General features: G+C 44.4%; 4 protein-coding genes across 4 annotated transcripts; 1 reads left to right on the forward strand and 3 right to left on the reverse strand.

The window, feature by feature from the left end:
* Positions 1–2870: 2870 nt before the first annotated feature.
* HINFP (histone H4 transcription factor) lies at positions 2871–8310 on the reverse strand. The gene is made up of 9 exons (XM_082493851.1): positions 7908–8310; positions 7455–7681; positions 7126–7237; positions 6485–6637; positions 5801–5878; positions 5587–5707; positions 5336–5474; positions 4923–5047; positions 2871–4212 (listed from the first exon to the last, which is right to left on the reverse strand). The coding sequence occupies exons 1-9, from the start codon at positions 8068–8070 to the stop codon at positions 3690–3692; spliced, it is 1641 nt and encodes a 546-aa protein (XP_082349977.1). The 5' UTR covers positions 8071–8310; the 3' UTR covers positions 2871–3689.
* A 2794-nt stretch (positions 8311–11104) lies between these two features.
* LOC309680340 (POU domain class 2-associating factor 2-like) lies at positions 11105–19702 on the forward strand (the record flags this gene model as incomplete). The annotated part of the gene is made up of 5 exons (XM_082493904.1): positions 11105–11114; positions 13385–13494; positions 17635–17677; positions 18431–18729; positions 19307–19702. 5 exons carry the CDS (start codon positions 11105–11107, stop codon positions 19700–19702), a joined length of 858 nt encoding a protein of 285 aa, XP_082350030.1.
* A 17430-nt stretch (positions 19703–37132) lies between these two features.
* On the reverse strand, positions 37133–46109 carry LOC309680341 (NF-kappa-B inhibitor delta-like; the record flags this gene model as incomplete). The annotated part of the gene is made up of 8 exons (XM_082493905.1): positions 37133–37204; positions 37629–37793; positions 41443–41559; positions 41902–42068; positions 42484–42535; positions 44857–45003; positions 45618–45771; positions 46060–46109. 8 exons carry the CDS (start codon positions 46107–46109, stop codon positions 37133–37135), a joined length of 924 nt encoding a protein of 307 aa, XP_082350031.1.
* A 2858-nt stretch (positions 46110–48967) lies between these two features.
* On the reverse strand, positions 48968–63254 carry POU2AF1 (POU class 2 homeobox associating factor 1; the record flags this gene model as incomplete). The annotated part of the gene is made up of 5 exons (XM_082493749.1): positions 48968–49279; positions 50730–51001; positions 51092–51134; positions 51889–52016; positions 63239–63254. 5 exons carry the CDS (start codon positions 63252–63254, stop codon positions 48968–48970), a joined length of 771 nt encoding a protein of 256 aa, XP_082349875.1.
* Between the last annotated feature and the right edge of the window lie 68514 nt (positions 63255–131768).

The raw sequence follows: 131768 nt of genomic DNA on the forward strand, positions 1-131768 counted from the left end.
AAAGGTGGGCAGCCACTACTGGGACTTACCGCATGGGACATGGCAATCACACTCGCAGATGTCACAGCGCAGGAACCAGCGGGCCCAGCCCGAGCGCTTGGTGACACAGGCTGAGATCTTGATGCAGCCATGGTTGAGGAAAGCTCCCAGATGGGACTGGGTGCTGCAAGACGAGGAGCACTTCCCAGTGATATCCCGCTCACTGATCTCGATCCGACCTCGCAGGCAGATCCCTGCAAGAGCAGGGCCAGAGCATGTCACTGGGTGCCCACCAGCCCTACAGCCCTCCTGAGGCAGGCTGGGGGAAAAGAGGGATCGGAGACATGCCCACAGCCCCCCTGCCTGCTCCCCATACAGGCAGGGTGTCCCCTCGGGCTCGGTGTGACACCCAGCAGTACTCACGGAGGCAGGTGGGCTTGGGGGTCCAACGGCCATCGGACTGACAGGCACTGGCCGGGTCCCCCAGCAGCAGGAATCCAGGCCGGCAGCTGTACCGAACCACTGAGCCAACCCACCAGTCATTGCCGTACACCACCGAGTTGAAGTCTGCTTCGGGTCGCCCGCAGTTCACTGGGGACAGGGAGGTTCCCGTGGGCAGCATGAGGCTAGCACCCTGTGCAGCCTGCTCAGCAGAACGGCAGCCCAAGGGGATGTACCCAGACAAATTGTGGGTCCTGGGTGATGACCAGGGTGCTGGGCAGACTCTGTGGGTGCCCCAGGCTGCGTCCCCTTATGGCGCATGGACCGGGCTGCTGGAGAGACTCCACACACACATGCACGGCACAAAACGTGCCCTCCCCAGGCTGGCTGTGCCAAGCCCTGCAGCCATCCCCAGGTCCCCCCTGGTCTCCCCCCTCTGGCTGTACCTCGGCAGAAGGACTTGTAGCCCAGCCAGCAGCAGCTGCCATTCCCACACTGGCTCCTCTTCAGCTCCTTGTGCTTCCCCTTGCAGCCCCCCAAGCAGATGGGCGCCGTGCCAGACCAGTAAGTATCCAGGTCTCCTGGTGTCGCAGGGAGCAAGGCAGAGCAGGGCTGGGGCAGGGGGCCGAGGACCACCCTTCCCGCCAGCTGCTCAGCTCTCAGAGACCCATAGGGAGGTAGTACAAGCCCAGTGAAGGCTCATCTCAGCCCACTCCCCCACCCCTGCTGTGGCGAGGAGCACATCCACTCGCTGCCACCAGCTCTCCTCCAAGCCAGCTCCCGCTTCCCTTGCGCCAAGCCTCAGCACAGGGACGCGACAAAGGTCTTGTTCCCTGCTGGGAAAGACTAGTCCAGCCAGGTGCCAGCAGCGCTGGGGCACCCTGTAAGCCCCTCTTCCCCCAAACACCCTGTTACCTTCTGGGTCCTCACAGGAGACCAGCATGGCCAGCACGGCGAGGAAGAGGAGGCCCAGTCTCATAGCACACACTGCCCTCCTCCCCTTGCCCCTCAAATCAAAGGCCCCCTCTCTGCTTGCCCGGGAGAAAGTGAACTTGTTTTCCATACACACAGGACAGGGGATGCTGTAGGACATAGGGGAAGGGAGGAGACATTCCCTTTAATGCCAATCCTCTCCCCAGCAGATTATCTCTGGCAGATTACCCTCCCTGGACCCAGTGTTTAAAGGGACAACTCCTCCCAGTCACCACAGCCTCACCTCTGCTCCCAGCACCTAGCACTCATGTAGTGCAGGAACGCTGCAGTCCGAGATAATGCAGGTGCAGCCATGGCTCTGGCAGCAGAGCCCTGAGGCCCACGTGTTAGAAAGAGGGCCAAGCTGGAAATGCTGCGAATGCAAACCTGGCAGGAGGCCCTTCTCTCGAAGGCATCCTCGGCCCAGCTCTGCCAAGTACCAGGGAGCAAGGGCCAGGCAGGAGTGGGGAAGGCTGGGCAAGGCCCTGCTACATCGCATGCTGGCAGCGCAGCGATGCTCTCCCCAGAGCTAGCAGCACCCTCCTGCAGTGCATGCTGTCGGGGCTGCTGGGACAGCTAGCTGCCTCCCACCCTGCCTCACCCTGAGAATAAGGTGCCCAGAGCATGACTGGTCCATGGGAGGCACTCTGCGTGCACACCCCTGGAGAGAGCAGTTTTGGGGTGCAGGGGTGCACATGGCCCCTCACACATGGATCCGGCCCCAGGAAACCTTCCCACACAGCCTGCAGTGGGCAGCTCTGCTCACTTAACCCTGCCCCTCACCTGGGGCACAGGCCTATAGGGGCTGCTCTCACCACCCCATCTCATCCCAAGGGCACAACCATGAATCACACCCACAGTGTTTGCAATTAGAAAGCCAGCAGATGGCCAAGGGTTTAGCATAAAGTGATTTCCTCCACTAACCTGGAATTCCAACAGCTTTTGCTGAACCGCTTGAGAAAGGAAGCAAGGGGAAAAAGTCAGTGCCCAGCCTAGGAGATCAGCAGGTCACCTACCTGCCTCCACCTGGGCCCATCACCTCCACATACAGGGCAGTGAGGGCCCGACTGTCGCTCCAGGGACACCAGCTTCACACTGTTCTCATCCACTCACTCAACAAAGGGCAAGATGCCTCTGCTCATAAGCACTACTCTCTATATTCAAAAAGTGACATTGCAGTCAGCTGACATTGATGCCCTGAAGGAGGCAGCAAAAGTCAAACCCACATCAGGGAACAAGAGCGCCAGAGCTAAACCTGGCCTTCCAGTGCCACCTCTGGGAACACGGAACAACATGCTCTCCAAGGCAAGTCGCCAGCTTCACCAAGTGGCGGCACATAGGACGTATCAAGAGATCCCAGCAGCTCTTCAGTGCCCACCTCCCACGCTGCAGGTTTTAGGCACCTCAGTCTCATCTCACCGCAACACGCCACGGCTGACAGGGACAGGGCTGAAAGAGACACCAGACACTGGTTGGCCTGGCAGTCTGACTTTTATTTGTCTCGCCAAAGTACACTTTGCCTGACCAGGAGCCCAAACCCCAATGTGGGGAGGAAACCCAGGGAAGGACAAAAGCAGTAAGAAGCTCCCAATCCCCCAGTGCTGCAGGACAGCGGCAGCCTGCAAGGGACAGCACCTCCAGCTCTCTCCTCACGGAGATCAGTGCAGTGTAACAGGATCAGTGGTGCAAACACCACCAACAGCACCAGCTGAACTGCCTAGGAAAGATGATGTGCAGGGAAGTGCTGATGAAGGCAGAAGTAGAGCATGCCATCCCTTAGAGAACAAAGTATGGATGGGGGAGAACAGGCCTGCTAAGGGCCACCCATCTCCCCAGGGAAGAGGATTCAGGTGCAGTGTCTGCTCAGCACACCATCCCGCCAGGGCAGATCCTAGCCAAGGACCAGGCTCAGCAAGGGCTGACAACTTAGCTGCACAGCAGCAAAGACCACATCACCAGTGAGTAACCAAGAGGGGAAGGCCTGTGTCAGGCTAAGGCCAAACCTCTTGGAAGGGTAGGAGAGGCTTGCTAGTCCCTAATCCCCAAAAGCAGGAGACAGACAGGTCCTTCCAGTTCAGATCATTTGACCCACAACTGAGAGAGACCTGTCCTTCCCCTCTGTCCATGCTGACCAGAACTGGCAGTCAGTGAGGCTGGGGCAGCAAAGGGGGAAGTTAGCCAGCTGCAGGTAGATGAAGACAAGCTCAGCCCTAGACCCCCAGCACTCCCCAACCTCCCCGACCAGTACAACCCGTGGAACCCCAAGTTTTCCACATGCAGAGTGGCAGGTGAGCACCTCACACGATCTGGATGCCCAACTCCTCAGCCGTTCTCTGCAGACGGTCCATGACATTCTCTTCCAGCTCCATGGCCAGCCCACTGGGTGCTGCCACCTGCTCCTCTGAGGATGTGCTGGCCATGACATAATACACAGTCTCACTCTCCCCGTGCTCGTTGGTCCGGTTTACCACACGGATGATGGGGTTGGCTGGGGTGCTGGGTTCTTGCTCCGTCAACAGCGCTGCTCTTGGGAAGGCACTTGGCCGTGCTGGCTCAGGGTTGTCAGCAGAGCAAGCTGCCGGGCGCAGTGGGGCCACTTGCAGCTCAGCCATACTGTTCTCTACCAGGGAAGCCTCCGCTGGGGCCTCCAGAACAATGCCCTGCAGGTTGTCCTCACCCTCAGACAGCAGCACACACTCACTTGAGCCATCCAGTGCCTCCCCCTGCTTCTCTCTGTCCTTCAGTAGCTGCTCTGTCAGCTCCACGCTCTCGTAACGCACCAGCTGCAGCCTCATGTAGCCATCCTCATGTTCCTTGTACCTGAGCAGAGATAGGCAGGGGTAATGGAGCCAGTCACACTGTAGCCCCTTCCCAGGAGACAGGTAGCAGCCTGAAGCCACAGCAAAGGAAGGGTTACTATACTCTAGGTTCCAATGCCCAGTGCTACATAGATGATACCGCGCAAGTAAAATAAAACCCCTTCAGCCCCTACCCCTAAAAGCACATCCATGTGGCAGCTTCTGAGCTTTCTGCCAAGCCTCTACCATATCCCAAGCCCATCTTCTTCCACCACTGTTTCACTGGGAGTATTTGAAGTCCATCCTTTTCCCCTCCCAGCTTTTAAGCTCTGGAAACCCTTTGGAGTTCCCTAGAGAGGATGCAGCAGAGGCATCTGTCAAGAGATTGATCTGCAGCATCTCTCTCTACAGTGGGACACCTGGACCTAGCCCCTGCCAAGCTCAGAAGCATCCCGCCAGATGCAGCTGTGATGGCACCTCTGCTGCCTTTGCCCCTAATCTCTGACCAACTGCTGGAGCTGCTACCCAGCACTGCCCTGTCACTGTGCCAGATCCACCAAATGCTTGCAGCCCAGTGATTTCCAGCCACCGGGAAACGGGTCTTGAGCACACTACAGGCAAATGTCAGATCCCAAGCACCGCCAGGTATCTGCTCTGGCAAGATACAGGATGCAACTCCAGCTGCCTCTTGCACTAGCGAGGAGGTAGTGAGGAGCTAAGGACGGGCAGTACCTGAAGCGAGGATGCCCTGAGGGCCATTTGAACTGGTGTTTCTTCCTGAGGTGGACAGTGAGGTTGTTTCCACGTGTGAAGCACTTGTCACAGACATGGCACTTGTACCGGGGTTCTGAGTCACCCTGAAGGGCAAATAGAGGGATTTGAGTACTCCATGAGGCTGATGAAAGGGCCCGGTATCCATGCATACACACGCTAGGTTCCCCAAGAAGACTGACATGACGTGTCATTGCAGCAGTAAGAGAGGAATGCAACCTGACCTCACATTCCTACACCCCTGGGTCAGCCTGGAGCACTTCACATGCCTTTAGCTTTTTTCCTCATGCTTCTCTACAGCATGTTGCACTTAGCGGTTCTCAGCCTCATTGGGAGAGAATACAGAGCAGAATAGCCCTCTGCTCCCTTCCTACCTCATGGACTTTCCGGTAGTGCAGTTTGATGGAGCAGAGGGAACGTGCAGTGAAGCTGCAGGCCTCAAACTCACAGCGATAGGCTGGCTCTTTGCTGTGTGTGTCCAAATGTTTCCTCAAGTCAATGAGATTCTTGCAGCTGAAAGGAAACAAGAGGGAACAAAGCTGAACACTGTGTAGAGCACACACACATGTGCCTCTGTGTGCCTCTCCATCATCAGTCTGGGAAGACAGAAAGCTCTGGTCTTCACCTGTAGTCACAGTAGTCACACTTGAATGGCCGCTCCTCACTGTGCCGAAAACGAATGTGATTGCGCAGGGAGGAGGGCAGCGGGCAGGTCATGTCACACAGAGGGCACTTGTAATGGTTCACTGTGTGAAAGAACGGGTGGAAAACATTACCACAAAGCAAGGGAGAGCACACACTCTTCAGAGCCTCAGTTGGGAGAAGGGGCCTTTACTCACCATGGTTCCTCATATGGTCACGGAGCAGTCTCTCTGTGGCAAACCTCTTGGAGCAGTGAGAACACTGGAACCTCTGCTCTGCAGCATCAGGGCAAGCAAGAAAGGGGAGGGGGTGGTGAGAAGAGATCAAAGCAGAGAGAATAGCACAAAGACCAGCAAGTGAGAAAAAGAGGTAGTTACAGTGGAGCTGGGAACCCTTCTTTCCAGGCAGAGATAGCAAACACTGACTACAAAGCCAAAAAAAATCTCAACACTTCCAAAGGCCAATCTGACTCCCCTTTGCACAGCCTCCTTGTGCTGCCAGTGCAGGAACTAGGGAGCAGTCATCACACACACACATATCACCAGCACAGCACAAGGGAACTCAACAAGCAAATCTCAGTGCTGCTGCAAGTGCCCAGCTGCTGCCTTTGACTTCGGTCCTGAGTCCCTGCAGGAGGAACAGCTCTGGCTGCAGCAGCGTGAGCCCTGTGCAACCCTGTCAACCTCCAACCATCCTGCCTCTTCAAGAAGACACTTCTCGGAGATTCATCAGTGTCTTAGTTCCCAGTCATCAGAGAAGTAAGGCTGTTGCCAAGCTCACCTGTGCCCTTTGCTCGCCGAGAACAGGCAGCTCTAACAAACCAAACGGCCCAGTCAGAGGACTGCTCACAACCCACTCCTCCCACACCCGCAGGAGCTTACGGTCCAGCGCAGTCTGACGGCGGATATGGTCATAGAACTTGGTGTTGTTGGCGAACATCCCCCCACAGGTAGGACAGGCCACCACCTTCTCCTGTGTGTGGCTGCGCAAGTGCTCCCGCAGTTTGCAGCGCCCCTTGAAGGTGCAATCACAGTCTAAACAGAAACAACAGATTGCCATTAAGATCCTTCACACATAGGCCATGATCCACAACCTGACTAAGTGGCAGGCTTCTTGCTTCTGTTTTGACTAATAAGGATCAACTCCCTGCTCCAAAAAGCCCACAGAGCAGGGTCACAGGAGGATGAGATCACTAGCGTACAACTGGCACAGAGTCCCCCCACTGCAAGCAGCTAAGGCAATTGCACAAACACAGGAGAGAGGAACTACTGAAAAAATTAAACTGGAGCCTTTTCTGCTAGGTACTAATTAAATATAAACAAAAACCTCAATATTAAGCACTCACTGGATCCCCTAAAAGAAATTCTAGAGGAATATTTCACTGTGCAACCATGCACACATATTTTTGAAGTTCAAGAGGCTCTCTGAAACCCTGCCAAGGAGTGCAGAGTTCTCCTGTATGACATTTGCAATCCAGCCCTGTGCAAAGCTCTCTAGAGAGGCCTTGTGTGCACCCACTAACCTTTCCAGCCACAGAGGACCACATGGTTCTCCTTCCCTGCTGCCTTGTACTCCGAACAGAAGCTGTGATCCTCCACATGCCGATAGAACCACTCGGGATTATCAAATGATCTCTGTTGGGGAGCAGAGGCAGACAGAAGGGGGTGAAAAGATCAGCACGAGCTGGCCTCAACCCGGGCACAGGTACACAGGTCTGCCTTTCACACATGTATGAGCACAGCCAACCAGCAGGCACAAAGCTGAGCTGAAGGACAAAAGCAGCTCTCCTTCCCTTGGCCACCATGTCACAAATAACACATAGGAAAGCAAAACTGAGTCCCTTGTTCTCACCTCACAGTACTCCCACAGACACAGAAAGTTCTCCTGGATCTCAGGAATGATATTGCGGCTCTGGAAGTCCAGCTGGCAATGGCTCACGTCTGACTGGCTCTGCAGGGCCCGCAGCCCCCACTGCTTCAGCTTGGTGTGGTAGCAGTGGAAATAGACGTGGCGAATGAGGTCAGCTGAGCTCTCTGGGGAACAGAAACCGCATTCCTGCCACAAACACGTGTATTCCTCTGCAACACAAACAGAAGATTTAAAGGCCATAACGATCTGACAGAACCTCTTCCAGTAAAGCTCAGGTTCCCCCAGACAGGGGAACACCAGTTTTTTTTCCATGAGATTCCAGTCCTGCAACAGGCAGCGCTGTTCTCAGAGAGAGGAAGATTCTCTCACAGTGAAATATCTCAGAGAGGAGGGAGGGCTCATGAGCCGCCGCGGTCGAGGCTGCTAGCTCCTTACCGAGAGGGTCCATCTCGTCCCGGTGTTCGCCGGGAAGGTGCTGCTGCAGGTGCTGGGCCACATGCTCGCAGAACTCCTCCATCTTCGAGGCCACGTAGGTGCAGACGTCCCACTCGCACTGCAGCACCAAGGCCTCCTTGCCGCCGGCCTTAGCGGGCGGCATGGCCGGCCGCAGACGCCGAGGAGTCCCCTCACCGTCGCGGTCACCCAGTACCCGACACCGGCCCGGGCGCCGTCCGGCAGGCCTCGGGGAGAGGAGGGGAAGCCCCACGGTCCCGCAGCGGCGGCCGGAGCCGGTGACCGAACCACCGCGGCGGGGCAGAGGGGAGCGCCGGCAGAGGGGGCCAAAGCGGGAGACCGGCCCCACTCACCCTCCGCCCGTCCCCGGCCCACCGGGGGGCGCCGGAACCCAACGGACCGCGCCCACCAGACCAACAGCAGCCGGACCGCCGACCAATCCCCGCGCAGGAGGCGGCCGCCCGCGTGCGGCGGCGGACCGAGTCCGCCGGGAAGCAGCGCCGGCTCACAAAGGTTCCGAGGCCGCTCGGGGGCCGACCCGCGAGAGAGCGTCTCCCCGACACCCGCGGGAGTAACGCCCGTGCGGTTTGGGCAAAGCCCTGTTCTCGGGAGCCGAGGCCGCTTTTGTCATGGCAAGATTTGGCACAGGACTTGGCTTTGCGGTGGTGGAGCGTGAGAACCAGCATAGCACGAGGTTAATTCCCGGTGCCTACAGAACGGTTCCGCACCCAAGCAAGAGAGTCCTTGCAGCGCAAAGGCTGCAGTCAAAATCCACACAACCGGGCACCCCAGCCAAGCGCCAAATACAAAACCCACCAGTATTGCGTTTCCTGCTGTGAGATCATGCAATGTAATTCTCTTTACTCAGTAATGAGAAGACGGATTGACATGACAGTTTGAATTAAACAAATATACATTGACTGCTACATGTGCTTTTGTAACACAAAATGGAGATACAATTCTCAGGTTTGCTTTGGCACAGGTACAGGACGTGCTAAAACCGAATGGGATTGTATAAAAGTGCCACAAAGCGTGCCTTGCCAATACACAACTGCTTCTGTAATTGCTGTCACACACACCAGCTTTTCCCTCTGATGCAAACAGAGTACGTACCCAAATTCACTAAACTATATAGAAAATCTGTGTGTGATGTTTTTTCAAATGAAAGTGTAAGATCCCATCTAAAAATGCTCATCAGCCTAAAAAGTCTGGCTGAGTTTTTATCTGTTTGTTTGTTTTCTGCATGATCTGTTGTTCTCAGTGTAATTATTTTGTAATCAGTACAGAAAACACCTGGACTGGCTAGACAGTGCAAAGCTATTAGCTTGAATGGGGCTGGGATTTAACTTGTATATCCTAACCAAAGTATATAAATATCCAGCACAGGAGACAAAACAACCTGGGAAGCCTGCCAGGAGGCAGGTGGCAAACTAAGCCTATTGCTGACAAACCAAAGACAGCCCTCTTTTGTTGTGACTTTACATCTGCCCGCACTTCCCCACCCGGTGCTTCCTGCCTGTTCTATTACCTGTCAGCCAAACCCGAGACACCTGTGGGTACCAGGAGGGGTGGCCAGGAACAGATGCACCAAAATAGGACTTATAAGAGGGCATATATATGTGGTGAAAGACTCTGTATACAGGAGCTCAAGTCTTCCACAAGCTTGATTGTGTGATATCCTCTTGGTCCCAAGCTCTGCGTCTGAGCAGGCAGAATTCCCAAGTCATTCTGCAAGTTAAGAATATTGGGAATTACTTGGGATGTTATTTCAGTTCTGCCTTCCCCACTTGCCTCGATGGCCTGAGCAGATGCAGACTTTGCCAGCTGCTGCTCTTTGTGTTTTGTTTTTCTTCTGAAGGAAACTAATAATTACACTCAAAAAAATACTTCCCCAGGAAGGCAGTTCACATGACAGGCCAAATTAATCTCTGGGCCAATGCTGGGGAAAGTGCACGGAATTACGAAGAGGGACGGCTCTTACCTAATAGACCCGCAAGCTGGCAGCAGACTCCACAAGAGGAGAAAAATTTCATTATGAGGAATGTATTGGTGCCAGTCTTGTCCTGCTTATGTAAGATGAGCACAGCAATACTGCGCACCAGCCCACTCTGCTTATACACAAAACACTCTAGAGATCATCTGCCTCACCACAGCCTGTCCTTACTGTATTGATAGGTTGGGCTAGCCGTGTTGCAGGGAAAATGGCTCTCACAGCAAATGTGGATGTGTTTCAGAACTAGGATAAGCTACATTGCTTAAAGAAGAATTTAAAGGCTTAACTCTGCTTCTTGGTTCAGATATTGCAGAAACAGACTTGCTACCATTTGGAGGCTGGGAACAGAGGAATGGCTGTAGCAGGCCTGGCCATAGCAGGCCTGGCCAAAGATCCCTTTAATCTGGGTCCAGCAGCAGTGCCCTCCTGGCATCTCACTGGAGACTAGTCTCAGACCTTCAGAAAGGGGACCTTGCTTGATAATGGAGAACCAAACCCTGGCTTCCCCCCCAAGAGCACATGGGTTTGCTAGAAGATATTCCTGCTGGTCCCATGAGCGCGCTGTGCCCGGCTGAGTGTTACCCTTCTCCCTGCTAGTGGATGCCACGCAAAGCCTCCTGGGTTCACAGTGTCTAAAGATCCAGTTTTAATTGTGTAATGCACAAGATAGCCTGTGGGGTCCCAGAGAGACAGTACTACTCCCGAGTAAGGCCTGCTACATGCATCTTCAACAGCACATGGGTATCTCACACTTACACGAGAAGATGCTCTTGTCCCAAGCCTTGTTTTTCCAGCCAAGTTCCTCACCTGTTAGGAGACGGCTCATCACTGCAAGACTTACCAAGCTTTCTCTTTAACCCAAGATTTTTCTGTCAGTAAACCTCAGCTCAGTTTTCATCCATGAAACGTCAGCTCAGACAGGGAAGAGACTCTTTGGGAATGACCCACACTGACCATGCAAATTGGAGTGAAACACACATCAAGGGATTTGCATTTAAGCAAATCCCAAACAAGGGATTGTGGAGACATCCCTAAATTGTAGAAAACATTTCCGTCAGGCTCAGCTGGAACTTTACTAGAGGAGTATGAGCACTGACTTCACTCTGCTCTGGGAAGCTCATGACGGACGGCCCTTCTCCAAAGCCCTGCAGAATCTGAGAGCTGGGACTTGTCAGCAGTGACAACAATGGAAACGGGTGAGTTTCAGCACCTTGACTTTTCACGAGTGTAAAGATGCATCTGCATGGAAATATCAGGGAAAAAACATACCATGCTATCCTTGGGCTCATATTAAAAAAAAAAAAAAACCCAAACCAAACAAAGAATTGCCTAAAATCAACATGTGCCATCTTTAATGTCTTAAGAATCTAATAGTGTCTATTAGCATGTTCCGCCTTCTCTAGACAATTTATATTCCTTCACAATGCTATATTTTTCCAAAAGGCAGTTAGATCAGTGATGTGAAATATGATTCAATTTGCTTGAAAATTACATGAACTCGGGCCTAAATTAGCCTTCCCTTCCCTGATGCTGCCAATAGCAGAGTTATGTGGAGTTTTAATACTCAGCATCAGATCCTGCTGAAAATTCACTGAAAGCAACAGGTTTAGTTATGCGAGGCTGGACTACTGAGTTAAAAACAGGGTTAGAGGACAGAGCCATTACATTGCTTATTTACAAGAATTTGAGTGGAGGAAAAACTGTGAGTATATGAGTGAAGTAACTTCAATAGCACAGCACCCATGTGTAAAAGTATGGAGGTGTGGAAGTGTTTTTCTAATGTCTGTAGACCATAGTAAAGATGTTTGGAAAACAGGACTGCAGAAGTGCAGAGCATCAGACACTTGTTAGAAGTGGTCACAGAGAAGCAAAATCAGTTAATACAAAGAAGTCGTAGGATTTAGCAACATCAGACTGCAGAATAAAATAATAAAAGCTGCTCCCAGCTTTCCCAGTGATGCTATTTTATAAATATCCCCATTCTGAAAATTTCTGTCTGTGTCCTGGCTTGTCCACAAATACTCGCTGGTTGATATGCAGACTTAGCATTCACCTCTATTTTGACTATTTTGATCATGAGCTTTTTGGGGGACTGTCTCTTGCAATGCATTTGCCTTGTGCCCAGTCTTGGCTGAAGTCTCTCTGGTTAGTACTCAAACACCAAAACCAACTTGCAGTTGCCCAAAATTGCAATGTCTATGGCCCAACAGAAAACATTTTGGGTAACCCCAAGCCAACACTGAGATTCGGTGTTCTTTAAACCCTCTACTCTTCCCTTTCTAATCTCTCCATGTGTATGTGCACCTGGGGACACAATGCCACATGAATTAAAGTGATAAACGGAGCCAAATGACACATCCTGAAAAGCAGAAGGGCAAAACATAAATCACAATTTTAGAGATCAAACATATCCGCTGTGGAATGGCTGTTTGTGTTCCCTTGGGAGAACACGGCTGTGTGTTTTCCAAGGGATTAGCTTCAAAGTTAAGTTCTTCTCTGGAAGGTTTCAATAACAGCCCAGATGGACACTCCTCCCTGGCTCCGCAGGTGCGAGCTCTCTGTTCGGGCACAGCCTGCTGGGCTGGCGAGAAGAGCTGTCCCAGATATTGTACTTCCTCCCTCTCTGCTCCTGCTTGGGCCAAAATGCCTGTACACGAGGCAGATCTCGCAAAGCTTTATCCGCGCAGAGGAAGAGGACAGATGCCTCACACCAAGTCACACAGACCCTACGGACAGGTTGTGCTGTGTTCCAGGCAGGTCAAGAAAACGGAGCCAGGCCTGCCATGGCTTGGGTGACAGGCTGAGACGCCATACTCCTCTTTGCGCCTTCCTCAATAACCCTGCTAAAACAACAGAGTTCCCAAGTACCTGTCTGTATTTGCTGTGGATACAAAGCAGACTGAGCAATCCACTCCTTTTCCTTTCCCGAGATCTGCGCTAAGATTCCCAACCCCATTCAGAGGAGCCGCTCCAACCATCTGGGATACTTCCACCTTTGCTGTACTGAGATCAAAGCTCACAGAGCTACATGCTGAAAGCCAACAACTCTAGAAGGGCAAGGAGGCGCTAAACCACAGCATCTCTGTTGAAAGCAAGAGGGGCTGTACAGTTAAATCAAATTTTGCTGACCCAAAGGGGAAACGTAGGATCCCCCAGAGCTCTCTTTGGAAAAACAAAAGCCAAAAACAATCAGCCAGCCATGTCTGGCACAGAGGGAGCTGCAAGGAAACCACATGGCACCCAATGCTGAAATACAGCGTAGGGCACCTTAGACTTTTTTCTCTGCAGATGATCAGCCCTCACTGTTGGGCTCCTAAGGGATAACTTTGTATTAATAGTAGCAGTCTTACATGCTTCCTTCCAAACTTGGTGTACAGAGGCAATGAATTTGCTTCTTCCCTAACAACCTCTTCCAGCTGCTTTATGGTTTCAATGAACTCCTATAATGCTCATTTCATTCCCTCAGTCCCCACAGATTTTGGCAAACGGGTGTACCAAGGAGTGCGAGTGAAACACACAGTCAAAGATCTTCTTGCCGAAAAACGATCCAGGCAGAGCAGTGGCTCCCGCTTCAGTGTAAGTCACTTCCCGGCCTTTTTTTCTTTTTTTTTAACCAGAAAAGTCATGTCACGTAATCCTCTGGTTTAAAGAGCATTTATATTGAGTTCAGGGCACTTCCAGTATTGACAAGGAATAGCAAAAGCATTTGCAACACTAGTGTTTGCCCCAAAAGATCATACATGGCTCCTTGATTTTTACATCAGTGAACCTTTGAGGAATTTAAATTTGGTTGTTTGGGTTTTTTTAATCAGATCAGTAATGCTAAATTTCTCATTCCTTTCACATCCTGCATATGACACCTTTTCAAATCAGCTTCCTTTCTCACTAGCTACACTTGAACAACTCAGTGCCACAAAAATAGATGTTCTTGCCCGAATGTTGTGCTCCTTTCAGCTCCTCTCTAGCATACTAGAGTGCCAGGGGAGATCCAGTGATGTTATGATCTGGAAAGAGGCCAAGCATCAGCTTGTAAAATATGATTTCTTCTTAAAGTGGTTCTATGGCAACAGGAAACCTAAGTCAAATTATAGTACACACATTGTTTTTTCTCAGTTACTAACCAGAAAAGCGATGATGTCCCCAGAAGAGGACAAAATATTCCAGTTGCCAGCACGTGGCATCCAGCGGCACAGTAAGCCATTCCCTACATGCTTTCAAGACTCACCTTTACCAAGCAGCAGCACTTCACTTCCAGGCTGACTGGGAACAATGGGGCCACTGACAGACGAGGAGATGCAGCCAAGCTGCTGAAACTGTGCCCTGGAAGGAAAGGGTGGGAGCAGAGACATTAATTACTGGCAGCAGAAGACACATATTAGGAGTTTTGGTGCTCTTTTCCCCCCAAGCCATTTGCCTCAGGCTTTTTGCCTTTAGCAAAACAAAGAGACCTCAAAGGGACTTGCAAGTATTTTTCTCGCTGTTACTTTCATGCATGTTAACTCTGTGTAACAAAATAGGCAGAAAACCATCATGGGCATTACCAAACAAAGCAAGATCTAGCCATAACTATTTTCACAGCCTTCAGCTAATGCAGAAAGGCAAAAGACCCCCTGAGCCATGGACAGTCACTAGGAAACATGCTCGCACTAGGCAGGCATTTAGGAAAACTGCTTTGGGGAGCAGCAGGAAGCAACCACTGTAATTTGCACTCACTGAGAAAACAGATCCTGGCTGGTGACTGTCATGCATTACCTGCTCCCTTTCTGGAGGCAGCAGCTTCAACGGCTGCAATCAAAAGCCCTAAGAACTGTAAAACACTTGCTGCTTGCGTTATTGCCCTTTGCTTTGTATTCCAAAGCTTAGCAGTTGTGTGTCTATCTAATGCAAAATCAGCCCTGTTGCTTATTCCCTATGAGAGATGAAAAATTATTGTGCAGGGCAAACATCCGTATTTCCTCAAACATATCATGAAAAGAACAGCTGTAAATGCAGCTCTGTTTATCTGACATAATATAATCCAGAATCAAAGCAAACCGCAGATAACTGAACGCCCCTTTGTATATTTATGATGCAGTGTAATTTAGCTGCATCTTTTGTTTGAACATGATCTTTTCTCCAAAATCAGTAAGCCTTTGTTGTGCAAGGGGAGGTCTATGGAGGAGATCTGTGCTGCCAAGGAGAGGTCATTGCTCATCAGAGGTGAGCTGCTGGGCTGTTTACTCAGGCAGCAGAACAGCACCGATTTCATGACAGCCAGGCCCTGCAGTGCGTACTGTGATGAAAACCATGTAATTTGGGCTTCTGTGTTCTCATCAACTGCAGGGCAGAAGGGCTTGGTCCTGGGCTTTAGGGAGGGTCTGACTTGTAGGCATGAATGAGCAGTTACCCTCTGCATGATAAAAGAATTACCATCTTTTCTCAGGTGGGGAAACTGGTGGATATGCAGATGAAGCACCATGCCCAGCAGCACTCAGAGGCCAGGGACAGATCATTCAGCAGCCTTGCTGATAGCAAACCAGTGAGGTGCCCTGCCCAGACTAAGCTTTGCTTTTATTGTTAATTTTTATTACTTCAGCTGCTGTACTATAGATTGGGCCCAGAAAGGAGATACACTGAAGCCAAAGCATGGTCAAAGGGCACCATAAGTCCCCACTGCAGGACCAGGTCATTATTTTGACCTGGATCCTTACATTTAGTCCCCCAATGCAGCCTTGTAGCTGAACGACGCTCCTGGGTTACCAAGGCATTGAAGCAACACAGTCAATATCTCTGCCCGGTCACGTGGAGACCAAGCTTATCAACAGCTGAATAGGCGGTGGGCTCAACTGATGCTAAACAGACACACTGATGTGTTGCAGAAGATCCAGCTACCCCAGTCCAACACCACTGAAAGGAAATAATGCAAGGAGGAAATGAACTAATGGGCTTCAATTAAGCTGAGCCGTTCATCACCTAATAAGGAGCCAGGAGGCAAGTGAAACGTAGGTCTCTGCAAACATGCGAGTGCCTGCTATGATGAAGGTCAAAGATGGCCTGCTGCAGAGGCTCTTGCAATTGAATTAAAGGCAGGTAAAGCCTTTATAGCTAATGTCAGCTCTGCGGCTATCCATCATAGGTGTGTGCAAGAGGACCTGCTGCCTACAACACACAGTCAGATAGTTTCAGTGGCTGTTGACCAGACAGGATCAAAGATGAACTTAGGTGCACTGGTAATTTGAAATGCTCCATACTAGAGGCTGGCAGCTGTGCCCAGGACCTTCCTGTCTCTCCAGCAAAGCATCCCAGTTCTCATCACTGCAGCCCTTTGACCTGTAGGCAGCGTCTGTGCTACCTGCACCTCTTAACGATTTCCTCAAACACGGTATTAGGGGTGCCAGATGATAGTACTAGACTACTTCCCAGTGGGGTGTTGAGGCTGGGGTCTAAACACTAGTGCAGAGGCTTGCACCATTACTTTCGAAGAGATTCCTCTTCAGTGAACACAGACGTGAGCTGGCTGCAGGATATGATGGCAATGGTCAGGCAGAGAAGGTGGTGGGGAAAAACCCTGAAGCTGGAGAGGGCATTACTAAAGCAACATGGATGCTGAGAGAGTGGTGTCTGCTGAGACCAGATTTGCGTGTGGAGGCTTTAGCTTTGCAGAACAGTGCACGTTACCAGCTATGATCCTCACTGAGGTCTGCAGCCAAAAATGGCCCAGCTGGAGACAGGTGCAAGCCCCAGCCCTCACCCTGTAAAGTGAACACTCCTCTGCCAGCAAGCTAAAGGGCTCCTTCCTGACACCTCCTATCACTCCTGCAGCCCGTGTGACTTGTATGGGCTCAAAGCTCATTTTCATTATGGAGCAGGGAGCAGCTGCAAACCTCCCTCAGCAGTAAAAGGAAGTCCTACCACTGGCAAATTTAATTCAAATCTAAACCTCTAAATTTGGTTGCCTGCTATGGCAGGGACCTCTTGTTTGAGCTATGCAAACTGAAAATAGCATGCCACCATCACTGGCCAGGGTGACAGCACAGCTGAAGTAAATGCAGCCGTGGGCACTGTATTTCTGCTCTATGAATTTGGAGGTCCGGAGATAGAACTCAATGAAACTCCACATGAGCTCTGCTCCAGTGCTTTGTAAGGAATCTCCCATCATGAGCAACAGGTTCACTCAGGGCCAATTCTCCCTTACCTCAGAACCAAGAAGAGATTATTATCGGTATTGCTGTAGCACCCAAATAGGGACTAAAAACAACTGCCTTCTACACATGGCCTGCTTGTTCTGCTAGGAGGGGCCAGCTAAAGGGGCCCTGCGGCAGGTAGATGCAGCACAGGCGAGCTGGGCTGCAATATGCACAGTGCAGAATTTGCCTGTTTTGACCAGCCAAGAGCTTAGATACCAGCTTATTGAGACCCATTTTGTGCCAACACCAAAATGACTGCTCAGTGTTATGCCTACATTAGGGACCCTGCAGTACATGAGAAAGAAGCCGTTTATCTTGATATTTCTACTGTTATCAGCTCTACACAAGACCTTCAAAATCTCTTCTTAGCCTACATCTGCTAATACCATAGAGGCCCCAGGCTTTCAATCTTGTAGTTAAGCTCTTCATACTGATGCACCAAGACTCAAATAGTGCTTCTGAATTACGCCAACAACTTCCCAAACTATACACTTAGAGAGCTGCCTTCCTTTGAAGAGATGTTTTTTTAACATATCTTTATCTTTTGTAGGGCAGCACCAGCACATCGCAGTCACCATTTGTACAAATGCCAGGTGAGATGACTCTCTACCGATAAATACCTTCTATGCAGGTTGGACAGTTGACACGGCTCCTTTCTCTTCTTCTCCAAAGAAGATGAAGTGAGCACTGGAGCAGGGCCATCCCTCAGAGACCACAGGAGGAAAGTAATTGAAAGAGTCAAAATAGGAACAATAAAAGAAATAATAAAAGAAAGACCCCTGTAATCTTGTATGAAATCCCCAGAGAGGGGAAAGAGAGTTAATTAAAGCAGTTCCCACCTCTCTTGATAGAGCTGCCACACAGAACCCCTTCTTTCCCCTCTGCGTCTTCCAGTTTTCCCTGGAGCTGACGAAAGAAAGTATGAAACCAGGAGCTGACCTGTTTTACCCCTTGAGCTCTTGGACAGGGAACAGGCAGCAAGGCTGAAACAAAGGCAGATGGTTTTGCAGCTGTAACCCCCATCCTCCTCCACAAGGGCTGTAGCAGAGCAAAGAAGCAAAGGCTAGCAAAGCTAACCTTAATCCCCCGGCCTTATATTTGAAGCTTCCCAAAACACATTTGGTTTGCTGCAGATGGAGGTCATCAGCTGGATCAGGGCCATCTGTGGTGCTAAAAGCACTTGGGCTAACACACCTGTTTCAAGACAGGATTGACTCCTGCCCTGGGTGATGCTAGAGAGAAAAGGGCTTTATTTCGCACCTGCAGAGGTGCTCATGGCTCTGTGGCTCCCCAGGTGCTGTTGTTACAGTCTCCCTTTAGCCAACCCTTTTTTCTGACCATCACAGGCTCACCTACCACGTCTGGTTACTACGGCGTCAGGAGATCCTTCACAACTGAGTTGGATTTCCACAACACAAAGCAGTTTGTCAGTGATGTCTACTCGTCCCCTCTAGGGTCCAAGGCCTTCTCATGCGATTCCTCTGCCACTCAGGGCTACCCGGCACTTCTGGACCCATATCTCACCGACCAATATGGGGATTACCGTGCTACTCCCCTCACAGCTGGTACCAGCTCCTTCTTCAGCCCTTCTTCTGTGTCCCCTCTCCTGCCATCCTTCCCTAATGACACAGCGCACTTCCTACTAGTGAGTGAGTCTATGGTTCTCAGTCACCCAATGAAAGATCACCCGATTTAAAGCTGGGGTTAGGTTAGGGGGACTTGTGCGGGAAGGATGTGGCTGTTACAGGAGGCAGCCACAGCACAGCACACAGCAGATGGGGCAGGGCTGAGGGGGAATGGTTTTTCTCTTTGTTCCCGTCTGCTGTCTCATTGTCCCCTCTTCCTGTTGGAGATCAGCTCCTAAATTAACAACCTTCCCTGCTCCACAAAAAACCTACTCCATTAAGGTCCTTAAGTTTCTAGAAACATTCTTTGTCAGCTCCAGGCTGTTGCCTGTCCCCATCCCTCCTGCAAGGCCAGGGCTGGTCACTCCCACCAGGAGCCTATCCCAGGCCCTGCCCACTATTGACAGCATGGATGTTTCCTTTCAACAGTTTTAACACCAAATACTGCTCCAGAGCAACAGAAACCCTTGGGAGTGTTCCCAGTTAGGCTCTGGGGTCTGCTTGGCTTCACCAAGCCAAGCTAGATGTGCCATTACCTCCAGGACAAGCTTTTATTCTTAAGGGTCTTTCTTGCCTTCTCTCCTCACTTCCATGCAGAGAGAGCCCTGGGAGCAGACCTCACCTGACAGTCTCGGCCAGTCGGACGGTGCATGCTCAGACCCTCTGCAAGCACTGCCTGCTAGCGCCAGCTGCCTCTCCTCACACGAGTCTGGAGGCATTTCTCCATACCGAAGCTCAGGTTGGACCCCAGCCATCCCTGGAGCCCAGCCCTACCCTCTGCATCCTCTTGAAGATGTCCACTACTCCCCCAGTTATGCTGCCACCTCATCCTACTCCTTCTCACCATTCATGACTGTGGCAAATGAGCTTACCTCCAGGATGAGCCACCTCTCGCCAGAGCAGTCCTCGGAGCCCCTTCATGATAACTCTGCCTGGGCAAAAGAGGATGGAAATCCCATCTGGGGGACTTATGAAGGCCGGAGAACTTATTGATGAGAGATAAGAGCTGGAGGAAAAGAAAAATGGACCATTATGGAAGCAAATTAATTACCTGTATGCTTTTTCCTAAAGCTGGTCCTTCAAACAGAGAATGCTAACAACATGCAATGCTTTATGCTCTCTTTAGAAATACAGTCACTTGGATATGCCACATTTAGCTTACACTGGTGCCTTCTAGTGCCTCATGAAAGTTGTTACTCACAGTCCTGCTGTGCTACAAGTGAAATACACAGCCTGCAAAATATCTGCACTCTATGGGCCTTTCCTACAAACAAGGATCTCAGGTACTTCTTTTCAGATGCTGAGAAAACAGGTTGCTCTGAAGCTTAAACTACATGTACAGAGCAACATTACCAGAAATTTGGGAAGGCTGGGGAGCAAGGCACGGGCTGGGGGAAGCCCTCCTTAATAGCACAGAGTCTGTATAATGGTATCTGATTACCTAGCAGCATAAATGTACATCCCTAATGCTAGCATGCTGTGAATGTGGAATTGTCTCAGGCAACAATTATGGCCAGAGTAGCAAAGGCATGGCACATTTGAGCCTACAGTACAGAAGGCTACAACCAAATAAAGCTCACCACACTATACCAGGACCTGGCAGACAGCTCAGGGCGTTGGCAGGGACTGTTGGGGCACTGTCCCTCCTGCTGATCTGCGCATGAGGAAGCCTCACCATCCCTCCCACCTGCAACATACAAAATGCATCCTCCCCAACTTCCCTCTTGCCCTGAAGAACACACAGAGATGTTCCTCCTCTTGCCCACGCCAGATCGATATAAGTGAGGTGACCCAAAGCCTTGTGTCAGCCGGCATAAGGCAGACTGCTCCCAGCCCCTTGCCAAGAGGCGCCCACCTCCTGGGGCTGTAACAGGGAGCAAGGCTGGCTTGAAGTCCCAGTGCCAGGCCGGGCCCCATGGCCACTAGAGGTAGCTCTGCACACACAAACACACGTACACGCAGGAGTCCTGTGCAACCCTCACAGATGCGGCCAAAGCCGCCTGCTTCGTCCATACCCGGCAGAGGGTACCCCCTCTGCTCCATCTTGTCCCCCAGCCTGGCTCCCGCAGAGGCACCAACAAAAGCCTCACTGAGGGAGAACAGGAGCTTTCCAGGCCCTGGGAGTGAGTAGTGATGAGATGCTTTAAGGCCCTCTCCTTGCTTTTTCTCCTCAAATCCTGGGGCTGACGAGGCATTTAGAGCCCTCTCAGCACCCTCCAAGGATCATGCATGTCACCAGGGGCACAGGATCGGGTCCAAAGCATCCCTTCATACCACGCTGCCTGCAGGCACCTCTCTGCGAGGGAATGTGGAGTGGGGACACAGCACTGCACCAACAAACAGGCAGCTGTATTGGGCCCTTGCAAGCAACACTGCAGAGAGCTGCCAAGCAGGCCACGCCAGTCATTCTACACAAAGACTATTCTTTTACAGGCATACCACCTAGCACCATCCCTGGCACTCCTCATCCTGTAGCCCAGGAATGTACCAGCACCTCGGTGTGCACGCAGCAATTGTACAAGCCCTTTGCTCAGCCCACACCTGGCACATAGCCCCTCCCTGGCTGTTTAGGCACCAGCAAACCGTGCAGGGTATGTTCTGGCACCAAAGGATGGAACGAGTGCTCCCAGGGATCTTGGCAGCTGCCCCAAAAGTGAAGGCTCTGTGCAGGCTGCCCCAGGACAGACCTCTCGCCCTGACCCCTCACAGCACAGCTGAGAAGCAGCTGCAAAAGTCGGAGCACCAGCACCCCTGGCGCAATGTGCCCGGCAGAGCCCAGTTATGTCTTCAAGGGCTCATCGCAGCCCCTGATTCTACCCCACAGGGTCCACAGCCTGATGCAGCAGCGGGCAGCGGGGATGGGGTGGCTGGGAGCCCTCAGCTCTGGTCCTGGCAGGGCTGGGGTCGCTCTCCATGCTTCCTGATTCCCCAGCCTTGTTCAGACCTGCTCGGAAAACAAACTCCAGCGGCTCTCTGTGCCTCAAATCTCTCTTCCGCCCATCCCATGGGCTGCGCCCTTCTTTTTGCTAGTTGGGCCCCAGAGAGAGAGGGAAAGCTCAGCCCAGGAAAAGAGCCAGCAGCCAGGGCTCCCCAGCACACGTGCTAAGCATGGGGCGAGGTGAGCCCAGCTGCCTCCCCATTTGGTCCGTGGGCACCACATGCAGGTGTGGAGCATCCCGGGACGGCACCTGCTCAGCCAGAGCTGCTCCCCTGACCATGGCAAGGAGCCCCAGAGCCTCTCGGGGTGTGTGCAGGTCTCCTTGCCCCGCACCCAGCCCCCGTGCCCCCAAACCTGAGGCCCACACGAGCTCGCAGCCTTGTTCCATACCACAACTGACATCACCAGGTTGAATCGCTGTCCACAGCTGCTGTTTGGCAAAGCGGTCACCATCAAATATCTCAGCTGTACCTTCTTCAAGGGCCTTGCATGGATGGAGACACCGGGGTCAGTCTGGCTGTATTCTCGTCAGGCTCTGAGGCAGAAGCAGGGAGAGAAAGTTTTTGAGCTGTCTTGGAAGTATTTGACGCACTCCGGCATTTAGCTCTTAACCAAGGCAGGGGCTCTTTGAGCCTCGAAAGGCTCCGAAACCCAGGACATGCAGGAACACCCCGAACATGGGTGCTTTGTGTTTCATTAAGGTGTACAGCTCAGTCAAAACTGGAGCTGAGCAGCCTGCACGCTTTGCTCTGTGATCTCTGGTTACGGAGGTAAACATTACCCCAGCTCTCGGGAGTGCCGGCTCCCCCACACAGTGCCCACGGCCTCACCGGGCTCTACCCACACACCACCGATGCTTTGGCGCGAAGGAACCCACAGTAACGCCACGGCTTCAGCTCCCAAACTGCTTAGCATGGACAGGCCAGCGTACTCCCCTGTGACATCCCCCCAAAAGTCCCCCAGCACAGCAGGCTGCATTGCTGGTGGGAGGAGAGGGCTCCTCTCCGAAGGTGCCTGTGGGAGCTGCCCTGAGCAAGGCTTGGCCTACCAGGAGCTGCAGAGGCACATTTCAGCACAAGGAACGGCGCTGCCGCTGCGACCACTCCCCACAGAAATCAAGTGTATTTGTTCAACTTAAAGGAAAAGAAAAGATTCAGCTGCAACAATAGCCAAACTGAACTGCTAGTAGATTATTAACAGCCTGGCCTGCTCTCTGCCTCAGCCAGTTATTCCGGGGGAATGGCAGAGACTGCGCTGCCCAGGGACAATTTGTAACGCAACCTAAAAACCCCAGCTACGTCAGTATTGTACAGTGATGAAGGGCTATCCGAAAACTGTGTCATCGACCACACACTGAAACCCCACCACTTGCAGCACACGGGGCAGGGCAGTGCTGGTGAACATAGGAAGCGAGACCAATTTGTGCAGCAAGAGCAAATAGTCTGAATTAGGGGAAAACGCAAATAAACTCTGATATAAGGCCTGCATCTGGGCAGAGGGAAGGGAGTGCTGTGGAAAGTGGGGTTCAGGTAGCTTCAGCTACCTGGGTGTCCAGGGCAGCCTTGCTGTTATGCCATACCCGCCCACTGCCATTTTGGCCCCCAAAACTTACTATTTAGCCTTAAAATGTGAAAAATTGTGCAAAAAGCAGCTCAGTCCCTTGCAGAGTCCTCTCTGCAGGTAGCAAATGAAATATGAGAGGGCTGGAGCCCAGCCTGCGTGTCTGAGGGGAAAATACTGAGCTGGTGCTGACGCATCTGCTTCGTTCGGGGAACGATGGCTAAAACCCTGCAAATGTCCCAAAAGCAAAGGGTGGGGAGGGTGGCCCCACCAAATCTTATTCCTCCAGACCCTCTGCTAGATGGGGATGTGCTCAGCTTCACAAAAAGATAGCCCATTTTGTGGAGCCTTTGAATATTCAAATTGAAAGTATCGCGCAATCATTGATTGTCAAATCATTGGTTTCTAGAGGTTTTAAATACTTGGCATTAGGAGAGAAAAACTCAAACTTATACCCGTAGGGATAAAACAATAATATTGTCGGGATCCACCTGGCATTGCCACCAGGCAAGCAGGTCCCTTCACCCCCAAATTTTAAGCCTGTCGCCTCTTGCCCCCTTCGCCTGCTGTGGGGCTGGGGCCACCGCTGCCGCTGCACCGGGCGCCCGGCGAGCTGCTGCCCGTTCCTGCTCAGGATGTCCGGTAAGCCCCGCCGCCCCCCCCCCCCCCCCCCACACCCCGGGCCCGCCAACCCATTTTGGGGCAGTTTCGGGGTTCGCCGGGGTCACTTCGCGGGTGAGGCAACCTCGCCTCCCAAGGGAGGAGGACGCGGGGAGGGCAGGAAGGAGGGAAGGAGGAGGCAGGCAAGGGCTCCTGCCCGCCAAGTGCCAGCCCCGGCCGGCTGCGGGGCCGCCGCCGCGGGGGCCGGCGGCGGGGCCCGGGGCGCAGCGGAGCGCAGCGGAGCGCAGCGGGCAGGGCCGGTCCCGGCAGCAGCGGCCGGCGGGGGGAGCCGGGGCGCCGCAGAGCCGGCTGGCCCCGGCCCGGAGCCGCTCGCCCTCCGGCGGCCATCCCCGCGGCTCCCGGCGGGGAAGCGCTGCCGCGCCGAGCCCCTGTGGCGGGGTGGCAGCCGCGGCCCCTGCAGCCTTGCTCCCCCCACCCCGTCTCTTTGTGCCTTCCCCACACAGCCTGCCTTCCCCACGCTGCACTCCGGCTGCCCTGCCCGCCCTGCTCCCCGACCCCGAGCCCAGGCTGAACCCCAGCCCGCCCCTGCTCACCCTGTTCCTGATGCCCAGCCCGCCTTCGCCACCCTGCTCCTCACCCCCAGCCCCAGCTGCATCACCCTGCCCCTTCCACCCGCAGCCCGGCCAGTTCAGCACAGCTGGCTGCTGCAGCCCTGCTCGCCATGCTTCAGCTGCACATGGACCACGCTGGCACCTTGGGGTGCTGGAAAAGCAGGATCCTTGGGGCACAATGCGCTGCTACGGGAGCCGGGGCTACCTGTCAGCCAGCCCCTGGGTTATAGATGTGTCCACCGTAACTCACCTGCTAGGTTGTCTTTAAGTTGCTCACAGTATAGCCCCCTAGCCCTGCCCAGCTGCCTGTGCAGACCAGAGCTGAGAGGCTGTATGCAGCTGAACCCCAACTGGCAGAAGGGGCTGCCAGCTCAGGGCCCCCCCTGGCTCGTTAAATTCAACCCTTCCCTCCTCTCATTTTCCCCATCTTCAGTTTGTTGAATAGAAACAAAACGTAAAAATACGCAATGAATAATCCCCAGATGCTGAGAGCACAGCACGGCAAACCCCTCGAGGCAGACCCAGCTCCACCTGCCATCTTTCTGGAGGGACCCGCGTGCCTGTTACGGCACATCCTCAACCAGAGCACCAAGGGGGCAGCAGGAGGGCTGGGGGTAGGCAGACAGGAGGCTGAAGATGCTGTACAGCCATCAGCAACAGAGAGAGGTTATAGCAGAAGAGGACAGGGCCTATAGCGTGGAATTTCTTGAATAAGTGGGCAGAACCTGCAAATCCAGCACTGCCTTCTTGCTGCATGCAGCAGCAATAGGACAGGGAACCTGCAACCAGCTGCCTCCACTGAGGAACAGCTGGCTGCAGGATGAGACCATGCTAGTGTTTGTAGGATGAAAATAATCACAGAAAGTTAGGTCAGAAACAGAACTGCCAGAGACTTCAAGTATTTTAGCTTTAAGTACAGCAAGTGAAAGCGATTTTTCAGAATAGGTAAATACTTTACCATTTCCTGTAGTAAAAATCCCTCATCAGGTAGTGACTGATGATTGCTGATTGGTTTTGGCTGGATTAAAGACATCCTAAATGTTTGTTTGCAGTGAATGGGAGTTGTACAGAATGAGCAAAATAAAGAAATAATCTAGGCAAGAAGTGATTCATGAAAGCAGTTGTTTTATTTGTGTTTTGTTTATCTCTCAGTAACTGCATGCATATTTCCATTGTTTTATTCCTGGTCTTTATCTGCAAGGTGAAGTTCTCCCCACATTTATTTTCAGGTCCTAAGAGTGGCAAATATCATAGGAATTTAAATAAATTCAACAGTAGCACCAGATGGAGCTTGGTATTAGGACACCTGGGGGGGGGGGGGGGGGAAGGAGATAGTAAAAAACAAAACATGCATGATTGCTAAATATAATCCACACCAACTTTTTCATAAATGTCTGCTTGTCACAAGCTTGAGTAGCAGGTGTTAAGGAGGGCTATAAACTGTGATTACAAGTGACTTAACAGTGACCAATTAATCATCTGTTTACTCCAGTAAACTCCATGTAGAGCATGCCTGAAAACATTCTGGATTTGCTGTATGCTCTGAAAGTCTCCCATCTTGTAAAGTGTTTTCCTACAAATTCTTTCAGGAAAGCCCAAGGTGTATCAAGGTGTTAGAGTAAAGATTACAGTTAAGGAGTTACTGCAGCAGAGGAGAGCACGACAAGCAGCAACTGGTTCAGGGGTAAGTAAAAATTTTTTGGTGTCTGCTTTATCTCTTCTCTCTGAATCTTTTTTGCTAAGACTGTAATCTCTGGGCCAAGGAGACTGCTGAAGTCTGTGTGTAACAGGTTGGTGAGGATGGGTGAGAAGAACTTTCAGCCAGGGTAACTGCAGCAGTGATCTAAACAGGTGATGGTCTCAGCCATTAGTACAGGGAGAAAGCAGAGCTGGTGCTCCGGAAACGTAACTCCCTCTGGAATGGAAGGATCACACAGACAAATTTCAGTCCAACTTACAGTTATCACAGCAACTCCAGTATAATTATGCTGGATGAATAAGGCAGGCCACGGTCACTGCCCCCATTTAAAATGTGCCGTGGCTCGGCTAAGTGTGCACCAAACTGCGTTGCAGCATTGGGTGAAGCATACACTCAGGGCACGCCTTCGAGCTGACCTGTGCAGCTTTGAGGAGCAATCAGTACAAAGCTCTGTCACACCAAAGCTCCCCTAACCTCCCCGTGTTCCACAAGTCTCAGCCCCCCATGAAGCTGCTTTCAGCCACCGCCTTCCCCTGGAGGCTCTCTCTTGTCCAGGTCCATCAGGCAGGAAATGAAGGCACCAGAGGTGCAATGCCTCCAACAGCTCCCAGGCAGCAGAGAGGGTGTGGGAATCTGGGACTTAGCAACAGCCCCAAATTTTGGCTAGCAGAAAGGAAGAAAACAAGGCATGGGCAAAGACCCCTTAAGCAAGGCTCCATCCTGCTCCATTAGGGCTCCGTAGCATAATATTCAAGCGTGCTTGACTGAATTCAGGTCTCCCAACGTTTTTCAGTACCATCTGGGCAATGCCTAGCCCCATCCCTTCTAAAGGAGAGGACAAGGATCTCTCTGTGTACACACACACACACGTCTGCTCTCTCTCTCTCTTCCAGTCTTTGTAGGAGTCCTCTAGCTCCAGCCACTCTAGAGTTTTGCATAAAGAGCTTAGTAAATGATTACTTCTTCCCGATTCATGACTTTACAGCTTTGGATGGTTTTCAGATTTCATCTCCCACCTCCTGTACCTCATTGCAGCTGATTGCACAAAAAGCCGATCAGCCTGCAAGCCACAGGCAGAGAGGCCTTGGTCAACAGTGCACAAAACTGCCGGGCTTTGGAAATGCTGGGTCACTCCTCCCCTCCAGCCCTAACCGAAGCAGCCTCTTCATCGCAGCCAGGTGTCACAGGGCTGCGTGGAACTGGTTTTCGCTTCCCGTGGCGACTTTACACAGCACTTGCTTTGCCCACACAGGAAAAAAGTAAAAAGTGGCAGTGCAGGAGGTTACCTTTGTGATCTGCAAAAGGTACATGTTGTCTTGGAGAGGCCCTAGAATTTAGGGCCAGCAGGATAAGCTGCCTCTGGGCACTGAAAAAAGCCAAACCTGAAAAATTCTGCTGCTGGTGGGATGGCTCTGTATGCCTCATTGCACATCTGCAGGCAAAGAGAAAAGGGATAGTCTTACAGGCTCTTTCAGCTCAGAATAGCCACTATTTAATGAAGTAAATGCACGAGGATGTGTTGGGAAGTTGTTGCTAGGGAAATGATCCACTAACTCAAGAGCATTTTGAATAAAGGAAATGAAGCAGAAGTCTGTATGAATTAAAACTGAGGAAAAAAACCAGTATTTGTATTTGCAGAGTAAAATCCTGGTCTTGAACAACAAGCATCAAAACTCCCGTTGCTTTTGGGGTGGCTTTCTCCCCTCCGGCAGGTCAGGCTCCTAGAACAGATTGATCTGTCCACTTCAGCTTCCAGCATCCCTCAGAAAAAGAGACTGTCCACGTAGCTGTGTTAGAGTGGGGAGCGATGTCAGAGCTGGTTCCCAAATGACAGCAACACCAAGTCCAGCGGCCCAGTGTGATGCCCAGCCATGGGGTACCTGCAATTGTGTTAGTCATGTTTCAAGAGTTATCGCTACAATTTATTAATTACTCGTTCTCAGTGAGTGGGATCCCCCCACTGTGGAATTCATGGCCTGGAAATGAACACGTTAGTTTCAAAGGCAGCCAGGTCTTTGCCGACTTAACTTTCATAATGCAGTAGGAAGAGCACAGTAGCAAGGTGCTCTATCAAGGGCTTTACAACAGGTCGGTGTTGTGCTTCTCCAGTGCCGTTACAGGCTCAGGGAAAAATCATGTTATGCATGTTAATCTTGCTCAGTCTATGCTAGGGAAGTTTTCCAGGTCACAGCCATGAGGTAAATAGGATTTACATAAATAGGCTGAAGTGAAATCCTGACTTACCTCAGCACACAGAAAAATGCTCCTGTGTTACAGTGTATACAATTCCTTTTCTTCCCTTCTCTTTGGTCAGGTTTCTTGGAGCAGCAGCAGCATCCAGTTTTCAGAGTCTCTGTCTCCTCCTCACCCAGGTTGGTACAAAGCCCCATCCACGTCCCTTCCCACCCCCTTCCAAATTTTTCCCCCAGCCCGGAGTCTTTCCAGCCCTTGGCTGAGGCAGGCACTACCAGATAACCTGCAACGCAGCCAATCGGCACCTGAAAGGAGCCCATGAAATGCAGATGAGGATGCCGTGAGGCCAGCAGGGTACTTAAAAGCCTGTTAGGTGCACGCTCACAAGCTCTCATGTGCACTTTATTCTTCCCACAGTAAGGAGTGAGATCCCCTCAGGAAGGGATGCTCAGCCCCTAGGGAATAACACTGCTGGCATCACCTTCTCCAGGCTGCAGTCTGTGGGTTCGACTGGAGCTAGTGGGTCAGATCGCCCTGGAGCACTTTGCTGAGCTCCAGCAGAATTAGCTGTTCTCTCTCTCCTGGCAGCATCCATAGGATCGAGGGGAGTGTCAGGTTTTCAGCAACACAAAGAGTTTCTTCCTCCTGCCTGTGAATATCCAAGGAAAGGGCCACTTTCTGGGTGGGGGGAATAGGACTTTGGGCTTACAGATCCTTCAATTATTCTGCAGCCAAAGCAGAGAGACCTAAAAGGTTGGGCAGGTGTGAATATATACATTGTATGGACAGGGAAATGATTAAGTCATCAATATTTAGGAATCAATTTGCTTATGTTAATACAGAAACGTGAGACATACCAAGGCTTTTTCAGGCTGGAAAGTCTCCATCTGATTATGTATTTTGGGTGCTTCTCACTTCCTCCCCGCATCCAGCTAAACACTGCCACCTTGAACCTGCAAACAATTACGACTCTGAGTGACTCTACCCACATGCAGTTCCATTGCCTTCTGACCTGTGGCCCTCCATGTGGACAGGGCTTTGCTTTTAGCCGTATTTGAACACTGCATGGAAGGATAATAATTCTGCAAAGTCAGATCTGCTGCGAGTTTTCATAGCCCCAGTAAGCATGTTGCAGTACAGTGAGTCTGACCCTACAGCTTTCTAGAAATTCGCGCTTTTGCCAGTAACACTACGTGGACGGAACGCCACGTTATCACTGACTTGCTCCATTTTGTCTGCTCAGAAGTTTATCTCCTGTCTGAAGGATAAAAGAGAAAACCATTTCTCGGTTATCCCCTTCTTCCTGCAGATACCCTGCATCTGGGGACTGGGTGAGGTAAAGGCGGAAGCCATCCGCCAGGCTGTGAAGTGTAAATCACTGCATGGCAAGCTTCTAGGACTGTAAACAGTTGACATCTGAAGGGAGGCCAGAGGGTCAAGAGCCTGAGGGAGTTTCTAGCTGGATCCCCGTCCAAAATGGCTGGAGCCAGAAATGTTTCCAGCAGTATTTAAAGAGCTTTGGAGCGTATCAAGGGAATGAAAGTTCCCACATTATTTGCATGCTTTTAAGCATCTTCCTCCTGGTGTCTGCTTCCCTAGAAAACTCACCCTGAACTTGAAGGGCATTTATCTTTGTCTAAATCCATAGGGCTACTGAACATACGAGAGTACTGAAACCTGACCTAGGGCAACACCTGCCCTTTGTGAAGACAGATACTGAATAATCTGCTACTATCTTGTTTGCCTCCTCTCCTAGCACCTTTTGATGCAGAACCCATCTCTTCTGTTCCCAACTATTGTCCATCATGGCAGTTTTCGAATTGTCTCTCCTGCGAAGAAAGCCCTAGCTATTTGGAGCAGCTGGTAGATTCCTGTCTTCAGACAGAGGCACCCTTAGACCCAGCCTTCAGTGCTTTCCAGCCACCCTCGCACTACACCTCAGATGCTTTCCAGCCAGTCCCACTCTGTTTTAACCAGGACCTGGTAAGCTTTGTGTCCCAGGGGAACAGCCACAGGCATGCTCAGAGGGAAAATGGGGAAGGGAGTCACATCCTGGGTCAGAACAGCAGCAAGCTAATTTGGAAATGTGGCTGCTTTTAGGGACATGGGGTACAGCCACAGCAATGCAGGCTGCTCGTGTAGACTTCTGCATGGTTTCCTGTTGGGAGCAGAGTATAGGGAGGCCCAGCCAAACCTAGAGAGAGGCTGCAGAATAGGGAATGTCCTTTCTAAAGATCTGGTAGATTTCCCGCAAAGAATAGCCCAGTTCCTGCTAGCAGCTGTCTAACTCACAGAGAAGCTCCCTGTTAACAGTAACGTCACAGGAACTGCCTCTTGGGTTTAAGCCTCCAAGGACTGAACCATCTCTCCAGGTAGACAGAGCCTCCTGAGAAAGGCAATGGTGTGGAAATTCTGGCTGCTGTCTGCATTTTTCCAAATGTCACCCTGAAATGTCCTGTGTTGTTTTGTTGTTGTTGTTTTTGGTTTTTTTGTTTGTTTTATTCTCTTGAACTCTAGGCTCCTGGATCTCCCAATTCAGCTGATCTGTCCAGCCCATTAAACTATAGCTGCTCTCCTCCTCAGCTATCCCCTTTCACCCCGCTGACCTACAGCCCACCCTCTGCTCTGGACACCAAGACCTATGACTACCCTGTGGAGGAGTGGTCCTGCCATACCCCTTCCCCATACGCCACCACTGCCTGCTGCTGCACCGCCTGTGGCTCCCAGCATGTGGACAACAGGGTCCCGCAGTACTTCCCCTGCCCCAGCACGGACTGCCTGGACTACCTACCACCCATGGCCATGGCTGACGACTTCTTCAGAAGGGATAGGAACTGTGACATCTGCTATAGCTAATGGGGACTGTGGTTTTACACATCCACTGTATCCAAATCAGATTAATTGCCCGTGAACTATGCAAAGTTACACTGCCTCACACAGTCCAGTTTATTCTTCACTACTCACACATTTTCTACATGATATCACTACATTAGTCCTCTGTCTTGTATGGTCAGGGGTATTTTGATGTTGTTATGGTGGTTTAGGTGTGGGTTTTTTTTCCTGTTTGTTTCTGTTGTTGTTTTTTAAAGAAATCCTAAGCTGCCTTACCAAACACATCATTAAGCCAGCTCTTTTTGATACGAATAAATAATTTGGTACGTATGCTGAAGCCTGTTTGTTCCTCGTGTGCTAGATGTCAGTGCTCTTCTCTGCTAATGATCCAGGATCCTGACCCTATTCTTGCAAAGGTGAGGAAGAGAGACTCTCAGCAACCTACACAAGGAGCAATTACTCAGCAATATGAAAGGTCTTGCTTACCTTTTCCGGCAGATAAAAGGTCTTTGAGTATCTCAGCACCCAGCACGCTATCCAGAGAGAAAGCTGTGCAGCACCCTGCTCAGAGATGGATCTGCACCTTCTTAGCCACCGCTTCTGCTCAGGCTGCAGTGATGATATTCTCTAGCGGTTCTTGCAGAAAAGGGAAACCGCTGTTTCCCATGCAAGCTCAGGGCTTAGCCCCTCGGTCATGTGCCAGAAAGGGCCCTCAGGCCTGCACAGAGGTTGAATCCAGTACCAAACGCCTTTGGCTGCTGCTCAACACCAGTTCCCCGTGAGGGCAGAGTTTCAGTGAGAGGCTGCTGTAGTTCAGCAGCCCTTTGTATAGTTTGGTCTGTTGATATTAGGTTTTCTCCGCCTTTCAGCATAATCAACTGAACAGGAGATAAGTGACTATTTTTTTAAGCAGATAATGGGAAAGTTATCATACCTGAGGATTCCCTGTTTCTTGCACAAATCCAGACCTTTCTAAGACTGTGTCTCACCTCCTTTTAATACCACTTGGTGAGGCAGACTGCCAAGCCCCCGGTTTCTCAGCTGAGCACCCAGACCGGAAAGAAAGAAGCATCTCTCCATATTAAATCCAACGCAAATGAAAAAACTAACTACACCCTTGAAGACAAATACGTAATTTAACTAGCAGTATGCTTACCTTCTCCTCCAGACGCTTCTACAGTTAACTGAAAAGCTTCCCTCTCCCCAGAGCTCAAATTACCCATATGGGCGAGGATGCAAGACAGATATATCTGGCTGGCAAACAGGGAGGTTTCCTTCATTCTACCAAAAAAAATAAGGAGTATTTCCTCACCCTGTGAAATCTATGATGAACTATGAGTAAATTTTTTTTTTTTTTTAAAGAAACTTTAAAAAATATTTATATAATGCCAGTTATTTCAAACTTCTAAGCCCACCTTAATCAGAAAACGGAGCTGTTACCTCCCATGCAGGCTCCAGGGTTCTCTTCGCTTTAAGTTTTATATGAGCTAAAAAGGGCATTTTTTCCATGTTCCGTCCAGGTCCCTGGACAGGATGTTTCATTTTTGTCATGCTAGACAAGGGGATTACACAAAGATAACTGTACCTTTCCAACATCCAGTTCCTTTACTTTATGTAGGACAGCAGCTTTTTTTTTCCAAAACTTGCTTTAAAATACTTTGAGAACTTTAAATAATATCTTCCCCTCTCCCCTGTTGTTACCTGATTAATCTCAGAGTTGTCCCAAGTGATAAAACATTCAGTCACAGAAAGCTTATAAATAGGAGTTAACAGCTGTGTCTTTGCTGCAGTTCAAGCTGTGATTACCCCTGTGCAGAGACACTCTATTGCCATTTTAGTAGTGCTTCAGCCCCTCAGTGTTACCTCACTGGAGGGTTACACTTCTACTGCCCCAGTCTGCTCCACAGCTTGCTTAGTGCTGCCTGCTCCTGCCTGCTGCTTGAGGAGTGGGCACACCTTCAGCCACGTGTCAAAGCCCTTTATCACCAATATGAAAGAGTCACAAGAAGATAAGGTTGAGGCAAGATACTTGAGGCTTCTAGTGGGAATTGGGTGGCCACGTCCTCCCCATGGGTTGGCAAAGTTGGCCTGAGCTGAACAGAGCCAAGAAGAGGTGTTCTTATACAGCACAGGAAAGAGCATGTGAAAATAATAAGTAAGCATTCAACAAGGAGAGCGCTCATATTAACACATTTTACAGCAAGGCTCGTAATATCCCAATCTACACAACTGTGCCAGCACGGAAGTCAAGTATTTCAGTCTAACAACACATCTCTCACCTCCCTATCAGGCAGATATATAAATCTAATACGTTATCAGCAGATTGCACATTTATCAGTATATTGTGGCACAGGTCTGTACAGCTGTCAGTGGTTATGCTGTGTCTCCAAAGAGGACTGCTCTGTGCAGACTGTGGTGTGCAGTGCCCGTTGAGCCTATGGCTGCTGTTTAGGCATGACCACTTAGGAAGGGCAGTGTGAGCATGAGCACTACAGACCACCCTACATCACATTAGTATTTCTGCTCCTTGGATGTTGCCTCAGGCCAAAAGAGCACCTCTCCAGTGGGGGAAGCTGTCTCTTGGAGGGCTGGGCTTGTCTCACCACTGAGCTTCCACACTTCCAGGGCTTGCAGGTGGCTGAGGCACCAAGATGGGACCATGCAGTGTTCTTAAAGACAGCAGATATTTAACAGCTATTGGCTGGGGACCAGCTGCTCTGAAATTACCAACTGTTCTGCTGGGACAAGGATATTTCCAGCAAAACATTTCTATGCACTGGGGTCCGGACTCTAACAGCTTCCATTAAGTAAGTAGCACTGTCCTCCATCCCTTGCAGCCTCTTCCTCTTTCTCTGCAGCTCTTTCTCCAGTTGTTTTGCAATTCCCCATGCCAGGGACTGCAAACATGTTTTAAACACCATTCCCCAACTCCATGTCAATAGCTCCAGGTGACACTTGCAGTGCAAGTAAAAGCCTGCTGGCTGTTGACACAATGATGTCTTGTGGACATAAGAAAGGACAAAAAACAACAGAGGAGGACTATTCAAAAGGTTGATTGTGCATTATTCTTCTCCTCCTTTACTACCCCCCCACCCACTCAGAAAAAAAAAAAAGGCAGGAGGTTAAAGGAAAGTAGCTTGGGTCATATCCCCAATGGAGCTGGCACAGCACTACCGAAACACTGGCATTTCATCAGTCCCTGCCAGCCTATATAACCACATGTTTACACAAAAGCGAGGATCACCCCATTCTTACAAAAGCCATGAATAACTCCAGAAGTAACCCGCAGTTATAGAGAAAATAAAAGGTTCTTATTTTCAAGTTCTTTACCAGTGGCACAGAGTATTTGATCAAAAGGTTTTCCTTGCCAACCGACTGGTGACTTTTCTATAGTGCCACTTCAGAACATTTGTTTGGTGATAACAAGCCTTTGTTATTAGCAACTTATCCAAAGCCACGGGTAGGAAGAGATAAACTGTACAAATAAAGGGGTATCACACACTGCCAGTACCACTAAGGTTATAAAAGGTACATTTCCCCTGAAATAGTAATAAAAAATCAAGGGGTTAACTGTGAACTAAGATACTGCCCAAAACAATGAAATGCACCCCAGCACAGAAGACACAGCACTCAGGCCACCTTTGAGCCTTAAAAGGAATTTTCTTGATACACAGGCCAGGAACTGGCTCTCATGACAGGGAAAGGTGCTTTACATGCAGCAGCCTCCAACTGTCTCGTGGATCCAGTCCAAAGACAATATGAACAGCTTGTTGATTGTGGCTGGCTTCAGAGCAGGCCTCTAATGTATGAGCTTTGGGAAGCTGAACACAGACGTGCCTGTGGAGAGAATGCATCCTTCCTGGGCTGGTCATGGCATCTCCCCTCTGCAGATCTCATCTATCAACTCTGAGTAATGCAGGCTACCAGGGTGATGCTCTGAATGAAGCCACTTCCATCGCTCCCCAGATCGATATTTTCCCTGATATTCTGGAGATGGTGATGTTTACAGATTGCAAGTCACTGATGGCATTGCTCTGTATTAAACATCCAACAGCAGGCAGGTGAAACAATAAAGAGACGAAGCCACTCTAGAAAACAGCTCATGTATTTTTTTCACTTGCTGCAAAAGGACTTCTGTCATCTCATAGACATTTCCAGATGGCAAAAATCTTTTTACATTTTCCCTAGTGTATCCCATGCCACATGCTGGTCACAGTTTCACAGTTTTGCTGCTAGCAAGTTCAAGAAATTGATATTTTATTGACCATTTTGTCCTGACACATGGTACTAACTCACCAATGCAGTTATCGCTCAATGCAAGGCTTGTTATAACATCCCTTCAAAATAGGAAAGGACATGCTTTTGCTGGCCTATGCCCAGATACATGCAAATTTATGCAAACACATGCAAATACATGTCTGCTTTATTGTCAGTGGATGTTGGCAGGTTTGTAAGCAATAGCAAAACAGTAGAGAAGGCTGAGAAAGTCAAGAAGATGCCTGTATTTCTTAAGAGCTTTTGTTCAAGTCTGCTAAACAGTTGTTTAAACAGTCCAGGTCTTCAAGACTGACAAGTGCTTTAGAAAACCCCATCCCATTGAGTCAGTCAGTTGGGTGATCAAGGAAGTTACTGCAGTGATTTAAGACATCCGCCCTTCATCTTATTGTTTAGTCCTGTTAGAAAAAAATAACTTGTGCAACATTGAGAAATCAGCAAACTATAATTCAGAATGTGTACTGAAGATGAGACACCCTCTGTGAAACGGTTGTCAAAAAATGGCTTTCACTCTCTTCAGGCATCTACCTTCAATCCTATTGACCCAGCAGAGACACCGTTGCTGGTCGATTGCACAGCAATTCACAAATCATTTCACAGAAAGAATAAGAAGAATCTATTAAAACACCCCCTTAGATAAGAATGGGAATAGGAGAGCACCTACCACATTGCACTCTGACCCCGCTGTGTACAGGCTCACACAGCTCAAAGGTTTTCTACCCTGTCCATGTCTAAAAGCTGTTGAAGACCCAAAGGAAGCCTCTGTCTCCTACACAAGCATTAGCTCCGGTGAGGGCTCAGCTCCCCACTCTGAGGTGCTTCCAGGGCTATTCTTTGCCAGAGCCGGAGACTTGGATTGGATCAGAGGTCTCAAAGAGGAATTCCTTCGCTGGGAAACACTCAGGAGCCACATGATCCTGGGCTGCTGAGAACCTGCCCCATGGACTTGCTTTTACAAGCATCTGTTTTCTGTTTTTTTGGGGTGGGGTGAGAGGCTGTGGCAATGGACAGCTGCTTCAGCTTTCTTCCACAAAGTGCTAAGAAATGGGGTAGTAGCAGCTTGCAGGAACCCTTGTTTGGGGCTCTTCAGTTCGGATATCCGTTCACTCAGGTGAAATACAGCCATGGCTGATGCCTTAGGCTGACCTGACCTCTTCCGTCCAGTCTTTTGCCTCCCCTCAGGTTCCAGCGTCCCCAGGCTAGCAGGAACAATGAAGGTACTTGTGCATCACAAAGGCTTCAGCATTTCAACCAGTACCTCTCTACAGGACCTAACAAGAGGCACACACAGTTCAAGGGCAGTATTTCTCAACCTTTTATAGCCGAACTACCATCTTGTGTTCTGTCACCTCCATGGGTTTCAGTTGCCACCAAATCAAAGGTTGGCTGTACTTTGAACATTTGCTTATCTCTGTAACAGCCATTTGCTTTGCTTGCCTCCTTGCTTGCAAGCAATGCTTGAGGTTTATTAGTATTTTTTTGATAACAGTATAAAGTTTTCAACTGTTTGAAAGCTCATCTTCTGATATCTTACATGCTACTGATGGGCCACAGGTTGAGAAACACTGTCATCCCCCCTGGTTTAAAGACTCTAGGAGCAGGGACATGTTGGTTAACCATCCTCACAGTTTTTCCAAGAGGCCTTGTGCAATTAGCAAGCTGAAGTTGAAGCCATTCCAGAAATTGCAGGCAAGCTAGGATCTGGCATTTTGGCGACAGGAAATGAATGCAGATGCAACTTTCCCTTTCTTCAGCAAATGCCTAACCTGCAAAAAAATGTAGAAGTTCATAATGTACCATCTGAAACTGTGCATACAGACACCCCAGTACATACATACACACACTTATATACATGTATATGTGTAACTAAATACACATACAAACATATCGGGGACTACAATGAGCTCCAGAAGCCTTTTTGTATCTGTAGGCATGAAACCTGATCACCCCTTGAGATCTGCTGCCATTATGAAAGAACTACATGTTGATATCTCCTCAGTTGTATTTGGAGTACCAGCTAATGCTTGCTTTGTGCTCCTCGATTATGGGGTTACTGAAGTGGGGAACCCCCAAGCCTGCGCCACTGCAACGTCAGACCTGTGTAATATGACTTGGCCTCACTGTTCCCCTGGTAAGGACAGAGAGCTGTGGGGTGCACAGATGTGTTAGGCCGCAATGCAGATCATGTACCTGATCCCCAGCTTTTCCAGAAGGAGCCATGTGGATTGGCTGATCGTTGTCTAAGTTTCGGATGCTTGGGTCTGCCCCATGGTCAAGGAGCAACTGGACGATTTCTTTCTGGTTCTTGTCATGAGGCAATGCAGCTGCCATATGCAAAGCTGTGTTGCCGTGTGCCTAATGCAGTAGAAGAAAAAGAAGAAGAAGAAAAAAAGAGAATCCTCCTGACAAGCTGTGCCACCTACTCAGAACCGGAGACTTGTGAAATGAGAGCTGAAGAAGCTTCCCATGATTACTTACCGGGAGGTGAGGGAGTATCCCTGCACTGTTTCTCCTATGTATGGCTGCTCATGCAGCAGATTAGTAGATTTAGGTTTTTGTCTCTGATAGGGCACTACAAACTGGGGGGCTTTGATGCTTTGGGTACAGCTAGCTAACAGTCCTGTATCAGCAACATTCCTAATCACTCTGCAACCCCCTGCTAAATCGTACCCTCATGCAAGCAAGAGACCTGGTGACTTATTTGAAAAAGAGAAGGATGGAGGCCATGAAACATGCATATTTACCCAGGAGAAACAATAGGAACTATTTCACTGGGAAACATTTAAGTCAGTCTGAGGGACACAAAACACATTATGCTGTGTTACCCATCACACATGGGCTGTGCAAGGATCGATAACAGTAGATTCATTTGTGCTCCATGCAGCTCCACCACTCCCTTTTACAATCACTTGCAAGTCCCAGAAAGTCGCAAAGAAACCTCGACAGAAGTGAAAGGCAGACCCAATAGTGTATAGGTTATATGTGAGGCTCAGACTGATCCCTTGGATAGCAGGCATCTTTGACTGTGAGTCCTCCCAGGTCACCAAACTCATGGCATTAAAAAGAGGTGCTTTGAAAGGTACCAAGCTGTCCCAGTGGTTCAGCTGAGCCAGAGGTCCGGCAGCCTGTGTCCCTCAGTGACTTTGTGTACTGTGAACCAAACAGGGCTGCAGGTGGCTCGGCTCTGCAACAGACAAAATAAATCATGCCAGACTCCAAACCTTCTCCTAGTTCCTTCCCAGAGTGCTGAAGGTAATGCTTGGCTTTATTTTCATGGCACTATCTTTATGAAGAGTGCTGAGGTCAAGGGCCTACTTCAGCATGTATTGACTCCAGCTTTTTCAGGAACAGGATTTGCACAGAAACGATAGACAAAAATGGTTGTGAAGCCACGGGGGGGCGCAGGATGGAACTTGATGCAATTTGTTGCAGAAAAGCTCTCGTATCATCAGACCGTGTAGAAATCCGTGCCCCTGCCTAGTCAGGTATGACTGGTAACGGTTTTAAATGAGAAAAACCTAATAATACATAAGGCAAGGTATTTTTAGTCTGCAAGAAGTCTCATTTAGGCAGCTGTATATTTTTTTTCTCTCTGAAATGATCATACACTGTCATGAACTTGGAATGATTGGATACAAATTGCAACATGTATTCCAGTTGTTAAAAGGTATACAAATGATTTTCAGGTCCTGTTTAACACTGAGACATAAGGGACATTGAAGCACAAAACAAAAGAGAAAATTTTAACAGCTATTCTCAGACAAGGCATTTTTTACAAGGCCTGAACAAGCAGATCCTTGTCAATTTTACGATCCCGTAGAGTCAAGGAATAGTTACAAGGGCTTTATAGGACTTCTCATTAAAATGGAAACATCTGTGTGTGTTTGCCACATCTTTGTGGCAGGAGCACTCGATAGCTTTCAAATCCAGGCTTGGGGCTAAGGAAACAAGGCAATCTGACAATGCCTGATCTTGATGCTTCCCATTGACTTTAAAAGGGCTTATGTGAGACAACGGTCCAGAGCAGCAATATGTGGGCTCTAGGAATCCCTCAGGTGAAAAATACCTCAAAGGCCTCAATACTTTTCTCACTGCGAAATCCACAAGGAAATGGATTTGGAACGAGACAAACACAGCAAGCAGTGGGTGAGCCAGGGAAGCCAAAACATGGACTCCAACATCCCTGTTTTCTTGTTTTCTTCATACTTGGAAGAGCGAAAAAGCCAGGATGGGTATCAGACAACCTTGCCATCATATTTCTCACTGTCCCAGACAGCTCACCAACAAGACTGAAGACTTCAAGTGATCCTATCACAGCAGGAAGCTCTCACAGGATTGTGATCAAGAGACAACAGCAGACTCCCACGGACAAGCTAGCACCTGCCTAATGGGTCTTAAAAGATACAGAAAGAATGTAGTGAAAAGGTAGCATAAGGCCCTTCACTGTGCAGAAAGACAGAAGCTCAGTGTTATTACCCACATACGCAAAGCAAAACATGTTTCCTCCAGTCCAACAGAAATCTGTAGGGGGAAAAAAAAAGTGAAGCTGCCCAGTATCTGCTTCCCAAGTGAGTAACTGAGCTGACAGAAAACCTTCAATTCCTTTCTGATGGATGCAAGCATGTGGATGCTCTAGGCAGTACGAGCAAGGCTAAGACACTGAAACTGCTGAAATGAAAAGCTAATGCGCTGACCCTCCCAAAACAGGGAGCCCTAGCCTTGTCCTCCCCTCCCTGTGTCCTTTCCTGCTCAAGGGTACCCTTCTGCAGAAACACCCAGAAACACCCACTCATTCTTGCTGAGAGGGGGCAGCTAGTCAAGAGCCAAAGCTCTGGCTGATGGTGCAGAGCGATGTCTCGGCTAAGGCACAGGAATGTCAGGAGTTTTACCTAGGAGGATGGGTGAAACTGATACATCTGCAAGATAGTGTCACTGCTTGGTATCTGCTCAGAGGTGAAGTATGGGGCAGCAAGGGGATGGGCGACACAACAGCAACGCTGAGAAGGTTTCTAGCTTGCTTTATAAAACCTAGGAACGGCTGTGCCTCCAGAAACCCTGCACTGAGGAACCAATGTTAGCAAAACTTCACTTGAGTAAGCAGAGTTGTATAGAGTGCCTAAAGCGGGGTCTGCAGCCCCCAGAGTCAGAGGTGGCCTAGTTGCCACAGTGCCTAGGCTCCCGCATGCTCAGCAAGGATGCTGCCTGGCTTCAGAGAGCTGGTTTCCCCATGCTTCTCCTGCCTGGCAATGCAAGCCACTGGCTTACTGCCTGTAGCACATGTCTGTCTTCTGTTACTGCTCCTGGCAGCTGTTAGGGTTTGGTGGACCCTGTGAATATTTTGATAATCCAGGCTCAAACTCGCAGGCAGCCATCGCAATAACCAGTTTGTGCCCAGGCACAAACAGAGCCAGAAAACTTGCCAATAACATTTAAAGCAGAAAGAGTCACCAACTCCCTTAACTGAAATAGGAGCTTCATCTTTCCTATGGACGGCAAGTTTGACAGGAGAGATTACTTGGCACATGGCTACCCTAAACTGCCATCTTTCAGTATTACGTTGCTGCCAATAGCAAACCACTGCATCATTGCAGATGTGTTTCCTCAATCTTCAGCCTAATGTAATAAAGTTCATGTTCCTCCTCAAGTAGCTACTTCTGACGTCTTTCCTCTTCCCTGGTTATCTTGTTCTCTCATTCTGTCAGCTTCTGCCTGCTGGGAGAGTGGCCTGCGTTTCACAACACAACTCAGAGTTCAAGCCAGTCACTGTTTTCCAGGTGAAGTGTCTATTTACTGGAAAATGCAGTTTCAGGTTAAAAAAAAAAAAGTTCAGATTGACAAACTGTTGCTCTTTCCCTCCAGAAAAAAAAAAAGTGTGTTGGAAGAGAATAACTGGTTTCTGCAGGACCCCACAGATCTCCCACCGCAGCACAGCTCTCACACTACTCAGCATCTCGTCTGCCTGTGGATGTGCATACAAATTCTGTCCACGCAGGGCCTGACTCACCTTGTTGTTGACAAAATCCTTGGACTTGAAAGCATTCAGCTCCAAGAAGTATCTGAGCAGGGAGATGTTCCCATCCTGGACTGTATAATGAAGAACTGTCTTGTTGCTTTTCACATCCTATTTAAAAACAGAAAAAAACCCAAACAAAATAAGAAACGTTCTGCAGAACAGCCTGAAGATATTATATAAACCCATCGGAGAGAAGTCCAGGCCAGCTCTGCAGCTAATGTGGAGCACCTGCTTCCCTTCAGTGGTCCTCTTACTGTCCAGTGTTTCCTTCAGGCTGCAAGAAAAGGCAGCAACTAACTCTGCAAGCCATCACTTGAAAGGGGAACAGACTTGGTCCTTCTGTCAGCAGTTCATTCCTTCTTCAGTTCTATAGTTTGAGCGTAGCACAAGCACCAGACAGGGGAGAGTTCCCATACAAACGGCACATGGATAACTGAGCCGAACCCTTACCCGGCTGTAAATGGAAGCTCCTGTCTGTACCAGGAGATGGATACAGGACTCCAGCTCTTCACTCTGGTGCTGAAGGTCTTTCTGCTGCTCCTCTGTCAGCATCTGGCCACCCTGCTCCCGGAGTAGGGCATTGTGGGCCAGAACAGCACAGTGGAGTGGGGTATGGCCTGGAAAAGCAAGTACGGGAGGAAGGTAACAACAGTCCTGACGAAGATACCAACGTACAGAGAGGAAGCAAGGGCTGGTGGGGAGAGCATATGCATCTCTGCACGTGTGTTGTTAACGTACAAGCCCTTCTCTGGTTCCAAAGGTACCACATTGGCTGTATAGACACTTTCTGGGGCACTCCAGCATGCACACAGTTCCAATTGTGCCATTGATTTAATCACCACTGAATCATCAGCACCATTGAATTCTGTGGCATTTGAGCGCACAGTGACGACTCACCAGCAGGCAGTTTCAGACACCATTCTGGACTCCTAGCACACCACCAAATACCAGTGAGCATCGGTCAGTGAGATAGCCAATACAATTTTTCATTTTTTTGATACCACTATAAAATATTTGTACAAAGGGTTTTACCTTCAAAATCCTTCATTTCTAAATCAAGAGGGAAACCTAGCGACAGTATAACCTAGAAGCAACAGAGAAATGGAAAACTTTAGATCAGCAGAATACTGTCTGTCTAAGCCAAAATTCAGTCAAAACTAACAAAATTTTAAAACAAACAACCAGATAATTATCATTTAACTACAAACTAAGCCCTTATTTGACACTAGATTTCAGTGCTGTGAATCTATTTCCTAACAGGGACACTCAGGGTTAGACAACATGATCACGTTCCCTAGTTTCTTAAACCCCTCCTAAGTATAGCATCCTATTAGATTCTCAGTTCAAAACAGTAAAATTAAGTCATTACCCCCAGCTCAAGAGTGCTACCCTCCTTGCTTTCACCCTAGATTAAGCAAAGGCACGAATAACACCAAATCATATTTATTCTGAGTTATTCTTGGCAAGAATAAATGAAAATCTCTCCTCAACATGTGCAGCCGAACTTTATTACCTAAAAGTTTGCTGACATTGGAAATTCTCAGACCGGATTTATTTACTTTTTCTTTTTAGCGTGCAGCAGAAGTGCAGCACTGTGACAGGTTAAAACCACAGCTTGTTACAATGGCTGTAGCAATGAGGATGCAGAGCCTATAAATGGCATGAAATGGTGATCTGGAGATGAGCATTGCTTAGATTTAGCAACGAGCAAAAATTTTAAAACTCTTTAACTTAGGAAAATTATAGATTCGATGTGATGCAGCCAAACAGCTCCTTGTCTATCTTATTACAGATAATGCATTTTTTGCTCTTGATTGAATAAAGCAAGTTGTTCACATCTTGGCTGAGAATTTTTGCAGTGCAGTGACCAATCCAGACCCTTATCAAGTTAGACGAAGTGCAGGACAAAATCCTTCTGCTGAGACATTATCCAGAACAGTTAGGGCTTGTGCTCTACTTTCATAACAATAATATAATATATACAGATCAAATATTGTCAAGCAGCTCTGAGCTGCGTGATAATTAGAGATTAGAGTGTTAATCCATTAGAAAAAAAAAATAAACAAACTAACTAACTAACCATAAAGCATTTCATGGCCTTGGCTGCACTAAGAAGCAAGCCTGGGTGCATTTTCCCTTTTTATGTCAAGGGAAAAAAAACAAACTCAAAACACCCAAGCAAAACACAATCCACCACAAGGCCCTCTGGGAGGCTTTGTTGGAATCATCTGGATGTAAAACACGTTTCCCCACTGAATGAAACACCTGTTTTCCAGAGAACTCACAATGTTACTCATTAACTGCCTGCTTATGACTCAACACAGGGTGTGTGCGACGCAGAGTTAACGAGTACTGGAGATGGACTGTCAGCATGCCAGGTACCCCCTGGTACTTCCACTGGCACATCCCTCATCCTCGGAGGACCCTGTGCACTGCCCTCAGGTTAACTCACCGGCAGCCATGCTGCTGCAATAAAACTCTGCATTGAAGCTGCCTATACTCAGTCATGACGTAAATCAAGGAAGGCACATTTTATTAATTCCATTTTATGGCCAATAGCTAAGCATTTAAGAGACACATTCCAATACGCTTATCTCTGCCATGTAAACCCTTCCAAAATTCCCACAGTGCCTTTTCTAATGCGCCGATTTGCTCCTCAAGGCTGTTACAGTCTGGCTGGCACACAACTTAGATGTAGACCCTGCCTACAGAAAGATGCGTGAAGCTATAGACTAGCGAAGACCTAGTTATATAAGCCACAAAATCTCTAGCAGATTCTGGCCATACAGGAGGGTCTAGTTTCTCTCATGCCCTGGAATATCTCGATAGATCTTGGTTTTGCATGAAGTCTGAAAAACGTGTCTCATTTTGAAGGCTGTGCCTGTGCCGGCTCTGTCTGCAGGGTCACATCTGCTCTCTCTTCAGCTGGCTTGAGTCTGGACACAATTCATTGCTCCCGTCTGGATGACACTGACATCGGGGAGAGGGTTTCACACTGGTATTATTGCTCCCTCTCCTCACACCCCACAGCTGCCTTCAGCCTCTGGGGAACCCTCTCCAACGCAGGCATCAGTAAAACACTGGGGGCTCGAGCCAGAGCAAGCCCACTCTGCCTGGCCTGCCATCAGCAGATTCAGAGCCATGACCTGCAGAAAGAATTTCTTTTCCCCCACAGATACACTAAAGCCATTTCCTCTGTAACAGGAGGCTGATGTTAACTGCAAGTATAGTCCTAAAACAGGCGCAACGGGGGAAGTCGATTTCCTAATGGAAAAGGAGACTTTGGTCAGTCTTCATTGCTTACTGACATCTTGCATTCTGAGACAGTTGTTTAAAGACACCAATATTGAGACTTTATTCTAGGCTTATATTGCTAGCAATTAAAACCATAAAAGCTTTTCCTACCTGAAGAACTTGGGCATACCCGTATGTTGCAGCAAGATGTAAAGCTGATTGCCCTTTGTTGTCTACAGCATTGACATCTGCTCCTGTCTGGATCAAATCATAGACAATAGCTGGCTGCCTGGCAGTGACGGCCACCAGCAGAGGAGTCTGAAAACAGCACCACAGCAAATAAAATGTGAGAGTCTAGAAGCAGATGCTATCACAAAACAAAGAGCAGGGAAAGGTAGTCTGGGCTGAATGGTATCTAGAACCCCAGGGACTGTGGTGCAGAAACCAAAGGCCGCTCACAGGCAGATTTTGAAACCCACAGATTAGGACCCATGGCATCACGAGATGGGGGCATTTCGCAGCTCCTGCTAAACTCCCTCTAGTGTTCTTCAGCCCTAATTTGGATGACAACCCAAGTCCAGCATTTTTGAAACACTGTTTGTGTCAGGTGCAACACTCTTTGCACAAATCTGTTGGTCCTAAAACCTTTGGCCTCAGACACTACTGCTGACATGCACATATTTTCCTGGACCAGTGTTGTCTTAGATCACTCTATGAACCATGGGCTGAAAAGAGAAAAAGGACATTCTCATTCCACCTAATTTTAGGATCCTGCCAGAGGCACCTAAGCAAGGCATATCAATGCCCAAGGTTTCCTTTGCAGCAACAGAAAGACAGAGATGGGTTTTACAGGGCACCAGTTGCTGTCAGCCACGAAAAGCCTGTGACCACCCCAAACACCGCTGTTTGCAGGAGAAAGTAGTCCGTATTACCTTTCCTCTGTGTTCCTTGGCATCAAGTCTCCGTAGCAATTTCATGCGCTCTGCAGCTGCCAGTGTATACGCCCTCATACCTTTAGCTGCATAAATATGTAGAATTCTAAGACAGTAAATAAAGACACTGATCACTGCTTGGCCATGAATCACCCTGGGAGCAAACAGTTTTACAGGGTAGCACAGCCACTTGGGGGATTTTATACCCAGTGTTCCCCGAAACCATGCCATAAGCCCTGAAGGGCTTGATCTTACAAGCACCCACTCCCAAGGAAAGGGCTTCCTACCTCAAAAAACCTGCAGCTTTCAAGAGTCCTTAGCACTCCTGAGCTTTGACATGCTGTCTCCTTTCCACTTCAGCACTTGCTTTCAGGTGAGATTCACCCTTGTGCTGGGAGGTATCGAAGTCCTCCACAAAGCCTAGTGTTGGGGCCCAGCGTACCATAATATATGCACGTGCCACTTGTTGGGGTGATACGGCCTTGTATGCATTGGTGATATCTCACCATCTGGGGTAACAAGCAGCCTCTTCTAAATGCTGTATTTGTAAACAGCCCGTTAAGCTCTACTTCTTTATTAATACTACTGGTGAGAGGGACCGAGTCCTTGTCTTGTGCATAAGACAGAGAGTTGTCGCGACCCATAGCAGTTATGGGCTTGCTGGTGACACGGCCCTTAGCAACGGGGAAAACACTTCACTGCTTCACTTTGGTTGCCCGGCTCTATGGCAGGAGCTGGAGAGAATTACACAAAGCTACTTGCCACTTCCATTCCCCCAGGTCCTATTTACCCTATTTACAAGGGCACCGGGCAGGCACAGGTAGCTTTGCAATTCCCCTTTGCACAGGAAGAGACCGTCCTACAGGCAGTTGTACCAGCCCCTGGGTTTGTTTCGCTCCAGGCAGCAGCATTTCATACTTTTTAGTCAGAAGATGGTAGGCAGTCGTTTCTTTCCTCAGGCTGTTTTGTACCCCAGCGCCACACCTTGCAATTTCAGGAAGTAGAAATGTGAATTTACGGCTAGTCTGATTTTCAGTCAAGCTCAGCATTAGCCGCGGCTGCACACCCACACATCCCCAGGGGTGCCAATAGAGGATAATAGTGATTGAACTAATATCTGAACTGCAGGAGTGCTTCTGTGAGTGAGGGCAGCTTGAGTAAACAGTGCCTCCAGCCATAGCTGGATCATGGAGTTCCTCCTTAGTCTGCCTTAACGCGCAAAATTAGCAGAAAGTCTAACAGCTAATCTGTGGTTCTAGCCTGTGCATATGTTATTGAACTAAAGGATTGCTAAACCAATGCAGGGTTACCCTTTTGGATAGGAAAGAAAACACTCTAGGCATATGAAAGTTACTGTAGATCTTTATTGAAAAAGATTTTGTCTTTTTCTAACCAGAACAACCCAGAAAGAAATTCTGAAACAGTTCATCATTGATTTATATTCACACACAGAATTTACATACATTGGAGTGAAAGAAATTTAAAAGCAATCTTAGCAACCACAGGCTTGATTCACAACTGCATTATCCCAGTTTCACCTACTGAATGTCTTTGTACTTATAAAACTGGTGTAAGCAGTGGTGAACTAAGCTCCTTCTAATTAATTTCTTTCCTGGGTTTTTCTGCAAATGTAAGCCGCTAATTTCAAGGCACCTGAACTACTGCTATTTTCAAACAACTTTACGAACACTTACATGATCGATTGCTGATGTCTTCCAGATTTGTCAATATTAAATAACAAATTATGCTTTGAAAGTCCTCAAGACTTTCAACCTGAGCTTGCAAACCTCACTCAGGTGTAAACTGCAAGGTCGCTTAAAATATTGCCAGGGTGGCAACTGGAGTCCTGGACACCAGGTAACAAACAGCGCAATAAATTATTTCGCAGTTAGTCTTGCAAATAATAAAATCATCTAAGGATCCTGGGCTTTAGAAAGCAGAAAAACCCAGAGAAATTTTGTTCACCAGCCAAGAGCCCCTTGCGTATTAAGAAAACAATAAACAGAGTTAGAAGGGGGTATATCTCCTGCAAATATATTTGCCTGTGGCATGGCACACCTGAACATCAACAATAATATTTACAGTTACATCGGAGGAAAAAGTAAGGCTACTCATTCTCCAGGAAAGAAAATCAGAAAGCTATAAAGAAAATGTGTGCACCTGCAGGCCTGGGAGACTACAGCACAGAGGAACTTTCCATAGCAGTAAGGGACAAGAGAGGTCACTAAGGTTCCCTGGCTCAGCACGACATCACTGACTTCACACTCAAATGCTACAGAACACACAAAAGTATTGCTGGCTAACAGTAATGCCGTGAGTTCCTTGTTAGACTGAAGTCCAGATTTTGGAAGACCTTGTTTTCTCAATGATCTCCTGATATAGGACCACGTCTTGCAATCCTGACTCAGGCAAAAATCCCGGTGACTTCAGTGGGACCAGGATCTGTCCATTGGTAGAACATGCAGCATTACCAGCCAGCCACTAAATCAGCCCCCCATCTCGAAGGTTGATATTTTAGAGTTAAAAAAAAAAAAAACAACAAAACCCAACATTCTGCAGCAGAAAGAACATGACTCCAAACTACTGTTCCACACATACGTGGCTGTCTTCCAACGGCAGACAAAGTGAGACCTTCAAGTTACACCTTTGTGTGACCTCAAAACTTCCATCTAGGCTACTTTGTGTTGCTCTGTAAATAGGGATGTCTGACTGTACTGGTATTTCGTTCAGCTGTATCGACTTTTTTTCTTCAGACTAATGGACCTACCTGCACCAGTAGAACAAAACTACACTTCACATTTTCCTGTTTTCCAAAGGAGCAATTGAATTTAGGAAAGAAAAATGTCAGTTTAGGCCCCCGAAATAATTTCTAGTGGCCTAGATCAGGTAGAGGTTCCTCCAGGGACAGGGCAAAGACACGCGCACAAGGCATTTACAGACAGCTCTGGAAAGCAGTTCTATTGAACTAGGTCTTGCCAATATGTAGAGGCAAGTGTACCCTCACCAAACGCTACACTTGGCCACGGCTACACTATAGTATGTCAATTTGAGACCATGCTCTGTGCCCAAGGATGAAAGTCACCTCGTGCTGATGCTGAGCACAAGAACTATGCAGTATCAAAAGCCTGCCTAGAACGAGCAGCAGAAACTGTAACAGCGGAGAAATCTTGTGCTGGGCCCCAGGACAAAGCAAGTTTCACACAATACACAAGTCATGGTGTGCTAGAGGTGGACACCAAAATTGCAAGTAAAGTTCCCACCCCCCAGCATGCTTTTCCTCTGTACTCAAAACTCACTGTGGTGCCAGGCGGAGTATTGAGTAGGTGAGGATCGGGCCCCAGATGTGCAACTTAAAGCCCTTCAACAGAGAGAGCATGGTTTAACACATACGTATCATTGTCTTCATCTTCTAGAAGCAGCTTCTCAATGGGCAGCGTGCCAATGACTCGTCTGGCATCCTCCAGCTCCTGGGGGGCTGGTTCAGGAATGGAGATCGGCAAGGGTACAAACTGCGGCCCAGAAAGCGTGGAAGACGACGGCTGGTACTGCAAAGGGGAGGCTGGCAGTGCAGAGAGAGGCTGTGCCCACGGGAAGTACGTGAGAGGTGGCTGCTGATCCGTCACCTCGAGCTGAGGCACTACAGCAGGGGTGGTGCTTCGGGGCTGTTAAAATAGAAGAGAAATAAAACAAAATAATACAACTGGCCAGATGGGGTGGGGAGAGAACATAAACCAGCAGACTAAGGATGCTCAGTCTCACTTCTAACATCTAACATCCCTTTTCCTGTCTCTCTGGGTACAGCGTTATACTCGTGTGAGAGTTTTCCCACGCTGGCCCCCATGAGAGCGGTGGCTGTGGGTGTCCCAGGTGCTCGCTATCAGCAGCTCACACTCATGTCAAGTTCACTCTAAATATCTGTTCCAACTCCCACCCTCACTGTAAGCCCATGAGACAGTTTCACCCTGTGCTGAAAACTGTCTTTGACAGTCTCAACTTTGAGAAGTTGAACATATGGGTACCATTTTGGCGCCACAAGGCTGAGGGCAGCTTATTCTGGCCCCTGTGACAGCCCATCCTGACCAGCCCCTGATAGTCAAGGCTGAGCCACGTCTGAAACGATAGCCCTTCCTCAGCAGCGAGGCCTCAGGACGCAGGCATGGGCCTTTGCTGATTTGGTGTGTCACTTTCAGCAGCTGAACGGAAAAGTTAAAAGGAAAACAAGCTGCTTGACTTCAAATGAAGCAGAATTCTCTGCCCTTCTCTAAGGAAGAGCAAGTCATCTTAGGTCAGCCAAACAGATTTTGTTCAGCCTGAAACCAAATGTTCTGCTATGTTTACATGCTATTTTGGCCTTGCTCTTCGGTCTTCAAAGAGTAATTTTTGAGAAATTTATTGCCAAGTCATTCTTCCTGTTCCACCTTGTGGATGCATTTCCTAGAATCCCATTGACTTTTCTTTTTTCTTTTAACTTTAGAATTAAATAGTGAAGAATTCCCTGGCTACTCCTTAGATCTCTGGTGGGACTGTGTCCTAAGTACTTGTCCAGACAACAGCATTTATTGACTATAATGTGCATCCACTCACTGAACTACTTTAATTCTGCTTCCTCAGGTATTTCAAATCCAAGCTGAAGAGCAGCTCCTCAAGTTGGAAGCACTGACAACAGTAAGTGTAACATTCTGCATTATTATCCCTGAGCTGCAAACAGTATTCTCCTTCTGTAACTAACCGTTCATAGTCTTGAAGAAAGTCAGGGTAGTGGCAGCCCTGCTGCTGACTTGATGAGAGACAACTCATTTCCCAGGACAACAGTAAATAACAGCGTACGAGTTAATAACATGAAAAGTCTGGAGGAGTGCGGAGAGGCAGGGAAATGGCAGTGAAGTACGCCCGATTTCAGTGCAACCACACTTTTTGTCCTGCTCAAACCATACTAATGTCCAGCACAGTGCAGACAGGGTCAGTGTGAGAACAACTTTGTGGCATGGATGCAAAGACACACAACATTATAGTAACGAAATAAATTGTGCTAATTACATCTGGCACTCCCTGAGGCTCCTGCTAGAAGGTGGGGAATTTGCTGTCATTTATACTTAAGTATTTTTGACTTACTGCAAAATTGGTGATCAGCGGTTGAGAAGTGTAAGTCAGAACAGATGAAGGTCCAACCAGTGTGTAACTGGGACACATAGGCTGAACGTACATATCGGCTGTGTACGGACAGCTGACTGCTTCGTGGGACACATAATCAGGGTAAGTGGTCCACTGAGTTAAAGGCTGTAAGGATGTGGGAGAGGGCTGGGAGATCCAACCAGAGCAGAGTGCTCCTTCATCTGTGACAGGCAAGGCAGAGGCAGCAACGTCCATATCAACACAGGGCTGGCCTAAAAAACAGGAGAGGGTTAAAACCCAGTTCATCATAGCCTTCCCTGCAGCAGGGCTGACAAACACTTCGAAAGTAAGGGAAACATTACCCATTGGTGAATAGGAAGGAAGCGGCTGATGGGGCAAAACAACCTAGAAGAGAGAAGAAAAATATCCAGGGATCAAGATCATAAGCATTAAATTCAATGCCCTCTGAGAAGCACTGAGGGACAGCGCATATCAGCTGATTATCAGCTACTACTTCAATGTCAGTGCCTCAATGTTCCCACCCGCCCCTACAGCGGCGCCAGGAGAACTGCGCCTGGCAGCCACTACACGCAACCCCAGCCCTGTTCACAGGGGGCTGCGGGGCAACGACAGTGGTTCCAGGAGGCAGTGAGGACACGGCAGAATTTTCCCTCTGGCCAAAGTCCTCGTGTCCCTTCATCTCAAGAGGGCCTTAAAGAGTATTTAAACCTTGTGTTGCAGAGGGAATCCCTCATCAGCGAGGATCCAGTCAATCTGCTTCCTCCTGGGAGGACAGAGAGAGGTAGGCTGAAACAAAGGATGGCTCTGGCTGATCTCTTTTTGTGCTTTTGAACAGGCTGCTTAACTTCCAAGCCACTTTCTGTTCCTAGGAGTTAGATCCTGCCAAGTGCAAAGCACTCTCAACCCTTCCATTAAATCAATGGTGATTGAAGGTGCTCAGCACCCGAAAGGCACTCCACCTAAAGTAAAGATACATTTAATGGTATCTCCAGGTAACATGAGGCTGCATTGCCTTCAAAATGCTTTAGAGATGCAAAGATTTCTTTTATTGCCAAAGTATTGCCAGCTGGTGCCAGGGCTGGTCAATCATTTAGCTACTGAGGAAGAATTTTCTGCCTGTGTTTGTTTTTTCTCCTACCGTTGTAGCTGCCGTTGCACCGGCATTGTGAACATTTCCCCGTTTCCTTTTCAATAGCTCCTTCACTGGCTCTTTCACGCGGACACCTTGATAGGGGCGAGGCTGCGGCTGCTGTTCTGGAGCAGAAGCTGAGAACAAAAAAAATGCAGGCGACATTTATTTTCCTATCCTGCCATTTACCCTGACATTTATTTTCCTTCCCATGCCATCCCCATGGCAGCCTGCCTGTCTGTGGGCTCTACTAGTCAGCATGGCTGGAGTCAGGACTCATAAACATTCTCTTCCTTAACTAATGATGCCTTTTGGCCCATACGTGACGTCAGATGGCACAGGTCTTCTCTCTACCTTTGCTGCTTGGCTGCTGTGATCACACAGATAAATCATGAGGACAACCTAACCCGAAATAAGTATGCTTGCAATTCCCGCCAGCTGTCAAATAGCTGCAGCAATACCAAGAAATTCAAATTAGAAAAGCATCCTCATTTGGAAAGCCATTTAACTCATCACTAGTTTGACATGCATACCTCATAGCTTTTGAGAAGAGGCAGGCATACTTAAGTACTATCCTGGACCAGTCATGTTTCTGCTCCAATCAGAGGCTCACAGCCTGGCCAGGAGGTTTATAATTTGGTGAGCTGAGACATGACACGGTTTTGTGGGCAGTTGTATTGACAACACATCTCAGAGCTGATACCCACAAACTCTGATCCATTTTAAAAAGTAAAGCTTAGGGCCAGCTAAAAAGGCCTATCACAAAGCCTTGTGACAAGTGAAAGCAGAGGAAGCGCAGTTCTTCAAAAGTCAATATTATCAACCTGTATCTGCGATGAAGTATTTGGAGGCAATTGATAGCAGAAGAAAACCATAGGATATCAAAGCTCAGGGAGGCCCGATATTTGTAAAGCTACTGATAGCAGTAGTGGCTACCTGCCCCCTTTTACTGCACTTTGATTTGTAAATATGCTAATTGATAAGTTTCCATTTCTAAAGATCCCAACTGGCCTTTGGTTTTATGAAGTACAGGTGGATACCCAGCTCAAATCTTAAACTTAAGCTATTATTCTATTCAGGAAGCATTTATTTGGATTTACATTCTGTGCTTCATATCACGGAACAAGGTTAATCATTTTACTTCTGATCATCTCTCCCAGTTGCATGCAATTTTATGTGCACACTTCGGTGTTTCTGTTACACCTTTCTGGGGGGAGAAAAACTGAGTCTACACACAGATATTCTAAGTCAACCTCAATCAAATATTTAACAGAATAAACATTTCTGCTATAATTTATTTTTTAAAAAATGAAATGCTTCTTTCCCTTCAACTTTGCTCTGCCCTTAACTCCTCCTAACTCACTACATACCATTTAGTCATGAAATCTTGATCAGCCATTATAAATACTTTTGGTACCAGACAGCACTACATTTATGCATTGAACTGTTGTCTTTGTTACTTTTACGCATATCAGGAAAATACTTTGCTTTAAAACAGTAGCTGAAGAAAAGATGACTTCAGTCTTTGCCTGACGTACCTTTGCTTTCTGTGGACTTTCTTTGTGGGACTTTATATTGGGTTACTTGCATTCTCATGAGTCCTGTGGCTTTTGAAATGCATTTAACAAAGAGAATTAAGGTCGCTTTAATTCCGCATACAAGCATCCACAAGGGCTTTTAATACAGTTCACATTTTGCTTTTTAAATTTAATTGGCATTAATTTATCTGAGTGCAAACAATAGACAGTACTAAAAAGTGCCGTGGTTTGAGCTGTACTAAGAACTCTGAAAAGGAGCTGAATACTAGATAGGAGGTCTGAAAGAAAGACCATCATAAAGGTGCTTTCTTGGTCATACAAGATATTTATTTACATTTCAAGCTTGCTTGTTTATACTTTACTGAAAAGCTCTTCGAAGTCAGACATTGCTGATGTTCTTTATGCTGTGTGAAAACATCAACTCCTCCAAAGCAAATATGAGCTCTGCTACAGCTTGCATGAGAGGCAGAACTGTACCTCTTGGGTAGTGTCTTATCCCCGAGTCATCACACCGATTTCAAAGGGCCTCCTTGCAGAATTAGGGTGGGGAAGGATGGCAGTTTCTGGGTCCAGGTTTGGGGGATGGGAAAGAAGAAATTTACTGTAAAAGCTGACAAATATACCTATTCAGAGTTTCCGGTGTAAGCAGAGTAACCAAAAAAAAAAAAAAAAAAAGAAGAAAAAAAAACACCAAAGTCTGCAGAACATATTTCAGTTCCCCCAAGCTGACCTCCAGAAATAAAAATAATGCTAGCACAGCTGCTTTTCCACTGTTCAAGTGTACCAGGTCTGAGCATTACAGACAAACCACAGCAAAATTACTTTTGGCTTCAGTGTACAATTCCTCATAAAGCAAAAGAAACAGGATCATTTAAAAATAAAAGAATTTTGAGAAATAATGACAGTCAAAATGTCCTTGTAAAGGAAGTACCTGGATGTAGTAGCCTCCAACTCCTTATACCAGGGTTGTCTTAAGAAACTGGGAAGCCTGCCTTGGATCAAGTTTCAATTATATTATGTACTGAGGTCTGCATGCCCAAATTCCATTCGAACAAATAAAAGGAACAGTAGCGCGTGTGATCCAGTGCTCAAGTGCCCACCGTGTTCTAGCTTGTCTCATACAATTCAAGGACCGCAGAACAGCCATATGTTGTTCCATAATAGGCCCTGGATCTTGATTTGCAACTGCTCTCTGAAGTTGGAGCAGTATGAAGCATCAGAAGCCAAGAAAGAAGAGAAGAAATCTAACCCAACCAGAAGGAAGCTTTGCAATAGTTCCTACATGCAAATATATTTTAGGTCATTGCAATGCTTTTGTCAGGCTGCCTTACAAATCCATGGTGTGTGTATATGCCCGGGTTCCTTTCATCAACGTTATCACTTACTGTGTGTGTTGAATGTCGACAAAAGCCTAGCACAAACCTTGAAGACTTTGAGTGGCTGGATAACATAACAGCTAATGAAAAGCTACCAAATGCAGCAGTCCCACTAGCTCTAAGCATCAAGTGACAACAGAAGTCCATAAAGATGTTTGGTTCCAGACCACTCTGCAACTCAGCCTGAAAGCATCCAGACTGCACAGACAAGGTCGAAGGTTGCCAATTTCAGTGGACTCTGGATGAAGATTTGACAACTCCGTTAGTGGTGGTGTTAAGGTCAACACACCCATCTCTCTACATTGATTATCCCTCTGCCAATTGGTTTGCACCTAGGAAAAAATATAATTTTTCCTGCTGAGTGTGAGTCCAAGTTGCGCTGAACGTAGCGGGCATAGCCAATGGGGATCTTGCTGTTGGCTTTTGGGGAGCAGCTCCAACCCCAGCTCCCAGGCTGACAAGAGCTTCAGGAACGTGCTTCACAAGACCCCTTACCCAAGGTGAGCAAAACCCTGAGCAGACTAACGGGTTGGCTGGTAATGCTATAAACCCTGGCCTTCAGGTGTTTGTGCTTTGGAGAACTTAACTGAGAGATGTCCGCAGCATCTAGTGCAACAGTCAACAGGGTCCCATTTGGAGATGATATTTGTCATCCCCAGATATTTGTCAGTACAGTATCTATATGCAGACACAGTCTTTTTAAATATACCTGCTTCTTAATAACATCCATGAAATGCTGGTCTAAGATCAGAGAGGGTAGGCATACCAAGACACTGCCAAATATTTAAAACCAAGCAACTTCAAAATGCATGTCCCTCTACATTTTTATTTAACCATTGCAGAAACTGGAGGGAAGATAATGGCGAAACACCTGTTGGAAGACTGCAAGTATTGAAGCGTGACAAGTTTCAGATCACTAAACTTCATACTAGCACCACTGGCCTCCACACACACAAACTGCAGATCAGTTTAAACCTTTATCCTTTCAAACAAGTTAGAACAATTTCCCATCAGGCCAATTTTCAGTTTGAAATACATTGCTAATCTTTAAGTTTGCATGACTACCTGCCTGCAACAGCAAACGACACTTGTCACTGTTTCAGAAGATTTACGGGTATTTTTTGCTCACACACTGACATGTGATAAGCTTATCAATCGATCAGCATTAACAGTGTAAATATTTTTCTCTTTTCTTCTTTCACCTCCAGTATAATAAAAAATTGACAAGAAACACAATAGAAAAGTTTTTCTTATTTGCAGTAACACCAAAAAGCAAACAGTAACTCTTGAATAACAAGAAAAAAATTAGATTCCAATTAATAAACTGGTGAGTTTCTGGCTTGGATATTGGAGACAAAATTACATTAGGCAGCTGCTGACTTTTTTAGCATACACAGTGAACTTTGGCTAACAAAAAGAAAAAAGTGGCTTAGATTTGTATACACTACTTGGATGCTTAGACTCTAATCAAAACCTCTTTACAACAAGATTTCAGTGCCCATTTAGCAAGGGATTAAATATTTCGTCACGGTTGCCTGCATTTTGTGTTGACTTCAGAGGCAGAACCCTTCAAAAATATTTTTTAGAAGTATTAAAGCTAGCAGAATTATTTTGGGTCTGTTGCTGCTTTGGAAACGAATCGTGTGATCAGAGCTGCCATCAGAACCGAAACGTCTGCTTTTGTGATATTGACAATGTTCCACAGTACATCATGGATCACCGTGAAAAGCACTTTAATAAAATGTAGCTCTTAACAGCTACGCAGGCAATCCTTCATATGAGAATTATTTAATCAGCTCCACTTGTATTTACATCCTGTCTACCTAACCATTCATAGTACTGGATCAGCAAGGAAAGACAAGGCAATCTAAGTCCAATTCTTAGCTCTGCCAGGATCCCTGTACAAAGTTGAGGGGAGGGTCACCCGACTGGTAGATCTCCAAAGTTATAAGTGTTATAAGTGCTTTAATAGAATTGTCAAAAGCACTTTTCAGTAGTTTTAGAAATCCCTGCAAAGGAGGACCTTGAGTCCTTAGGCAGTTAGATTCCCCTTGAAAACTCAGAACTTTACAAATCTATGCAACCACAAGAAAACTAGTCTTTATTCCCTTTGGCTTTTTTGTGTTTGTAGCATTCTTAGGACAACCGCTTGCCATTCCCCGCAGGGGTATTTAGGTGCTGCTGGAAAGGTAATCCAGCTGCAGCTGTTCTTATAGCAACAGGCAGAGCTTGGATGCTTTGGCTCGAATCACACCACCAGTATCCATTTAGACAAGGCAGTAAGTAGTGTAATATTTGTTCATGTCTCTGTGCTCCCTCAAGCAGAGCCACCTGGCTGGGAGCCTTACAGTGCATTGCAGAATGAGGGTTCCCTGGTCATAAGTGGAGATGGCGAGTCCTGTCCCTACTTGCTGGCTAAAAACACAGTTTCCCTCAATATGCTACTAAGAGTGGAAAAACAGAGTGACCTTTCTTTCTCCGCTTTGAGGTAAGTCCAGGGCAGGGAAACAAAGCACTGAGATTCATTTAACTGTCCAAGATTCCAGATAGTCCCTGGTGACAGGGAGTCACTCAGGAGAAAGGTTCTTCATTTCAACTTCATCCCTAGCCAGCCCTCAGCAGCCTCCAGGGTGTGTCCCTTTTTTAACTGATCAACCGATCAGTCAAAAGTGAACACCCTGAAGTGATCCATCTGCAACTCATGCCCTTGGAAACAAAAATCAGTTATTTCTACCAAGATCCATCTTAGTGAGTTGTGTTGGTGCCAACAGGCTTGGGGGGCCGGTAGGTACCAGGATCCCAGTACCTGGCCTAAACTGACTAACACAGACCTGCCTGCTACCTTCTCTGGCTGGCCCCAAGAAAGAATAAACCGCCATACTGTGCTCAGACACCAAATCATGTGTACAGCACTACCAAATAAATCATGAAACAACTCAGAAAATGTTTATCTGTATTCCATTTGGCTATTGCTTGCTTCATTATCTTGTCAATAGCCTTTCCACCTGAAGTGATACATCTCAAGGGCCCAGGTTTACGTGTCAAGGCCCATTTGAAGGGCTGAACATTCAGCTCTTTTCACGCATGACACATGCCAAAGCTCCTTTGAAGTGTTACCATTATTTTTTGTAGACAACACTGACAAGGAAAACTGGAGTGGATTATTGTCTGTACTGTTTGTTGCACTACAGGTGGGTATTTCAATAAAGATTTAGTTAAATGCAAAGCACTAAGCAAACATCTGGGCAAAGAATCTGCTGTATAATAAACAGAAGAACTCAGAGCATGAGCAGAAGAGCCGAGTGATGGTTCATTGCTCAGCATAAGGAAATGAACTCAGGAGGGTTCTGAGCATAATGAAATCAACAGACTAAATATTTCACTTGCTTACCAACAACTCAGTGCAGCATTTGACTAGGTCTCTTTCTGCTTTCTCACACTGTGCTCTAACTACCAAAGTCAGTGAAACATAGCGGTATAGCAGTAGTATATTTCAAAATTATGCCCAGTATCTTTATTTTCAGGTGTTTATCTGCAATTGGAAGACTGCTAAGAATCAAATTAGCCTTGGATTCTAGCAGACGCATGTGCCCTTGTACCCTGCCTGCGCCATTCTTGGGGACGTGGTATGCATTTGACTACTGTCCATTTAAAAAAGGTCTCCTTCACACCTGCAGATGGTCTGAGTGGAATTCAGAAGAGCACTGTGCAGAACTTCCATTCTGTTCTGAACAAGGAAAATGTTGCAGATTGGCACACAAAATGTTAACTTTGTATTTTTCCACCTGGATAGAAACAAAACCAGGGGGACATCTGAAGACAGGTGGGGAAACAACATGAAAGGCTGACTCCTAATCCCTGCTACTTTGATTATTCTTAAAAAAAAAAAAAACCAAAAAAAAAAAACCACCCAAACAAAAAAAACCCAAACAAACACAAACCACCAAACAAAAAAACAACCAACCAAACCAAAAAAACCCCAGAGACAAACAAACAAACAAAAAGAAGCAAAGCTTCCAAGCACCAAATAAGACTTGGATGCATTGGCCATGTAGCTGTGAGGGCTACTAAAAGTGATCTGTTTCAGAACAAGAAAACCCCTATTACAAAGGGGAAGCTGAGATAGACAGAAAGTGTCTTAACCATGAGTCTCACCCGCACCTCCTAATTCCTCCCAGCCTGTAATACTCTTTCCATTTTAGTAATGCAAGCTTTCCATTGAATTGCTTATGTGGTCACTCGTAGAGCCTTGCACCTGCTTTGTAAAGCATGGATGGGCTCAACTTTCATACTATCCATCTTTCCCAGTGGGGTTTTACCAAAATTAAAACTCACAAGGTGCAGCACATTGCAGTTTCACCTCTCAGTCTCGTTTTCTGATACTTTCAGAAAGGCTGTATAGAGCCCCACATCTCTTGTGGGCAGAAAAGGCTTTATGCACTTAAAAAGCATTTGGGAAGAGGTTTCCGAGTTCACATCTCTCAGTTGCATGGGAATCCAAGCAGTCAGCGGAACAGCTGAATAGTTGCCTTATGTGCAGAAGTCGCATTGGACTGCAACAGGAGTTGAGTGGCCAAAGTGATTTGACCCAGCCAAAAGCATCACCTAAATGTGAAACGCTTGCAGAATTTCAACCTGCTTGCGTACCCTCTCATAACAGAAACCATTTGCATGAAAGGTATGTTCATTTTGTTTTCAAAGTACAACATGAGGTAACTATCTGGATAAAGACTCGTAAGAGGAAAGTTGCTGGTGCTGCCTGTTCGAAATTTCCCCATCCCTTGAGGGTTGCTGGGCTGCAAAGCGGGCCTGCTTCCATTCAGCAGAATCCTGCCAAAAGCTGGGAAGCCCCAACCAGTCACCTCGTTTCTGCCGTGGGAGGGGATGCTTTCAGGCTGAGACGCTCTCTGGGGTTTTGCTGAGCGGAAGCTCTGGGCCCCACTCCCGCAGAGAAGTGCACTGCGCCGTGACCCTGAGGGAACGATTTCCAGTGCGCAGGGCCAGCCATGCGAGACTCCCTGGAGGGCAAGAGCCACTGACCATAGCAGCTGAGGGCAAGGTCTGTTAGTTTTCCTTCTGTTCCTGCAGGGCTTACTACAGAAGGGTCCCCTGAAGAAGTGGGAAATTACCCTTCAGAAGGTGCCCATGAGCAATGCCCGCTGGTGAGGTCACACCTATTGAAATGAGTTCTTGTGTCACTCTTGGGCTTTCAAGTTCGGGAGAGTTTTTTGTTCTTCGGTGTTTTTTCCTCGTTGTTTGGTTTTATTTTTATAGCTGGGGAAAACGTATGGAAATGATACCATTCTTTTTGAAACCTCCTATTTTGCTAAAATACAATTTTAATCCAAGTCAAGGCGTCCTGACAGAAGAGATCGTCGACTTCTGTGTAGTCTCCTTTCGCACAGGCACAGGTAGAACAAAAATTTCTCCCTCTGCCTTTGCTTTCAAGCTGGCGCTGCACTTGACCAGAATTGCAAACGCAGCTTGGGCCAGGGCACCAACTCTGTGCCAGTAAGGTAGGAATGCTTTAGCATCCAGCGTGCCCTTTGCTTCCTCCGGCAACATGATGGTACATAACCTACCTGTGTCCCCATAGTCCCTAGTCATCCTGCTGTTTAAGCATGTAAAGTTGAACTTCACAATTGTCCTACTTTTTAACCCAGTCTCCTCCGGAAACCAGGTCCATACTATGAAATTCGCGTAGAAGAAGCCTTAGGAAACAAAATGCCTGAGTCCTGTGGACTTCCACTGGCACTTAAGTTTGTGCCTCCCTTTGTCTTCCTTCTGGCTCAGTTATTGCAGAATCCCTGCTATCTCTGACAGATCCCAAGTGGGAGAAGGGTCGCTTTTACCTGTGCCCCGGTATGTGGTCGTATGCCTCTCTAGTCTGGTTACTCCACAAGACAGCAGCTTAGACCAGAGGGAATTAATTGACCTGCAGGGTGAGAAATGTCAAACCCTGACATCCATTCCTAGGGGTGCGTGACGAGGTGTCAGCCTAGGTATCATTTACCTGGCTGGCAGCACATTTTGCACAGAGTGCAAAACAACACAGTTGCTCTTGTCAGGAGCCCTGTGTCTACACCGAATATGGGATGCTTTGCCCCATAATTGGAGAAAAGCTTCACCCACCCTTTAGAAGCTCCCCACAGACTTATGGCCCATCAGTCCAGGATGCCCTTTTGCCAGAATACCCGAGTAACTCATTTTGGTTTTAACAGTACAGAAACTCTCTGCATGGCAGAGGAAAGCTCCTCCTGTCTCCCAGGTAGGGAACAGAGCAGGGCTTTTATGCTCTCGTATTAGTCTAGGACTCATGTGAGCACGCACCAAGTTCCCTGGTCACCCATACTGCCTCTGCATCAGTTTAGACTTCAGAGCAAGCCGATGACTCGCATGTGGGCACTGGGACATCCATGTGGTCGCAGGTGGTTTGAACCAGATGGTGCAGGAAAGTTGAGGCCACAGCTGGTCACACTAACAGGAAACATAGGTGCACCAGAGACACCAAACGGAGACTCACAGAGACGCTAACAGGTCTCGCTTCCACTGAAGCCGTTGGGACCTGGCACCTGAATACCGGTACTGACCTGAGCAGCCTACCTACAGTCGCACAGGGCGTTTCCAGTAGAGCAGGCAATTGCACCCAAGCTGCCTGCATCACAGTCATCAGAATATTCTTCCTGTCTACCTTCAAAGTCAAAGCACATAATTCATTACTTTAATGGTATAGAAAAGAAGCAGGGTTAATAAGATAACAGTTCCATCTTGGAAAAAGGAACCTTAACCATGCAATGATACAGCAGACAAAGACAGCAAATGCCAACGGTGGGCACAGGCTCAGCCAGGAGCCACCTACAGAAATTTGCCCTCAGCCCCTTCTGTGTCTTAGTAAGCATAATGCCAGGCTGCTTTAGCAGCCAGCCCAGGAGTCAGAGAGAAGTCTGGCCATTCCACTGCCTGCTTCATCTGACCGGTGTGAAAAGGACTTCCTCAGCAACAGAAGTCAAATCAAGGCAGGTACTACTATGTCTCAGGCAGGCTTTCAAAACAGCCAGGAAGCATTGCTATAACAGGAGGTTCAAGTCTTGAGAAGCTCAGAGGGCACGGAGGGACAGGCAGGTATTGGCCAGAAGTTGTCATGTCTGGAAACTATCAAGAGGGAATGGCTGACATCAAGATACAGGTTTTGATCTCTTCTCACACAGGCTTGTAATTGCTGCTTACCTTTGAAAGCACTGCACGTGTCCAAGAAAAAAGCAAAGGAAAAATACCAGTTCAGTTACCGATTTTGTTCTACCTAAACCATCAGGTTGTTAGTAACGCTTTGTCATTGCAGAAGAAAACAACCACAAACGAGCCATTAATGGACTTCTGAGACGGAGGATTAGATTCAAGATTTGAATCTAATCATCTTGCAGTACGTTCCACATCATATACCTACTGATTCTGAAAACAGCACAAGATAAAGGGGGAAACAAGGTGCGCTGCCACAGTGCTCCTGCTTGCAGCTTAATACTTGTCAGAAAAGTTGAAACACGATTGAATAAGCAGTCAGAGCTTCTTGCTACAGGACGTTACAGTCTACAATATAATTTCAAAAATATACATTTGCGCTTCCAAAGCGTTCGACTGATAAAAAGCAGGGGATATATACAACAGAGAAAACAGACTTAACTGCTAATAAGCTCAGAAAGGCGTATGCATAGTAAACTAAGCTTGTAGGTTGTTCAGAGGTATCATATAAAGATTAATGTTAGTTCTGTGTGAGATAAGTCACTGGCAAATGTTTAAGAAATTAGCTTCTTCCATTCAGGTATATTGCGTTATTCCAGGTTAATGGAACAGCAAGGTGAAATGCAAAGGATGGCAGCACAGTTGCAAAAGTGAGCATCGTCTAGAGATCCATAGAGTAAGAATGAAAAACTTTCAAGAAGCAAACACCTACCTGTGTTATGATCAGTAAACTATTCAAGCAAAGGTGGGTCAAGAGGAGTGAAATTAACTTGAAAACAAGAAAACTGGTTTCCTGTAAAGTCATAACTGTATTGCCCTCAACTGCTTTGTTCCTTATCTTTTTTATTAGTTGAAAAAAGTACATATCAAAAAAGGTACAGATATAAGATTTCTCACAGGTTTCACTTTTAAAAAGGAAAATTTTCTGGTATGTAACCACTGTAACCTTTGATATAATACCTGCATCCTGTTATTGTTTTTATGAATCATAGTCTTCCACTTGATTCATAGTGATGAATGCCAACAAAGCAGCAATGCTGCCCCGTCTTAATATCCCTGTTGGAAAATTAGCATCACATCTTATCATTTGCCTCTCTTGAGCGACGCATCTCTTCGAGTATTGTCTCCCATGCTATGCTAATGCTTACTTATTCATTACAATCTTCAGCTTTTATCGCAGTTACAAAAAACAAATCAGAGCTCACTTACATTTTTGCCAGTGCATATTCTGTGTCAGGACGGAGTCTTTTTTCTCTTTGATGAAGATAGCTTGGCTTTTTAATAGCTAACGTGCGTTTGACTCCTTTATGGGGATGTGATAACTGACTGTCAGGATGTTTCTTTCAGCTTTTTAAAAGCCCCATGTTCCCGCTGAACCTTGTGATGTCATCACATCCTCCAACCACAACCACTTCTATATTTTCCCTTGCTCTATGTTGTTCTTCATGATGCTAAAAGGTTCCTCCAAGAGCAGTGAACTCTGGAAGATATTACGCACAAAAAGGCACTCGATATCACCAAACCATATTTGAACAAACAATCAAATCTGGAACCTGTCACTCATGGGGCTTGTACCACAGATTTCCAAAATTAGGTTGAAAGGTCGTATAGCAGAAAAAACACAGGGTCTTTTAGTAAGATTTCGACCTTCTGTGGCACTGATGATGGTCTTGTTGCTCCTTAGAGAGAATTCTTCTGCTTCAGATGGCATAACTGTTGGCTCCGTACACTTCAGCTGGACTGAACCAGCCCATACGCCATGTCTGCCTGGCCCTTTAAGTGTGCAACACTTAAAATACGAAACTTGAGTGTTTGCTCCTGCCTTATGAGAATCTCTGCTCCCTGGGGCCACTAAATTTGAACTTATGAGGAAACACCTGTAAACACTTCAAGCCTCATTAAACGAGGACGTCCTTCATTTAAAAAAGAAACCCTTTTTTCTGTTTTGTTTTTATCAAAATACAACACTTCCTACTAAAGAAGAGATGGCCCTTCCAAAATAGCTTGCAAAGCTGAGAGATACTCGCCATAGGCGTTCATGTAAGTTCTTAGCACTAATAAGAGCACAATTATATCTTACCTATTCACACCATTGCATGAACACTACCTCTTAATGTTCTCTCCGTTAAAAATCAGACCATCGTGATGAATTTTCACAAGTAACACTGCCCGAGGTGCTTCATTCCCAGACAAGTAGTTGTTGGAGGCTGCACAGTGAGTTTAGAATTTTGACATTCCCATCTTCCTGTTCAGTTTTTAATCACTGAATTGCCGTAGCCCCAACGGTTGCTCTCACAAATTTTTCTTCCCATAAGAACAACAAGGCAGGATCTGGTCAGTTCCTTGGCCAGGAGTCTACTAAGAGAATTTCCTCCTTTAAGGGATGCCAAACACCTCTCAGGAGTTGGTCCATTTTGTGAACCATTTTGCAACATATCATTAGCATTACATTTAATGGAAAAACCCAGATTAATCAAATGAAGATTGTATTAATATATTCAATATACAATTAATTGTATATCGTATATTAATGATTGTATTCCCTCTAGTTCAAAGATTTGTCCAAAAATCCCACAAAGAAGCAAATCCCAAAGCAAGCAGAGTGGAAAGAAATAAGGAATGTGTACCTCCACATTGCTGCCCTCCAAAATAGCACCCACCTCCTCAGTTCTCAGGCACAAGGGCATTGTTTTGGCATGTTTTGCATATCTGCATCAATGCTTACTACCAGCCACATAGTATAATATCCTCTCTGCTGTGGAAAAGCCTAGTAATAGCAGGCAATCTGTTAGCTAATACTTCATAGATAGGCAGGCAAGCTAGAGTCTACCTCATAGCCCGACATAGCCAGATGAAGTGAGGAAGAATATTGAAACTGGCATTTCAGTTACACCAAAGCAGGAAGAATTTGTGGACTCTCATCTCTCCAATACAAAAGCAGTATCATATTTCTCCCTAAACTAATGTGACTTCATTTTAGAAACCTCTTAAATTGGTAGAATTAAGACAAATGCTTGAAACACAACAGGAAAGCTCTTTCTGACAAATTATGTTCTTTGAAAGCCAGAGCCCAATTATATATTTAAGTTTTCTTAAAGCTTACTTACAGTACAAGGCAATCTCAGGAAATACTGGGAGAAGTTCCTGGAGGTTGGCTTGAGTGAGTCCATAAGACAATGTCAGAGAGTGTTTAGAACAGTATTCTCTGTTGCAGTTTTCTTCTGGAAATATCTGGATTCTGACATCACAGAGCTACTGGAAAACAGCATGCTAAATCAAGTTTTGAGGCAGGCTTCTGTCAGGAATAAGATCTTATTTTTAAGTAAGAGAACACACTCTGTGTATGTCTGTGCTCTGCAGAGTAGCTGAAGCACAGTGTGAGATTTGTACACACGAGGCCTTATACGTGGATATGTGTCTCTGTGAAGGCAGACTGCATAATACATGAAAGTAAGTATATAGACTCCTATTAAAAGAATCTATATATGCATATCATCTCACCTGTAACTATGCTTTAATTGTGCTTAGAAAAGCTGTGGATAACATTAAATGACTCAGCTGTTTTTAAGGTCTTTATATCAATACTTTAAAAATATGAAAGTGGGCAGATAAAGTCTTGTAATAAACATCTGAAATGAGGAAGTTGCAAAAAAGGGCATGTTTTCCACAGATAAAACAGCCACCACTATTTTGGTGGCTGATAATCATCCATTTCCATATTTTACACAGGGCTACCAGATAACTGTTTGAAGTATTAACAAAGGATCACTCTCCAAAAAGTAACTTCACAGCCATAGATTAAGATATAAAGGAGCATGTGTGTAGCTTGGTGACCCCACACCATACCAAGCTAAATAAAAGCTCTGTCAAATATTAACCTCTCCTCTAATTTCGCACATTTTACAGAAAAACACAATTTGGTTACGGACCATTTTACTAATGAGGTCCAAAGGAAGAGACAAAACCAGAGAGAAAGATTAAAAGCTGATCCTTAGCAAGTATCATATTTGCCTCTTCCTCTGACAACTGTTTACAAATCATGATTCAAGTTTATAGTCTCTAAATATGGCTAGAGCTCAGGCTGTTGTTAGATGATCAAACAGCACCGACAGCAGGAAGGCTGCTTGTGGATAGCTGTACCTTTAAGAGACACTCAAAAAAATTAACTGCAGCCTTTGCCACTAGATGACTAGATGCAAATCCAGCTGCCTCTGGTCATGCCTTGCCGGTTCACCAGAAGGCAAAAGCAACAAGCTCTATGTCAGGCTACGTGTCAGAGTCAATCAAACCCTGGTTGGGCAAGGAACATCTCTGCCCTGAGTCACGGTGCAATTTCTTGCGTTCCTCGTGGCTACGCTTTCAGTCATGTCCAAAGACCAAACAATTCACAGGCAGCGTTATAATTTGGTCCGACTGCCGCACAGAGCTGTTCAAAGGATGACCTGCAATTAGCTGCAGAGCACATTAGAGCACCCAGGCACTGTATACAGTGCAGAAATCCTTCTCTTTAGACCAACAGTGAGTGCATTTCTCTTAAGCAGGGTTGGTGGCTCTGTACACACAAGAGCCAATGAAGGGTTGCAGGAGATCCCAGTGGATCCCTGCAGCTGATCTCCGCAAGGATGGTAAGAGCAGAGGGCAAGGATGATTAAGACCACATGTGCTGATGACAATTCTGAGACAATACCGGTCTTCTGATCGACTTTTACATCTCTTCTTCCTGCCAAGATGATCCAAGTGTGGAATAGATGCCCAGCATCAGTCCTTCCTTCATTAAGGTATGTGGGATGTGTACTTCATCAGACAACGATGGCTGGAAAAATCAATCGGCCACAGCATTCAGAAATCTGCAGCTCCCCTTCTAGTAAACCACCTGCTGCCAACCAGCAGGCAAGACTTTCATCTGAACAGTCAAAGAAGCTGCAGACAAATCCATCCTTTCCTCTTTTACACGACAAAGACTGCCTCCATCTCCAATCTCACCTGTGGGCAACAGTGGATTCAAGAGCCACTGCAAATGGCAAAGAGCCATACAGCCTCTAAATAAACCTCTTGCCACTGGTTCCCCTCACTACAGAAATGCAGATGAGTAGAATAAAGTGACTGAGAGAAGGCAGTGGTTTGGTAATCTTGCAGCTAAGCTCACTGCAAAAACCAATGGATATATACTATAAATCTGATGCTCATGTTAAGGGGGAACGAAAACCAAGAACTGTGCCTACTCTGTCTGTTAGCAACACAGCCCTGCAAGAATTTTGAGTACACAAATGATATAAAAATCATAGGGATATATTAAGTTTGACCATATGAACATGAGCTTTATCTCATTTCCTCATCTCTTTGATGTTGTTGTATTCCCAGGACAGGAGTTGAGCTCACAAGTAATTTTCTTCCATCTTCCATCTGTTGATAGATGGCCTGGCTCTTGCTTTTTGTTGTTGTTGTGGGGTGTAGCGGGGTTTTTTGTTGTTTTGTGTTTGTTTTTTTTTTTTTTTAAATGTCAATATTAGCACTTTAATCCTGCCATACAAGGTAAAAAGTATGAATATATAAGCAGTATTTCGATATTTCAGAAAGTTTTGTGGTCTGCACACACAAATATTTACTTTTGAGAATAGAGTAACTAAATTAATAAATGGATCTCTGCCTCTTTGCCTCGTAGGTATAAGTGTTTAAAAGACAACCATGCTTAGAAAAGGTTCTCATACTTCTTTCCTAATCAATCAAGAGAGAGAATAGAGGGAAAGTTGAGCCTCATTTAAGGCAACAAGATCTGACATTTGACTGAAAATGATTTGCTATTTCAGATTACAAATTCTAGAACCCATATCTTTATTTTGTAGCATGACGTTGTATGTGAAAACATAGCAAGAAACAATCCAGAACCAAAGCCCACAGAGTACGAGGCTAGGATTCGTTCCAGCAAGCTTATGTAAATCACGTCACTGAACTTAGGAACGTCACACTACACCTCGTTGAACTCCCTTGGCAGAACCAAAAAACAACAGGCACCTCCAGAGGTATGAGTCACCCAAGTCTGAATCACCTTCTGGATGTGCTTATCTCTTTTAGTAGACCACAGAGCAGGACTAGTACAATGAGACTCCAAATTCTAGTAGTTTGATCAAGCATCAAAAAAGTGGGGTGAATGAAGGCCTAAAAAACCTCAAGGCCAAAGCGCTCCCCCTAAGTCAAAGCCTCTGCTGGATGCAAAGATGCGCCATGGCTTGCCGCAAACAGTGAGAGGGTAGCTGACTTCCTTGAGAAGCGTGGGGACATGACAACTACTACGAACAAGGGCAGAGGACAATGGCAGTGAGCTGCACAGCATGTCACAGCATGGAGTGAATTTTCATGGTCTATCTACAGACCATTTAACAGAAAACAATTCCTCAAACACTTCTAAAGAATGTTTGAAGCAAAAGCGTCTTCAGTCAATAAGGTAGCGGGGAAATAAGAAAATATATAAAAAAAAAAAATTAAAGAAAAATTCCCATTTTCAACAGAATCTGGGGCTGGTGTGAAGGATACCAGAACTCCATGAGTCACAGCAGGAGAGAGATCATAACAACCTGATCAGATAGATTTACCAGGCAAGGCAAGAGACACTTTTAATGAGAGCTGTAATAAATCTCAAAGACTCTCTGAATAACACCAGAGTTTACTACATGTCACACTGAACAGGGCCTAAAAAAAAAAAAAAAAAAAAAAAAAAAAAGACATTTCTGATTTCACACGGGCTCAGGAAAGGGTCTGATACAGGTAGATAAGATGGCACCTCCAGCTGGAACAGCCTGTTCATTCAGCTTTGTATGTTACAGACTCGGAGAAGCACAGAGACATATTAATTTTGCAACAACCCCTCATCAATAAATAGTCCTGTGGGGGTTTTGGGGGTTTGGGGGTTCTTTGTCTTGTATTTGAGATTACTGCCCCTCTAAAGAGATGCACACTGCAAGGCAGGGCCAGGAACAGAGCTGAGGTGAGAGGTATACACATCTCATCACGCAACACAGACTGAGGCAGCTGATAGGAGCTTCAGTGCTTTGCTCAAGGTCATATAGGAAATCTGTAGTAGGGTTGGGAACAGAGGCCAGACTTTTGGGGACAGCCTTGAGTACAAGACTGCTTGTTAATCATGTGCTTCCTGAGAAGTGTACCACCTTTTATTTTTTTTAATGCTGTAAGTAACATTGAAGCAAGCATGGTACAGTAAACTCAGTGATTTTTTTTTTCTTTTTTTTTTTTTAATTTTTGTGTGAGCCCGAGCCTCACACCTCCCACTTCGCCCCCTGAAACAAGTTTTGATTCATATCTCAGCTTTAATAAGGAACAAATGATACACCCTTCACATATGCTCAGTGCTAGAGATTAAATCCTTGGGCAGTGTAAATTACCATAGCCCTTATGACCTCTCAGATAGTGAAGACCTGAACCTAGGACATTCCACATCCACTCCAGGGTTACTGCACGTATTTTTTCCCATACTGATCAGACCTAACATCGGGAACAAAGGAGAGCATGAAATTCTTCAGAACTTCTGCACACAGATGCCTAAGAGAAGCTATTTCCCAGCGTCCTCAAGAAAGTTCTGAGTTCTAGAGCAAAAAGAAAGTAAAAACAACCAAGCCAACCACACGAGACCGTAAGAGCCAACACTGAGACCTTGTCTGCACTTTGAGAGATGAGTTTCCCACGGACAAGCACTTGTGTTTTCTAACACACATTAAGTTCTAGACCAGACCTTTCCAAGATTTTTGATCTAAAGATCATCTGGTCTGTTCCTGAGCTCCAAGATGCGATTGGTTTACCACCCTCCAAAAGAAAACAAAACAAAACAAAACCACCACCAAACCCAAAACAACCCCACCAATTCTTAAAGCTAAATATGCAAGCTGTTTGTCGTGGTCACACACACACTCTCTCAGATCTACCCTGTCCTTGGTTCTCCCTTCCTGCTGCTCACACGCATGCCATGTTCAGCACCATCTACTTGCAGCCTACCCATTCTCCTCAAACACTCAGGTGTTTGTGAATGAGTAGCAGTCACGTTTAGTTCAAGTTTCCAGTACCGAGTCAGGTAACAGGAACAATCGCACATAGCAGTCTGTGTCCACACTGCAGCTGGAAGCGAGATGTGAACTAACCTTGACCGAGCCAGCAAAAGGACCAAGAACAGTGATGATGATCGCACAAGCCTAGGTTTCTGTGCTTGCTCTGAAAGCCAGCCTGGGGCCACGGGCACACTACCATGTGACTAATGCACACTGAAGTCCTCATCGCTGCACCTTCTCTCTGTGGTTAAGTGTTCAAATTTGTGTGTGTATGCCTGTGCATCTTGCAAGTTTGCCTCTGACTGCAGTGCTAACATGATCCTGGGCGAGCTCGCGCTGGGAGCAGTTGCACAGCCTCTCCCCTTTCCCATGGCGCAGAGCGCCTGCTAAAGCAGATGGTGTTCAGGGGTGAAAGGAGCACGGCATCTTTGTAACTTCCCCACCTACAGTCACACCAGTCTGGTGACTCGCTGGCTTCCAGAGTTTGTGCGCACCAACACAGTGAAACCACCCATCCGAGCTATCTGTTGAGAAATTACATACAGAACCACCCCCAAAATAAACCTGAAATTGGCAGAAATCAAAAGCAGATCTCAAATGATTCACGAAGAGAAAACAAGATTAAGAATATCATTGAATGTTATGCACATAGATCGCATGACTAGCTCTGGAAGTTGGCAACGTGAGATAGCAAGAAAGCTTGGGGCTTCATCACTTATGAAAGCGATGCAGCATAAAGGTTTGTTCCATGTTCCCACTGGAGCCCCAAACAGGCTTCCTTTTCCAGTGGTCCTGCATAGAAGTCAGTAACATGCTGCGCTAAAGACTTTGGACCCTCTTTGCCGAGTCTACAGAAGCAAAGCATTTTTTTAAGGAGTTCTTACCTCACATTTTCAATAGCCTCTCTTTCTCCTCACAGAAGCAAAACTAGAGAACAAGGAAGACTTTGTGTACCATGAATTCAGCAATACTTCTCACGACCTATATTCACCATTTGTAGAAGTGGGTTTCATTCAAGATCCATGACTTTCAGATGAGAATCTCCCTTTTCACTGGTTGAAAAGCCACATTCAGCCAAGCCATGTGCCCAACTTAGCAGAGTAAACCAGGGACTTCAACACCTCCTTTCACATTCAGATATTGGCCCAGGCTTGCCAAAACCTAAGCAACCGGCATTTCTTCAAGCTAAGGGCTTTAAGCAGGTGCTAGATATTCTACTATCAGATCAGACCTTCTGCCAGAAACCACACAGTCGGGGTGCTTCTAGGTAGTTCCTTTAGAACATGAATATTACCACTGTTACCAAGGCAAAAGCTTGAGCCCTGATTGTGTCACAAAGAAAGTCAAGTCACCAGTGCCTGGCCCTTTCTAGAACACATTCATGTTGAGAGCACTCTCTGAGCACATTTGCACCCGGAGTTTCATAGAGAAACAGGACTCAGCAGCTTTGGCAGCATCCTCATGCCTGCCTTACCCTGAAACCCGTGAGGTACAGCTGCAGAGGAGTGGGCAGAGACCTACAGAGAACAATAGCACTGTACTGAGCTGTGAATCTACACAAAAGTTCCCATTGCTTCATTCAGCATTTACTTTTCCGTGGTCTTCTTCAACCATCTGGGAAACCCCCAGCTGCACCCCTTCAGCTGGTTCTGAAAACTCAAGACGTTTGCTTTTCCCAGGACACAAACAGCATGGGAGGTTAGACAGTTCTCTCTACTGCCTACAGGACCACCTGCAGATCTCAGCTCATCTCTTCATTCAGAAGATGATTAATTCTCTGCTTAGTCTAGGGGAAAGGACTCCGTTAGAAAGTTGAGGGAAGGGGGGAGTAAGAAAAGGTCAGGGGAATTTCCTGTCCAGGAGCTCCCTTCTCATCATCAACTGCAAGGATACAGGTTTGTGGACCCTATGTACAGAGCTACTGATGCAGCTGTAGGGGAAATGTCAGTTTCCCCTCCTAAAGGCATTGACCCCAATTTAGAAAACAAGACCTGTTACATCTTCATTTGGCCCTCATGCTTAAGTGAGGGCACAAGATTTTTCGAACGGATTTCACATCCAGGTGAAGAAAAAGCAACTAAAAGCCTTCCCTCTACCTTATCAGCTCCGGTTCCTGGCTAGGCTACACTCAGAAAGCCTGACCTTCAGTATGCAGAGTTGCACCGAGGGGCTTGCGGGAAGAACTTTTACCAAGGTCCTTGCCTATTTGACAACTGATTAGAAAGAATAAAAAAACAAACACACACACCCCCCCCAGGCTTAAATAAAGAATTAAAAGCTAGGTAAAATGGAAGCATTATTGCCCACTCTAAAGTGTGCACAGCTGAAAGCTCTGCACTGGAAGAGAAATTATGAATGTTGGCTGTGGTTAGCAGGAACAGAGGATGAAATGCCAATTTCTGGTCGCTGCCACGGGAGCAACAACCACCTCTGTCTGTTCTAAAGTAAAACTCTAGGAGCCTTTGGATGCAGAGGTGTATATCAACATTTGAATGATCTGACTCGCTTCTCTAAGGTAAACAGTCCCTGTACACTCAAAGCAATTCTTTCCTGAATGCAAAAGCCAGTACCTATTTAGAGTCCAGCACTGCACCAATGACTCCAGCAAGACCCATGTCAATTGCTTCCCGGCAGTTGTCATTGTCCTGAAACTCTGCCATCAGTAGCATCCAAAGCGGCAATGAAACACAAGCAAAAGCTACAACTTGGGTAAAACCGAAAGAAATCCTCTTTTGCACTTAGTAGTGACATACAAATGTGTTTGCGTCCTGTCAGATTTGTATTAGTTGGGTGAAACTGCCACCTGCTGGTCAGTGTGAAGGGGGCCTAGGGCTCAGCAGTTGTGTTACCGTGCTGACAAAGCAAAGAGAAGGAGATTTGCAAGCGCATAGACACCAAATCTTACAGCTCAGTCTTGGACAATTCGCTGTCTGACACTCACTCCAGTCAGGAATAATGTAACAGCACAAAAGAAATAGACCGCGTTACCTAAAAGCCTGCTCCAAGTCAAGTTCCTGTGGTCTTCTGACAACAGGTTGGTAATAAAAAGAACATTCCAAAGATAACTAAAGACGGTTGTCCAGAAGCAGAGCAGAGGAACCAAAGTTAACAGCAATGACATATGCTCCAGGACGTGCGTTGCTGTTCCAGAAAGGATAACAAGAATAACATGGCTGCCACCACATCTGTAAAACCCAAAAGTTTGGATTAAGGACAGAGCAAAAAAGGAAGTGTGTTCAAAACAGTTCTCGGACAGACAGAAACACAATGCTTACAGCTCTGTGTGCGTAAAGGAGTGTTCTTCAGGGCACAAAAAATCTTAGGACATCAAGAGGACTCCTATCCCTACAAGTCTCTCTTACATGCTCAGTTGCATTCATTAATATAGGCCAGGCTTTGGCCATGGCTCTCAGCCCATCAGATGGTCATGCCTAGGTACTTATTAAAAAGAAAAGCTCCCTGGAAGACATAAGGATGGCACTCACAAGCACGCATACACAGGCACTAACTTTATACCCAGGTCTTGAGATTATGCTGCTTCTCTTAAGTGAGCCTTCAACTCCACATGCAGTCACCTATAAAACCCAGAGAGCTGCCCTGCCTGAAGTTACCCAGGCATAATTCAACAGAACCGACGAGTCATGTCACAGACGTGTCTTTTTTTAATAAATCTACAGCAGAACAGAATTATTGAAGGAACAAGCTTCTTTTTTGGTTCCTTGTGACCAGAGCATCCAAGAGAACATCTAAACGCAGAGCTGGAAGCAAAAGTTTTCTGGTACCTGTGATACATGCCACTTCACACAGGAAAGTAAGTAGTGAGAGACACCCCTGGGGAGGATAAAACCAAATAGAGTTTATGGGGTGAATGAGGGATAGTTTTCTCTTCCCCAGGGCTAATGTACTCTGACATGTTTTCCATTTGCTCTAACTCATGGCTTCAATGAGGAGTTGTCTTCAAGCACCAACAACCAATTGTGTCTGGAATAACAACAGTGCTTCTCGCTGTCCTGCACAGGGAAGGGTTTCAGCTCTGGAGAAAAACACACCCCAGGTGTATGACTTGGCAAGCCACACACCTCAGAAGCAACTGGAAGCTCACACCACACTCAGTGGTCCAATAGCCAATGAAAAGTATCAGGAATAGCCAACAGTTGGAAGAACAACGACTACTCTGTCCAGGGTGGGGAAAGAAACGAGCTTCTCACAAGTAAAGGAGCTGGGAATGTGGTGGGGATACAGCATGCTCAGCAAGGAAGCAAATCTTTCCTCTGCAAATGAGAATTTTGGAATAATTTCAGAACCCCTCAGGCAAAGGAGATTTTCCGTTAGGCTCATGGCCACTGCCAACACTTCTGTAACGGAAACAATAAGGCCTGTTGCTGTGACTTAAATGGTAAAATCAGGGAACAAGCTCAAAAACATAATTCAGAGACAGCCTCTTGTTTCCGGCGATCCTATACTGTACATCCATTGAAAATTTGAAATAATCATTTTGAAAAGGAAGCTGTGCAGCAACAGGCTTAGCCAAATGTGGATATAAGAGCAGCATCATTCTCAGGCAAACACGTTTGATATTCTGCTCTGATTTTTATTAAGGGCAGTCAGCTAAACTGCTGTATCTCTAGGCAGATTTATGACACATTGCTATAAAACAGAAACACTGTTTGCAGACAGTTCTGGTATCCATCTCTGCCTGTAAACCTTTTATCTAACCCTGATAAAAAAAATGGAGATTTAAAATATAGCAGGTGTTTAGAAGTTTCATCAGCATAAGTCACATAAATAACATCAGCAGTAGACAAAGAAAGCGTCTGAGAAGAATGCTCAGATCAGACATTCACATTTAAAATACAGCATTGACTGCTGTCTAACCATCTATGCTACATATTTTTGACCAATCCATCTCTCATCTATTGCAGTGCAGGATAAGGGTATTTTCTTTCACTCCAGGTGGACAGAAAGCATTTGATTAATATTGACAGTTCCCTGGAAATTTAGGGGCTTTCCTTTTGTAGGACTCAGTTGTGAAAGCTTCCTGCTCTTTTCTTTCAATGACTGGAAGTCTCACTGAGTGATCTTTTATTGTATTAAATACAGACACAGAAACCAGTTATTATTGTACTTGATCGTGCAAGTACCAATGAAGGCACTTTATTTTCCATTTAACCCTCTCCTCCATTTCTCTTTTGTTTACCTGTCAATAGTTTTGCACACTCCACAGTTTAATTTATTTTCCACACAACTTCACCTCTTAAAGTACTTTGAGCCAGGTAAAGACTCATGTTTAAAGTCTACCACACAAGAAGCTCAGGCCTTAGGCTCACACTTAGAAGCTCACACCCATACTGTGAGGCTCAGCTATCAGAATTCATTCAACTCATTCTCTCTTCTGTAATGCCAGTCCTATAATCAGTTACTGTATGACCGAGCATCTCTTCAGTAAGATGCTACAGTTACAACAATTTCATCTACCTTTTTACAGGTTGCTTCTACAGAGGAACTTTCAATGCATTTTAGGAGCTCTAATTGAAGCCTGACAAAATCTGATAAACTTCAATGATTATACTCATAGTGCGAGATATAGAAACCTCAAGTGTTATGACTATCACGGTTACATACTCATTTGCACTCTTAGTTGTATTTTTTTTTGTTGTTGAGAATAATGTTTCATCAAAATAAAGAGGCAAATACAACCGGAAATACATGTTTCTGAGTGTGATGCCTGTGCAACAGTGAAATGCACGACTAGTTTTGAAAATATTAGCCAAATCGACTTTGGAAAAACCTGCTTTTAACAAAGATTCTGGGAGCTGCATTTCCCCTCTGATAGCTACTGTACAATTCCTAGTCATCTATTCCGCCCGAGTGATTCAGCAAAGTGTTGCTGTGCATCCCCCCCGGCAAAGTGCCATGCAAAGATTGTTTATGATTAATGGAGTTGCATTCAAGCTGTGCTCAGAGGAACAGCTTTTCTTCCAGCCAGCGTAAATCCATAGCTGAATACATTTGCACAAGCTCTGCAGAAAGACTTTGGGGATTTTCCCCTCACACATCAGTCTGTGAAATGCTGAATAAGGAAAAAAATAAAACAAGCTTGTAACAAACCTAGTTTAAATTACTTCATCTTTCCCCCCCTCTAGAAAGCATCACTCATAGCAGAGAAACACCAATTGCAGGATTTCCCTACTTCTGTCTTTTTGTGCTCTGTAACGTGTCAGATGTACCAGGGATATCAGCATGGCAAGAATACAAAGAGAAATGACAGTGCACATAGTGAAAAGTGGAAATAACTTCTGTATGCATTAAAATGCAGGCTTTTTTTACTTGCAGCTTTGTGCACCTGGGTCACTGAAAAGTTCCAACAGCCAATTCAAACACCAGATATCTACTGGCATGCAGATTCTCTCTCGTTAATCCTTTTTGGATTATGGTGTGACCTGTCCATTTTTGCACCAGCACTAGTTGTAACTGCAATTGTAACCATTTGGGAGGCCTAAACCCAAATATTAAGAGAGTCAATTGTGGGGTTTTTCCCCAGATTAGACAAGGCCAGGTGATTTCCAAAGAAAGAATTTTAAGTTGCTTTTATGTTTACAGAAGGGCAGAATTTTCATATCGGACAGAGCTCCGCACGGTTTAGATTACACATTAAACAATGTTAAAATCATTTATTCCTTTACAATTGCAGGCAGTCAGGGCACAAAGCCTGGGTCTGTTGGAGTTCAAGTGCATCGCATGGAAATGTGCCAAATGCAGGCACACTATGGCCAGGTGAATAAATTCATAGGTTTCAGGATGGAGTTGCCAATACTGACCTGAAAACTATGGGAAACACTTGGCTATAGATCACCTATTTTCTATGCCTGTCTTCCTCTCCACTCTTGGTGAAAATCATCATCTCGGCACTGCCTGCAGAGCCGAGTGGATGGATTAGAGCAGCCTTTCTGCTCCCATCCTGCACACACACGCCCTCCCCCAGCTGCCCTTTGCAAAGGAACAGGTAGGAAGGTGAACACCTGGCTCTCCAGCCAACACATTTTGTGTGTTTATGGCTGTAAATCCTGTGCCATGGAAAAAGGAAAAAATCACTGGAGCTTGCCAGGCAGGTAAAGGAATTTGCGTATTTTTACCAAGAACTAATTTCTCTGCAGCCAGCAGCAGAAACCAACCTTTCGAAGGCACGGGGTCAGGGTGCAGGGCACAAATATCTGCATTTTGCTGGGGGTGCTTAAGGCACTCCAGAATTTGCATAAAGTTTTCTGTTCTATCTGATAACATCACAGAAAAACAAAACAAATCAGATCATACTTTTCCAATTATAAGTTGCTACGGTGAGGTCAACTTGGACTTTCCCAGCTAAACATCTCAATATTGTGAAAATATTATGACTCAATTGTTCTGATTTGTTTCTCCTAACTTTGTTCATTTGTTTCATTTATATGTTACAAATACACAAATGAACCGAGATGCTAAATATTTTCATATAAGGAAAAGCATTGTTTTCAGTTTCCCTTCCAAGCTTTGTCAGTGCTCAATTTAGTCAAAACTAAATGTATTTTGTTAACAGCCATAACAAATAGAACATTTCAGCCCTTTAACTGAGGCATAAAGACCCAAAGCACAGCAGTAAATCCTACCCTGTGGTTAAATCTCTGAATGAAACTCAATGAGCCTTTTGGCTGTATGAAAAAAAAATAGAAACCCACACAAAACAAAACAAACCCCCAAACTCCAAAACACAACGCATCCAACCAAAACCCAAATTAAAAGATACAGAGTATCAAGTTCAGGATTCAGGTAGGAAGGGCCCCCAGGAGGGTTGTGTTCTGTTTCCACTTTTAGTGAAAAATAGTTTTTGAAAATTGTTACATACGTGCATTTTTTTTTCAAATTTCTATCATCTAGTATAACATCTATAACATCTCTTAAAAAGGTCCCAGTACCTATGGGGCAAGCATTCCACTTTTTGTGAAAATTAGCTCCTTTTAAGGTATTAGAAAAAAGTACCCCTGAAATTATTTACTCATATAACAACAATATACAATAAAAATACTTAAAGTTGTTAAAACTATCTTACTAGCCTAAACTGCTCTTGTGACATATATGATCCCTTTTCACAGAGATCTCAGTCATCATGGTAATGTTTTAGTGAGATGCTGCACTTTTTAACCCTGTTGACAACAAATTACATCTTGTAATTCTTCATGAGCTCAAAAAGTCGTTACTGCTGCTTTCTTCTCTAAATGATTATAGGACCTGAAAGATTGAAAGATGAAGATACGAAATACTTTATTGCATTACCATTAAGTCTGTGCTTCATTTCAAGCATGCAAGATGTTAGCTGGGATGAAAGCCTACACTGATCCATAGTGTTAAGTGCATGCTTTGGTGATGACTGGTTGTGGTTTAAGTCATTTGACTGCAGTGAAACAGGGATTTTAGCCATATGCAATCATAACCATTTCACAAACGTAGTTGCAGAAAGCTCCTCACCATTAGACAATCCCATTAGCAGATTAGAATGTACCTATGATTGCTTTTAAGTCCTGCTCTCCATAAGCTTATACTGGTCTGCATCCTCTGTAACCAACAAAATTTTCTGGTTTATATCCTTCCCTTACTGCTTCGGAGAAGACTTAAAAGAAGAACTTTTCAGGAAAATAAGCTATGGGAAAAGAAAGAGAGCCCCACACGGCCAGAGCCTAGGAAATCTGTCCATTCAGGGGAAGTTAGTTTACTAACTGAAGTTAGTATACTTCTCTCTGACTTGGAGAAAAGCTCTGCCATACCACTTGTTGCTGCTTTCCTCCTACCCGGAATTTCTCTCAACCCTCAGCTACCAAATAACGGGAGTCTTTCGCTGTTCCATGTGTGTTCTGTGGGAGAATAGTGAAGAAAATCTCCAATAATATTAACAGTGGTCCCAGGGCCATGCAAAATAATGTATTTTAGAGCTACTGCAATAACACTGATGACTTTAGCAAACAAGAATCTTGCTGGTAACTAATGCAGGCTAACAAAGCCTGCTGTGTGCTCCATGGCTCCATGGTTTCCAGGACCTGTCTCTACTCTGGCTCAAAGACCTCCACTGGGTGATTTCTGCTTCTGGAATTACTACAGCACAAACCACTGCAGCAGAGTATGCAAAGTGTTCTGGGTACCTCTAGGCATTAAAAGTCAAAGCAAACCCAGCTGCTGACAACAGAAAATAGGGGGAGGAGAAGAGGCAGAGAGCAGACTGTGCAGACAGAGGAAGGGCTGTGTCACAGTAGTGTAACAGGCACCGTTGCTCTTCACCCGGCTGTATTTGAGGTTAACACCCCACCTATATCTCCCACCCTGGATGTCTTCAAGGCTTGGCAAAGATAAATCCTGTCACTCTCTAATGCTGGTTTCACATTCACATCAGCTGGGCCTGGAGAAGATGGAAAGAAGGCAGTCAGTAGCTAGGAAGTTTGCACTAGAAGCTCAGTAAGGCAGGACACAACAGGTTTTATGGGGACCATTGCATTTTTCTGACTGACATGTTTTATGGGGACCATTGCATTTTTCTGACTGCTTGGATTTGGCTCAAGGCATAAGCGGGCTAATGAAGTGCAGCTCACTGTTGTTGACTCATGCTGAAAACGACCACTTGACCTGCAGGAAGAGTAAGATTTGCTCAATCTCTCAGGAGCAAATTGGCAACTCTCAGAGAAGTGGGCGAAACAGTATGAGCAAGTAAAATACCTCTTGTTGTACTTCATTACCAGGTCTGAGGTGCCAAGATTTTTCACTTTTTCCCCCCTTCCAACTGTTTTGGTTTGTTTTCAAATTTGTGACACTTTACATTTGTCTTAAAGAACCAGCACCTGGAATCAAGCAGTTAAGAGTATATCTCCCTTTAAGAAAAGATCAATCCCAGGGACTTAAACAGCAGAGAACTACTTGTAAACTTGAGCCTAAGCATGTTTAAGACTCAAGAATAAACCACAAATACTAAAACACTAAAGTCTATCTTAATCCTGTTCATCTCAAACCAATCTTACCATTTTGAGGATCTGATTTGGGATTTTTTAGTATTTAAAGCTGGTAACGTGCACAAGAGCTGGGTAGACTCCTCTGAAAGCTATAAAACCACCTGGAATCTTTTCATTAGCATCCACAGACTCTGACTCTTGGTGCTATTGCAGCTGGAATAATAGTATCTAGCTCACAGCACGAGGAAAAGGACCCAACAGCAATGCAAACGCAATCCCTAGGGGCAAATAAAAAGACAGCTAGCCTCAGAGAGGAAAACACACAACTAGCTACTCCCAGGCCACGATAAGTCTGACAGCACATGGAAGAGGAGAGGACAGCAGCTAATCCTGCTGTCATTGATTTATAGAGACCTCTGGGCAAAGTGTGGATGCTCTGTCATCCCTGCCCATTTGTTTCTTATAATTCCCCTGAAATACCTGGCAGTGAAATATTCACTGCACAACTGTTTATGTATGTGTTGTGGGAGCAGCAGGCTTGTAATCACAAATAAACTTTTTCTTCCACACCTCATCCTCTTCCCCTCATTCCAGAAGCTGGTCTTTCATCTCCAGAAATGCATATCCCAAGTCTAGACATTTTGTTCCAGTTTTGGGCCTGGGGCAGAGTATATGAATATGAATAGAGGCTTGAAATACGTCATTAAATAACTCCAAACTCAATCGACTCCAGAAACATTCTTGATTTCCAGGTTCTCCCTTTGGGGTCAGAACCAGGCACAGGAGGAAAAAAAAAAACAAACCAACAAACAAAAGAAAACAAAACAAAACAACCCCAAACCCACATGTGTATTCAGAAGAGACTCTTACAGGGCTGGCTGCCACCCAGTTCAGGGGTGGGAATTCTCAGCAATTTGAGCGATGCTTGAACATGAGCCCCACCATAAGCTACAGTTCAACCCCCTATCTCTAGGGATACCAGTACCTCCTTCCCTGCATTCAGGAAGGATTTAATCTCTGCACATAACGTGCTATGTACCTACTCTATCTCAGCATCACTCAGGTCAAAAATAGCTCTGGATTAAGAGGAGGGATTTTTTTTTTTGTCCTAAAATAATGTTATTTCACCACTACTTCTTCCTTTCTAACTGTCAAGATCTACAAGGCCACCTCCTTGTCTATCAGATATAGCTGGAAATTGAAAAAGCAACAGAAACACGAGATGAGGAACAGGTTATGAGGGAGCAGAACACCACATTGTGTAAGGGAGAGGACGTGAAAGGTTACTGGAATCTACCTTGGGACCTACAGAGAAACATGAGTCAAAGCTGTCACATGAGTAAGGTACAAGCACACAAACACTTAGCACAGTCCCTGCAATAGACCTGTGCCAACTCCTTCTCTTTTAGCCAGTGTGACTAAGCAAGCTCCCAAGGAAATCGCTCTTTTCAACAGTCACTTCTGTTTTCATCAGTAACACCCTCATCAAGTTTCTGACCTGTTTTCACCCACGGAAACCTACCCTACACCTGGTTCCACAGCAATTCACGGATGCAGAACACATTGCTTTAGATTTTGATCATATTAAGACCACTTGTTGCATACTTTGGCTCAGATAATGGTGCACAGCATCCAGACAGCTGAGGTGAAGTTCCCATGACAAAACAGACAGTAGACAGTAAATTATCCATGGCCCAGCAATGTGCCCTTGTTGCCAAAAAGGCCAATGGCATCCTGGGCTGCATAGGGAAGAGTGTGGCCAGTAGGTCGAGGGAGGTCATTCTCCCCCTCTACTCTACACTGGGGAGGCCACAACTGGAATACTGTGTCCAGTTTTGGGCTCCCCAGTTCAAGAGGGACAGGGAACTGCTGGAGCGAGTCCAGCGAAGGGCAACTAAGATGATGAAGGAATCGGAGCATCTCCCTTATGAGGAAAGGCTGAGAGCGCTGGGACTCTTTAGCCTGGAGAAGAGAAGGCTGAGGGGAGACCTGATTATGGCGTACGAGTATCTAAAGGGTGGGTTGAAGGAGGATGGAGCCAGGCTCTTTTCAATGGTTCCCAGTGACAGGATGAGCGGTAATGGGTACAAGTTGGAACACAGGAAGTTCCGTTCAAATACACGGAAACACTTCTTTACGGTTCGGGTGACAGAGCACTGGCACAGGCTGCCCAGGGAGGTTGGGGGGTCCCCTTCTCTGGAGATTTTCAAGACCCGCCTGGATGCAGTCCTGAGTCATGTGCTCTGGGCAGTCCGGCTTTGGCAGGGGAGTTGGACTAGATGATCTCTAGAGGTCCCTTCCAACTCTAAAAATTCTGTGATTCTGTGATACCATTCTAGTGAATGCAGACAAACCCCAAGCCATATCTTAGGAGTTTATGCTTCTAAATAGCAAAGGTTCAGATCGAGTGGAAAGCATAGGCCATCAGAAAGTGTTAACAATGTGCTATTGTTTCTCTTGCGGCAGAGGCCAGATGCCTCAAACCATACTGCCCTAGCCATAGACCACAGAAAAAAATATGACTGTCTTCAGTTGCTCACAAACAGGAAAAACCCTTAAGATGAGAGGTATTAACACACCAATCAACCATATTTCTCTTCACAATCAGTGTAAGTGCTTACATATCCCATCTTTAGTCCCTAGAAACACACCTTCCAACAGGTAATTCATGCAACCCATCTGAATTAAGGTGAATACCCCAGGATGCCTGTTTCTTTCTTGTCTGTAAATGGAACTTAGTTGACCAGCTGAGACTTCCATGTCTAGTGTATAGATACTGACTTTAAGGCAGATGAAATTCAACCATGGGGACTAAAGGACTGTCTTCAAGTTCTTCCAAGGAGAAGAGGGAGAGAGAGTACCTGTCCTTCATCTCAGTGGCCAGTCCAGCCCAAACCTCAACGTGCTGATATCAGAGCTATGAATCCGACACCAGCCAAACCCACTCCCCCAGATCACAGGTCTTTGCACACAGACAGAAACAAGCCTTTCTGGGTCCTGTGCCAGACAGAGCTATTGGCCTTACACCAAGCACAAGCTCTCTTAGCAGGGTGGATTACTTTAAGTCCTGTACATACACAGCCCCTCCTGAGCACAAACAGAGAGTTTTCAGCAGCATGCAAAACATCCCATAGACATTATTCCTCCTCTAGCGGGTTTCTCCTATAAGGGAGACTGACCAAGGGAACAGCACCCCCATTTCCCTAGAGCACAGTTGGGCCTAGCAGCATCCCCAGGAATGCAAAGATTCAAAAAACTTAGAATAATGTCTGAAGGTTAGAGATCTGACGTTTTAAGGAGCAGCAGGTTTTGGAATGAAGCAGTTTGATGGTATCACATACACTCAATTTTCTGTCTGGAAAACGCATGCAGAAGTTATCCTATTGAGCAATACATACCGCATGGTCCCTTTCTTTGTTAAGCCCTTCTCTCCCTGGGAAGAACAAACAGAACAGCCAATGCAAGTTACAGCCCTGCAGAATTATTACTCCAAGTATTACTGATTACATCAGCTGCCATTCAGCTTGCTGTAACAAAAACAATTTGTCCTGGGGGAAAGCAATAAGTACAGAAAGCCACCAAGTGCAATAAGATACTGGGTGAAGCTCACTGTTACTGAGAGGTGTAGTGTTACTCCAGTGCCTCACTGACACCAAAACTCCTAGCTTAAGTTTTGGCAGAAAAACATCTGCCTCTTAAAGCCTGCCATGCACGCCTACACTCACTTGCCCTCCATTTGCACCCTTGAGAGAGGGCATGAGCCATGCAAACCGAAATTCTCTTTACCTACGAGTGGTCATTCCCCATGCAGCTAGGGCTGAGGTTATATTTTTTCAAGGGAGAAAAATCATCCGCCCACCAGCTCCATACAGAACAGGGAACAAGAGTCCTGTTTCCACATCACTCTTTAAAATGCAATCCTGCAATGAATTAGATATTCAGCACTGACTATTCTTGGGTGGTTCCCACATCTGAATGGTTTTATCAGGGTTGGGGCAGGACACTTCACACTGTGCATATCAGAGCCAAATCCAAAGACTTGCTAATCTGCCCCTCTCAAACAGTTTGCTGCTACTAATTTGTATCTCAGGAATACCTAAACCCCACAGGAGACACCAGTCTTATTTTACTGGGTGCTCTATAGACACATTGAGCAACTGTATTTCTGTGCCAAAGAACTTACAACCTAAACCAAAAAAGGATGGAGAAAAGACACAAGTACCATTGCCAATTTACAGGCAGGGTTTTAGGCTAAGCCTTGACTGGTGCTTTGCATTCTGGCCTCTGTAGCCTCCTTGCTTGCCACTAGTGCCCCATAAAACACTAGAGTGCTTACTTCCACAGCTAGACATTTGCACGCAACAGAAAGAGAAAAGAAGTGGAGTTGTTAGCTTATTTGCAACTACATCTAGTAACCTCAGCTGTAACAAGCGTCTCACTGCTAGCTATGAAGGTGCCCAGCAAGAGATGTCTCGGCAATCTTCTCCCACGTATTCACCACTTCAGCAGCGAGAGCCAGCCTGCCAAAGTGAGGCTAATTAGTACAAACCATGTTTGACACCTGATTTCCAGCAAAACTTCACTAAAGGAGGAGCCATTAATTTGCACGCACAATATTAAGGAGCAACAAAACTTGTGAATTCAAAAGCATTTCCTCAGCAGATTCCAATCTAATCTGCTGAGCACAAAAGTTTTCCCTTTCATGTTGATGCATCTAATGTCTAGCTTAGGACGCTAAAGGAATAGTTCTCTTATTCTGACTGAAAAGCTCCCAGTGCCATCTGATACGCGTATCGTATATTCACTGGATATTTTAGCCAGCACATGTCTCTGGCTGGTTTTGTGTACTGGGCTACTAGCGCACCTGCAGTTTGTTTGCCTAATACTGCCTGTGCTTCTGACAGACTTCTAATATAAATGTATGTATGTAAAAAAGTAATATTATGAACAAGGTAAGCATGCTTCAGGGCACCAGCAAAATAAAGGAAGAATCCCTTTTTGGTGCTTTAAAAAGATGATTTAAATATTTGTTTTGAGATGAACCCAAGAGAGGGACTGAGTCTGAGACTAAAGAATTTATTTCCACTGCATGGGCTAGCTTTCAAGGTTTCCAATAATAGCAACAAAATCAAGTGTTTTCTGAACATTTAGAATGGTTATACAGGTACTACGCTGTGAGATACTTGGAAGCTAAGCCCCTGGGCCTTGCAGAAGTCTGAAACATCTTGTTGAGTCCTGGTCCACGTATTGTATTGGTATCCTTAAAAGGGTGCCTTCCATCCCTGCACAGTACACTATAAAGCCTATGGAAACACTGCTCTTAAAATCAGGGTAGGTTTGGACACTTACAAATGGAACAGCAATTCACACACTGAGTTCTGTTGACTTAATAATTTCCGTGCTCTTTACTAAGTGGAAATGCAAATTAAAATGTGTATCCATATAGCACTTTCTCTATAAAGACTATTTACATGAATGCACGCTCATGGAAAGCTGTCACCCAATCAGGTGATATAGCTCAGCTAACAGCACCAAGTCACCATGATCTGATTGTGACTGTTGGTGCAAACCATCATGTGGAACAGGTTATGAGCTGTAGCGCTTCTAGTATTACTACATACCACGTCACAAGTAAGGGATGTAGAGGTAATCACAGCAGAAAAAAACCCAAAATGTTTGGGGCCACATCTAGACTATTTTCACTGAATACCAGGTTCTGTCCATTTTAGTGACTAGAGAACAAAACTTGTGAGTTACCCAGAGATTGAAGCAATAGCCACAGACCTGAGAAGGGCTGAAACTACAGGATAACTTTCTTTCAGAAAGTTTCATTCAGCACAAAAATTAGAGCATCCAGCACTCACTGAAGAGCAAGCACATTCAATACTGGAAAAAGCTTGAGTTCTTGTGGTTCTTAGGCATATATCCCACATGAAGCTGCACCTGTCATTCTTGGATCAGGCCAAAGCTAATGACAAAAGCATCAGAAATGTCTGTTCACACAACATTTACACCAGTGACCACATCATCAGGCGCGTGAATCTGTCTAGGTCACTCAAAATCAGTTGAGCCATGTTGGCTTGGTTTACTTCAATGCAGGAATTACCCTGGCAGATTAGATAGCTTGGTTGTCCTCATGAATTCCTTTGGTTCCTCAAACCAGGACATATATACAAGCGGCAAGAGGATAAAAACATGCACCTGAAGTAGAAAAGGATACAAAAGGACTGAGAAACAATCACAGTGTTTCTAGGGGGTCACTGTTCTCCTGAGAACGGCAGGTGGCCAGTCTCTTCTTGCTTTGCACAGGTGTAAGGCTTGTACCAGATATTTGCTCCTCCTCCAGCTCTGACTTTTTGTTCTGGAATTATTGGAATGATAACAAAGGACCAGCATATTTAATCTGGCAATTGGCACTTCTTTTACTAGGCAAATATTTAATTCTTTTTTCTTTTCCTTTTTTTTTTTTTTAAGCAAGATCTCATTGTGTGAGTTGTGTTTCCATTAGCCTCTTAACCGTGGATAAAGAGGAGCAAACTCCAAGCAACACCTGTATTTTTGCATTTTCTCATTTCCCTACACAAACGTACCCTCAGTGAGTTACATATCCTAGAAAGTTGCATCATCTTTCATCTCTGTTCCTTGATAACTATATTTTTTTGGAACGTGATGCAGTTTATTGCAGGAATACAGCACTCACATTGCATGCATTGGCTCAGTTAGCAGAGCCTTGCTGGAAGCAGTGGAACTTCCCTAATTTAAAGCAGCTAAGACTTTGGTCTTAGGTGAGACATCAACGTTCTTGATGAGAATAAAACGTTTACTTGTGGGCACTTCCATCGGCTGGTTACTGTTCTCCAAGGGAGTACCAGTGTGGCCCTAGAAAACCCTAGGCATCACACTGGACTTGTTTGGTGTTTCCGTTTCCTCTGTGTCTGCTTAATCCTTAGGTGAAAGAAGGGCTTGATGACAGACATAAAAGCTCCGAGACTGAAGAATGAAATCTTTCAAGAGCAGAAATTGTAGGGGCAGGAGCTGTAGCATAAGGAAGTAGCACTGGAATTTACCCAGCAATACAAATGACAAAGAAGGATTAGATGCAGGTTTATACTCATGGAGAAATTAGGTCAGACTCCACAAGACATGAAATGATTTATGCTAATGAAATATTAACTCACAACAAGGGGGAATATGTTGGCACTTTCATGGGAACTTACTGCTCAAGAAAAAAAATAAACGTGGCAAGAAACCAACCCAAACAATCGCCAGGTTAGACCGGTTTGGTCAGAGAGTCTGATCCTCAAAAGCTGTCATAGGAAATCATTCATTTGTTCATGGCTCAAGCAAATTATACAAACTATAGCAAGAATAATCCTAAGTAAATCTCTCCCTCACCAATAAGTATATTTCTGTAAAATATAACTACTCAAGAGTAGCAATTTTCTCATTTGTTCTCAAAGATTTCCAAGAGACATCAGTTGCACAGAATGAAGTTTTATTCATGGACTGTTATTGGAGGGCTATGAGATACATGTTATTTTTGTCATCTGCAGTGCGTGGCATGCTTTACTTGACAAAGTTTATTTGACACAAGTAACTGTAGATGGAAAAAGCTGGTGTGAAATGGAGAATTTCTTGAGGAGCTCGTATCTGCAACCAAGAGGTTTTAATTTTTTATGGGAAGGAAATCCAAACCCAGGTGCCTGGAGGAATGAGCACAGGGTTGCCATATTTGGCTCTTCTGCATTGTAACACAAAAGCTCTGGACAACTGCTCCTCATTTCTGCCTGTTTCACAGCTGTGGCCAGATGTTGTCAAACTGTTGCTGTGTAGCCATTCAATAGTTGCTGTGAGGATTCAATAGTTCAAAGCTATACACTGCTTGAGCAACACATTCACCTTTGAAACAGAGCTACCAAATGCTGTACAAGCTGCACGCAAATGCACTTTGCATGCATGCAACACACTGTTTTTCTTAAGCTGTGGTTACTGCCACCATTTCTGGCCACCTGTAGGGTTCCCTTGACTCCAAGGAAAAGGGAATGCAGTTCTAAAATATAAGGGGGAAGCGATAATTCTATGCTTAGCACATTTTCTCCTCTGTAGCACTGTAAACACTTTAAATACACCCAGACGTGTGTTACTGCTTAAGTGTGAGTTCAGTATACTGTTTAAGGACATGCTCAGCTGGAGCAACAGGAATAGGCTCCATAAACATCAACAAGAGTTGTCTTAAAGTTCTGAACTGAGACTAATGTTCACTTTATCATCCTGTATAACTCACCAGTCTTTGGCCCCTGTGAGATCCCTTGTACTTCCCTCTCTTACTGTCATGGTTCTCCTTAGACTTTGTGCCTAGGCTTACTAGAACATAAAGGTTTGGTTATTAAAGCTCTGTCACAACAGAGCTGTGCATACATAAAACTCTTAGAGATTAGTTTATTCTACTACAAAGGAACTGAATGCTGCTGAATACATTTCTTAGGCTTGTTGCTTAATAAGGTGTACTTCCTTATTTTTAGATAAATAACAAATGTCACAATTATTAAAGAAAACCAAAAAGCAATACTATACACAACACTGAACAAATAAAATAGTTCAGTAATCTGTGAAATTTCACAGAGTTGTTTTTCAGGGTTCTGCTCTTATTCATTGTGTTATTATCCAGAGATTAGCATAGCAATGTCCGGATCAAATTTCATAATTAAGTAAGTGTTGACTTCGGATATCATGAACTTGATTACTCACCATAAGAGGTGTTTTGTTTGCTACATCCTCTCAGGCCAGCCAGAATCTTTTTAAACTCCTGCCTTCTATTTCTACAGGAAATGTTTTTTGTTGGTTTTGTTGTGTTTTTTTTTTTCTTTTTTTTTTTGTAATCAAAATTATTTCCCCATTTGCAAAGTGACTGCTTTAGTTCGAAGATAAGGCATAACAGTATTTTTACTGTTTCAGCAAAGGTGTGAAAATACTGGAAACAATGACAATAACTCCAGCATCTCTGCTCTTCCCCACTGTTGGCTGTAAAGACCCGATATTACATGCGTGATCAGAGTAGGATTTTTTTGGTCTATCTCAGAAAAGTGAGATACACTTTCAGATGCAACCAGCATAAATGAGACAAAATCTCAAGGAGCCTAACAAGTCTAAACTAGTCAGTAAAGACCCCGCATCACATTTCAAAGAGCTGCCAAAAGGCAAAGTGACATCCAGACCCTACTCAGCTCTGCAGGGGCATGTTAGGGGACACTTGCCTGTTCTTTCCCACACCCAACCCACCCACAGTGCAAATCTCCATGCTCAGTGGCTGTTCCCTTGTTAGTTAGTCTAGGCAGACCCATGCCCAACCATACACAGAGCAAGCAGCATTTTTAGTCCTGCATGAAATCACTTCTCTCTTTTCTTTTGTAGCCGTGGTGGGATTGCATTAACTGACTTCAGTGGGAGTCGTTTCCCTGATGCAGAAAGAATTTGGATGAAGGCCACTGGGAGTGAAATATAATCACAGGGTATGGGAAAAAGGCTCTGAAACTTGACCCCAGATTACAAACCATTGTTGTCTCTGACTTCAATGTATTTGTTCAGAAGGGAAAAAATGGATTTAGGGACTTTATTTTCTTATCCCCACTTATGTATTGCTTTAATTATTAACCCTAAATAAGCAAATTTTTATGTGGCTAACTTGCACAGTTAATAAAAGAGCATTTACAGTTTGGTCCATCTTAATTCTTGTTTCATTCAGCTGCTTTGGCTTGCTGAATGACTAATAGGCTGCCTCTCTTTCTCCAGACTCCCTGACGTGCAGGTATTAAGGAACATTGTTTATGTCAATGATTTTTGAGATGAGAGGTTCTCTAAGGATTTGGTTGAGGCAGCATAAAGTTTCTGGCAAATACCTTCAGTGAATGTTAGAAGTTGTTTGAATTCCTTTCAAAGGCAGTAGAAATTCACCATCAAGGGACTAAAATATACTGAAAAAGAGTGGTGTGCTAATAGAAGTGGTCTTTGCCTCACAGCCTACTGTGAGAAGTTCAACTCTAATAGAGGCACCTGGAAGCTTACATCCTACAGGGAATACAAGCAGGACTTGAAACAGCCCATGCTTTTTATACAGAGATGCATTTGAAAACAAGTCTTCTGATATCCTGCAGACAGACACCCAGAAGATTTGGAGTCCAAAACCATACCAGGCAGAACAGAGTATAGGAGATCAGGAATCACCTGTGGGAAAAAGTGTCCCTGTGTCACCCTCTCACACATAGAATTAATGTAGCTACTGAAAGAGTTTTGGCTGGTGCAGCGCATTATATGCATGAAAATCTCATAGCTACCCGTACAATTTGCATTTTAGTATTTTCTCGCCTCGCTGATTGCTGCCCTGTAAGAAAACCAGTGGAGATTCACCAAACTTTCTATGTGCTTGCCAGAACCGAGTCCGTGTCAAGCCCAGCCGGGCGTACTCAATTATTCAGGCATCACATGTCTCTGAAGAGCACATTTGATACCTTTGTAGACATGCCTAGTTTGATGTCAAAACTGACGCACCAAGGAACTTCATGGAATATTTAACTACCATAAACAAAAAAGTGCAAGGGTCCAAATTCAAATAGCACATATTTATGGTTAATGTCAGGCTAGCACTTAGCTTCTGGACTTAAGCGCTTTACTGAATTCCTGCCAGAAATGGCAGCCCAAAGACAACGACAAGATAAAAACATGGCAGAGAGCAAGCTTGTGTCCTTAAGGGACATTCTCCACTAGATCACCATCAAGTCTAAGATTAAGCAGAAAAAGAAAGAAAAGAGACTATTAAGCATTTTATAGCCATCTTAGTCAAGATAGAACAAGAATGAAGAGAAAGGATTCGCAAATAAAAGATCTGTATGAAAACTTAGGGGTTTGGGGCTCAACTTCCCCACCTTTTTTCACGTGGAATAACTCACTTCTCAATGTAAGCAAGCAAAACTGTTTGAGTAGCAAGTCTCCCAACAGAAGAACAACAGATCCCATGTGCTTATGTTTGTCAGGGACAGGACTTAAAAGGTGAGCGAGACAATATTGTGAAAGAGTTGGAGAAACCAAGTATTTTGACTGGCTGCCAGCCATGTCATTGTATTTCAATAATTAAGCAAACTAAGCAGATAAATGAGCCTTATAAAAAAAAAAAAAAAAAAAAAGGAAAAAAAAAAAGACTGTAAATAGAGAAGACAGAAGACAGCTCAAGTACCCAGTCTCAAAAAGCTCATGGACACAAAATATTAACCCTAGCCTTGCATCCTTAAATTGAGTTTGCCCTCTGCAGAGCCAGCAAAAGGCCTCTATTTTACTGAAATGTCGTTTTGGTATGGATGTACAAGTCTCAATTTCACACCCAGTAACAATCCCTATAAGCTGCAGGGAGACAAAAAAGGATGTCTTCAAAGGCATGAATGCCTGGAAGCAGAATAGTTAAATCTCAAGATTCAAAAATGTAGAGATGGTAGAAAAAATAGAAGAAGCCACGATATTTATAGCAAGACTTTATAAAGACATTCACAGCAAGAGCCAGCTGCCTTATCATGTGCATCTTCTGCTTGCTGAGGTGCCTTGGGGTACCCAAGACATCTGCAGGGAGCTGGCAGGAGCGACACAGCACTCACAAAAGACCTGTGCTGTTGAAGGCACTGTGGGATATCCAGCTTACCTAAAATAATGAGATGTCTAGGCACACGAATCAAGCCATAGCTCACATGACAGAGCAATTCTGCAAGGCTCACACTTAAATGCTACCTTCTATGAATCCTTTGAGATGAATAATTTCACCCGAGCTTTCACCTGGACTGTTCTGACTTAGTACCCCAGACCAGCTGCATTCTTGAAAGTGCATTCTCCCTTTCACCCTGAATTCTAGTTACAGCTTACAGTGAAACTGTCAGCCAGTTCAGAAACTAACACAAATATTTGACAAGTTTGGGTCATGAATTTTGCGGCAGGGGGGTGGGGGTAATAAAAATGGTATTTCTGCCGTATTCCTGACTGATGTACATTTTACAAGAGCACTGGGGAACACGGGGAAATCCTCGTGCATCAGATTTTTTTCATCATGAGATTTCGACGCATTCACATGTTCCCTTTTTCTGCTCCTTGCTGATGTCTTTTTGTATCTGATGTGTTTTGTTTGCTAGTGAGGGTTTCCTACAGTCTAATTCACAGCACCATCTAGTGACAGAACTTGGGATACCAGGAACAAAATTTTACATTGCTCACTCTCGATTTTCTTGGCTTGGTTTTATTTTTTAATTGTGCAAATTAAAAATGCGATGAAGAATTAGATACAAATAGATTCTCAGCAAGTGAGTAAAAGTGAACAGTATACATTGAGACCAACTTACTGGTTTGGTTCCCTAGATACACCAAGAATGTTAAAGTCACTGAAGAGAGCTCATTGAGTCAGGTCTAAATGCTTTCTTGAATTTGGGGAATTTTTTTAAATACGTTCTTAAAATTCAATTTCACTTTTACAAAAAATACTTTTAAAAGTTTCTTTAAAAGTCAAACCCAAGTACTTGCATTTTTCCTGTGCTTTCTGCTCAAATCTTCAACCAAAATAACAGTACAGAACCTCACAGAACAGTTTAGGCAGCCTAAATCTGCATTTAACAAGGAACAGAAAATGCTGAGCCCTACTTCGAAATTGCTTCACACTGGTCCCCTGTAGCTACAGTTAGATGCTTATACTCCACAATCTGAAGGTTATTTGTTTGAAAGATGAATCATCTGTGGATTTCAGAGCATGGTCAGTTTGCAAATACAATATTAAAATTGACTTTAGAGTTCAATGTACACACAAATGGATGTGTATGTGGATGGCACTTTTTTCTCCCCTGTGCCAATCGCTCTGCATAAGCAAAAGCGTTTGGTTTTCATTTTAGAAGCAAAAGCCCCATAGGCTTTTTTCACATTCTTTCTGTTTTTCTACATTCAGGTAGTCCACCCTAGCTGAGGCACAATAACCCATTGGTCCTCAATCATCACTTATATCTGAACCTAAGAGCTAAGTTTACATTGTTTCTAAAGGCTCCAGTGCTCGGCATTATTTTTTTATACCTTCAGCACGAGAACAAATACCTAGGAGCCCTGTTCTCAGTAGGTGTAACTCTATACAATCCTGTTAAAACATAGCAAGAACATGGCCCGAGGACTAAGTAAAATGAAATATCTTAACACACCTTTTTCCCTTCCCTAGTTCCTAAAAATTATTTCGCTTGGCCCACTAAATATTCAGATTTCCAAGTGACAGTGAGGTAATAGGGCACATATGAAAAGCCTGACCCTGCGATTTCCAACAGCAACAGCATACAGCTATGGAGGAAGAAGGTCAATGTTATCATCGGAGATACCTTCACCTCCTCAAGCATGAAGAAATGCTCTTCTCCACCTACAGTCACAAGGACTCAGCCCTTTGGAAAGAATGCAGAGAGCTCAAGAAAATAGAGGGGAAATGGAAGAGTACCGTGAACTGATTCCCTGTCCCACAGTGTGCCAGGATGCTCCTAACACATTAAAAATACAATGAATCTAGCCAGTCTGTAAGACATGAGTCTACGAACCTGCTCATGCCGGCAAATGCAGACCAATTTTTGCTAACTTCCATCAGCCCACTCCAACAACACATACGCTGAACCATTCCTCTCCAGAGCTCAGCAACGGGCTCACTGTCCATCACAAGCATATTTTACTTCACCAGCTATGTGTAACAGTGGATTACGATGCATTTAGTCTCTAGCCCCCATTTTAGATCCTCTGGAAAAACAAGTATATTCTCATTAACAAATGAGCATCTGCAAGTGCTTTTCAGCCGAGAAAGTGCAGATAAGCCGCCTTGGAAACCAGGCTTCAGAGGACAGATCCAGTCTCTATAGCTCCTAAAGGTTTGCTTTGGCAAAGAAAACAGAAGAGGAAAAAGAAAAAACAAAACAAAACAAAAAAGCAGCGGAAGCATCTGGAAATTTTTTCTTGCAACATCTTTCCAAGGTCTGACTGAATAAAAAAAAAAAAAAAAAAAAATCTTTCTTACTGAAAAACTGGTTAAAGTGACAAGCACCCAGAGGAAGACCCATCACCATTCTCCAACTAATGAGATTTTCCACTTTTGTCTTTGTATGCATATTAGGCCCTTAATTTTAAACTTTTGCCTTCAGCTTTGCTGGAATTTTGTGACAGGTAATAGGCTGGTGAAAATCTGTGCCAGAAAAATGATGAATAAATAAGGTTAATACCATGCCTGGCAAGTAATTTGGAAAGCTGAGAAATCTTGCATAGAGTTTGGGATTAGGTGATGAATTCCATAACGGATTTGTCAAGTCAATGAAATGGAAGCATACACCACTGACAGCTCATCTGTGCCCGTGGGAGGTCACTGTTGCTTCATAGAATGAATAAGATGCACCAGTTTTAGGTTAACACCACAGTTCAGATCAGGAACACCAGCAAACCACTTTCTCTGTAGTAGCGCAGTTTCTCTGCTTAATTACCCTTTCCAGAAATACACCAAAAAGCAAGCATACATTTACATACTTCTGAGCGGAGACCAATACTTCTCAGAGCTGCACGCTAAGAGGAAACCAAATCACATCTCCAGATGCCCTAAAGCATTGAAAACGGGCAGATCAAAATAGTTTCTTCATCCTCAATAGCCTGCAATTCTTCAAGACTTGACTGCACAGCTTAAAAGAGAACTGAATGCCATCAACAATTGACTGCATCTGATCCCGACGTACAATGGCATTAGAAACTGATGTCATACAGGAGACCTAGCTTTACTTGTCATGCTCTGAAGAGGTGCAAACAGTCTGGGAAATTTCTTGGTTAATAACTGTGGGGCACTGAGTGAAACAGGCAGTCTGACATGAGAGAAATTTCATCACCGTTGAATAAAAGGTATTTCGGATAGATATAAATAGTCTGAACATGCCGTCTCTGTCATCACTAGGGATCTCTGAATCCAAGGCAAACATTTAGAAGTAACTATGGAGCATCGTTAAAGATGAATCAGTAGCAGACAATTCTTGGAAATTTGCGATAATAATGCAAAAAGCAACAGTGACATTGTCAATTACACCTTCATTACAGCTGCAACCCACTCTTACTCTCCTGCCTTCACTATATATTTTCGTCTTCTACAGTGAAGATTGTTCTGCAGATTTCAGATGATTGATTTCACAAGCTCTGATGCCTTCAGCCCTGAGATATGCGGCTGTGTGAAGCGGATGGTGAAACACAGCTATCTGAACAAAGCAAGTAACAGGACTTCTCTGTTAGCATTGAGCAAATAAACAGTAATCCTTTCTCATACCCTCCCTTCTCAGGAAAGATGGTCATTGCGAGGGAAAGCATAGATGAGATGACATCACATAACATCCCTGAGGAAAGGCAGAATGCATTCAGAAGGTACAACATAGGAAAAGTGACCTTGTCCACGGCCTATGTTCTATTTCTGTCATCTAAAGGCAAAGCAGAGCATGAATGGTTACCAAAAGAAAATAATCACCACTAAGTGAAAATGCATCATCTTTCACCTAACAAATCTAAAGATTTCAAAGCCATAGGCAAACAGGACATCAGTTACCAGAACAGGTGTTCTAAGGAGATCTGAATAAACACAGTTGGTAACAGAAATTAATTTTGTCTTGCAACACAGTTTTGTACTGCAGGTGAGAAGTAGAGGTCATATTTCACAGTCATTGAAATGACTAAGAGCTGCTCAGGTTCACTTGCTCAGCACTGACATCTGTCTTTATAGTTTATTTCTTTCTGAAGCATCATATACAGGCCACTGTAAGCAGACATCGCAGATGCAATTACCCAATGGCCTGTCTCAGCATGGCTTATTAGGTACCCCTCTTTACTATGAAAACGTGAGGCAAACTCAATAGCAATGTCACAACCCCATTGCCCTGTCAGCACAGATGCAAGCTGTTGGAAGTATGCACGTCTAGAGTACAGCATAATTTAAGCTTTCCATTGAGGGCGTGCAAATGGAACCTCAGCAACAGAGCACCGCTTCCCAGGAGAGACACTCAGAAGAAGGAAAAAATCCACACTTGTTCTGCACTGGTTCTGAATTTTATACAGCTTCATTATTCAGTGAGTGCCTTTTAAATTACTAGTCATCCATTTAGCTCAAGACCTATTTACACAGTACAACATTCACTTTTAAAGAGAACTATATGCATACGGTTGCTATTCGTATTCTAATCAGACACTGTAAGCACACACAGGGGAAAGCCTTGTGCTCGCTTTCTACGTTAGTGCAAATTAAGCCCACCGTCTCCTGATCCTCACATATGTGAAAGAGAACGTTAATAAAGGAAGCCTTGGCAACAAAGGATTTCATAGTCAGGTGAGTTAACAGTTGGCAAAACAACAGCATCTAAAGGGAAAGACAGACAAACACCTAACCCAGCAAATGCCGTTAAAGTGGGTGTGTGCGCTAAAGAAACATGTAGCAACAAGGGATGAAGGAAGTTAGAGAGCATTCATCCTACATCCAAAGATATAAAAGGAGCTCTACCCACTGGCAGCATATCCTGAAAGTTTACATGGAGAGAGATTTGCAGAGCTGCCCATCACAAAATGGTTCGAAAGGAATTGCTTTAATTACAGTTATCCACTAGAAACTTCCAGATGGTGACAGCCATTTTTGCTGCAAATATTACAGCAGTAATAAGAATACCTAAATCAGTATACCAACAATTACATGAGTATGCCTAAAAAGGGGAAAAAAAAATCCCCCGACACAAAGATCTGGCATGCAATTCTTCCTACAGGGGAGCGTGAGCAGAAGATGGGAAGCACAAACCAGTCTTCCCTAAAGGTCCAGACTGCTCTGTTTATGACCAAACCTGTGTTTTGACTTCACCCTCTTCCCCAGATGACTGACACTGAAGACCTTTACCCAAAAATTCATACTTTAACCTCATTTCTTACATCTTCAATGCTTGAAATTTTCTCCCTTTCTTAGAATAGATAGTGCAGGATAGGTTAAAAAAAAAAGCAGAGATCACTAAAACTGTGGAAGATAGTGAAAATATTCTATGCCCCTGCATAGAAAGTACTTTTCCCAGCCCAGGTTTCACTGGTAATAAGCTAAATAGTTCTGTCCATAGGTGTAGGAATCAAGAGGTATCAACTGAAGCAGCATCTACAGATCCTAGAAAGCCATATTTGCAATCTCTCTGCTTGCTGTACATGCTGCAACTTGCCTTGGCACGACGTATGCAGGAGGACATGATGTAGCATTATTAGCGGGTCCAAATTTAAAATGGTTATTGAAAAGACAAAGATGAAGCTGTAAATGGACAGCTCATTTCCAGTAGTACTTGTTTATAGAATAAGGCTCATAAGAGCTATTTGAAATTACAGTAACAAGTATTTGCTTAAAATATCAGGTACCTATTGAAATTGGAAGTAGAAGAACCACAATATTCCCAGTTGAACAAATACAAAGCCTTGGAGACCGTTTCTTGTAGTGGCCACATTCCAAGGGGTTTGTTGCTAGTTTTGGAAATCTGCTTCTCTTCTCATGGCTATATTTTGTCCTTTCTCTAGCATAAAACCAGGCAAATTCCTGCTTGCACTGTGGATGTAATAGCATATTATAAAGAAACAGTGAAAACTATCTAATATACGGGTTGGAGTACGGAAGAGAAAAAGATGAGAAATCTCCAGTGTGATTTACTGCCCAATAAATGCAATGATTCACCACAGTAATTTCCTGTTGCAGTAGGCCAAATTCTCCCACCTATACAAGTGCTGAGTAGTTCCTTAAATGATGCCTCATCCTACTGATTTGAACAGTACCGTTTACAGAATAACATACCATTACACATCACTAAGGAACTGGACCCTGGCTCCAGCTTGTCCTATACTCATACAATCAACAAGGCCAAGTGCATGAAACAGAAGGAAAATATTTACCGCAGAAGAGCAGAATGTGTCCTTAGTTAAAAATAGACACTCTTTGTGGGTGTCTCAATGTCAAAAAGGTAAATAACCTTTTAACTTCTGAAACAGCCTTTAACAAATCGTTTCCCTTAAGCAAACTGGTTACAATCCACTAAGGAAGAAACTGGAATATTGGCTCACTACATGTCCTTAATCCCTGAACACGACCTACAGAGACCTGTGGATTTCACAGCAATAAGAGAGCTGCATTGCCCTTGTTAGTTGAAACCATGGGCAGCCGTGCAAAGGTGTGGATGCCTTAGCCATGCCTCTCCCCAATGCATTTGTGTTTTTCAGATCCAAACGCAGTAATGTTATTAGATAGTAAGATCTGTGGGGCAGGGAGCCAGGTAATAGCCTTCCCAGTGCTCCTGCAATGCAGATTGGTTCCCGATCCGACACTTGTTGTACAAACATCAAGTCTCCTGGCTTTGATCAATACCTAAATAATCCATTCAACGTCCCTGAGCCTGCAGTTATTACGCTCAGTACAAGAAAGTGGGAAACAGAAGTTAGTGCAAGTCTATAGAGAGGAGCCATTACCCGCTTTAAACAAAAACACGTATATAACATCCTTTTAACTAGTTCCAGAAAGCCCGGCTGCTTTCTGCTCAAACTGATATATAAGATGATCCTGCTTGGGAGTACAGCAGGAATGCTTTCCAAGACGCAGTTAAGAAAGCTGCTGCATTTGATAAGCATTGTAACCTTTTTTCAAACTAGGTACTTGAGAGAAATACCTGCTTATTGAGTTGAAATGGCATGAAATATATTTCCCAGGGACATGAGAATGGAGTTTAAATCTGGTACCGAAGTCTCCTTGTGACAGGGAAATAGACTTCCTATAATAAAGGTACCCATCCAAATAGATTCTTAATCATACTGAGTTTTAATAGTTGCACCTGGCACAATATTTAAGAATCCTTCCTTGTTAAACCAACAAACAAAAACCCCAAACCCCCACACAAATAGAAACAATAGTATCCTTAATAGAGCACATCACCCTTCTCTCTCTTTACAGATTCAAAGCTATGCAGGTTATAGTGGATGTCTTTCCTTCACTGAAATTTCGTGTTTAAGGGAAGATGATTTATTTTTTTACTTCAAGAAGGCTGTGAGCAACAGGTCCTCTTACACAGCCTTGGAAAAACTGCCTTTTTTTTTTTTTTTTAGAAAAGGATTCACAAGACATTTACTTCAGGATCAGTTACTTGTTTGCACAATCCTGTCAACTAGTCTAGTTAAAAGTCGGGTTGCTTTTCCCTACTCATGCCAGTTGCAGTAAATCAACCAGAGTTTAATTTTTCTGTTTTGTACCTGAGGAAAAATATTTTTCAACTTGTACTCAACCTCTTCTTGGGAAAAGTAATTTCTTCATCAGCTGCTGCAGATTGTTAGGAAAGAGGGTGGGGCCTTCCCAGGCTGACGTCCTTCAAGCCGTACCCGAGTACAAAGAGCGAGGGAGAATTGCAGCCAAGAAACTCTCAAAAGCTGTTTCCAGTGACTGCTGGGATTCCAAGGCTGGCTTTATACTGCAACTGCTATAACTCGCTGCTAAGAAGAGAAGAGGGAAGCTGGACGCAGCTCATAGTGGCTAATTACACTGGAGAATTAAACACAATTACCATGTTGCCCATGTGAAACTGGATTGATTTTTTTTTCTTTTTTATTCAAACGCAACCAAATAAGCTTTTTTCCTTCCCTCTTCTTTTTCAACACCCACAGTGGTAATGTTGCAAACAGCCTGCATGACTCCTGAACTACTGGTCAATCAAAATACCAGCGACAATGAAATCTGCGGCTGCAGTCCAGGCCAGGGATCTCCACTGCCTGGAGAAACTGCCAGTCCCAAAAGCTATTTTCAACAGAGCCCATCGTTGCCAGACTCTGGATTAACTGAATTTAGTGTTGCAAGTCCCAAGATCTACCCTCCTCCTTCATGTAAACCTCAAGAGATGCCCGGTCCCACTGGTAAGATCAAATCTTTATTCACATTTTCTATTTTACGCAACACTATTATGCCTCTTTTGCAAAGCGATAAAGTACAGTGACTTGCACAGCTGCTTTTGTGCTTGCAGAGAGCTGTACTAACAGTAGCACATATTAAGCTTCTGTGGCAATAATATCGAAGATGTATGGCACACTCTCCTACTCATGTCTTGTTTTTATTTTGTCATGGTCTGCTGCTGAAGGCAGATTTTTTTTTTGTTTTGTAAAGGATGCTCAGTATTCCTTCATGTCTGTCTCTCTCTAGCATTTTGCTGCTCATTTACATTCTGAATTGCAAGTTTGGTTCTGAATCTAGCAGTACAGTAATAGATACGACCTTCTGAATTATTAACAATTCAAAGTCATATGAAAGTGCGTTTGGTGAATCGTTGCCTTTGCTAAGTGCTTCGATTTCAAGGATACATCTCGGCATGTAGTCTGATCCATCGTGTAGCATTTTTACTGTAAAATAGCTTGAAAGATAACAATATATTAGCACTTTTGGGGGGTTTTATAAAGCTTTTCATAGAGGGCTTTACAATACAAAGAGCAAATAACTCATCGTCAAAACACCAGACTAAAAAAGGAATTATTCCCATTTCTAGAGCAGTCTGAGAAATAAGCTACATTTTTTGAGGTCCCAATGTTGTAGTTATTCAGTGGTAGGTTAAACATTCAGAAATACCAGAAGTCTTAGCACAAAACAACAATTCAATATATACCCAAAATGCACCATTTGCTCCTTGGGATTCAACACCCTCCTGTTGAAGAGGTGTCAGTCTCTCATTGCCTGGCGCAGGGAAGAGAAACAATATCACGCAACTAGAAACCACATCTTGTGTGGCTGGTTTCCACGCCAATATTGCCTACTCTGAGACAGCTCAAGTTTGGGGAGGTGCACCGTTGCCATCTGTTGAGCTCCTACAGTTGTCCTCCATGGAACTTAGCCAGCCAGACTCCAGCAGCCGCTACGGGGCACACACAGATTTTGGTCAAGGAGGAATATTGCTACAGGCACCTCATGTTTTCCTTAGCGCTGACTGCTCCTGTAATAGGAAGTGCTTGCCCAAGCTGCATGCACCTCTTTAATTTTAGGCTGCTGCGTTGTTTAATCACAAGTGTGTTTTAATCACAAGTGCTGTTCTCATTCCTCGCGCCATGAGCTGCGCTAGGAAGAGAAGCTTCTCTCTGCCCCAGCAAGCATTACTGCTGGATGACTCCTTATTCTCAGTAGCCCACACTCTGACTCCCAGCACTCGGGCTTCTTTGGAACAGTGGCCTTCTATATGGTGTATTTTATGTGCTAACCAATTGGGAAGACCCTGAACTAATGCAGTAAAGCTCTCTTACAATGACAATACCCGGTACTGAACGCATTCTATAGGAAGATGATCATTCTCGGGGGGGTGGGGGTGGGACACAGTGTTACATAAAAGGTATTTCAAAAGCCACACATTTAAGCTCCTATCTGGGCAAGTCTTTCAAGCTTGGGGATTCAAGTACAAGATGCAAGAAGACCTAACACAAACAATTACAGAGCAGCTTGTTTTGACGAACACAAGCTTGTTTGGACAACTATATATATTCTCAAACAACTATTTCATTCCACTACAGAAAATCATTGCTTCCCTTTGAATCACACCACGTTGACTTCTAAGCATGCCAATAACCATTAGAGAAAGACATTGGACATAGCACCACGATCTCATTTCTGAAACAGTTCTGTTGCTTATTGGTCTACTGATTTTGGTGTAACAAGCCACAGGACAAGAAACTGCAAAAACAGATTTACTGCAACAGATGAAAATTAGAACATGACTAAGAGGGGCAGTAATCTAAACAGTGTTGACATATTCCCCAAAAGCAATCATGTGCTCTAAGTCACATGGCACCCCTGAGCTGAAGGGCACCAAGAAAAACTGCCCAAGGCCAAGTCTCAAGATAGTACGTTAATTTCAGCATCACTGAAACAGAAACATCCAACTTCTTTTACTTCTTGTTCCCAGCCATCCATCCGATTTCCTTCTACATTGCTACCCTGTGTCTATTGTTCTCTTTCCAGCTTCAGTGGCGCATTTACACTTGGGGCAGTCTCTCCTCTTCCCTCACTCAAAACTGAAACCGTCCCTGCCCACTGAAGTTTGACAACGGCCTTCACGTGGTAATTTGCAGGTTAACTCAGCTCTCTGCTTATGCCCTCAGACTGAAGATCCCACAGCCAGCTCTGGGGTTTGGATTTTGTTTTGTTTCTTAAAAAAAGAATTCCCTTTGTGAGGCCCCACAGTCTGTTGTAGCCTGAGAAGCAACGCATTAAAGTAATTGTTAAGGAGGAAGTAGTCCAGAGCTAAGGACCGTGTAGGCTGATGTGGAAATTTCCCACAATTGATGATGACCATCAGAATCGCAGGCCGTCTCTCAGGGTGACCTCATCCTCCCGCTATTCTACAATAGCTCAGAGAATTGTTACTTTAAGCATCATGTTATGACTTTTCCAGACTCCAGACTTAGCTCTGATCCCCCTCAGAAGCGCTACATGGGTGTGAGAGTAAAGATGCCAGTACGGGAATTACTGAGAAAAATTCGGCTTTCCAAAGGCCTGGACCCAGCTCACAGCAAGGTGAGGACTCTTGAGTTTAGAAAGGTTGCTTCCCAGATGTGTATCATCCCGGTGTACGCACATCACACTCCCACTCTGCCAGTGTTCTGGAGAGGTTACACCTACAGCTGCCGCCTCTTCCATCCGCCCAATTAACACTTTTCATGAAGGTGGAGGATATATCAGGCCAAGGGCCTGTCCTAGGAACATTCCTAAGGCAGTGACAGCAGGAACTCGTTTGTGCCCTGGATACTATATGTCATGCAATCAAGCCAAAGATGGCCCAAGAACCAGTAACAATTTTGCTCTGGCAACCCAGATTTCTGAACAACCTGCTAAAACAGCCCAAGACCCTGGTAGACTCCCAGATACCTGGTCTGTTGTAAAGATCATAAGGCTGCCATGAATTACGCACTCATGGAAATTTATCCACCTGCAGTCTCTGCTGTGCAAAGTACATAGGACAGGACACAATTTACTTTGTGTTACAATATTTGCCTCTGTTTTATCTTCACTTATGTGCAACCATCTCAAATTGAGTTGGGTGTTTTTTTTCTCCTCAGGAAGTCTCATTAATGAAGATGGTAACCAAAGGAGCCTCAGCAAAAACAGGTTAGGAATCTCCTCTCTTGGTACCAGACCCTCCTTTTCTAGTAGGATCATCACTAATGATCCCAAAGAGCTGGACCACTTCTCTCCTGTGGCCAGTGACCCATGCTGATTCCTGGCTCCCCTTAAGTTACAGGAGAAGGCTAGCTGTGCATCACCACCATGTACGTGTTTATCTGTTATCTGGAGCAAATTTCTGATGAGAATATCTTCTGTATGTGTCGGCCCCTCCCCCCCAACTCAAAATAGCTTATTTCTTCCTTTCTTTCCAACAGAAAAGAGAAGAGTTCACCCTTATACAGAGAAACAGCTTAGACAGGTATGCATAACACCTTCAACTCTGTGCTGCCAGCCTCCTCAGGCATATTTCATGTTATATCACTGCGCGAGAACAGGACACTTCATGTCTGATTTCCCTCCCCCATCTTCCACCCTCACCGTTTTTGTTGCTGTTGCAGAGCAAGCAGAGTGTTGGGCAAACGCTAAAAGGCTTAGAAGACCTCGATATGCTGGTGGAGGTACTGCAGGAAGATTTGAACAAAAGCCAGTTGAAGAAGGAGTCTCTGCATGCTGTGCCAGATGGCTTTTGGCAGGGCTTCTCCACAGATCTACAAGCTTCTCGGTGGGAAATCGGAGGAAACAAGCAGGCAGCTGGTGGCCTGCAGGAAAGATGCCACAGCTTAACCAAGTTGCGCTCGTACTGCTGTTTTAAAGATTTCAACTCAGTGTTGCGGGGAGAGGTAGAGACTTCTTTTCATAACAATCAGAAAAACATGCAAGAGTCCAACTCATCAGGAATATTTTCAAGAACAAGTGTGAAAGAGAGTAGCTGTTGGGTACAGGATGCATGTACAAGTACCCAGAGAGATTTCCTGAGGCATTCTTCGCAGAACACATCTCCACCTTCTAACCCACCAGGAGGCTGTTCAGAGGTCCTTCTGGAAGCTAATACAGGCTCTCAGGACACTGAAGAACTTTTAAAGTCGACCCCAGTTTCTTTCACACAGCAGGATCTCTCTGCCATCTCTTTCTTCCAGTTCCAGCTACACAGGGAAGAAAGTTTACTGAGAAATATCCCGGCGGACAAACTGATTGCACCTGATGAAAATGGCAACAGGTCTCCAATCTTTCTATTGAAATATATTGTTTTCTGTTTCCTGGTGCATCACTTGTCTTGGGGCTTTCCTCTAACTTCAACTGCTGGTTTTGGGCACACCTGTAGCAAAGACTTTCTCACTCAAAGGGAAGCTCAAACTTGCCTCAGTACACAGAGTTTTAGGTAGATAGTAAAAATAGAAAGATTCCATATTTGCAGTAGTATTGCCAAACTACAGCTGACATCAGGACTAATTCAGAGCGTTAATAATATTAAAGACTGAGTCATGTACCTAGGTATTCACAAGAAAATTAAAATCAAGCAAAACGAGTAATTGCTACTGAAAAAAAAGAGATATGCAAAAGAGATCTTTTCCATGCTGCAGAAACTCTCAGGATAATTACTTGTATTATTAGTTAGTAATAAAAATGGGTGGGAGGATTACACTAAAACATACAAACGCTGCTAGTCTAGAACATAGGTTTCCAAAGAACTGGGAGGGGCTGTTTTGTTAGAAATGAAATGAAAGTAAAGGTTTTACTGATCCCATTTCCCCTGGAACATCATGCTTATGGACAAAATAGCTGTTTATTAAAAAAAAAAATAAAATTAAAACCTCTTATTTGGTTCCATACAGTTCGGCTAGTTTGGAGAATCAAATCAGATTAACAGAAAGCATAACATCACTTATACTGTCCTGGTCTTGGTGGGAAAGAGATTAATTCCTGTTCATAGAGACTATCCTGTTCCCAACTTAAACTATGTGTAACCCACGCAGGGAAAGCTAAACACAGCGCTGTTCTCTGCCATGACGTACCACGTTCCATTCAGAATAATGATTTTCAGTGCAATAATAAAATTACAGATGTCACTTTTCAGCAATAATGTAATTGTAACCAAGTTACAGGAAGCCACCCTCTACCATATTTCCTGCAGACTTTTTAAACAATACAGAAAAAATTCTCAGACATGAACAAAATTAATTCCATTTAAGAAATTTAGACATTTCTAATACCACGTTAATGTAAAATTCACAAGCTAAAGTTTTCAGCAGCCTGGTTACCTCTATGAAGTATTTCAACATCAGATTACGCGCTCAAAAGGACAGATGAAGGCAAGACTATACACCAAATAACCTAACTCTGAGTTCTAGTGAATGGTCAACAATATTAGCTACTGCATTAAGAACCCACAAAAAAAGAACAGAAACAGCAATAAGTGTCAGAGTTCAGACATCTTCAAGGATATCACGCCACAAGACAAGGGGGAAATAAATAAATAAATACAATCAATGCCAGCATTAATTTTTTCTGCCAGGAGAAAAGGAAGACATGCCCAAATGAAAAGAAAAAGGAGCCTTTTTCAGGATGAAATTCAGGAGAAACACTTCTATTTTGAGTAGTTCAGTGAGACTGAATGCACAGAAGAAACTGACCTCTCCTCCTCCACAGGACTGAAATACAGTTTGGAAATACTTCTTTTAAGTGCAAGAGGAGAGATTCTCTTATCTTGATTTTTAGGTATCTTACACTCTTTTCCCTGTACTGAAGGACGCTTTAAAAAAGGAGGAGGAAATAGATATTGTTGGCAAAAAGGAAGCATAGAGTAGCTCCTGGAGAGTAGAGGAATGGTATATTAGCAAGAAGGAAGGACCAAGAAATCCTGGCAGACAAAACCAGCAACACCATTATTAATATGGAGAGTAAATAAATTAAATACTTAAATATCCCAAGATTTCATTATTTGTGAACCTTAACATTTCATGCATTAAAATACTCACTGTTACTTTTAAGTATTTTTACCACTGCTTTATCTTCTAATTGTTTAAACCTCTGTTGTATTCCAGGCTGCTGCACAAGGCTGTTGCTCAGGGAAGAAGAGCTCTGACCTATGCACTTGCACAGAGGTTTGCATACCTAAACAAGATCAATGAGAAGGATGCAGAGAAACGGGTAGGATGCTAACTTGCCAGGAATAGAGTAATTTTCTATCACATGCAAACATCCTTCAAACCCCAGTCAAGCACTGAGCATCCTTTTGGACGAGGTGTGGCTACTGTCCTTGCAAAGAGGGTAAAACAGGAACAGGGAAGGAGGGATCCGCATAGAGCAATTATTAGCACAACTGGGAACAGAACACAGGGGCCCGACACCCCACCTCATTCTCTGACAAGCATTGTTGTTTTAAAACTATTTTTGCCTTTCACAATGAGTTTCTCCCATTCTTCTCTTTACAGACTGCTTTACATCTTGCTGCAGAAAAGAACCAACACCTGATGGTGAGTGATCTGATATCCCTAGGAGCTAATGTCAACGAACAGGACAGTTTGGGGAAAACTCCGCTCCACCTGTGTGCAGAGAATGGATATTTGAGAGTTTTAGAGGTAAGTTGGTATTTTACTTTCTAAAAAGACATGTGCAAAGGCAGACCAAAGACAACAAACGTATATTTTAAACAAAAGAACACACAAGGGTTTTCCATCCCTGAAAATTAGCTTTGGTCTCCTGCGGTTAAAGTAAGATGAGCTGGGGGAAGGAGGGAGTATTTTGGCACTGCCAAAAAACAGGACTTATCTTAATCTTCTTTGTCTCAGGTTTTGAAAAATTGCAAAAACAACGGCGTGTGTGTGGAAGTGAATCTGACTGACCATTATGGTAAGAGGAAAAGCTTAACCGCATGGATGCTTAGTGTGGACTCCAAAAGTTTCAGACTACAGGTTTTATCTAGGCCAAAGAATGTTCGATTTCATGTTTAAAACTAAAAGGTCTAGGAGGAGAGCCAGTCAGTCTTAATAGGGCACCCCCTTACGATTAGCCAAGTGCGGGATGGTTTGCTCCAGGGGGTTGTTGAAGCACCGGGTTTGACTTTTCTGTGGTCTGTTCTGTTCAGGTTTAACACCACTGCACTGTGCTGCTCTTGCCCACACTGTCTTAGTTACAGAATCTCAAAAAACTGACATCGATACTGACATGGGAAGGTTTCTCAGACTACGCAAAGATCAAATTCTTGAGGGAATTAACTGCTTATTACAAATGGGAGGAAAGCCCGAGTTGCAGGTGAGGACCAGCAGCAGGCTGTTTACTGTGGCCTTAGGTTTTCTTATTGTTTTGCAATCACAGGTGTCACTGTCATTTGCAGGTACTAAATTCATGTCAAATTACCACTACCTATTTAAAAATTGAGGAGAACACAGAACTCATGTGTTTGCTTCAGACTCATAAACCTAAGGGACAGAACATTCTTCAAGAGGTAACTACCTATAGCTACTTTTGCACAGGCTCTAGCATTTGTACCCAAGAAACTAAATGCAGTAACACAAGCTGTACCGTCTTGTAAACGCATTAGATGACACTCCCAGCCTTGCCCTACCTTGCATAGGGCAGAAAATCCTCTTTTCAGGGAAGAAGCACTGTACAAGCTCCTGCCACACTTGCTCCCAACCCAGCTCTAGGGACTGCTATATTTGCTGTTTTGGAGCAGTCCAGTTGCACGCAGATGCTGCCAGCATACTGCTCACGCCTCTCCCCAATCCAAACTCCTCCTAGCAGCAATGCCTTCATTTCCAACATTTTACAGCACACCAAGCCAGAGAGAGGTATCTCGGAAGCAACACCAGAGGAATTCTTCCTCTCCTGATAAGGGAATGCTACAGGCCCAAGCGTTGCCACTACATTCAGTTACCTTTAGCAGCTTCTTAAAAGAGAAAGAGCTCATTTTCTCTGTCCCATACCACACACATTTAACAGCAAAACTATCCCAAACCTGAATTGCTGGGCCAAAAGATAACCAGATTATCCAGTGGGTGTCAGCTTGAGTGCTTAACAGCACGGGGTGCAATTTTGCTGTATTGAAATACGCAATATCCGCAATAGATTCCAGTATTCTTGTCCAGAGTTCCCACCAGTGTACATGTACAGAAACTGATAATATAATAAGATTTCAATTAGAAATACAGACTTAAAGCCACATTTAGGATCCTATCTTCTTAACAATGATGTCCTGTAGGAGATAAAACACCGTAGAAAAAAGTAATTAGAATCCAGCTCATTAGTGACCGAACTGTTAAACATGCCACCCTCTCCAGTCTTATGGGAAGGGAAAGAATCTAGGCTTCGCATGTCAACACCAGTACACATTCTTGACACAAAACCTGCATCGCTGTTATGGCTGGAAGTTTACTATTCTGGTTTCTTCATCTCTATAGAGGTGCAGTTTGCTGGATCCTCCGAGAAGAATGCCTAGTCCCTCATCATCAGATAACTTCTCTGAGCTTTTTTCCACATCATCCTCAGATCTCTTTGACATCATTCTTAAAGGTACTTTGTAGCAGAAAATTGATTTTATCTAGTTGGGGTCTTTGCAACTCAACAGCTGTAATATAGTCGCTAGCTCCAGTACCTTCCCTGCATTGCTATATAACAATTAATCAGTTTGTGTGGAACCGATGGAAAAGATGCCCAGGGACTTACAACAGACTTCGGATTAACTCTAAAATTCTGCGCAGAATCTCTTTTGTTCGCAAATGTCCTTACTCATCCAAAACCAAGTAGAAAATAGGGCAATAAATACGTGGCATTAGAAGGAATGCTTAGTGTGTAGATTGAGCTGAATATTTGTTGCTTTATTGCCTTCCAGGGAAATGCTGATGAGGGTCATTTTATCTGCATCTCGTGGTCCGTGTGCTGGAACTTGCTGAAGAACAGACAGAGAACAGACAGTAAAAGTCTTCAAATGTATTGTAGCTTGAACTGACTGTTGAAAATATCTCCTCAGTATCCAGAATTAAAGAGTAAACTAATAAATGGGGGAAACCCTTGAGCCAGGCTTCAACAGTATTAGGCATTCAGTGTTAGATGCTCCAGTAAATGAACAGGTCTTAATTTTCTCACAAAGCTGAGCACTTGTACTTCTCTTTTGAAGTCCATTTGAGTTGTAGCTGTCCTACATTCTGAAACTGACAACTTTTTGATGCGGGTGCCTAACTTAAGGGAAAAAACCCTTTGATTTTAGCCATTCAGAGCCTAGTCTTAAGGGTACCGTTGTAAGATTAGTCTCTACAGTCCAAACAGTGTTCGGATGTGCTGAAAAATTTCAAGAAATGTGTGATTTTCAACACAAGCTATGGGAACTCAGAATCTGATGGGCTATATTGAATACTTTCTGCAGTCTGGCTCTGAATTTGGCCAAGGCTCGAGTTGTCACACTTTAAGGCAGTCCTATTGGAAAAAAATCCCTCCAAAATAAAACATACCCACACACTGCTACTGAGCATCTTTTTTTCAACAAAGATCGAGCTCTTTAGTTATTCAATCAGAATTTGCCACCAATAATGGATTGTAGGTGAAGTCTGGGACAGAAAGTGTTTTGAATCAGTTCCTTTCACTCCGAATAATCTAACGCAGGAATATATCTTTATAAAATTTAAGTATATAAGAACACTTTACAAGAATCATTTTTTATACGAAGCAATTTTGCAAGTTAGAAGGATAACAAGGAACTTGGATATCCGTCAGCACAGAATAATTTAAGTATTCAGTTGAATTCCTAAAAATTATATAATTACTGTAAAAAAAAAAAAAAAAGGATAATCTACCCAGACTTAGTATAATTTTATTTTACCTTCTGATTGTGAATTAGCTGGTTTCTATGAAACTTCCCTGTTTGCTACATATGGAGCAATCTACATTTACATAACCTACAAAACGACTGATCCAGCAATCAACTCACGTACGTATCTCCTGTTGAAGTAAATGGGAGATGTTTCACGTGTAGCAATTGCAGGATCCAGTATTAAGTACTCAGCATGTTTGGGGAATATTTTTTAGTGAACCCTTTCTGTTTTCTTCTTGTAAAAAAGGTTACTTTCCTCTTATTGGATACTCTTAAGTGTTAAGCTCCAAGAGCTATGTTGCACAATGTTTTACTGAAAAATAACAGTGTTTTAGTTAATTCCACTGGGATTTGGGTTATATCCTGTGTTTCTTATGCCCTGAACAGCTAGATAGTACTCTTCTGTATTTTCTCTAGTCTGAATGAGACATGATACTTAAAAATTTAGAAGTGTTTTGCTAAAAAAAATATGTTATTCATATGATGAGTTATGTAACATCACGGAATATTCATCCGCCTCCTTTCATAGGTGTCCCTCATGTTTTAATCATGTGAAGTCTTTTCTTTTTCCCTTTTTGTCCCAGGTTTTACTTGGAAACGCAAATATTTTCCTCTCCGATGATTATTCTTTGTCCCCCTATCACTACACATTCTTCCTTCATGTTTGCGTTTTAACTCACATCTGTGCTTATAGAACTTTTTATTCATTTGAAGATAATTAATGAGGATCTTCTAGGTTACCCAGCTTCCATTTGTGTGATTTAAGGATCAGATCCAACACCCGCAGAAATTAAAGACTCCTTATCTTCAGTGAAAACTGACCAAGAAATTCTGCATCACACACAGAACCAAGAATGAAACAGTATGGTGAACAAAGAAGTGCATCCATATGTATTCTCAGTGAAGAAAAATGAATTTGCTTACAGGATATCTTAAAAACAGTGTAGAAAACTATCATATAAGAATACAATATTAACCAGGTTCTTTTAGTTGCATGGAAACCGTTCAGATGAAAGGACAGGAACCTTAAGCTATAGTACGTGTCATTTATTCAATATACTCAAAGCTGAACTAGCTTGTAAAGTATATTCTACAATAGTTATACATTAATTGCATTGACATTAGTAGGTACGCTTTACATTGTTTCATTGTTCCTTCTTGTCAATAAACATTATTTCATGCAGCATGCAATATGTAACTTATTGATTTTTATGTACTGGTATAGCCATACTACACAGAAGTGACTATCATGAAAAGATCACATTAAGCAAACTTTAAAAGCTGACAGGTATGTAAGGGTTTGTTGCTGGGGTTTTTTTTGTTGTGTGGTTTTTTTTTTTTTTTTTTTTTTTTTTTTTTAAGAGTATAGTCGTGCCTGTGCAGAAGCACCAGTATTACCACAAATAATAAAAAACCCACACAAACCCTTCTTTTTTTCCCAAGGCACATCCATTAACCCACTACCTCTAACTAGGGACTAGACAACTGTTCTTTCAATGAACTATAAAACTAATTCTCAACATTTTTTCAGCACTAAGTTTTTTGCCTGCAACTAACTAGTCTCAAATTAGTAAAAGAATAATCCAGTGACCTAAGGAGATTAAGTAATATAAGAGTTTGCTGAAAAAGCTGTAGCTTCTTAGCCATTCACTGTGGCTAAGTGCAACAAACTAGTCTATACCAAAAAAGGAATAAGAGGGCTTCAAATAGCAATTATGTTCTGTAAAAGTAACTTGCATTTCTACAGGAAGATTTTTTTTAACAATTTTTTCTCTTTTTGTGAGCAGAGACCTGTTTGCATACTCCCTGCTCCTAGTGTGATTGCTACTGCAAGTGATACAACAGCTCTTTACAGACAATTGTTCTCAACAGCTGGGCTGGAAAAAAAAAATTCAAGCGAGTTCTGGGGAGAGGTTTTCTAGCCCAGTATAAACTAACAATTTGGGTAGGGCAACACTGAAATTAACTCTGACCTGTATGTACAGTACTAGATAGGCCTGGGGATCTTGATGGTTCAGATTAAAGGCTTTTGCTTTGCTTCTCATCATAAAAGGAAATCCTCCCCTGGCAAGGCAGCTCCCTAACCTAGTCCCGTTACTAATTCAGGACTGTCCCAAAGAAAAGGATAGCATTTACTGAATCGTTACCTCTACTTCCTTCAGCACCACACACACACACTCTACAAGTCTGCCCACAGATCTCTTAAGACAGTACCAGCCCGAACCTGCTCAGTTAGAACTGGTAACAGGATCTTAGCAGATTTTACAATACTCAGAATTAACTCAATAGCTTTGCCCACAACGTTTTTTAAACTGAAGTTTTGAATACATACACATGAACACTAGCCTGCTGTTCTGGAAATACAGCAGTGTTCCCATGAAATCCTCTTTCAGATTAACTACAGAAAATGCCTTCCACGTTCAGTCCTGGTGCTGACCAGATTTCAGGTCACCGAAGTCCAAGGACTCCATCCTAGGTGTTACCACACTGGGACTTTGGCTGAGCATTAGATCTTTCTCCTACAAAAGCAACATCTTAAGGTTCCAGAGGGAAACAGGATATTGTCACAGATGCTTGGATGCCACTACTACACAGTCACAAATGCAACAAGTCCTGAGAACAAAAGCCTTCAATGCCAAATCATTAAGCTCTGCTGAAAAGCTTTTCCAGTGCACACAGATTTATTTCCATTAGCTTTCAGGAGTTATCAGTAACACAACTACTTAGTATAGTGTACTATAGAATGCTGTGAAAAAACAAAGTACAAGTTTGCCACCTCACAGCTCATCTGTATCTTTGAAACATACACAAAATAAACTGCAGAGATGGCAAACAATGTTGCAAAAGATGAAAATATAAGGGAAGATATTTTATGGATTAACAAGAAACTTCATGGCAGACACATGAAAGTTCTTCTAGATGTTATATAAATTGAAAGAGCAGAAATAACACAAGAATGAGAGTAGAAAGATTCTGGCCCGGATTTTCAGTCGCATGAAATTCTGCAGGCAGCACGGGAGCCTGTTACAGACCATTAACTCTGGAAGGTGTCTTAAGCAAACAGCTCCTCCGGGAGCTGTCTTCAGTAGCTAGTGATGGCAAAAACACCCCAGCATTCTCCTTTCCCTCTACTTAAGCCAAATGGAACAATGGGACCTGCATTCTTTCTGGCAGAAGGCTATCCCAATCTGGAGGGATCTGACTACTTTCCAACCTTGTCACCCCTGCCTGGTACCACACCGAGAATGACGACAGCATAAGATCTATGTCCCGTTTGGTTTTTATCCTCCAAAATGTGTCCTTGAAATCATGCTTTGCTGCATATCTGCAATTATTGACTCTCCAAGGCTGCTGGATTTTGCTTAAACAAGCTATTATCTCCCAGATCCCCAAAACTTAGCTGAGAAGCCTAGGAACTGTTGCCCGCTAAAACAGGTAACGTTAAACGGAGAATAATGCCACGACTGCAGTTAAAACACATAGAAGAAAATAATTTACATTAAAAAAAAAAACTAACACACAAATAAAAAAGAATTCAATCTTTTAGATGAGGAACCAAGAAAAGAGTTGAGGGGAGACCGGACACTGAAGAAAACCCCCCACAGCCCTTTTGAGAATATAGATCAGCAGCTGCCATTCAAGAAGAAACATAGACATTTCCTCAACACCACTCTGCATCCCGTTTCCCATAACTCCGCATCTCTCTCCACGTGATGACAACCAGGCTGAATTGCAAGCAGAGCTGGAGGAGCCAAGTTTCTGAGCCAAGCAAGAGGGAGAGGCTGAGCTCTTGGCTGATTCAGATTCTTTTAGAACAGTCTCGCCCATCAAGTTTTATTTTTCCTGCTTTCTTTGTGGCTAGAGAAACTTGGAAACCAAACGATTCAATTTAAAACAAGGCATGTTTCTGCAGCTGTACTGAATGGGACAGATGAAATAAATTGAGAGAAGGGAGACCCACTAACTGAAAAATCGAGTGTCTCGAGCACTTTGAAAAGGGATTATGGCAGGGAGAGGCAAGAAAAGGAAAGCGGACAGGACTCCCATTCAACCTGGACAGCAGAGCTCCCAAGCTGTAGCAATCGCTGTGACCCAGACTGCCCCAGCCACACGCACACAAGCCAGGAACTGCAGGTCAGTGTTGCTGCATGCTTCATCAGACTGTTTCCCCAGAAGTTTCACTTGTCCTGAGGATAAGCATGCTAGGCAGCTTAACGTCTGGAGGTTGCAGGGTCAGCCCTAAAGAAGTCCCTTCTGTCATGAGACAGTCTAAGTGGGCTGGAGTTTCAGGCACCCCTACTTGCCCTAGTTACTTACATCCATGGGGAGCGGGGCACGTGGCACCTGTGCCCCAAAGTACCACATCGTCATTTTCCTGTCTTTTTTGACCCCATGCCTCATTCTATGCGGTTTCTAGGAGGAGGGAGGAGTTTCAACTGGAAATCTGGTTATCAGGAAATGTTTTCCCTGAAGAAAGATGGAGAAGCAAAGAGGGTGCTTGCTGAGCTTTCTGCAATGCCGAGGAAACAATGCTTATTCCTTCTTCCCTGGGTTTCCAGCTTACAATTTTTTGTTTCTCATCGGCTTTAAAGCCACTTCACCTTTACTTCAGTGGTGCAGTTTTGGGGTTCACTTGTCTTAGCAGCAACGGTTTAGGCTCCAGTGGATAAAACATCACTTCTCGCATATAAAAACAAACAAACAAGAAGTTGTTAACCAGTTAATATTCAGAAGGTCCCAGTCACTGCTCTACTCCATGCTTGGCCATAATTCACTGCTGCACCCACGAGAAGCCTGACTGGGTAGGTCTCAGCTCTTAATTATCTCTATTTGTTATCCCTATCTATCATCACTAGCCAAATAAGTTTACAGAAGTCTCATTTTTTTGTGCATAACAAGTTCTGAATAATCTGAATAACAAATACTGAAATGCGTGTGGTGAGATAAGTACACGCAGAAATCATAACACCATTACCTCAGTAACCAGAGGGTTACTGTGTAACCCAGAATAAACACTCAGTTAAGATCTAAAGAAAAGCATGCAGCATGAATTAATACAAAAATCTAGTGGCAGATTTTAAATATTAAGATTGGCTTGGTTTCACTTTGTTTTAAATAAAACCCTCTGGACCCCTTTGCTACTGATGAGTAAACAGTTTTTGAATCCTTCGCAATTACTCTAGAAAGGTATTCACAGCTAATTTGTCGCTAGCGGCACAGAAACACAAAATAACCTGCCTTCAAAGGCCTACACAAACGCCAAAAAAGCGTACACAAATGTACGACTTCACAATGCATGTTGGAGTCCACAAAGCACAGCCTCCTTAAAACTTCAGTTTTCATTTTCTTCAGACTCCTATGCATCTCTTTCTGCTCCTTCCATTAAGCTTCTTTAGAGAACAGAACTAAAAGATATGTTTACACCTCTACTCAGGCCATGATGAAATCACATTTCAATTAAGCAAGAAACATCTGCCTGCTAGAAAGACTCTAGGAAGCAGCAGTGAACAGAAATTAGTCTACTAATTTTAAGTAGTTGGACAGTTTCTGATTTAATTTTCTAATGCTTCCAGGTGTACGTGTTTTGACTTCTAGTTAACATGACCTTTCCGTTTCACTGGAATTATTAGTCACACACAAAGGCAATCCCTTTTCTGATATAAAAAAAAGATAAGCTTCTGCAGAATGCAGCAGTTCTTCGAGTTCGTAGCCAAATAGATTGTTTGCTAAGGTGAAGCACGTACACTATTAAAGTCCATCTTGATGACAGTTATGTATGTAATAGAGGTCATTTTAATACTGGATTTTTATTTTCTGTGTTCACAGCAGGCTACTTGCAACAAAATGCTTGTCTACTGTAAAACAAAAACCTCAGCTACATTGTCTTACAGACAAAGACTTTGTTTTTTAATTCCCTGAGGAAGCGAAAGCTATGCACCATTGCGTTCCCCATATTACCTTCTCTCCCAGAATCAGAGTTCAGCTTCAGAGATGCTAATTTGTACCCTCCAAGGTTTTAATCCATCTAGCTATCACGGAATCACGGAGTTTTCAGAGTTGGAAGGGACCTCTAGAGATCATCTAGTCCAACTCCCCTGCCAGAGCAGGATTGCCCAGAGCACATGACTCAGGACTGCATCCAGGCGGGTCTTGAAAATCTCCAGAGAAGGGGACCCCCCAACCTCCCTGGGCAGCCTGTGCCAGTGCTCTGTCACCCCCACCGTAAAGAAGTTTTTTCCGTGTATTTGAACGGAACTTCCTATGTTCTCACTTGTACCCATTACCCCTCGTCCTGTCACTGGGAACCATTGAAGAGAGCCTGGCTCCATAAAACATTGCTATTGCAAAAATTCAATTACAAAGTCAAAGCAGAAAACCTAGCAACTTCCAGTCTCTGCATTGGTTCTGGGACTTGAAAAAAGTCTGAGCCCTCTTTGGCCTATACCCTCATTTGTTTAAATTATGATTCAGCTGGCTTTTCAGGATTATCTCAGTATAACCCGTTTTCAGGGGTTTTTTGTTTTCCAACACAGGAATTGAGTCCCAGGTGCCAGAAGCCTTATTCTCATTTGACTCCCCAAAATCTAGAACAGCAGTAAACAGTGAAGAATAAAGAGAAATAAATCAGAGGAGGCATGGAAATGGGAAGGAAAGTAAAATGAGAACCTTCCACATGTTGGATCACTTCCACCACTTCAATTTAATGGGTGGCGTTAGTTTTTCTGAAGATGACAAATAATCCTACAAAGCTCCAGGTTGTGCTGTCACAGGCTTGTATTTTATGTGGAGAAAGATTCCTTCCTCTTTAGCAGGGATTAAATGCATTGCAGACCCTAAAAAAAAGGCAGAAAATGAAAAACCAAAACATAACCCCAAGGAAAAAACACAACCAACCAAACAAAACACCATGAAACAAAGAACACCCAAGCACAGGAAAATAAATACGCGTTGTATGTTGCAACTCCTGCTTTTCAAACAGGAAGCAAGTCTGCAGGAACTAGCGGTAAGTCTTCTCATTTTTTTCTCAGATTAGGGCACAAAATTAACTTCACCCTTCCCTCCCAATTCAGCCAACTGTGAAACTAAAAGGGAGCACAACGAATACTTGAAGTTTGTCATTATGTCCTCACCCTGAAGGGAGGTGGAAGGGTTCAAGGTCAGCTGCAGTTTTTAGAGTAGTAAGTCCTCTGAGAATCACTTTTAAGTAATGCCACCAGGAAAAAACAAACAAACAAAATTACCTTGGCTTGGTGCCAGCTGTCACAGCCCAGCATTTCAGTGGAAGTCTTTAAAACTATTTCAGCATTTGCATGAACTTCTTTTCAGAAAACTCATATGATTGTAAACAAAGTACTACCTAAAGGTAACTAGCCTTCTTTAGCAGAGTCAAAGGCTACTGTAAACGCTCTCTGGAGAACAAAGTTTACGTGGAAAAAAAAACAACAACTTGCTCTAACTATGGAGTGGGTTGGTCAAATATTTGCAGAACGTAACACCACCTGTGATGGTGTGAACACAGCCTTCCCTTTGTTTAGACACCTTTATTCAATTTTACAGAGAAATAGGACCAAAATTTTGCTTGATTGCCTTACTAACTACGGATCTTACAAACATAATGCTACCTCCTTATTCAGATACCATGTAATTAAAATAACAAGCGATTCTCAAATCCTAATGCTCAGGAAGAAAAATAGCTAATAATAATGTGCAGTTTGTCATAGTAATCCGGTGTAGCATAGACTTAAAGCACCAGCAATTAAGATCAGTGAGGGGAAAAAATAGCACTCCTAACCAAAACAATTACATGAGTTAAAAAACTGTACATGCATCAGGGAAGCTTTTACAAGTTCCATACCAGAGAACAACAGCAAGAACCTGCTGTGCTGTCTTCAGGAACTATTTGAGAAGATGTGAAATCTCCAATTTCTGTGTTCAATAAGGTAGTGCTTTTAGAGGCTAGTCATACAATAGCTTGCCCATCTTTCCATCTTCTTTAAAAATTGAATAGAAAAACTGGGGGGTTTTGTACTTGGCTTTCTCTTCTTTTTTTCTGTCCTTTTGCTGGACTGAAAAGTTAAGATGGGGAATGACTATAGGGTCACCACATCAGCCAGGCCTTTGAGAATGATGCAGGCACTAATTTTTCATCTTCACGAAACATTTTATGGAGATATTAAACTCCAGTCCCTGCCAGGACAATAACAGCTTGACACACACAGCAACACTGTAGATCAGTTCCGTGGAAAAAGGAAGTTGTGTATCTGCTCATGATAGTGAACAATCACTAACCTAAGACTCAACAGGGAAAATTCTATCACAAGCTATTTCCTTATTCTAGACCCATCAGCCACCAGACACTGCTTTGTGTAGCAAATAGCAGTCAGATACACGACTATAAAATGCTTCCTATATGAAGGAAAGCTACTAGCTTCGTCTCATTCTTTGCCTATGAAACCTAATGCCTCAGGGAATCCCTGGGGTCACTTCCACAATGCTGCGCATGTGCATGTTACATTCTCAAAGGCTGAACTCTATCAGATGCAGCACTAGGAGGCTTGCCCAACCTAATCTTCCCTGAGAAAGAAAAAAAAAAGAAAAAAAAAAAAAAAGTATTCCAGCACCAGAACTTCTAGACTTACAGTGGAATCCAGAGCCTTGTAGCAGCTGGATGAAATAAAGATGCGCTGCTAGAGGGGAGGAGCTGAACACAACCATAGAACTACTCCCTGCTTTCTCTGGACTACAACATCAGTGGCTGCACAGCTCCTGCTGAACAGAGCAACTAGATTAGGCAGTCATTGCTCTGTGATCTTCCTTTTGCTCTCCTCCTTTGCTCACAGTTACTGACTGGCAGCAAGGCACTGGCTTATGAGAGGAGATGTGGATGGAAAACTCTCCGGGAAAGAAAGGAATTGAAAGTACATTTCTGTGTGAGCGTTCCAGCTCCATGGTTGTTGGCTGGCAGATGCTTCTGGCTTTATCTGTGATTAAAAAAAAAAAAAAAAAAAAAAAAAAAAAAAAAAAGAGACTACAGAGAAGAAGAAATGGCTGCCCTTAATTTGGCAATTGCCAGAACTTATTCGGTATGCTCTGAGAAGAGGCACCAAAGCAAAGCCCTCCAGGGGACAAGAGAATAGGCAGAATCGCAGCTAGTTCCTGCATTCCAATCTGTTTTAGGCAGAACCTATGCACAGGATTTCTCCAACAGGGGGCAATTCCAGGCATGCTCAGAGACAGAGATCTCTAAGCTTGGGGAATGCAAACTCAAACAAGGAGGTGAGTTTAGGCACTTCCAGCATTAGGCAGCCATTGAATGGGAACGTTTTGGATTGTAATTTAAAGTGGAGACAATCCAGATCTAAACAAATCCTACTGCGAGAACCAAACTGTTTTAGTGGATGTTCTATTGGACATTCCCCTATAAAGCACAATCTTTGACCGGGGACTCCAGCCATTACTACGTATAAAAAAAAAAAAAAAAAAAAAAAAGGTATACCAACTAACCCTTCCCTGCAAAACCATGGAATTGCCAGAGGGTCACCAACAGTTTCTGGCAACCTGCATGTTGCCAATTAAGATGCAGTCGTAACTTTTGGTAAAAGATAAATAAATTTCTCATCTCTCTGAACACCCCTCTCTTGCTTCCTGTTTTTTTTTTTTTCCACGCTGACTAGCCAGTGGAACAATGACTGCCATTCAAAATATATCTGGAAAACACTCCTTTATTGCGTCCCTAGAAAGTCCACCCAACTACAGCTCTTTGAACTAGTAGTCGCATGAAAATTCTTTAAGAAATGTTATGGGCATTTACTAGTGCCACAGAAGGTACGAACACAGGATAACAATGGGAAACATCATCCAGAAATGCTCTTGAATATTTGATTATATGCTTCGCAAGAAAACAGAAGCCTCTGCTAGATATACGACACCTCCTTCGCATCACACGCAGGCTGGGATAGCTGCCTTTTAATTCAAGGGCAGAGGTTTCAGAAGCGCCTCCAATGCCCATCAATGTAAGACGTGGCATGAACTCCCTTTACCTAGACCTCATCACCCTTGAAAAGTCTGTTTCTTACGCGACATCGAGAGGTTTACCACCGCCCTGCCCAGCACCGAGAAGAGCACAACCCGCTTTGTCTACCGCGGAAGGGGCGGACGCCGCCCAGCCCCCCTCCCTGCGCTGCCCACGCCCCGCACAAGGCGGGCGGCGGCGGCCTCCCCGGCCGCAGGAAGGAGCCGGGCTGCCCTCTGCCGAGGGGAGGGCGCTCGGCTACCGCCACACCAGCTGCGCTCTCCTGCCCAGCGGGCTGAGGAGCGCTTGCTGGTTTTGCCACCTTTAAAACCCCCACGAAGAACGGAAAAGCAGAGAGCGCCCAAAACCAGGACCCTGCGCCACATTCTAGGACCCGCCACACATCTTATATAAAAGAGGGGACAAACCAGCCGCGAGGAATCACATTTTTTACAGAAAACACCGAAGAGACACTAATTGCTTAACAGTTTTTTGTTTTATGCTCATCATAGACTGTGTAGCCTCTCCCCAAAATAAAACCCAGCGTATGCCATACTGGCTGATGATCCCCTTATGGTAAATGAGGATTCATAGACTTTGAAAAATCGCAGCTGCTGTAGGGACCCCAAACCCTTCAAATTAGAAAGTACAGTAGCACATTGTCCACAGTCAGATATAAGCACTTATCTGTGCTGCAATAGTCATACATCATATTCAAGTTCTATAGATTGGAAGAGCACAGCTTCTGTTATGACCTGTAGGGGAGTACAATGGGCTCAAGTAACTCCCATGAATATTTTACACCTGTACATTAGCATGTTTTAACTTTCACTGACCATTAAATATTCAGTGGCTGAACAGAAAGCTCTCCTTATGCGTGCCTATTACTTACCCACATTCAGCAATTCAAGCTACTCGGTGGGACAGATAAATGGCTCTTTTCCTATTCGTTTTCTCTATTTTTTCAAACTTGCCTAGTGACAATGGGGAACTACAACTTCTAAACAATGAGGACTGTCAAAATGGAATTTACTGCAAGAGAAGAGAACAGAATCTGCCAATTTGTCCAGCAGGTATTTGCAGATAACTTACCAGAGACTATTAGCTTTTTTAGAATGTTTCACAGTCACTTACTGCTCAATAAAACTGCAGTCAGACTTTAATTCTGCTGAATGCTACAGGAGTTCTTAGATAATCGGTTGGGCTTGCTGAACTTCATATTGTAAAAGGGAAGTAAGCTTAAACAACAAGTACAGAGCATTCAATTTTATTGTAATAAGATTCACATATCGGAAGATTTCCCTTCTGCACTGCATAGTAGAACAATATTGAAATGGGGGAATATTTTTGTTGAAGCAGGATTCATTTAACTAATTTGGGTGTTATGACATAAATAAGCTACAATATTTAAACTGGAAAGACACTAACTCATCCATCTACAAAATACCACTGCATTATGTAAGAAAAATTTACCAGAATTTGTTGTTGTTGTTGTTGTTCAAAGGCTTTTTCTGCCCTGAAGGAAGCATCACACCAGTTCCGTGTCCCCCAGGAACTTTTCGTTCAGAAGGAGCAGCACCGATATCGCACAGCTGCTTGACATGCCCAGTGGATTTCTTTAATCCCATGCCCGGCCAAAAAGCATGTCTTCCATGTGGCTCAGAGGCAGTGCAGCCGGCAGAAGGGCAAGAGACATGCACCTGTCTTGGGACAGGTCAGGTGTTTCAGGTACAGGAGCAGTCCTGCGAAAGCTGTTCGGTTTTAACACACATCAGTATTACTTCACAGTTTGTTCTTCACTCTCTTTACCTCACCTGCACTGCCCCATTCAGTCTCTCTCTTTAGCACTGAGAGCCTTTGGTCCTACAACTCATTTCCAATTACACAGACCCACAGGGAAGGGGATGGGGACATCAGATCTACATACGTTCTGAGTTTCTTCAGAGCTACATCAATCCTCCCCCTTTGCTGACAGGTAAATGGTATGTATACGGACATCAAAGTTTCATCGGTCAGATATGGTGGAATGCTTAATGCAGCAAGGTACAGAACAGCATCTGTGCGAGACTGCGGGTCCCTAAACAAATATCTGTTTTTTTCTTCCAGCCCCGTGATGCTCACTGCACATGCCCTCCAGGTTATCGGCAGTCCTTAGGTGATGGAAGACCCTGTGTCAGACAAGCATATGATATATGTCAAGATTCAGCCTCCCGAAATCAGGAAGGACAGTGTTTAACCAAGAAAGGATGGGTTCGTTATTGCTCAGAGAAGGTATTTCAATTTTTGCATTAGTTAAATCCAAGTACCATGCAGAAACTACCCTAAAAGCAAACTCCCAAGCTCTTCCTACAGAAGGCGCAGAGAGCATGGCAACCAAGTGTTATTAGTGTTTTTACAGGACCTCTTCAACCTGAAATAGGAAGCCCAGATTTCCCTCCTTGCTTAAGGAACACCTGGACATTACATGTACTGCTATTTTATTCCTTTTTTCCCTCCTGCAGGTTTGTACTGTCCCCAGCGATTATCAAGGCTATGACAAGGTTCTCGGCCTCTGCATTTGTCAAACTGACAGTCTGGAGAGTGTATGTAATTCTCAGTGTAGAAGACAACAAAGAGATACTCTGCAGGTCACTTGTACAGAGAAAAATGCTCAGCTTTTTATCACTTTCAGAAATGGGAGCAAGGTAAAAGCTGCAGTTATTTTCACTATCTATTTTTTCTAGGCTTTCTAGACTTTTAGTAATCTTTTAACCAAAGAACACCCTCATTCCTTTTTTCTTAGAAAATGATAGAAAGCAACAAACAAACCCCTCAGAAACTATTCTATTATATGCATAGCATATTTTTGTACCTGGCCCTATATTGCAACTGTGGGAAAAATTCGTGTAAAATATGTCTGAACTCTTTTTCTATTAGACTGCTGTTTTCTTAGAAGAATTAAGAACAGTTCTACTAAGGCCATATTTTTCTTTAAAAGACATCTGCACTTCAGAACACCACAAATATACCCATCCAACATACATCGTGAAAATGAGCGGTAAGGGAAAGAATAATAAGAGCTATAGTATTATCTGGGTGTTAAATAGCTTTTATATACAACAAGCCTTTCCATGATCTTTATGACACAAACAAGAAGAAACCTTGATGCTTATATCCTGATAGTATGCAGCAATACAGATTCATCACTCCGTGCAAAATTCATCCCACTCAATCCCAGAACATTCATCTGAAACCTGTGTATTTCCAATATTACAGGAAAGGACAGATATTCAGAGATTTCCTCCCATTCCCTAAATTATGATAAACAGAGATGAATATCTTTGCTTGTCAAAGAACTCCCTTCTCAGGTCCTTTATCTGTACAGATTTTCTGTTGGGCTTCAGATTTTAATGGGCTTTTACCATATAGAATTAGAAGTAGCTAAGTATTTTTTTCCTCAGGATTCCAGAACCAAGCCATAGGCCAAAAGCACTATTTGCACAACCATGTGAAAATGTGGCAATAACAATAGGATAGAGTAATTAGCCCATGGTACCTTTGCACAGTTTCATTGACTTCTGCGAAGTTAAACCAGTTGCTACTTAAGGAACAGGTCTTGCAACACCAAAACCCCCTACAGGCCTTAAGTAAGGTCCAAGCATTTTAAGGCACTGCCCTAGAATAACAAGAATGTACTAAAAAGTATACCATTTGGGTTTAGATTTTGTAAGTCTTACTTGTAGTCTTTGGTGAGCTGATACTCTGTAAGACAGAAGAAAAAGCAAAGTCCAGTATATTGAAAACCAGAAGTGACCAATACTTTTTATACCACTTCAGGGAAAGGATTTTTAGGGGTGTATAATCCTGACCCCCAACTATTTCACAACTTCATCATGCTAAACAAGGCTTCATCACATCACAAAAATAGGCCTTCTGCAGCAACAGCTCCAGGTAAGCTCTCCTGTAAAGCTCCAAAGCATGCATTTAATACAGCTTCTCTAAGATTTAATTGTGCTTTGTCACATCAACCATCCCCAGCGCTGACCTAAGCAGAAAATAACAACAGTCAGATCAAACAGACCACACCATCTTCAAATTCCTGGAGAAACTGCACACACTAAGCATAGTGAAGTCAAACAAAAAGCTTTACCTTCTCTGTACCGCCAGCCAGAACCTCTGCAGCCACAGCCCAAATCCACCGGTCAGCAGACTGCTTCCCTCTGGCCCCTTGCCTTTTCCCCCGGAGCAATGAGGAACAACTGTGTGGGTGACTGTTGAATGCCTCCACCTGTGTGTGCACATGACCTGGCAGACGGCCCCCTACCACCGCTACCATTGCCACGTCCATAGGTATGCAGGGAGGGCAGAGCCCAGGAGCAACTGTCAGAGCTGAGCTTCTCTCATTCGCTCCCACGTCTCTCCTTTGGTTTAGTAGTCCGGATCCACAGTTCAGCTCCATTTTTCAGTTCTAATATACACCATCCTCTCCTTAGCTTTGGGCATGTCAGATCACTTGCTTGTTATTCCTTCCACTTGCATTCCTCTTGGAGAGTAGGACTTGAGTGCCTCTTTAGTGTCTGCAGAGATATCCTCATATCTATAGGCAAGCCAAAACTGACTAGAGGGACAGATCCCTTATTAAGGCCGCCAATTTTGCAAGAAGCGGTGCTTCTTTACCAGATGCACCTCAGCAGACCTGTTGCAAAAAGACAAGAAAATACAATGCACAATTATCCAATGTCAGGAAAAGGCCAGTGACATGTTTGCATGCTGTCTTGACAGTAAACCTTATTCTGGAAACCGAATTTGCATGTACAAAGCTTAGTCATAAAAATGAAATGCTATATCTTGCAGTTGTTTTATAGATAGAAAATGATCAGTAATGATCCAAACCTAACAAGTTCTGTGCTTTTACAGTTAAGCCTGGACATGAAGAACGCAGGTCTTCCTGGGTACAAAGCCTGAGACCTTCAAACTCCACATCAAAAATCTTATTTACTGGTATCTTAAATCCTACCACGTGCATTAATGTTAATGTTACTATCATTTTTATTGTCTCCAAGGAACATTACCCAGTTTATGATGTGTAAGTACAAATGCTGAACACAGAAGAACTTCGCTAACAAAATTTTACTTAAACTACAGAGAACAAGGCTGAAGTTTTCACTTTTTTCAACATAGAATTAAGAGAAAATGTGACTAGGAAGAGTAGAAATCTCATTATTAAACATACTTCAATGTCTTTTTGACAGAGAAAACATTGTGGCACAGTAGGAAATAACACATAAGTCTTTAAGGAAATAACATTCACTTACTAAAATAGGCAAAATTAGATATATTCATACAGTTCCTGATGTTTTCCTGATGCTATTTCTGACATGTGTTCACACTTTTTGCAATCTGACTGATGCTGTATAGTCCCCCTAGTTGACCTGAAGTTCTAGTCCCCTTTTTTCAGTTATTGAGTTTTAGGATCTTATTGGAGTTAAGTTTAGGTTTTGGTGAACTAACCCAAATGGGAGCAAGTAGTTCCTACTTCACTGAAAGCCTTAGGAACTCTGCTTTTGTGGCCTTTATTTATTTGGGTGGTTTTATAGGTTTCTTCCCCTACGGCCTATTTTCATTTCATTTCTGCCACTCATCCGATAACACCAGGGAGACGTAATCAATAACAAAACCTATGTGTGATTTCCATGTTAAATGCCTGTAAGGGGTCCAGTGACTATATCTTCATGGCTACGTAAACCACCATGATGCTTAGGGTTCATTCCTGCTACTTCTCGGTTGTTTTGGGGAGAACTAGTTGGAGTGGCTCAAAACCAAGCAGTGGGTGAGTAAACAGCGGAGCTGTGTGGACAATTAGAGGTTCAGTGCCTAAACTCACACTGATCCTCAGTTATTTAGTGGTATGGACAAACCTTGAGTGACAACTATGTTTTAGTAATCTCTGCTGTAATTATGAGCCTACACCAAAAAACTGGGTGGCAACAAGAACTCACTTTTGTACTTTTGCTCCTAGAAACAACCTGTACAACACAAATGCTGAATTTGATTGGGGAGACCTTAGAAGCCTGAGAGAGGAAGTAAGAGAGGCCTCCCAGAAATTCCTTTTCTTCCTTTTTCAATTCCAGTACCCCGGTACCTACGTGCTACGGCTGAGTAGCAATCGACACAAAAAAATGGTTTGTATCAAAGAATCCTATCTTTGCATTTACAATGTCCCTCTTAGCAAAGCATTTCATGTTCCATATGAATGTTTGGAAATGCAAGAAATTTTAAAAATAATAGTATCTTTTCATTTTTGTACACCATAGTGCACAGGTGAGTACCACAATAAATAGGCGAATTTGCTTGCATGGATGCGCTACGTACATGAGCACAAAATCATGCAACTGCTGCAAAGCTTTGACTCAGCATAACAAAGAAAATAATAGTTGATATTTAAATCAGCATGTGTATTTAAATCAGATGCAATGACATGTGACTGGCCTTTCTATTTATGCTCATTTCATTAAGTACGTTAGGGTCATGCCACTTGGAGGACAATGTTATGAAGAGGGGCCATTCTTCCCCACAACACCCAGATATGCTGTACAGGTGGGCATTGCAAAAAACCGAGATCTCCTCCTGAAACCTGACTGGACAGCAATTACTGCAGTAATCACAGGACTTCTCATATTGCTTATTGCCTCTGTGTTATTAACAGTAAGTAAAAGTTAAACCAAAATTTTTTTAAGAGGGTATCACAAGATTTTGTGCAATAAACCCACAAGCTATCTGTTCCCTTAGGCATCACCTATAAAGCTGAATATTAGAATTAATTATCATTCAACCTCATATTTTATATATGGGGTAAAATTCATCCCTATGAGTTGATGCAGCGCTACCAAAGCCCCAGTGTATTTACCTGTTACATAGGCCACTTAGAGACACTCAAGATATAGGTGAATTTCATTCCTATTTTCTGATTTATTAGATCAAACCATAAGAAAATGCTTCACAACTCGCATCTCTTCAGGAGCAAATGAGATCATCAATGAGGTGATAATTATTTTTTCTTTAATGTCTGACCAAGCCTGCCTCAAAATAAAGAAGACGTAGACAAATCTTGGAAAGCTATTATAAAGAACTGTCAGTCATGAATAAGTTTCTCCAATGGTCATTCATGTGACATTCAGTTTTGCACTCCTTATTCAGCAAAAGTCCCAGTGACCACAACACGCCTGAGATCATATGTGCTGTTTCACAATTAAAAACCTAGAAGGTCCTTCAGACCGTTAATCCGCCAAACAGCCATTCCTTTATGTTTCTAGCATGTTCTGAAATCAACAGGCTTTTTCTGCAATCAGACTACTGAGGTAATGATCGAAAACGTGATTTATTCATCCAACAGATAACTATACTTCTTTCCCCTTGGTTTCAACCTTATCTGGTGGGATTACTAATTCTTCTGGTTTAGAAGAGATTAATGATATAATTAGAAAAGAGACTCTCAGGGTCTTCGCCTAACAGGTCATGATGCATCCCACTCGTTGAGTCATTAACTTGTGAATCACATTAATAGAACATGTCAAAATAAGAAAAGGAATTAACTTGTTTAATTTTGTTGTGTTTTGCAGCTTCTTTGTCAGAGACTTAGCTGGTCACAGAAAGGCACTGCCTGCCCTCCATTTCGAAGGCAGCAGCTGAAGTATAATCTGGACAGCTATGCCTCCAACGTACCAACAGCCTTTCCCATTAAAAAACGTCACCCCTCGCTGCAGAACAAAGGTAGTATGGATGATGACTCTTGAAGCACTGATGGAACAGGTCAGATAGCAAAAAAGGCTAAACAACAGTGGGTCTACCTGGGTACTTGCATATAATGGAGCCAGAATCCCATGTTTAGCAGTGTGCAATGGCTGCTAATTTAGTGTTTTACATGCATTCTTTGTTCAAAAAACAGTCTTAAATAAAAAAAATACTAATAAAAGAATATCCATGTTTCAGCCTGCTTCCTGAAAAGGGGTGATGCTTGGGAGCCTGAAGAACAAATAGACCTTGAGTCATTTAATACCAATGTTTTCTATGAACTTTTGCTGAGACAGTCGCTATCTGTAACAACCAAACTGGACCATTTCAAAGAGGAGGTAAATTGTGCTTGGGCACTACTCATATTTATGTAGAAAGAGCCTAAAACATGTAACTGTTGGTTACCATTGTTTCATTAGCCTTTAGCTATTACGTACATGTTTTATTTCAACTTTCATCTTTTTAGAACTTGAAACACAAATATGTATCCATATTCTTAAGCATGTTGTTTATACTATGTAATATAGTGGGAAGAGTAGTGACCTTGAGACAGAACATTTTGGTTTTCTTACGGTTCTTCACTGAACTGATACCATTTGTGGAAAGTGTCTTCATCTTCCGGCTTCAATTTTTCATCTGTAAAATGAAAATAACATGGATTTCCAAGCCGAACACCTGAAAGCTGCAGATTAAATTGAGAAGAAATATAACTGAATATATGAATACACAGCAACACAGATATGGAGCCTCATTCTGTTATTTGAATTTTATAATAACCTCTCAGCTGAAATCAATCGGTTAGCATTTCACAGCCCAGTGATGAATCTACCTGTAATACTCACCTAACTTCATTTGTGGTCCAAAGGACAGTAGAGGGAGCTGGCATTACAGCATGCAGGTAGCAGATGAGTACTGTGGAGAAATCATTGTACTCTAATCTGAGATAAAGCTAGCATTAATGTGTTTTGTACTGAAAACTCAGACACCAGAACATGTTTTAATTACACAGAGGCATCTATTTGAAGAGAGACTTCACGATCTCCAAATAATCTCTTACAGTCCTAATATAATCTTTTTAATTTTTCTTTTTTTTTTTTTTTTTTGGAGCTCAGGTGAAAACTATATATCGCAAGCTTACAAGTGAAATAGCTTCACTGAAAAACTTTTGGATAAAGACACTGAGTATCCCAGAAGAGATGGAGGCTTGTGAGAGCACAAGGGCAGAGGCTTACTTAAAAGTAAAACAGCAGGTAGAGCTCAGTTCAACAACAGTTACACATGGAATAACATGAAATTCTCGGTGGTCTCTTTTCATAATTTTGGGCATGGTCATGTAAAACCTCACTTTTGGAATTGTAGACGTTTCATATTTCATAGGCTTCAAATCAATTAACATTGTAATGCCTGGGAACAACAAGTTGCACTGGGCCTTTAAAGCATTTAAAGTTGCTGCTACTGCTTCATGCTAACACAGAAACGTCTCTCTGAAGAATTACTCTTTTTTTTTTTTTCTTTTTTTTTATCTGTCTGATATATCCATGCACCCCATCTCTTCTTCTAGGGGTTCTTGTCTCTCTGCTTTGGTAGCAGAGCTTTCAGCTTTGAAAACAGAATAAATTCATCTGCTTGAGCTTGTGTTGCAACTTCTTTTTCCACATCATTGTACTTGCTTACATCGTTACAAAAGTTGTAAGAATGAAACTATTTCATGTCTTGAAATCAGAAACGTACTCATTGCGTCACTTAGAAAAATGTGTATGGTACACAGTAAGGAGTTGCAAAAGCTAATTCTTTCTGAAGGACTCATGACATCACCTGTTAAAATGGTATCCTAAGTTATTAGCTTACTCAGATCCGGACACATGCTGATCACTTAACACGCTAGATAACTGTAATTCAGCATATTAGCGTTGTCCGCATATGTATGCTCAAATTCAAATGAACACATAAAAGTGTTTTTAAATTTCTAATCTTTGCAATTTTAATAAAGGGCAGAAAAGTTGTGGCCTCTGTTTACATTTGGATAAAACAAATAAAAGATGTTTGGGTCTTATATCCCACCTAGGCAGAAGAAGAGATTCAGCAAAGGAAACAGTTGGCTGCTGAATACGAGGAAAGTGTGAACAAACAGATGCATTTATTACAGGATGATCTGAAATGTCAGGAGGAGCATTGTGTCATGTTCAATTCTGCCTTGCGAGAGGTGGTGAGATTGGCAGAGATGCTGACAAATAAGGTGGCTGGTAAAGAAAATGAAACAACGCTGTCTCAGCCAGACTACACAAGGTAATAAACATACTGCAAAATTCTGCTTCATCTTTATTTTTGCTACCTAGAAAGCATTTGTGGCAAGCGATTGGGTTGGCTTGTGGTTGGCAGTACATATATCTGGAAGCTGAAAACTGATTCTTGATCCAGAAGATCAGATGGTGCAGGTCATAATTTTCATATTTGTGTAAAGCAAGCCTAGAAAAACTCCAACAGAGACATAAACTCTGAAGAGACTCCCATCATAATCTCAGGGACAACAATATTTTGAGCGTCGTTTCTTGTGCTACCAACTAATTTGGCTCTGGGATATCACACCAGTTCTAGTCAGTGTGGCATCCATGCTGACAGGTCTTTCCACTGTCGGAAGCAGAACAGTGTAATTAACAAGAAAATAGAGAAACAGGAAAGTGGTCTTTTTTACTGCATTAGCCAAAGCAAATACTCATCAAGCTCTCTAATTGCCACAGTGCAGACATCAATTGCACGTCCATCAAAATTCTTCCTTTACTGCTGCCTTTAAATTGTTTTACCTTGTTTTCTGATGACAAGTAACCATCTTTATCTCTTGATTTCCAGCCTGTTAGCTCAGATAGAGGCTGCAAGCAGCAAGATGTCAAGCATGGTAATAAAGGAGAGTCGCCGCCTCAAAGCATGGGGAGTGCTGGATGAAGGAGTGGGAGCTCATCTTCTTAACAAAGCTAAAACCAGGATACTTACCAAGGAGGAGCTAGTGGGTAACTACCACCTCTAGAAATTCATTTGAAAGTTATGTTAATGTGTAAGGGAGTGTAGGCAGGCTGGTGTAGCACAGGTCACAAAATATAGGTCACAAAATATAGCTAGGTCACAAAAGAACCAATAGCAAAGTCAAAAGAGGCTGTATTTAGAAAACGATGTCCTCATTGAGCTCCCACTAGCAACTTGTGAATTAAAGGGTTGTTACGAAAGCAAAGTCATCAGTAGAACTCTTCTACATTTTTTCTTAGGAAGAATGTCAGATTTGCATTCATCAAGATCTTTGACTGGGTACTTGCTAACTATCCCCAGCAACAGAGAGGGAAATGAACTATTCTGTAGGCAAGTCCCAGTAAGTTCAGTTAATTTGCTCCTATGTGTCTGCTTTCTAATATTGTTGCACGTGTTTTGGTATGACAAAATGTAAAAGGTGACCTGACACCAAGACACCTCTTTCTTTCACCCTTCTAAAAGGAACAGAAGTAAAAAAGGACAAACTGACCTTGGATGTTTAAATGAATGTTGCAGACAGGCAATGAAATCTAAAATCCTGAAAGGACATTCATGAAAAATAAGTGTCCTCACTGTTATGAAACTCACGCAGACACACTAGAGAGAGAATCGAATTGCCATGCACTATAGACTTTTCCCCAGAAACATCTTCTGTAAAAGGCAGTAGAAAGATCACTTCCTTTATTCTCACCCCATCTCTGCCCTTGCATAGGATTTCGTCCCCCACCCTCTGCAAGGCGTACAGGCTGTTTCTTCTCCCCCCTTCCCCGGCTATTGTAAACTGCTTTTAGACTCAAATGGCACTGTCCGAGCACCTGATGTTGTCTACGTGGATCCCGTCACAGGACTGTTAACTCCATACCCCCACTGCACTATGCTGCTGACCAGTCAGTGCCCTGGGCCCATACCTCGCAACCATTTTCTGCATCCCGAGACTGGAAAGGTACTTCACGTAGCTGGTAACGTTGGTTATGATCCCATCAGATCTAGGCTGGTCTGTGCTGTTGATTCTGCTTCAGGTAAGTGCCACACTGCAAT

This window comes from Vanellus vanellus (assembly GCF_965231255.1).
Source record: "Vanellus vanellus genome assembly, chromosome: 21".
Taxonomy (NCBI): Eukaryota; Metazoa; Chordata; class Aves; order Charadriiformes; family Charadriidae; genus Vanellus; species Vanellus vanellus.

Excerpts from the sequence above, each read along its gene's own strand:
- HINFP (XM_082493851.1), bottom strand. The coding sequence starts at position 8,070 with ATGCCGCCCGCTAAGGCCGGCGGCAAGGAGGCCTTGGTGCTGCAGTGC. Across the intron at positions 7,238-7,454 it reads GTCTGTGGGAGTACTGTGAG|AGATCATTTGATAATCCCGA; the intron begins GTGAGAACAAGG and ends GCTCCCCAACAG. Across the intron at positions 5,708-5,800 it reads TGACCATATGAGGAACCATG|TGAACCATTACAAGTGCCCT; the intron begins GTGAGTAAAGGC and ends TCTTTCACACAG.